Source organism: Haliotis rubra, unplaced genomic scaffold, assembly GCF_003918875.1.
Source record: "Haliotis rubra isolate DU_JTF1 unplaced genomic scaffold, ASM391887v1 Scf476, whole genome shotgun sequence".
In the NCBI taxonomy this organism is placed as follows: domain Eukaryota; kingdom Metazoa; phylum Mollusca; class Gastropoda; order Lepetellida; family Haliotidae; genus Haliotis; species Haliotis rubra.
Genome location: NW_025767164.1, coordinates 633,123 through 777,301, shown reverse-complemented (window position 1 = coordinate 777,301; position 144,179 = coordinate 633,123). Strand labels below are relative to the sequence as shown.

Here is a 144,179-nt window from a genome sequence, read left to right as displayed (position 1 = left end):
AAAAGTTTGGCTGTCTTGCAATGATAACGTATGTGCTTTCCCTTATGAAATTATCTTGCAAGATTGAAGAGATTAGTAAGAAAACCATAATTAGGGCTCCTTGCCTCTAGGCAGGAGACCTATTGTAATCGTTCGGATTATTATGTTTTACAGATTAAAGATAGCATGCAGCAGAGAGAGTCCGGGTGATCCTGGCACAGTCAGGCTGGTAAAGCTCATCATCAGCTCAGGGCCCTCACCCCCTCTACACGCAGCCCTGACAGCGAATGGGGCTTCTCCCAGGAAACGCTGCCTAGTCGAACCAATCAAGAACTTTCCGGAGAATATGAAGGCTCCCCAACACTGCAGCCTTCTGCATTACCCAGAGTGTCAGAAGGGCTGTACTCCCGATGGAGAACCCGGGCACTCGCCTGATCTGCGCCAAGAGATCAGGAGGTACCAAACCAAGGGCACCGAGAATAATGGGGGGGAGCCAGGCGACAGTGTACCTGGGATGCAAGCGAGACATTTCAAAGGCGAGGTCCGCATATTTATCATGCTTTTCCTGAATCTTGCCGATCACATTGGTGTCAAAAGGGACAGAAAATTCAATGATATAAATAAATTCATTGGCTTTATCAAAGCTTTATGCTGTCTGTGCCAAGGAAGGGCATCCACTGACAAGGTGTTGGACAGTCTCTGTGAATTCATTGCAAAGTCGATATTATTTTTATTATTATTATCATTATTATTATTTATTATTCCGCCGATTTTTGTACCAAACATAGCTCCTAAACCAATGCTCCGAATCGCTTACAAAACTCACACAGATGCGCACCGAGGTGTAGATATTCTCCATAAAAATCTCTAGGCACTAGTCCCAATAGCAAAGGGGAGATAATTCAAAATTAATTCCAAGATTTCAAAGTTTGACAGCAAATATATCAAGAACTAATTGTTCCAACACTGCCAAATCTCTTGTACAGCTGCACAATCGAATTCCCAACAATTTTGCCTGGACGGGTACCATTTGGCAGTTATTTTGTTTTAAGTTTTTGGCCATGTTTTTCAGCAGTTTTCTGAGTAGTTTGCAACCAAAATGTGCTGAGCTCCAACCATCAGCTCTAGACATTCCAAACTTTCCATAACTGATGTCCAGTCACCATTGTGCAAATTCTGCTAGTATGGTAGATGAAGTCTTGGTGATTCCAGAACACTAATTGTTTTGACCGTAGACCCAAGAATAACTGAGATGCAGCCTTTTAAAGAGGGAACTATTTCTTCTCCAGAACTTCTTAAAAAGGTACATGACCCCCACGACCCCGGCTGTATTTGGAAGATCCGCTCGCCTGTCAAAAACGTTTTCTGGCTCCGTTTTGGGCGATGATTTCTTGCCCTCAAATACAATAGATAGAACTAAAACCAAGGAACCCTCATCGTTGCTTGCAACTATATTTTGTCTGGCGACAGATAATTCGACGCCTTTCAGAAGGATTGCATCAAGTTAACTCAACTGCGTTTTGGTGATTTCTTCAATTATCCCCTTGAATCCAAGTTATTTGGAATTTATGAAGTTTCTAAACTTTCTGAAATATATTGTTATGTGGCATTGTCTGATGTAGCTACAACAAGTCTTATGATTCCACATATGGCCAAATTTGTAGCAATTCCAATGACACAAAAGTTATTCCAGTAATACCATCTTGGCAAGTCAAATTGCCGTATATAATTCACAAATAGTTAAAGGTTTGATTTAGATTTGTTTTTGTAGAAGGAGGGTGGAAAAATGTTCCTATTTAATTGATGGTTCCTGTAGATTTGGATTTATTCCTCAACCATTAGGAAGTTTATTTACTTGAGCATTGCATTTTAATACATGAGTCATTTCAATCACTTTAAGCACCTTTACAGTTGACAAAATCTAATACCACAAAAAGGACTTTTTTGTTGGCCGAGTAACTTTGCTGGCTATTCCAGATAAATGTTTGTTGTCGCCATATTCACCGACGAAAGTGAAGTACAAGTCATTCCCATGAAATGGATGGTCGGGAAGACTCACTGTTGTGGCCCCCGTCAAGGCCAGCCAAATCCGACAGGCCGTAAGGTGTTGTAAAGACTCGGACCACACATTCAATAATGCCGAGTCCCGTATCAGTGTGGTGAGTTACACACTTTCATGATAGAATAACCAATTTGCAAATATATTTGTACCTGAATTAAATGCAAATTAACAATATAAATGCAGTTTCAAAATATGCAAAGCATTATATCCATATCATTTCTTCTCCGCACAAAAAATAACTTTGTTCCTATCGTTTAGTTGTTAATTTGGATATACACGTTCATTAACCAATAACAATACATTGTAGTTTCTGGTCACAATCCAGTAAAAATACAGATTAAATGTTGGCTTCTCTCAACATATCATCTAAGACTGACTGACTGAGTTTGGTTTTACGCCGCTTTTAGCAATATTCCAGCAACATCACGGCGGGGGACACCAGAAATGGGCAACATATGTTGGAATTCATCTTCGGCGTGACGAGAACGCTTTAACCATTAGGCTACCCACCGCCCTTATCATCTTAGCAAATGTCCCAGTACTTCTGTTGATCATGCACATGAGGCCCATTAGAAATACCATGATATATCATGTATTATAAAACTGCATCTTTTTTAGTTAGATACTTATGAAAAAAGCGGTGAAGAAATGCAAGATTGCAGAGACTACATCAGACCTGCAAACAGATGCGGAAAAAAGCCATGGAAAACGCAAAAGAAGGTGAGTTTAGATATAGTCAAATTTATCAAAGTTTCAAATTTCAAACAATTGTGTTTAGTTATATTGGGAAAGCATATAGTTACTCGGCCTTTAAAGATATAACAGGTTAAAGTAGATGTGCAAGTTTAATTCACATTGTGCAATAGACTGGAGTGCTTATGAAGTCACAATGTTAGCACTGCTATCAAAATGGTCTGTGACTTTGTTATGACGTTGTGACAGCGATATTGTTACATATGTCGGCGAGTAATGAACAGAATTTTTTTTTTTTTCCAATGTATAAAGCTAGTTAGTATCCTCTATGAATCAGTTAAAAAGAAATAACATCAAATTTTCAGACCTACGTTTCGCTACCTGGTGTCGGCTACTGACAGTGATAGCACTCCATCTAAAACGCCGTAGAGATTCAATCATTCCCAAGCCACCACCAGCCCCTGTGCCACCAGCCCCACTTTGCCACCACCACCACTTTGCCACCACCAACCCTTTGCCACCACTCAGCCCCTTTGCCACCACCAGCCCCTTTGCCACCACCAACCCCTTTGCCACCACCAGCCCCTTTGCCACCACCAGCCCTTTGCCACCACCAACCCCTTTGCCACCACCAACCCCTTTGCCACCACCAACCCTTTGCCACCACCAACCCTTTGCCACCACCAGTCACCACCAACCTTTGCCACCACCTCAACCCCACTCTATCCCCAGATTCCCCTAGAACTTTCCGTACTCTCCAGACGTTTCCAACACCACACTCAAGGAGAGATAAATAGTAACATTTTTATATCATTCTTAGTAACATTCTTATATCATTCTTTACCACCACCAACCCTTTGCCACCACCAGCCCCTTTGCACCACCAGCCCCCTTTGCCACCACCAACCCTTTGCCACCACCAAACCCCACTGCCACGAAGGATCTATTCCCAGATTCCTCTAGAACTTTCCGTACTCTCAGACGTTTCCAACACCACACTCAAGGAGAGATAAATAGTAACATTTTTATATCATTCTTAGTAAATTAATTCATGTTGAAAAATTGACCTATATCTGAAATATACTGGGGATGCAGCAAAGTGGTAGATCATCAAGGGGTTAGAATCCTGGCCGTGCCATACCAAAAGACATTAAGGATTGAAGATCATTGTTGCTTTCTCGCTTGGTTCTTGATTTATGGGGGTCAAATAACAAAAATACGGAGCTGCTTGTGGTGACCAGTACACCCTGATGTACAAGACAAATTTTTAGTTCGATTAACTATTAAAAAATGTCATTATCATCATCATTATTTTAAAAGCCTACAAACATTTTGATTCAAAAGAGAAACGTTCCTATATACACAAGCTTTTACATTGAAACAAAGATTTAAAATTTGGCTGGATGTTTGTCCATTATTTCATGCATGAATATCAAATTTACTTATTGTGATGAGATTCATTTTTAATAATCTGGATGCAAAAGTTCTTACTTCTATCTCAAATGTTTCAATAATTTAATTGTCTTATTTGAGTGTTTTGATAATTTTGTGTTTTGACTATTTTTTTGCTACTCTGCAGTAGATGAGAAGATGCTCCCCCCAACTCCTGGAGGAGATCCGGGATGAGAACAAGACCAGCCAGAGACTGCTGACTCTCATTCTGAGGAAGCTCTCCTCAAGTCCTAGTGAGAACAACGATATGCTCCCAGATGGGATCAAGTTTTTCCTGGAGACTCCCCAGGAACTGGCAGCCCTGGAGGAGAAACTGGGAGACCAAGCAGTAAAGGGAAAGTGGTAAGTTTTATTCAGCATTAAATGAACTAGCACTTCATCTCTTTGTCCTGTTTGCAACTTGGGATGGGGTAGCGCAGTGTGTTCAACTGTGGATCATGAGGTCTGAGGTTCGAATTCCTCCAGAGGCTTGGCTATTTTGTCAGCTGTAGAGAACGTTTCTACATGGAGTAAGGTTTAGATGCAGTACTGCATTGATATTCAGTGCAGTAACACTATTTCGCACACTGGAGTATCTTTATTAATATGCACCCGCCTACAGTAAACAGGATGTAAAGCAACAATTTAAATAAGCACAGGTTCTCTAATAAGCACCTTTTGTGACACATACTTTAAATTGGTACTTTTAAACAAAATATCAGTAAATTGTTTTCATTTATTTGAGTTGAAGCTTTAAAGCGCCATACCTAAAAATAGGGGCTGAATCTGGAGGTCTGTTGAATAATAAGCACCCTGGCCCTAGTTAGAGGAAATATGATATTGGGGCATTTGGTTCGGATATCAAAACTATTTAAAGAAGCTTAAAACAAATACATTAGTATAAAGTGTTCCAGTTTTGTTTTGTTTTGCAAACTACACAGCCAGGCAGTCTTTATTTAGCAGGTGCCTTACATATAAATCTTGGCAGTTACCAGCATGAAACAATGTAGCACAATCATATTAGCCTTAGCACTTCATGGGTGTTATTTTTGGTCACCAATTCATGGGTACGTACATTATTTTTGTCATGGCGATGAGCTGTTGTATGTTTCAAATTTGTCCCCGTCCTTTGGTGACCTTGAACGGTCACCACGAACGGGGACTATGCATTCAGCCTACGTTGGTCACAGTCCGGTGACCTCCGCACGTACGTATGCCCGTCCGTACGTCCCGATTATTGTTAACGCGATATCTCGTGAACTGTTGTACCCAATGTCTTCAAATTTGGTGACAGCCTACGTTGGGAAATTATGCAGGCAACAGTCGATTTCTGGTGACCTTTGACTTTATCTTTCAAAGGTCACCATGACACCTTATCTTCAAGGTCAACACTTTTCAAACTCTTCAAACTCTTGTTAGCGCGACATCTCATGGGACTGTTGTACCCAATGTCTTCAAATTTGGGGACAGCCTACATTGGGGAGATTACGCAGACACCAGTTTATTTTGGGTGACCTTGACCTTATCTTCAAGGTCACCATGACACTTTGAACACTTTTCAAACTCTTGTTAAAGTGATATCTCATGCACTGTTGTATCCAATGTCTTCAAATTTGGGGACAGCCTACATTGGGGGATTACGCAGACACTAGTTGATTTGGGTGACCTTGACCTTATCTTGAAGGTCACCACGACACTTTGACAGCTTTTCAAACGTATTTAAACGCGATATCTCATAAAACATTGCACCCAATGTTTTCAATTATGTTGACAGCATATATTGGGTGATTATGCAGACACCAGTCATTTCAGGCATCTTGTATGTGACAAAAAATAAAAAGTAGTAAATATAGATATTCCATTCTTTAGCGGCTGGGGAAATTGCCATATCAGTGGCAAACACTTGTTATGTTTGGAAGCTCCAGCTGAATCCAACACATGATGTTTCTGACCCTAAATTATACATGAAAACTGTTTTATATATAAAATTTTGTTGTTTTATTATTTCAGGAGCAGTTTGGTCAACGGCTACAGTGTGTGTGCATTCACATTGTAAGCATGCTCCTCCACAATAATCGACACTTGCCACTTCGATATTATATTACATTAGTCATATATTGTAACACGTTTAATCCAGCATTTACCGGAAAAAACTGTATTGTATATGGAGACGACGTGAACTTTTAGTAATTGTGCACTTATAATGAGAATGAGTGTGTTACGCCAACTAGGTTTGGTATCTTATAGAATATATCTTATTGTGAAACATGACCGTACCCGTCGGTCTCAAAAGGTTGTAACCGCCTTAATTGTAACCGTAAATCTTTACTTGCCACCCTAAAACTGATACACCGGGATATAACTGGAACGTGTCCGTGAAGATCCGGGTTAGAATTGATCTTCAAAAACCCATGCTTGTCGTAAGAGACGACTAACGGGATCGGGTGGTCAGGCTCGCTGACTTGGTTAACATATGTCATACCAATTGCGTAGATCGAACTTCATGCTGTTGATCACTGGGTTGTCTGGTCTGGCACGATTACATACTGACCGAAGCCATATAGCTGGAGTGCGGCGTAAAACGACAAACAATCAACTATATCTGAAATACGGCGTAAAACGACAAACAATCAACTATATCTGAAATACTGGTCAAACCAATGCCTCTATCGATTTTAGGAATATTCCAGCAATGTCTCGGCGGGGGACATCAGAAATGGGTTTCACACATTGTGCCCATGTGGGGAATCGAACCCGGGTCTTCGACGCGACGAGCGAATGCTTTAACCACTAGGCTACCCCACCACCCCTCTAAAAAATATCACTATGATGTCATGCCCTGTAACGGGAACCGGTGAGGTATTAACAAACGATGCGACGGTCCCAACGAACGAACGAACACACAAACAGCAAGCGAATGAACGTCAGATGGGGCAGACGAATGTTTAGAGGAACGGAGGGACTATGGCACAGTGAGTTAGTGAGTATTGTTTTAGCAACATTCCAGCAATATCACGGCGGGGGACACCAGAAATGGGCTTCACACATTGTACCCATGCGGTTAATCGAAGTTACCTCATCGCCCGACAATCGGACAGACGAACGGGCGGACAATCGGACAGGCGGGTGGACAGACGACGGACGAACGAAGGAACAAACGAACGAACGGACGGATGAATGGATAGACGAACGGATAGGTGGACGATGGATATTGTAGCATACTGATCCAATGATGAACGCTGCCAACGAACTGATGACAGGACAGACGGACTGACGAACGAACGAGCGAACGGACGTGCGAATAAACGAACGAACGGACAGGCGGACGATGGATGTTGCGACATACTAATCTATTAATGAACATGTTTCTTCAGATGCCTGTGTATCCAACTGTGCGGGGCTATCTGGAAGACACCACTCTTGCCAAGGCTGTCATAAGTATGCCGTATCCTTTCTCGCCCGGCTGTCCCTTTCTCTGCACTCCTCCCTCGTAACAAATAGTGAACTGTGTCAATATTTTAATGATAGTTTGTTAAACAATTTTTTTCATTTTAGGACCTAAATTCTGCAAACAAATCACAGAGTTGGTCTGATATTTTGATTATGATCAGCGTTTCATTGAGTATTATATGTTTATTAGTTTTTGAGTTAGATTGCAATTCATCAGTCCGCTTTTGAGCCAAACGCACTATAGGTGTTTGCACGTATTCATGTGGCCACCATCTGGTCATATACAACAAGTACTACATAGTACAGTAATGCAAACACATATCGACTATATCAGCTCATTACAACCTATAACACCACAAAATGAGTAATGTGATGAATATTTGATTAAATGTGCATTGTTAGTGCCCAAAACTATCTTGAAGGCATTAAGGCTATAATATTTCCAGAAACATTCCGGCTGACACAATATTTTTCTAAGATCATCACATTCACAAGTAATAGAAAATAAAATTCGTCCTCTGTACTGTAATTTAAACCTGGACCTAATCTTCATGATCTATTGTGGGGCAGCCTGGTGGTTAAAGCGTCCGCTCGTCACGCCGAAGACACGAGTTCGAATCCCCACATGGGTACAATGTGTGAAGCCCATTTCTGGTGTCCCCCGCCGTGATATCGATGGAATATTACGAAAAGCGGTGTAAAGCCATACTCACTAACTCATCTGTCAGTAGTCACACTTTTCTTTTCATTGTTTTCCAACATTAATGAAGATCCACTCTCAATCTTAAAATAATATTTCTAAAATAGCTGTCAGATAAGACTAAGGGATATTTCTCTGGCCGTAACAGACTCTTAAATTCTTATTTCAGGATAACATGAATAAAGGAGAGTCAGATCAAAGAGACTAACTATTTTACTACATATTACATTACTGCATTCTTGTATACGTAGGGTGGAAAAGTTGATTAGAAATAGGGCTCTAACGATGCATCGAACAATTGGATTGCAATTGTTGAGTCTCAGAAAGCAATCAATCGATGGTAGAAACGAAAAACTATCGATGCATCGATAGTATGTGTGACTATCGACAGTTTAGTAATTGAATAAACTCACTCACTCACTCACTCACTCAAATAATATGCCAGTTTATTACCTTTCTTAGGCCACGCTCAGAAAGTGTAAGCTATGGACACACCTGTGACCTCGTTAAACCGCTTGCCACGAGTTATAGTCAAAATGGTTTACTTGATACTGTTACCGGAAAGAAATTAATTTGTTCATGTCAGTGATTAACGACGACGATGGTGATGATGATGATGATGATGATGATGATGATGATGATGATGACCACGTAATTTCATTACCATTGACAATTATGTTTGCATTTCCAGATTTGTAAACGGCGACTAACAGGATCAGGTGGTCAAGCTCGCTGACTTGGTTGACACATGTCATCGTATCGCAATTGCGTATATCGATCCTCAAGCTGTTGATCACTGGATTGTCTGGTCTAAACTCGATTGTTTACAGACCGCCGCCATATGGCTGGAATATTGCTGAGTGCGGCGTTATGCAACAAAATATTCATGTGTTTATTTCCAAATGTGGAAGTACATTTAGGAATCCCCCAATGTACACACGTGTCCAATTGGTGGAGTCATATTCCTGTGTCGAAATAAAATCAATACCATGTGTAGATATGTGTCATGTTAATATGACATATGTATCATCTTAACTCAAATAAATGGAAATTCAGGATACATGACAACAAAGAAGCAGCTTATGTTTTGTCCCATTTCGGTTGAACTGAGATACTGTAAATATAACGTGGCTATATGTTGTCCCCCAGTTAAACAACAATGACATCCCTCTTCTTGTGTGCTTTGGCGCTGGTGCTCGGGTAAGTGAGTGTGTGATTGAGGTTTGGCATCCATTTTACATTGCTGTATGACATCATGCATAAGCACTGACAGTTGAGGCTTGAAACATTATAACCTTTGCTACATCAACTGTATGCGACGTAATGAAAACATTTATAACTGAGGTTTGCCATCCATATCACGCTGACTGTATGACGTAATGAAAACATTTACAACTGAGGTTTGCTATCCATTTCATCACGCTGACTGTATCACGCGTAATGAAAACATTTATAACTGAGGTTTGCTATCCATTTCACGCTGACTGTATGACGTAATGAAAAACATTTACAACTGAGGTTTGCTATCCATTTCACGCTGACTGCATGACGTAATGAAAACATTTACAACTGAGGTTTGCTATCCATTTCACGCTGACTGTATGACGTAATGAAAACATTTACAACTGTACACATAAATTTGCGAAGCTAATGCCTCTCTGTCCGCTGGCATATCAACAAAATGCATAAACATTTAGTGACGAATAATCCCTTTGCGAGTGCATTGAGGTTGTGGAGAATTTGGTGGAGGAAGGAAACCAATAGATATAAGGACGAACCTTGTCTATTACAGCGTGGGGGCGATGTTTCTTGTGTAGGTTCTAACGCCGATATCGAAGCAAATGATGAACAGATATATAGCTGCCTATCAACTCTTATTCTGTTCTTGTGCTTGATACTTACACTGAAACGTTGCTCCCGCTTCGTGATAAAACGTATTATTCGTCCATTTATTGCTATCCTTCCATCCAGCCGAACCCGTAAAGATCTGTGAGCCAGGAATTAATCTTCAGCGACCTATGCTTGTCGTAACGGGCGACCAATCGGGATCTGTGGTCAGGCTCATCGGAATTGGTAGACACATGTCACCGCATTCCCGAACCGCGTAAATCTGGCGTCGTTGATCTCCGGACCGGCTCTCATCCAGACTCCATTGATTTCTCTAACCGCCGCCATATAGCTGGCATATTGTTTATGGCGTGGCAAACTAAACTCACTCATTACCATATCCAGTGCGGCGGCTGTTACCCCTGCTAGTTAGCCACCAGCCCATTGCTTCTGCAGTGTTGCTCTCCAAATAAAGTAAACCTGCCATTGCTAAAGGCGCATTCCGGATCTTCCTTCGACGCCACCAAAGACGGCATTAATTGGTACTGGTAGAACTGGAAGTCTACTTTAACACTGGTGATGTTGACGGTAGGAACATTTATATGAATTGTTTCACAGAATAGTTCACGTATTTGCTGAAATGATGATGATGATGATGACGTAATTTCACAACCATTGACAATTATGTTTGCATTTCAAGCCTTGTCTAGAACTGGTCTTCAGCAACCCATGCACGTCGTAAACGGCGACTAACGGGATCAGATGGTCAGGCTCGCAGACCTGGTTGACACATGTCATCGTATCGCAATTGCGTATATCGATGCTCAAGCTGTTGATCACTGGATTGTCTGGTTTAAACTCGATTGCTTACAGACCGCCGCCATATGGCTGGAATATTGCTGAGTGCGGCGTTATGCAACAAAATATTCATTTGTTTATTTCCAAATGTGGAAGTACATTTAGGAATCCCCCAATGTACACACGTGTCCTATTGGTGGAGTCATATTCCTGTGTCGAAATAAAATCAATATCATGTGTAGATATATGTCATGTTAATATGACATATGTGTCATCTTTACTAAAATAAATGGGTATTCAGGATACATGACAACAAAGAGGGGGCTTATGTTTTGTCCCATTTCGGTTGAACTGAGATACTGTAAATATAACGTGGGTATATGTTTTCCCCCAGTTAAACAACAATGACATCCCTCTTCTTGTGTGCTTTGGCGCTGGTGCTCGGGTAAGTGAGTGTGTGTGTGATTGAGGTTTGCATCCATTTTACATTGCTGTATGACGTCATGCATAAGCATTGACAGTTGAGGCTTGTTACCCCTTTTACATCAACTGTATGACGTAATGAAAACATTTACAACTGAGGTTTGCTATCCATTTCACGCTGACTGTATGACGTAATGAAAACATTTACAACTGAGGTTTGCTATCCATTTCACGCTGCCTGTATGACGTAATGAAAACATTTACAACTGAGGTTTGCTATCCATTTCACGCTGACTGTATGACGTAATGAAAACATTTACAACTGAGGTTTGCTATCCATTTCACGCTGCCTGTATGACGTAATGAAAACATTTACAACTGAGGTTTGCTATCCATTTCACGCTGCCTGTATGACGTAATGAAAACATTTACAACTGAGGTTTGCTTTCCATTTCACGCTGCCTGTATGACGTAATGAAAACATTTACAACTGAGGTTTGCTATCCATTTCACGCTGACTGTATGACGTAATGAAAACATTTACAACTGAGGTTTGCTATCCATTTCACGCTGACTGTATGACGTAATGAAAACATTTACAACTGAGGTTTGCTATCCATTTCACGCTGACTGTATGACGTAATGAAAACATTTATAACTGAGGTTTGCTATCCATTTCACGCTGACTGTATGACGTAATGAAAACATTTATAACTGAGGCTTCGCTATCCATTTCACGCTGACTGTATGACGTAATGAAAACATTTATAACTGAGGTTTGCTATCCATTTCACGCTGACTGTATGGCGAATGAAAACATTTACAACTGAGGTTTGCGATCAATTTCACGCTGACTGTATGGCGTAATGAAAACATTTACAACTGAGGTTTGCGATCAATTTCCGCGCTGACTGTATGGACGTAATGAAAACATTTACAACTGAGGTTTCGATCAATTTCACGCTGACTGTATGGCGTAATGAAAACATTTACAACAGAGGTTTGCGATCAATTTCACGCTGACTGTATGACGTAATGAAAACATTTACAACAGAGGTTTGCGATCAATATCACGCTGACTGTATGACGTAATGAAAACATTTACAACTGAGGTTTTCGCGATCAATTTCACGCTGACTGTATGACGTAATGAAAACATTTACAACTGAGGTTTGCGATCAATTTCACGCTGACTGTATGGCGTAATGAAAACATTTACAACTGAGGTTTGCGATCAATTTCACGCTGACTGTATGGCGTAATGAAAACATTTACAACTGAGGTTTCGCGATCAATATTTCACGCTGACTGTATGACGTAATGAAAACATTTACAACTGAGGTTTCATGCGATCAATTTCACGCTGACTGTATGGCGTAATGAAAACATTTACAACTGAGGTTTCATGCGATCAATTTCACGCTGACTGTATGGCGTAATGAAAACATTTACAACTGAGGTTTGCGATCAATATCACGCTGACTGTATGACGTAATGAAAACATTTACAACTGAGGTTTGCTATCCATTTCACGCTGCCTGTATGACGTAATGAAAACATTTACAACTGAGGTTTGCTATCCATTTCACGCTGCCTGTATGACGTAATGAAAACATTTACAACTGAGGTATGCGATCAATTTCATGCTGACTGTATGACGTAATGAAAACATTTACAACTGAGGTTTGCTTTCCATTTCACGCTGACTGTATGACGTAATGAAAACATTTACAACTGAGGTTTGCTATCCATTTCACGCTGACTGTATGACGTAATGAAAACATTTACAACTGAGGTTTGCTATCCATTTCACGCTGACTGTATGACGTAATGAAAACATTTATAACTGAGGTTTGCTATCCATTTCATTGACTGTATGACGTAATGAAAACATTTATAACTGAGGTTTGCTATCCATTTCACGCTGACTGTATGGCGTAATGAAAACATTTATAACTGAGGTTTTTCGCTGATCAATTTCCAACAGAGGTTTGCGATCAATTTCCACGCTGACTGTATGGCGTAATGAAAACATTTACAACTGAGGTTTCGCGATCAATTTCACGCTGACTGTATGACGTAATGAAAACATTTACAACTGAGGTTTCATTTACAACTGATCAATATCACGCTGACTGTATGATGTAATGAAAACATTTACAACTGAGGTTTCGCGATCAATTTCACGCTGACTGTATGGCGTAATGAAAACATTTATAACTGATCAGGTTTATGCGATCAATATCACGCTGACTGTATGACGTAATGAAAACATTTACAACTGAGGTTTGCGATCAATATCACGCTGACTGTATGACGTAATGAAAACATTTACAACTGAGGTTTGCGATCAATTTCACGCTGCCTGCATGACGTCATGCATAAACATTCACAACTGTACACATAAAATTTACAGTTGACGTTTCTCATCCATGGCAAATAGTAATGCATAAACATTTAGTGTGGAATAATCTCTTTGCGAGGCATTTAGAAGTTGGAGCCTCGAGGAAGGGTAAGAATAGATATGGACAACTTGTCTATAAACAAGTTGTTCATCCATATATTGTTATCCTTCCATTCAGTTTAACCCGTGAAGATCAGAGCTAGAATTGATCTTCAGTGACCCATGCTTGTCGTAAGGGGCGACTAACGGGATCGGGTGGTCAGGGTCGCTGACTTGGTTGACACATGTCATCGTATCCCGAATCGCGTAGATCATGCTGTTGATCTCTGGATTGTCTGGTCCAGACTCGATTATTTACAGACCGCCGCCATATAGCTGGCATATTGCTGAGTGCGGCGTAATACTAAACTCACTCATTACATTCAGTGTGGAGGCTGTTACCCATAGTTAGCCATCAGTCTACGTTTCTTGCAGTGTTGCCTCCAGCCAAAGTGTAGCTGCCATTGCTAAAGGCGCCTTCGATTCTCTTGACGCTAACAAAGACGGCACACTGGTACTGGCAGAACTGAAAGTCTACTTTAACACTGGTGATGTTGACGGTAGGAACATTTAAATGAATTGTTTCACATAATACTTCACGTATTTGCTGAAACATAGGGAGGAGTGAGTGAGTTTAGTTTCACGCCGCTTTTAGCAATATTCCATCAATATCACGGCGAGGGACACCAGAATGGGCTTCACACATTGTACCCATATGGGGAATCGAACCCGGGTCTTCGGCGTGACTAGCGAACGCTGTAAACACTAGGCTACCCAACCGCATCGTGTCGAAAATTGAAGGCAGCTAAGTAAATACTTCGAGTTATCCGAGGCGAGAAATAATGGATAGAATTTATAGCAGGTATATTATATATATTATTAAGTAGGGAAGGGAAAATATAGACAAAGGAGAAAGGCGCATGTGTATTGAGCGCCATAGAGGTCAAGGGAGACAGGGATATATAAACAGATAACGAGACAGTGAAAACATAAATAAATATAAAACTGACGGGGAGAAAGTAAGATTGAAACGAATAGAGTGTTGAATTCTGAGATGAGGCCAGGATGTTGATACAGAAATGCGAAATGGATTGTACATTATTCCGTGTGATGTCTATCAACTACGATCTAACACAACCTTCAACTAGATGGCTTTGTTGTCTATCGACTGCGACATAACACAATCTTCAACCAAATGGCTTTGTTTCTATCAAATGCGGCCTAACACAACCTGCAACAAACTGGCTTTGTTGTCTATCAACGGCAATCGAACACAACTTTCAACTAAATTGCCTTGCTGTCTATCGACTACGATCTCACACAACTTTCAACAAAATGGCTTTGTTGTCTATCAACTACGATCTGATACAACTTGCAACTAAATGGCGTCCTTGTCTCAACTGCGACCTAACATGCACAACCTACAACTACATGGCTTTGTTGTCTATCAAATTGCTTTGCATAATGTGTGTACGTTTTGATCCTTGGTTGAAATTCCATTTCCTGTTCCAAGAGAAACAGATGCCTTGAGGCTACTTTGGTGAAATACTTCTACAGTTATATACCCTTGTCTCGAAGTTGAAGGGACCGACGCAAATACTTCGAGTTATCCGTTGTGTCTAAACAAAACCGTAGCCTGATGACAATGAAATAAGGGCAATGCGGGCGGTGGGGTAGCCTAGTGGTACAAGCGTTCGCTTGCCACGCAGAAGACCCGTGTTCGATTCCCCACATGGGTACACTGTGTAAAACCCATTTCTGGCGTCCCTCGCCGTGATATTGCTGGAATATTGCCAAAAGCGACGCAAAGTCATAGCCACTCACTCACTCAGTAAGGGAAATGCTTTTACAAGTGTAATTCCGACACATCAAAGTTTGTGTTTACAACTTGAGAATTATCATAATGATTCACTTTTAAGGTGATGGCAAAATCCCAAAGAGCGATTTCCTGGCACTTCTCCCAGGAAACAAAGGACAGGCAGAGAGTGAGTTCGCCAAATACGATGCCAACAAAGATGGCGTTCTAACCCTAGATGATGTGAAGCTGATTTTCAACGAGTTCGACACTAATGGTGAGTATTCCAATTATTCCATAAAAGAATTCTATGGATGCTCGTTATGTCAGTCACGAATTGCCCGAACCGGTCAGTTTCATTTAGCCTGGATATTTCTGAGTCCGGCATGCATTAAACAAATACATTTACTGTAAAACTTATGGAATCCGAGAAGGGACATTGTCGCGTTGTCGCATTGTCGCCCTCTCAAAAAAAAAAAAGTGTAAATGAGGCAAAATAAACCAAAACGCGACAACGCGACATTTCTCCCATTTGTCGCATGTCGCGTTTTGGTTAATTTTGCCTCATTTTCCAGGATTCCATAAAAACTGGTATACACACATCATACAAGTGAAGTAAACATACATGTCACTGGAACCAAACTTCAAAGACTAAAGTGCATGATATTCGTATGAATACGGATAAATTGTCAGTAGGTATAATGATATAATAATAAAAATAATAATGTATTGCGTTATATTGCGTTAACATCATAAGCCATGGCCCCGTTTCACAAAGCGATCGTAGGGCTAAGGTGATCGTAACTCCCATACCTTAACATAGACTAACAACTGGCCGCCGGGCCCTGGATCAGTGTGCGCTACAACCCAAGATGCCTGTGAGGTTCTAGAATATTAACAGTCACGTGACCATCTCATTCCACCGTGGGGGCGGTGGGGTAGCCTAATGGTTAAAGCGTTCGCTCGTCACGCCGAAGACCCGGGTTCGATTCCCCACATGGGTACAATGCGTGATGCCCATTTCTGGTGTCCCCCGCCGTGGGGAATTCCTGGAATACTGCTTAAAGCGGCGTAAAACTAATACACAGGTCTCCTGACGAATACACACACAACCTGGGTGTATTTCTTCTTGCAGGGAGCGGTGGGGAAGCCTAGTGGTTCAAGCGTTCAATCGTCACGCCGAAGACCCAGGTTCGATTCCCCATATGGGCACAATGTGTGAAGCCCATTTCTGGTGTCCCCCGCCGTGATATTGATGGAATATTGCTAAAAGCGGCGTAAAACCATACTCACTCACTCATCCCAACTTGAGTGAGTGTGTGTGAGTGAGTGTGAAGGAAGAGTTTCAGTAGGTGCGAGTGTGAATTAGTTCAATTGTGCGAATAAGTTCAATTGAGCTCGAGTGAGTGAGTGAGTGAGTGAGTGATATTTATGTAGGGGTACAACCCACGATTGTATTGTAAGAAATTCTTGTTATTATCAAAATGTCTTCAGATGACAATAAGCCCAACACACAGATTAAACCCTAACAACGTACTGTGAATATATTCCAGGCGATGGCAAAGTATCACTAACGGACTTCCAGTCTAAGTATGCCAAGGTAAGGTCAATTACCTTTATTAAGAGTTACTCACATTGATGTGCTACATTGGTCGCCTCACTCCGTTAATGTACAAAATGTATATTTGAAAAACATCTCTACGATGTCGCAAAGTTATGGAAAATCAATTGATGTATTTGAAAAATTGACTGCAAATTTTTGCGAAATTCAAAAAGTACAAAAACATTCTATTGGAAGAAATAAATAAAGGGTGCACAATTCAACTCATACATTTACCTGTAAGTTTGCATGAAGTGTAACCTTAAAATTAAATTTAGCAAAACTGAACTTCACATTTAAAAAACTTTCGACATTTCCAAATTCGTACTTAAGTAGTCTTATCATAATTTATTTGACGATTTGTGATGACAGTATTCCTGACCGTTTTACCATTTTCAAGAATTGATTTTTGGAAGGACGATCAACACTGTATCCAGCCTTGACTGGTGGTTAATACACTTGTATCTGCCCAGGTTCTGATGGTACCACCCAGCATCCCTATTGGAGTTGGAAAATAGGCGAACCCTACTGAATTGTCTCCGGAATAAAACACTTACAAAGAATGTGCGTCTTTACAGTATGATGTTTAATGATAATTCAATGACTACATGTTTATACATACGCATGTATACTCAAATACGAAAGTTACTGTAATCTTGTCTTTATGCTTGTGGCACGGACGACCCAGTTGACTACGGCGCCGCAATTGCGGAGTTGCGTCCCTTGGGTATGCCAGAAACCTATGATCGTAGGGTCAAATTCCTGTTCTCGGAGGCTGGCGTTACTTCTGCCTTTCTCCCACATTACAAACCTCAGTATAGTGGTTCGAAGTGAGTGATAGAGTGAGTGAGTGAGTTGGGTCAGCCAACTATTAATAGTAGTTCACCACACAAGGGGGCGGTGCGGTAGCCTAGTGGTTAAAGCGTTCACTCTTCATGCCGAAGACCCGGGTTCGAGTCCTCGCATGGGAACAATGTGTGAAGCCCATTTCTGGTGTTTCGGGCCGTGATATTGCTGGAATATTGCTAAAAGCGGCGTAAAACTAAACTCACGCACTCACTATACCACACCGTGTCATGTCAACGTGGGAGGGAAGTCCAAGTAATGGAGACCAAGATTAAAAACCAGGACAAATCTGGGATTCGAACCCACGACCGATCACAGGGCGAACCTTTGTGCTGAAGGAAAGAAAGGACGCAGCTTGTAGACATTTATTACTTTATCATGATTGTTGTGCGAGTATGGGGATGACAGACCACAAATATCAATGAGCAAAATCTGAGATTCGAACCCACAGAAACTAGAATAAGGATAGAGTGGTTTCAAAATCTGCTGAGGCCCGGATTTGATTCCCAACATGGGTACAACGTGTGAAGCCCATTTGTGGTGTCCCCCGCCGCGATATTGCTTGAAAATTGCTAAAAGTTGCGTAAAACCACACTCACTCACTCCACTTCGACCGTTGGCGTTGTATAAGAGTGCCAACCTATGTTGTTTAACCCCCATGACTCACTACTAAACGTATTTGTCACCAGAGAAGTACGTCTATAGTCCATTTGGCTCAAAAGCGGACCGATGAATTGCAATCAAACTCGAAAACTAATAAACATAAAATACTCAATGAAACGCTGATCATAATCAAAACATCATACCCACTCTGTGAGGTTTTTGCAGAATTTTTTGCCCTAAAAATAAATAAGTTGTTTCATTTAAATATTGACACAGTTCACTATTTGTTACTAGGGAGGAGTGCAGAGAAAGGGACAGCCAGGTGTTCGAGAACGGATGGAGACGGGACAGCACAGGTTAATGAATAAATAACTTTGTCTGTGAACGTGCTGCTCGAACACCTGGCTGTCCCTTTCTCTGCACTCCTCCCTCGTAACAAACAGTGAACTGTGTCAATATTTTAATGATAGTTTGTTAAACAACTTTATTATTTTTAGGACATAAATTCTGCAAAAAACCTCACAGAGTGGGTATGATGTTTTGATTATGATCAGCGTTTCATTGAGTATGTTATGTTTATCAGTTTTCGAGCTAGATTGCAATTCATCGGTCCGCTTTTGAGTCAAACGGACTGTAAGTGTAGACGAAAGTATTTCGGGTCATCGGGTGCGGTGGTTTACTATCTGTCACCGTCCACTGCTTCGATCCCCCACATTGGTACAATGTTTAAAGCCCATTTCTGGTGACCCCGCCGTGATATTGCTAAAAGCGGCGTAAAACTCACTCACTCACTCCGTATTTGTGAGTGCAGACTGACGGCATAGAAAACACGCTGTCCTAGATTATGATAATGAGTTAGGACCAGTTGACCCTTTGGTATCTAACAGCTGCAGGGTATGGCCTTTCAGATAGCTTGCAGACAGAACTTTATCGTCTTTCAAAGCACCAAGTTTACTGTCTTAGTATAGCAACAAGCTGATTGATCATGACATTGTACATTTATAGTGGAGACTGCGACTAAGACACACCAAAATTTGTAGGGGCGGTGGGGGAGCCTTGTGGTAAAAACGTTCCCTCGTCAATTGACGACCAGGATTCGATTTACCACATGGGTACAATGTGTGAAGCTCATTTCTGGTATCAACCGCCGTGATATTGCTGGAATATTGCTGAAAGCGGCGTACACCTAGACTCACCCACTAAAACTTGCATGGTCATTGCGATATAGTAACAAGCCTCAAATACAGATACCGTCTAGAAGGTTCTGACCTATATTATGTCGCCTTGGGCACTGAAAAACGATGACATGCACATTGTGCCTTTCTATTTAAGTATATGCCATCTCTTCACGATCCCCCAACCAATACCTGTCCAACCTATGATGAAGAAGCGAAAATAAATAAACTGGTTGCATAGTCTGGTTGCATAGCGTCATAGGCAGCTTCGAACGGAGGTCAAGGTCACCGTCTGAAAAAAAGGAAAGACAACCGTGGTTTACACACCTCAGCTTTTTTCGCAAGACGGGAATACGGACTGTTCACAGTTTTGATGCTTTATGCCAAAAAACACCTTAAAGGTCCCATGCAACCAAAAAATCAAACATAATTAAAACACAATTATCACTTCTTCATGACATATAATATGCATTGCTGATTATGAAAAAACAAATAAACAAAATTATAAGCGTATAATCGCAAATCAAAAGTGCAATATTTTGTACTTGGGTTTACCTTCCTCGAAACGAAGCAGCCGGGATACCGAACCCAGTCAGAGCGTGTGGGTGTGCACTCAAGTGTAACGGCTGGTTCATTTGCAGATGCCGCCTTCACGGCTCATTGTGTGTGTATATATAGAGATGTTGGGTTTTGTAAATACATGCTCATTTTTTGTGTATAACATTTTGCAATCAACAGACATCATAACATGTCATGTGTTCAAGTATCACACCTGCCTGTCTGTGTAATTACGTAATGTGACAGAGACCGAACTCGGGCCATAAATCAATGCGTTTTGTTTATGGTGTATAGCCTGATTGGTGTTAAGTTCAAATTGCATGTGGTCAGTGATCGCAGTTGTGTATTGAATATTGTCATTAGCAGACAGGCAGGCAGACACACAGGTGTCAATAAAACAAGACATCTGTCTGTGACAACAACATATCTATATCACAGTTAGAAATTGTGTCAACGCTCAATAATGACATTGCTTTTAAGTACCGAACTGAGAAAGTGACTCGGTAAGAAGAACGTGTGGTGAAATAGAGAAATGAAATTATATGAACAGTTTATTTACTGTCATAACGTATAAAAAAGCTCGCGCCTGTGAGATATCAACAAAACATTATGAAAATAGCTCACACCAAAGCCTTCACCGAGTATTCACCAGGCAGCCCGCTTCCAAGTTGCGCGAACCCATTTCACTGCGCACATGCTATGAGCGCAGCCCAGCTGTTGAAACCCGTTTTCCCCCGAAATTTCCGGGGGGAAATTAGTGAATCGTTTGAACTCCGATTTCGCGCGGTTTTTTTCATCGCGTTATTTTTCAACTTTATAACTTGAATATGCATTTTTGACGATTTGTTTCGGTACGTCCATACCGAAAGGTATCAGAATCTGCAAAGTTGTGTTTTACGTTGCATGTGACCTTTTTAAGTTAAATCAAGTGAAGAATTGGTCTTCAGCAAGGGTTGTAATGTGGGAGAAAAGGCAGAAGTAACGCCAGCCTCCGAAAACAGGAATTTGAACCTACGGTCAAAGGTTTCTGGCATACCCAAGGGACGCAACTCCGCACTTTGCGACATCGTAGAGATGTTTTTTCAAATATACATTTTGTACATTAACGGAGTGAGGCGATCAAGGTAGCACATCAATGTGAGTAACTCTTAATAAAGGTAATTAACCTTACCTTGGCATACTTAGACTGGAAGTCCGTTAGTGATACATTGCTAGTACGTTGTTAGGGTTTAATCTGTGTGTTGAGCTTATTGTCATCTGAAGCCATTTTGATAATAACAAGAATTTCTTACAATGCAATCGTGGGATGTACGCCTACATAAATATCACTCACTCACTCACTCGAGCTCAGTTGAACTCATTTGCACAATTGAACTAATTCACACTCGCACCTACTGAAACTCTACCTTCACCTTCGTGGTGGGGTGAGTGAGTGAGTGAGTATGGTTTTACGCCGCTTTTAGCAATATTCCAGAAATATCACGCCAGGGTACACCAGAAATGGGCTTCACAAATTGTACCTATGTGGGGAATGGAATCCGGGTCTTCGGCGTGACGAGCGAACGCTTTAACCATTAGGCTACCCCACCGCCCCTACGGTGGAATGAGATGGTCACGTGACTGTTAACATTCTAGAACCTCACAGGCATCTTGGGTTGTAGCGCACACTGATCCAGGGCCCGGGGGTCAGTCGTAAGTCTATGTTAAGGTATGGGAGTTACGATAACCTTAGCCCTACTATCGCTTTGTGAAACGGGGCCCTGGCTTATGGTCTTAACGCAGTATAAGCATATACATTATTATTTGTTATTATTATATCATTATACCTACTGACAATTTATCCGTATTCATAGGAATATCATGCACCTTAGTCTTTGAAGTTTGGTTCCAGTGACATGTATGCTTACTTCACGTGTATATCAGTTTTACAGTAAATGTATTTGTTTAATGCATGCCGGACTCAGAAAAAGTCCTTTGTTTCCTTGGAGAAGTGCCAGGAAATCGCTCTTTGGGATTTTGCCATCACCTAAAAAGTGAATCATTATGATAATTCTCAAGTTGTAAACGCACAAACTTTGATGTGTCGGAATTACACTTGTAAAAGCATTTCCCTTACTGAGTGAGTGAGTGGCTATGGCTTTGCGCCGATCTTGGCAATATTCCAGCAATGTTACGGCGGGGACACCAGAAATGGGTTTTACACTGTGTACCCATGTGGGGAATCGAACACGGGTCTTCTGCGTGGCAAGCGAACGCTTGTACCACTAGGCTACCCCACCGCCCCGCATTGCCCTTATTCCATTGTCATCAGGCTACGGTTGTGTTTAGACACAACGGATAACTCGAAGTATTTGCGTCGGTCCCTTCAACTTCGAGACAAGGGTATATAACTGTAGAAATATTTCACCAAAGTAGCCTCAAGGCATCTGTTTCTCTTGGAACAGGAAATGGAATTTTTAACCAAGGATCAAAACGTACACACATTATGCAAAGGAATTTGATAGACAACAAAGCCATGTAGTTGAAGGTTGTGTGAGATCGTAGTCGATAGACAGCAAGGCAATTTAGTTGAAAGCTGTGTTCGATTGCCGTTGATAGACACCAAAGCCATTTGGTTGAAGGTTGTGTTATGTCGCAGTCGATAGACAACAAAGCCACTTAGTTGAAGGTTGTGTTAGATCGTAGTTGATAGACATCACACAGAATAATGTACAATCCATTTCGCATTTCTGTATCAACATCCTGGCCTCTTCTCAGAATTCAACACTCTATTCCTTTCAATCTTACTTTCTCCCCGTCAGTTTTATATTTATTTATGTTTTCACTGTCTCGTTATCTGTTTATATATCCCTGTCTCCCTTGACCTCTATGGCGCTCAATACACATGCGCCTTTCTCCTTTATCTGTATTTTCTCTTCCCTACTTATATAATATACCTGCTATAAATTCTATCCATTATTTCTCGCCTCGGATAACTCGAAGTATTTACTTAGCTGCCTTCAATGTTCGACACGATGCGGTTGGGTAGCCTAGTGGTTACAGCGTTCGCTCGTCACGCCGAAGACCCGGGTTCGATTCCCCATATGGGTACAATGTGTGAAGCCCATTCTGGTGTCCCTCGCCGTGATGTTGATGGAATATTGCTAAAAGCGGCGTGAAACTAAACTCACTCACTCCTCCCTATGTTTCAGCAAATACGTGAAGTATTATGTGAAACAATTCATATAAATGTTCCTACCGTCAACATCACCAGTGTTAAAGTAGACTTTCAGTTCTGCCAGTACCAGTGCGCCGTCTTTATTAGCGTCAAGAGAATCGAAAGCGCCTTTAGCAATGGCAGCTAAACTTTGGCTGGAGGCAACACTGCAAGAAACGCAGACTGATGGCTAACTATGGGTAACAGCCTCCACACTGAATGTAATGAGTGTGTTTAGTTTTACTCCGCACTCAGCAATATGCCAGCTATATGGCGGCGGTCTGTAAATAATCGAGTCTGGACCAGACAATCCAGAGATCAACAGCATGATCTACGCGATTCGGGATACGATGACATGTGTCAACCAAGTCAGCGACCCTGACCACCCGATCCCGTTAGTCGCCCCTTACGACAAGCATGGGTCACTGAAGATCAATTCTAGCTCTGATCTTCACGGGTTAAACTGAATGGAAGGATAACAATATATGGATGAACAACTTGTTTATAGACAAGTTGTCCATATCTATTCTTATCCTTCCTCGAGGCTCCAACTTCTAAATGCCTTGCAAAGAGATTATTCCACACTAAATGTTTATGCATTACGATATGCCATGGATGAGAAACGTCAACTGTAAATTTTATGTGTACAGTTGTGAATGTTTATGCATTACGTCATACAGTCAGCGTGATATTGATCGCAAACCTCAGTTGTAAATGTTTTCATTACGTCATACAGTCAGCGTGAAATTGATCGCAAACCTCAGTTGTAAATGTTTTCATTACGTCATACAGTCAGCGTGAAATTGATCGCAAACCTCAGTTGTAAATGTTTTCATTACGTCATACAGTCAGCGTGAAATTGATCGCAAACCTCAGTTGTAAATGTTTTCATTACGTCATACAGTCAGCGTGATATTGATCGCAAACCTCAGTTGTAAATGTTTTCATTACGTCATACAGTCAGCGTGAAATTGATCGCAAACCTCAGTTGTAAATGTTTTCATTACGTCATACAGTCAGCGTGAAATTGATCGCAAACCTCAGTTGTAAATGTTTTCATTACGTCATACAGTCAGCGTGAAATTGATCGCAAACCTCAGTTGTAAATGTTTTCATTACGTCATACAGTCAGCGTGATATTGATCGCAAACCTCAGTTGTAAATGTTTTCATTACGTTATACAGTCAGCGTGAAATTGATCGCAAACCTCAGTTGTAAATGTTTTCATTACGTCATACAATCAGCGTGAAATTGATCGCAAACCTCAGTTGTAAATGTTTTCATTACGTCATACAGTTGATGTTAAAGGGATAACAATCCTCAACTGTCAATGCTTATGCATGACGTCATACAGCAATGTAAAATGGATACCAAACCTCAATCACACACTCACTTACCCGAGCAGCAGCGCCAAAGCACACAAGAAGAGGGATGTCATTGTTGTTTAACTGGGGAAAAACATATCCCCACGTTATATTTACAGTATCTCAGTTCAACCGAAATTCGACCAAACATAAGCTCCTTCTTTGTTGTCATGTATCCTGAATTCCCATTTATTTTAGTTAAGATGATACATATGTCATATTAACATGACATATATCTACACATGATAATGATTTTATTTCGACACAGGAATATGACTCCACCAATTGGAGACGTGTGTACATTGGGGGATTTCTAAATGTACTTCTACATTTGGAAATAAACACATGAATATTTTGTTGCATAACGCCGCACTCAGCAATATTCCAGCCATATGGCGGCGGTCTGTAAACAATCGAGTTTAGACCATACAATCCAGTGATCAACAGCTTGAGCATCGATATACGCAATTGCGATACGATGACATGTGTCAACCACGTCAGCGAGCTTGACCACCCGATCCCGTTAGTCGCCGTTTACAAGTCTGGAAATGCAACCATAATTGTCAATGGTAGTGAAATTACGTCATCACCATCATCATCATCATCATCATCATCATCATCACCATCGTCGTCGTTAATCACTGACATGAACAAATTAATTTCTTTCCGGTAACAGTATCAAGTAAACCATTTTGACTAAAACTCGTGGCAAGCGGTTTAACGAGGTCACAGGTGTGTCCATAGCTTACATTTTCTGAGCGTGGCCTAAGAAAGGTAATTAACTGGCATATTAGTTGAGTGAGTGAGTGAGTGAGTGAGTGAGTGAGTGAGTGAGTGAGTGAGAGTTTATTCAATTACTAAACTGTCGATAGTCACACATACTGTCGATGCATCGATAGTTTTTCGTATCTACCATCGATTGATTGCTTTCTGAGACTCAACAATTGCAATCCAGTTGTTCGATGCATCGTTAGAGCCCTAATTCTAATCAACTTTCCACCCTACACGTATACAAGAGTACATGTGTAATATGTTGTAAAATAGTTAGTCTCCTGCTGATCTGACTCTCCTTCATTCATGTTGACCTGAAATAAGAATTTAAGAGTCTGTTACGGCCAGAGAAATATCCCTTTAGTCTTATCTGACAGCTATTTTAGAAATATTATTTTAAGATTGAGAGTGGATCTTCATTAAAGTTGGAAAACAATGAAAAGAAAAGTGTGACTACTGACAGATGAGTTAGTGAGTATGGCTTTACACCGCTCTTAGTAATATTCCATCGATATCACGGCGGGGGACACCAGAAATGGGCTTCACACATTGTACCCATGTGGGGATTCGAACTCGTGTCTTCGGTGTGACGAGCGGACGCTTTAACCACCAGGCTACCCCACCGCCCCAATAGATCAGGAAGATTAGGTCCAGGTTTAAATTACAGTACAGAGGACAAATTTTATTTTCTATTACTTGTGAATGTGATGATCTTAGAAAAAATATTGTGTCAGCCTGAATGTTTCTGGAAATAGTATAGCCTTAATGCCTTCAAGATAGTTTTGGGCACTAACAATGCACATTTAATCAAATATTCATCACATTACTCATTTTGTGGTGCTATAGGTTGTAATGAGCTGATATAGTTGATATGTGTTTGCTTTACTGTGCTATGTAGTACTTGTTGTACATGACCAGATGGTGGCCACATGAATACGTGCAAACACCTATAGTGCGTTTGGCTCAAAAGCGGACTGATGAATTGCAATCTAACTCAAAAACTGATAAACATATAATACTCAATGAAACGCTGATCATAATCAAAATATCAGACCAACTCTGTGATTTGTTTGCAGAATTTATGTCCTAAAATGAAAAAAGTTGTTTAACAAACTATCATTAAAATATTGACACAGTTCACTATTTGTTACGAGGGAGGAGTGCAGAGAAAGGGACAGCCGGGCGAGAAAGGATACGGCATACTTATGACAGCCTTGGCAAGAGTGGTGGCTTCCAGATAGCCCCGCACAGTTGGATACACAGGCATCTGAAGAAACATGTTCATTAATAGATTAGTATGTCGCAACATCCATCGTCCGCCTGTCCGTTCGTTCGTTTATTCGAGCGTCCGTTCGCTCGTTCGTTCGTCAGTCCGTCTGTCCTGTCATCCGTTCGTTGGCAGCGTTCATCATTGGATCAGTATGCTACAATATCCATCGTCCACCTATCCGTACGTCTATCCATTCATCCGTCCGTTCGTTCGTTTGTTCCTTCGTTCGTCCATCGTCTGTCCACCCGTCTGTCCGATTGTCCGCCCGTTCGTCTGTCCGATTGTCGGGCGATGTGGTAACTTCGATTCCCCACATGGGTACAATGTGTGAAGCCCATTTCTGGTGTCCCTCGCCGTGATGTTGATGGAATATTGCTAAAAGCGGCGTGAAACTAAACTCACTCACTCCTCCCTATGTTTCAGCAAATACGTGAAGTATTATGTGAAACAATTCATATAAATGTTCCTACCGTCAACATCACCAGTGTTAAAGTAGACTTTCAGTTCTGCCAGTACCAGTGCGCCGTCTTTATTAGCGTCAAGAGAATCGAAAGCGCCTTTAGCAATGGCAGCTAAACTTTGGCTGGAGGCAACACTGCAAGAAACGCAGACTGATGGCTAACTATGGGTAACAGCCTCCACACTGAATGTAATGAGTGTGTTTAGTTTTACTCCGCACTCAGCAATATGCCAGCTATATGGCGGCGGTCTGTAAATAATCGAGTCTGGACCAGACAATCCAGAGATCAACAGCATGATCTACGCGATTCGGGATACGATGACATGTGTCAACCAAGTCAGCGACCCTGACCACCCGATCCCGTTAGTCGCCCCTTACGACAAGCATGGGTCACTGAAGATCAATTCTAGCTCTGATCTTCACGGGTTAAACTGAATGGAAGGATAACAATATATGGATGAACAACTTGTTTATAGACAAGTTGTCCATATCTATTCTTATCCTTCCTCGAGGCTCCAACTTCTAAATGCCTTGCAAAGAGATTATTCCACACTAAATGTTTATGCATTACGATATGCCATGGATGAGAAACGTCAACTGTAAATTTTATGTGTACAGTTGTGAATGTTTATGCATTACGCCATACAGTCAGCGTGATATTGATCGCAAACCTCAGTTGTAAATGTTTTCATTACGTCATACAGTCAGCGTGAAATTGATCGCAAAACCTCAGTTGTAAATGTTTTCATTACGTCCATACAGTCAGCGTGAAATTGATCGCAAAACCTCAGTTGTAAATGTTTTCATTACGTCCATACAGTCAGCGTGAAATTGATCGCAAAACCTCAGTTGTAAATGTTTTCATTACGTCATACAGTCAGCGTGATATTGATCGCGAAACCTCAGTTGTAAATGTTTTCATTACGCCATACAGTCAGCGTGAAATTGATCGCAAACCTCAGTTGTAAATGTTTTCATTACGTCATACAGTCAGCGTGAAATTGATCGCAAACCTCAGTTGTAAATGTTTTCATTACGTCATACAGTCAGCGTGAAATTGATCGCAAACCTCAGTTGTAAATGTTTTCATTACGCCATACAGTCAGCGCGTGATATTGATCGCAAACCTCAGTTGTAAATGTTTTCATTACGTTATACAGTCAGCGTGAAATTGATCGCAAAACCTCAGTTGTAAATGTTTTCATTACGTCATACAATCAGCGTGAAATTGATCGCAAACCTCAGTTGTAAATGTTTTCATTACGTCATACAGTTGATGTTAAAGGGATAACAATCCTCAACTGTCAATGCTTATGCATGACGTCATACAGCAATGTAAAATGGATACCAAACCTCAATCACACACTCACTTACCCGAGCAGCAGCGCCAAAGCACACAAGAAGAGGGATGTCATTGTTGTTTAACTGGGGAAAAACATATCCCCACGTTATATTTACAGTATCTCAGTTCAACCGAAATTCGACCAAACATAAGCTCCTTCTTTGTTGTCATGTATCCTGAATTCCCATTTATTTTAGTTAAGATGATACATATGTCATATTAACATGACATATATCTACACATGATAATGATTTTATTTCGACACAGGAATATGACTCCACCAATTGGAGACGTGTGTACATTGGGGGATTTCTAAATGTACTTCTACATTTGGAAATAAACACATGAATATTTTGTTGCATAACGCCGCACTCAGCAATATTCCAGCCATATGGCGGCGCTCTGTAAACAATCGAGTTTAGACCATACAATCCAGTGATCAACAGCTTGAGCATCGATATACGCAATTGCGATACGATGACATGTGTCAACCACGTCAGCGAGCTTGACCACCCGATCCCGTTAGTCGCCGTTTACAAGTCTGGAAATGCAACCATAATTGTCAATGGTAGTGAAATTACGTCATCACCATCATCATCATCATCATCATCATCATCATCACCATCGTCGTCGTTAATCACTGACATGAACAAATTAATTTCTTTCCGGTAACAGTATCAAGTAAACCATTTTGACTAAAACTCGTGGCAAGCGGTTTAACGAGGTCACAGGTGTGTCCATAGCTTACATTTTCTGAGCGTGGCCTAAGAAAGGTAATTAACTGGCATATTAGTTGAGTGAGTGAGTGAGTGAGTGAGTGAGTGAGTGAGTGAGTGAGTTTATTCAATTACTAAACTGTCGATAGTCACACATACTGTCGATGCATCGATAGTTTTTCGTATCTACCATCGATTGATTGCTTTCTGAGACTCAACAATTGCAATCCAGTTGTTCGATGCATCGTTAGAGCCCTAATTCTAATCAACTTTCCACCCTACACGTATACAAGAGTACATGTGTAATATGTTGTAAAATAGTTAGTCTCCTGCTGATCTGACTCTCCTTCATTCATGTTGACCTGAAATAAGAATTTAAGAGTCTGTTACGGCCAGAGAAATATCCCTTAGTCTTATCTGACAGCTATTTTAGAAATATTATTTTAAGATTGAGAGTGGATCTTCATTAAAGTTGGAAAACAATGAAAAGAAAAGTGTGACTACTGACAGATGAGTTAGTGAGTATGGCTTTACACCGCTCTTAGTAATATTCCATCGATATCACGGCGGGGGACACCAGAAATGGGCTTCACACATTGTACCCATGTGGGGATTCGAACTCGTGTCTTCGGTGTGACGAGCGGACGCTTTAACCACCAGGCTACCCCACCGCCCCAATAGATCAGGAAGATTAGGTCCAGGTTTAAATTACAGTACAGAGGACAAATTTTATTTTCTATTACTTGTGAATGTGATGATCTTAGAAAAAATATTGTGTCAGCCTGAATGTTTCTGGAAATAGTATAGCCTTAATGCCTTCAAGATAGTTTTGGGCACTAACAATGCACATTTAATCAAATATTCATCACATTACTCATTTTGTGGTGCTATAGGTTGTAATGAGCTGATATAGTTGATATGTGTTTGCTTTACTGTGCTATGTAGTACTTGTTGTACATGACCAGATGGTGGCCACATGAATACGTGCAAACACCTATAGTGCGTTTGGCTCAAAAGCGGACTGATGAATTGCAATCTAACTCAAAAACTGATAAACATATAATACTCAATGAAACGCTGATCATAATCAAAATATCAGACCAACTCTGTGATTTGTTTGCAGAATTTATGTCCTAAAATGAAAAAAGTTGTTTAACAAACTATCATTAAAATATTGACACAGTTCACTATTTGTTACGAGGGAGGAGTGCAGAGAAAGGGACAGCCGGGCGAGAAAGGATACGGCATACTTATGACAGCCTTGGCAAGAGTGGTGGCTTCCAGATAGCCCCGCACAGTTGGATACACAGGCATCTGAAGAAACATGTTCATTAATAGATTAGTATGTCGCAACATCCATCGTCCGCCTGTCCGTTCGTTCGTTTATTCGAGCGTCCGTTCGCTCGTTCGTTCGTCAGTCCGTCTGTCCTGTCATCCGTTCGTTGGCAGCGTTCATCATTGGATCAGTATGCTACAATATCCATCGTCCACCTATCCGTACGTCTATCCATTCATCCGTCCGTTCGTTCGTTTGTTCCTTCGTTCGTCCATCGTCTGTCCACCCGTCTGTCCGATTGTCCGCCCGTTCGTCTGTCCGATTGTCGGGCGATGTGGTAACTTCGATTCCCCACATGGGTACAATGTGTGAAGCCCATTTCTGGTGTCCCCCGCCGTGATATTGCTGGAATATTGCTAAAACAATACTTACTAACTCACTGTCTGATTGTCCCTCCGTTCCTCTAAACATTCGTCTGCTCCGTCTGACGTTCATTCGCTTGCTGTTTGTGTGTTCGTTCGTTCGTTGGGACCGTCCCATCGTTTGTTAATACCTCACCGGTTCCATTTTACAGGGCATGACATCATTGTGACATTTTCTCGAGGGGTGGTGGGGTAGCTTAGAGGTTAAAGCATTCGCTCGTCACGTCGAAGACCCGGGTTCGATTCCCCACATGGGCACAATGTGTGAAACCCATTTCTGATGTCCCCCGCCGAGATATTGCTGGAATATTGCTAAAAGCGGCGTAAAACTAAACTCATTCAATCGATAGAGGCATTGGTTTGACCAGTATTTCAGATATAGTTGATTGTTTGTCGTTTTACGCCGCACTCAGCAATATTCCAGCTGTATGGCTTCGGTCAGTATGTAATCGAGCCAGACCATACAACCCAGTGATCAACAGCATGAAGTTCGATCTACGCAATTGGTATGACATATGTTAACCAAGTCAGCGAGCCTGACCTCCCGATCCCGTTAGTCGTCTCTTACGACAAGCATGGGTTTTTGAAGATCAATTCTAACCCGGATCTTCACGGACACGTTCCAGTTATACCCCGGTGTATCAATTTTAGGGTGGCAAGTAAAGATTTACGGTTACAATTAAGGCGGTTACAACCATATTGAGACCGACGGGTACGGTCATGTTTCACAATACGATATATTCTATAAGATACCAAACCTAGTTGGCGTAACACACTCATTCTCATTATAAGTGCACAATTACTAAAAGTTCACGTCGTCTCCATATACAATACATTTTCCGGTAAATGCTGGATTAAAACGTTACATTATATGACTAATGTAATATAATATCGAAGTGGCAAGTGTCGATTATTGTGGAGGAGCATGTACAATGTGAATGCACACACACACACACAAACTGCTCCTGAAATAATAAAACAACAAAATTTTATATATAAAACAGTTTTCATGTATAATTTAGGGTCTGAAACATCATGTGTTGGATTCAGCTGGAGCTTCCAAACATAACAAGTGTTTGCCACTGATATGGCAATTTCCCCAGCCGCTAAAGAATGGAATATCTATATTTACTACTTTTTATTTTTTGTCACATACAAGATGCCTGAAATGACTGGTGTCTGCATAATCACCCAATATATGCTGTCAACATAATTGAAAACATTGGGTGCAATGTTTTATGAGATATCGCGTTTAAATAAGTTTGAAAAGCTGTCAAAGTGTCGTGGTGACCTTCAAGATAAGGTCAAGGTCACCCAAATCAACTAGTGTCTGCGTAATCCCCCAATGTAGGCTGTCCCCAAATTTGAAGACATTGGATACAACAGTGCATTAGATATCACTTTAACAAGAGTTTGAAAAGTGTTCAAAGTGTCTTGATGCCCTTGAAGATAAGGTCAAGGTCACCCAAATAAACTGGTGTCTGCGTAATCTCCCAATGTAGGCTGTCCCCAAATTTGAAGACATTGGGTACAACAGTCCATGAGATGTCGCGCTAACAAGAGTTTGAAAAGTGTTCAAGGTGTCATGGTGACCTTAAAGATAAAGTCAAGGTCACCGAAATCGACTGTTGCCTGCATAATTTCCCAACGTAGGCTGTCACCAAATTTGAAGACATTGGGTACAACAGTTCACGAGATATCGCGTTAACAATAATCGGGACGTACGGACGGGCATACGTACGTGCGGACGGACGCCGCTGAATGCATAGTCCCCCGTTCCGCGTTGCGGCGGGGGACAAAAATTACACCCATGACAAAAATAACACCCATGAATTGGTCAGTGCTAAGGCTAATATGATTGTGCTACATTGTTTCATGCTGGTAACTGCCAAGATTTATATGTAAGGCACCTGCTAAATAAAGACTGCCTGGCTGTGTAGTTTGCAAAACAAAACAAAACTGGAACACTTTATACTAATGTATTTGTTTTTAAGCTTCTTTAAATAGTTTTTGATATCCGAACCAAATGCCCCAATATCATATTTCCTCTAACTAGGGCCAGGGTGCTTATTATTCAACAGACCTCCAGATCCTGCCCCTATTTTTAGGTATGGCGCTTTAAAGCTTCAACTCAAATAAATGAAAACAATTTACTGATATTTTGTTTAAAAGTACCAATTTAAAGTATGTGCCACAAAAGGTGCTTATTAGAGAACCTGTGCTTATTTAAATTGTTGCTTTACATCCTGTTTACTGTAGGCGGGTGCATATTAATAAAGATACTCCAGTGTGCGAAATAGTGTTACTGCACTGAATACCAATGCAGTACTGCATCTAAACCTTACTGCATGTAGAAACGTTCTCTACAGCTGACAAAATAGCCAAGCCTCTGGAGGAATTCGAACCTCAGACCTCATGATCCACAGTTGAACACACTGCGCTACCCCATCCCAAGTTGCAAACATGACAAAGAGATGAAGTGCTAGTTCATTTAATGCTGAATATAACTTACCACTTTCCCCTTTACTGCTTGGTCTCCCAGTTCCCCCTCCAGGGCTGCCAGTTCCTGGGGAGTCTCCAGGAAAAACTTGATCCCATCTGGGAGCACATCGTTGTTCTCACTAGGACTTGAGGAGAGCTTCCTCAGAATGAGAGTCAGCAGTCTCTGGCTGGTCTTGTTCTCATCCCGGATCTCCTCCAGGAGTTGGAGGGAGCATCTTCTCATCTACTGCAGAGTAGCAAAATAGTTAAAACACAAAATTATCAAAACGCTCAAATAAGACAATTGAATTATTGAAACATCTGAGATAGAAGTAAGAACTTTTTGCATCCAGATTATTAAAAAATGAATGTCATCACAATAAGTAAATTTGATATTCATGCAGGAAATAATAGACAAACATCCAGCCAAATTTTAAATCTTTGTTTCAATGTAAAAGCTTGTGTATATAGGAACGTTTCTCTTTTGAATCAAAATGTTTGTAGGCTTTTAAAATAATGATGATGATAATGACATTTTTTAATAGTTAATCGAACTAAAAATTTGTCTTGTACATCAGGGTGTACTGGTCACCACAAGCAGCTCCGTATTTTGTTATTTGACCCCCATAAATCAAGAACCAAGCAAGAAAGCAACAATTATCTTCAATCCTTAATGTCTTTTGGTATGGAACGGCCAGGATTCTAACCCCGTGGGCGATCTACCACTTTGATGCATCCCCAGTATATTTCAGATATAGGTCCATTTTTCAACATGAATTAATTTACTAAGAATGATATAAAAATGTTACTATTTATCTCTCCTTGAGTGTGGTGTTGGAAACGTCTGGAGAGTACGGAAAGTTCTAGGGGAATCTGGGAATAGATCCTTCGTGGCAGTGGGGTTGGTGGTGGCAGTGGGGTTGGTGGTGGCAAAGGGGCTGGTGGTGGCAAAGGGGCTGGTGGTGGCGAAGGGGTTGGTGGTGGTAAAGAATGATATAAGAATGTTACTAAGAATGATATAAAAATGTTACTATTTATCTCTCCTTGAGTGTGGTGTTGGAAACGTCTGGAGAGTACGGAAAGTTCTAGGGGAATCTGGGGATAGAGTGGGGTTGGTGGTGGCAAAGGGGTTGGTGGTGGCAAAGGGGCTGGTGGTGGCAAAGGGGCTGGTGGTGGCAAAGGGGCTGGTGGTGGCAAAGGGGTTGGTGGTGGCAAAGGGGCTGGCGGTGGCAAAGGGTTGGTGGTGGCAAAGGGGTTGGTGGTGGCAAAGGGGCTGGCGGTGGCAAAGGGGCTGGTGGTGGCAAAGGGGTTGGTGGTGGCAAAGGGGCTGGTGGCACAGGGGCTGGTGATGGCTTGGGAATGATTGAATCTCTACGGCGTTTAGATGGAGTGCTATCACTGTCAGTAGCCGACACCAGGTAGCGAAACGTAGGTCTGAATATTTGATGTCATTTCTTGATAACTGATTCATAGAGGATACTAACTAGCTTTATACATTGGAAAAAAAAAATTCTGTTCATTACTCGCCGACATATGTAACAATATCGCTGTCACAACGTCATAACAAAGTCACAGACCATTTTGATAGCAGTGCTAACATTGTGACTTCATAAGCACTCCAGTCTATTGCACAATGTGAATTAAACTTGCACATCTATTTTAACCTGTTATATCTTTAATGGCCGAGTAACTATATGCTTTCCCAATATAACTAAACACAATTGTTTGAAATTTGAAACTTTGATAAATTTGACTATATCTAAACTCACCTTCTTTTGCGTTTTCCATGCCTTTTTTCCGCATCTGTTTGCAGGTCTGATGTAGTCTCTGCAATCTTGCATTTCTTCACCGCTTTTTCATAAGTATCTAACTAAAATGATGCAGTTTTATAATACATGATATATGATGGTATTTCTAATGGGCCTCATGTGCATGATCAACACCAGCACTGTGACATTTGCTTAGATGGTAGGGACGGTGGGGTAGCCTAATGGTTAAAGCGTTGGCTCGTCACGCCGAAGACCCGGGTTCGAATCCCCACATGGGTACAATGTGTGAAGCCCATTTCTGGTGTCCCCCGCCGTGATGTTGCTCGAATACTGCTAAAAGCGGCGTAAAACCAAACTCGGTCAGTCAGTCTTAGATGATATGTTGAGAGAAGCAAACATTTAATCTGGATTTTTACTGGATTGTGATAATAAACTACAATGTATTGTTATTAGTTAATGAACGTGTATATCCAAATTAACAAATAAACGATAGGAACAAAGTTATTTTTTGTGCGGAGAAGAAATGATATGGATATAATGCTTTGTATTTTTTGAAACTGCATCTTTATTGTTAATTTGCATTTAATTCAGATACAAATATATTTGCAAATTGGTTATTCTATCATGAAAGTGTGTAACTCACCACACTGATACGGGACTCGGCATTATTGAATGTGTGGTCCGGGTCTTTACAACACCTTACGGCCTGACGGATTTGGCTGGCATTGTACGGGGGCCACAACAGCGAGTCTTCCCGACCATCCACTTCATCGGAATGACTTCTACTTCACTTTCGTCGGTGAATATGGCGACAACAAACATTTTTCTGGAATAGCCAACAAAGTTACTCGGCCAACAAAAATGTACTTTTTGTGGTATTAGATTTTGTCAACTGTAAAGGTTTTTAAAGTGATTGAAATGACTCATGTATTAAAATGCAATGCTCAAGTAAATAAACCTCCTAATGGTTGAGGAATAAATCCAAATCTACAGGAACCATCAATAAAATAGGAACATTCTTCCACCCTCCTTCTACAAAAACAAATCTAAATCAAACCTTTAACTATTTGTGAATTATATACGGCAATTTGACTTGCCAAGATGGTATTATTGGAATAACCTTTGTGTCATTGGAATTGCTACAAATTTGGCCATATGTGGAATCATAACACATTTTTTAACTACATCAGACAATGCCACAAACAATATATTGCAGAAAGTTTAGAAACTTCATAAATTCCAAATAACTTGGATTCAAGGGGATAATTGAAGAAATCACCAAAACGCAGGAATTTCCTACATATGAAGATAATATCAGAACCAAATATTTTCAACAATGAAAATGTCATGTGGGTTTTGATGCATCGGACTTGCATTTCTGTAGAAAGGAAAAATGATTCCATTTGAATTTGTCTGTATTGAAGACAAGGTCGAAACTGACAATGGAAGCGGAACATAATATTAATCTGTTCACCCTATGTTGCGTTAAATTGATGCAATCCTTCTGAAAGGCGTCGAATTATCTATTGCAAGACAAAATATAGTTTCAAGCAACGATGTGGGTTCCTTGGTTTTAGTTCTATCTATTGTATTTGAGGGCAAGAAATCATCGTCCAAAACGGAGCCAGAACACGTTTTAGACAGGCGAGCGGATCTTCCAAATACAGCCGGGGTCGCGGGGGTCATGTACCTTTTTAAGAAGTTCTGGAGAAGAAATAGTTCCCTCTTTAAAAGCTGTATCTCAGTTATTCTTGGGTCTACGGTAAAAACAATTAATGTTCTGGAATCATCAAGACTTCATCTACCATACTAGCAGAATTTGCACAATGGTGACTGGACATCAGTTATGGAAAGTTTGGAATGTCTAGAGCTGATGGTTGGAGCTCAGCACATTTTGGTCGCAAACTACTCAGAAAACTGCTGAAAAACATGGCCAAACACTGAAAACAAAAATTACTGCCAAACGGTACCCGTCCAAGCAAAATTGTTGGGAATTCGATTGTGCAGCTGTACAAGAGATTTGGAAGTGTTGGAACAATTAGTTCTTGATATATTTCCTGTCAAACTTTGAAATCTTGGAATTAATTTTGAATTATCTCCCCCTTTGCTATTGGGACTAGTGCCTAGAGCTTTTTAAGGGCAATATCTACACCTCGGTGCGCATCTGTGTGATTGTTTTAAGCGATTCGGAGCATTGGTTTAGGAGTTATGTTTGGTACAAAAATCGGCGGAATAATAAATAATGATGATAATAATAATAATAATAATAACCCCCCGAAGCTGGTTTTTCACTGGGTTACTAACAGCCAAGAAGAGTATAGTCTTTCACTTCCGCAGCCCAGTCAGCCTTCCTCCGGTAGTCAAACCAACCTTACTGGAGATGGGACTTGCCCCAGGGGAAGGCACAGAACCCGACCAAGAATATCTTGTTTAAACCATCTAAAATCCACACTACTAGAGTGTGCGAAAGCGACAGGATGGCCTGATAATCCACGAATAAATGGCAAGTCGCTTAAGCTGCATTGGGACAATGCCATGCCCATGTATGCTTACCTGACGGAGCAAAATCTTCGAGATCAATTCCGGCGGCTGAAAAATCTCTTGCCCCGTGAGCCAGTTCAACCCACAACTGGTGCCCGTCAGGAACCTTTGCATGAACAGAATGCTCAAGTGGCAGCAGACCCGAAACTTCTAATGGACGTCCGTGTCAACCTCTTTCCTCTTGCTGATGGAAACTTTTCCGACAAAGAGCTAATTGGCCCCGAAATTTCAGACCCTCACTCTTCCTCTTCCTCAGTTGCAGATCTTTCCGAAAACCCTGTGTATATTTTGTTTCATTCTATTTATGATGAAATATATGGCATACCTTTAGAAAATCGGAGGCCAATTAAACAAACAAATGAATCTTTTCCCAAAAATGAAATTTAATTTATTAAATGATATTATTTCTATGAAACTTTCATCGGACTGTTCATTACATGAAGTTAATTGTTGTGTCTATGCTGCCGCCTCGAACCCTTTGGAGGAAATTCACACAGTTTCCAAAGAAAAACATCTAACACTAAGAACAAAACATCAAAGAAAAACCGGTTTCAAGTAAAACTAACGGAAACTAGAAAATACATTTCCTGGATAGAACTGTGCCTGAAGTTAAGATCATCAGGGAGTCCAATGTCAAAACGGCAAAAGTCAATTTGGAGAAAATTACAATTACAATACAAGACAACAAAAGAAAAGGTACTTCTCCAAATTGTCGATTCCCTTAAGGCCAAAATAAAGGTTTGGACTGAAAGAAAGAAAAAATGGGAAAAGAAAAATAAATTCATTAAACAAAATAAACTTTTAGAACCAATGAAAACACTTCTACAGGCAACTGAAAACAAAAAGGTGATGGTGAACATGACAAACGGCCTCCCATGGATGCCAATGAAAGGTTCTGGAAACAGTTGTGGTCTGTACCCGGCAACTGTAACCTTTGAGGCACAGTGGGTCCGTGGATTATGACCATGCAATGCATGAGAAGGTAACTAGGTCGTTTGTCTGTTACATCTCACCAGATTGCCTGAAAAGTGTTATAAAAAAGTCCAATCTAATACAGCTCAGGGCCTGATGGCATTCGAAACCGGTATTGGAAACTGTTCCCCTGTGTCCAAACACCGTTACTCCACTGTTTCAATACTCTCGTGGACACAGGTGATGTTCCTACATGGTTCTGCAAAGGTCGCACAATACTTCTCCCCAAGAAAGGAGACTTGACTGATCCCAAAAACTTCCGCCCTATCACATGTTTGAATACACAATACAAAATATTCACAGGGTGTTTGACAAACCTCGTGTCATCTTACTGCTCTTCCAATGATATCATTTACAGAGAGCAGAAGGGAGCAAGAAAGGGATGTTGGGGTGCAAGGATCAACTTCTTGTACAGAGAAAATGATTTTGGAAGAGGCTAAAACTTATCACCGCAACCTCTCCATGTGCTGGATTGACTACAAAAAAGCATATGACTCTGTCCCTCACAAATGGATTCTGAAGTCTCTTCATTGTATTGACCTCCCTGAGCGACTACTTGATTTACTCAAGTCTTTAATGAGTTGCTGGTCGACTCAACTTGAGATGTACTCACAAGGGCAGGTGCAGACTTCGGAATCTATTCCAATCAGAAGGGAATATTTCAGGGGGATTCCTTTAGTCCTTTGCTTTTTTGTCTGTCTTTAAATCCTTTGAGCTTTCTGCTCAATAAAGAGGAGGGTTACCATCCCGGACCTCCTCAGCACAGATCCCCAACACCTCTTACTCATCTCCTTTACATGGATGACATCGAACTCCTTGCCAAAGGAGATTCCAATTTGACAACAGGTTCTCCTTTGTCGAGTCCTTTTCTAATGATATTGGCATGACATTTGGACTCGACAAATGTAATACTCTTCATTTGAAACGTGGCAAGGTAACTAATGATGGATCGGTCAAGTTACAAGGGGGAGGAGTTATTGAGCATCTTGTGGAAGATCAGGCCTACTCCTATCTTGGAATGCAAGTTCGAGACAAGCTCCAGAATGCCCAGATTCAAGAAAAACTTCGGGCCGAGTATAAATCTCGTTTAAAGAAAATCTGGAGTTCAGAGCTAAATGCTCGAAACAAGGTCAAAGCCACGAATACTTTTGCTGTGCCAGTCCTTTCCTATTCCTTTGGAGTAGTTGATTGGACAAAACAAGACATCCAGAGTCTTGACCGTCTGACCAGAAGGATCATGTCTGATGATAACAGAGCCCACCACCCTCGTTCCTCTTAACCGTTTATATATGCCAATCAATTCTGGAGGTCGGGGTTTGATTGTGGGAGGCTCTTCATGATAGAATTGTATTGTGTACTTTTTGCACATATTTATTTATCGGATGATCCTCTGGTGATGCATGTGAAGACTCATGATGAAAGCAAGGAATTCCACAGCTATTTTAAGCGTGCCAAGGTTGTTGGACAGAATCTGAAATTTGAGGTTGACTTTGCTGATGGCGATGTACTGCTGGATGGTACAGCGATGGGAGTAAACCAGGTGAAGTCCTTCACCAAGTCTGCCCAGAGTCGGTCTTTTGTGGAGAAGCTTGAGAAGCCATTGCATCGTGTGTACATGCAGTGTGTGGAACAGAATAGCAATCCCTCCGACTCCTTCGCCTGGATGAAGTCGGCTGGTCTTAAATGTGAAACTGAGGGCTTCCTTTTTGCTGCTCAGGACCAGTCACTTCCCACTCGTGATCGCTTAAATGTGATTCTTAAAGAGAATATTAACATGAAATGTCGACTTTGCAATGAATTCACAGAGACTGTCCAACACCTTGTCAGTGGATGCCCTTCCTTGGCACAAACAGCATATCTTAAACGACATGATGGCATGGCTCGCTGCTTTTACTACCGTCTCCGACATGCCTGTGGCTTTGACTCCGAGGTCCATCCATGGTACGACCCTGAACATGTCCAGGGCGTCATGGAAAATGATGCTTTCAAACTTCTGTGGAATAGGCCCATATACAGCCTCAGAAGAATTCCTGCCAACAAACCTGATCTTGTCCTTTTTGATAAAGCCAATGAATTTATATATATCATTGAATTTTCTGTCCCTTTTGACAGGAATGTGATTGACAAGATCAAGGAAAAGCATGATAAATATGCGGACCTCGCCTTTGAAATGTCTCGCTTGCATCCCAAGTACACTGTCGTCAGGGCTCCCATTGTTCTCGGTGCCCTTGGTTTGGTACCTCCTGATCTTTTGGCACAGATCAGGAGAGTGCCCGGGTTCTCCACCGGGAGTACAGCTCTTCTGACACTCTGGGTAATGCAGAAGGCTGCAGTGTTGGGGAGCCTTCATATTCTCCGGAAAGTTCTTGGTGGGTTCGACTAGGCAGCGTTTCCTGGGAGAAGTCCCATTCGCTGTCTGGGCTGCGTGTAGAGGGGGCAAGGGCCCTGAGCTGATGATGAGCCTTACCAGCCTGACTGTGCCAGGATCACCCGAACCCTCTCTGCTGCATATTATCTTTAATCTGTAAAACATAATAATAATAATAATCAGGCTTGCATCCCAAGTACACTGTCGTCAGGCTCCCCATTGTTCTCGGTGCCCTTGGTTTGGTACCTCCTGATCTCTTGGCGCAGATCAGGAGAGTGCCCGGGTTCTCCACCGGGAGCACAGCCCTTCTGACACTCTGGGTAATGCAGAAGGCTGCAGTGTTGGGGAGCCTTCATATTCTCCGGAAGGTTCTTGGTGGGTTCGACTAGGCAGCGTTTCCTGGGAGAAGTCCCATTCGCTGTCTGGGCTGCGTGTAGAGGGGGCAAGGGCCCTGAGCTGATGATGAGCCTTACCAGCCTGACTGTGCCAGGATCACCCGAACCCTCTCTGCTGCATACAATCTTTAATCTGTAAAACATAATAATCAGGCTCCCCATTGTTCTCGGTGCCTTGGTTTGGTACCTCCTGATCTCTCAGCACAGCCCTTCTGACACTCAGGGTAATGCAGAAGGCTGCAGTGTAGGGGAGCCTTCATATTCTCCGGAAAGTTCTTGGTTGGTTCGACTAGGCAGCGTTTCCTGGGAGAAGTCCCATTCGCTGTCTGGGCTGTGTGTAGAGGGGGCGAGGGCCCTGAGCTGATGATGAGCCTTACCAACCTGACTGTGCCAGGATCACCCGAACCCTCTCTGCTGCATACTATCTTTACTCTGTAAAACATAATAATCCGAACGATTACAATAGGTCTCCTGCCTAGAGGCAAGGAGCCCTAAATATGGTTTTCTTACTAATCTCTTCAATCTTGCAAGATAATTTTCAGCCAAACTTTCGCACTTCTTCAGCAAGATGAACTACTGAATGCATGTTGTAAACTAGCATGTCCTTGCCATAGACACTTCCAACAATGTGTTACAAAGAAAGAAAGAAGGCTTTCAGCATAATCACAATGTGTTCTGCAAAGAGATGGGGTGAGAAGTATGTGCATACCAGCAAGCAATAAAATAAAGTTTTGATAGAGCACTGTTGGTATTATCCCTGCTAAAAACCACCGGAACTGTATATAAAAGAAATTGACGAAACTCAGAAGCCTTCCACCTTTCAATCTCTTTTAATATTCTGGGTTTCCTAGCAAATTCTCTGGGAATCCATCCTTTTAAAGCTGTGAGTCCATCAGATATGCTATTGATGATTCTGAACCTTTATCCAAATCAACAGCAACCGTTTAACAACCCCTAGACAAATCAAATGCATATAGTCTAGAGGACTGACACCAAGCCTTTGTAATGGTGTTGGCCCTATATGATGATCCTCATCATGCATTTCATCAAATGAAACATCTGATCTTAGGACAGAATCTGTCATCCTGTGGTTTAGATATAGCCCTGTCTGGATGCACTTGTCAGAGTAACCAGAACGGGATTTCATATTCTTAACGAATGAACGTGCTAGTGAATCACAAATGAATGAATGAATTTCTACACCAAAATGCATATATCCGCTCGTGAAACCTCTGTTTTTCAGATCAACTGCTTCGGTCACGAAATCATGTACAAATTCCAAATTTGAGGGCTTAGAATTTCCATAGTAAAGGCCAATTATGAAGGGATCAGAGGGTTTGGTGTGAACAATGGTTCCTAATATTGGCCAAAACTGATCAGAAGTGCTTTTAAATAGGAGCAAACCATCAGTGTTTACTTGTAAGTGTATTAGATTGTCTTCAAAGCTATCCTGTCTCAAACGTAACTGCTCTTCAATTCCAAAATGGTAATAGCTGCCACCTGAAGCTAGATCTTAGATATTGAAACAAGTTTTTGTTTTCAGTAAAGTCCTTGGATCTGTGGGCAACTAGGAGAAAAGAGGTTTAAGAATTGATAACAAAGCAGCAATTGCACAGAGTGGAATTTGAAAATTGTTTATCCAATCTTTTAACTGAGACATAATGTCTTCTTTATCTGTATCTGAGTTTTCAGTGTCTGAAGATACACATTGGTATTGATAGTCAACAAAATCCTCAATAAACTCTTGTGTTTCAGCATCAATGTTCTTCAATGTCATGATTAACATGCATATAAAAATCAGTAAGATTATAATCAGGCACTGGGGCACTGTTTCCCACCCCCCTATATCTTGTAAGTGCTCACTGACTCTCTCTTGAATTTGCCTTCTACAAGTCCAGTAAGACTTGGACATAAATGCCGTTATATTCTGTACCTTTAAAATCTAAAATGGACCAATGTCGTGCCAAGGTAGGGCTAATGTTGAGCCAATGTTGAGCAAATGCAGTCCCTTTTTCACAATTGCTTGCCATACACTTTGGTAAATAATGTAACAAAACCTCACCAGGTCATAATGTTAATAAAGTAAACCCAGTAAATTCAAATAATTTAAAATGAAATGATAAGATTTATCAATGTAGTTAAACCAGGCTACCTACAAAAAGTCAATTAATTTGTTTATCTACTCAATAAATTGCCTTTCAATACAGTATGAGTCATAACTTACATTATGACGGAAACAAATTTTTTCACAATATATTCAGAAATTAGTATCACAGAAGTAACAATGCATATTTACCAACTGAAGGCCTCCAGAATGTAGTGTCGTCTGCTCTTCGCATATCAGGTGAAGTTATCAGTGATGACACGTTTGGTATTCAATTTCGAGAAAAAACGCCATAAAATTCGCGGTATCATAGTTGAAATACAGGAAAATTGATTATTTTATTTTTTCTGTGCATTTTGTTCAACTTTCATGGAAATCTTAATACGAAAACCTGGCTAAAATGGTCATGTGCTCATTGACAATAGGGGAGATAACTCTTTTATTTACAACGTTGGGCGAACGTTGAGCCAACTTTGTGAAATAGATATAAGATCAGAGGGAAAACAGGCAGAGTTCTTCCAATGTTGGCCCACTGTTGTACCAACGTATCCAAAGCCACCGATACGTTTAAGTCATTAAGATAACGTTGGGCCAATGTTGTCAAACCGGTGGCCAACCAACCAACCATATACCAACATTGGCCCAACAAACCTTTGCTATCTGGGGTGAAGCCCATTTCTGGTGTCCCCTGCCTTGATATTGTTGGAATATTGCTCAAAGCGGCGTAATACCAAACTCGCTGACTCCACTTCGAATGTTGGCGTTGCATAAGAGTCTGTAAATAATCGAGTCTGGGCCAGATAATCCAGTGACTAACAGTATAAGCACCGATCCACGCAAATGGGACACGATGACATGTGTCAACCAAGTCAGCGAGCCTAAATAAAACCGCTCCCGTTAGTCAGGTCTTACGATAAACACGGGCGGCTGAATATCAATTCAAACCCGGATCTTCACGGGTACTGATTTAATGTCATTGCCTCCCGACGGCATACATCCTGACTTATTCAGCCTTGTCTAGACTTTATAACATATCGGTCTCTTTGGTACAGCCGGAATGTGGCTTACAATGGCGTTAAACAAATTGAAACAAACACGATACTATGGAATCCGAGAAGGGACATTGTCGCGTTGTCGCATTGTCGCCCTTTGGAGGAAAAGAAAAATATTATTCAAAACGCGACATGCGACGTCGCGACAATGCGACAAATGGCCGAAATGTCGCGTTGTTGCATTGTCGCGCTTTGGTTAATTTTGTATTTGAGAGGACGAGAACGCGACAATGCGACAACGCGATAATGTCCCTTCCAGGATTCCATACGATACCTACCATGAACATTTCATATATCTACAATAGACTACATCTTCGATAATCTCCAGGGTATACGTTACCATCACTCTCCACTATACCCTGGCTGCATCCACGGTTTGGCCCGATGATTTTATTATCTCCCTTTGCTGGCTCCGCATTCTCACAATCAGCTAAGCCGCCGTTACATCCGAGCTTGCCAGTGTCAACAAAGATAGCGGTCGCAGTCGCGAAGGTTTGTTCGCAGTGCCACTCAGATTTGTGAGGAAAGAATACAAATTGACAGATCTGAACTTTTCAAAAAATATATAAAAGAACTCCTTCTACCTCTGCATCAATTGTGTTGCCAAGTTTAAACGGTTAGATAATTTAAGAAGCGAAATTGAGTTGTGATTGGTTCGCTCAACTTCCCAGCGTAGACACCTGATTGGATAAAAAGCCAGCAAAGGGAGGTAATGAAATCATCGGGCCAAGCCGTGGATGCATCCGAGGGTATGGTGGAGATTGATCGTAACGTATACCCTGGAGATTATCGAGGATGAATAGACTAGTACTGTATGTTTCTCATCTAACACCCCGGTCGCGCCGGGCTGTCAAAAACATTCGCAAAAGTTGTGCGACCGAAGACAGTCGCAAGAGGTCTCAAATGTGGTCGCAATGAGATCGCATAGGTCGCAATGCACTCTCAATTCGCTCGCATTGATCGTAACAGACTCCCCATTCGGTTGCATCAATGATCACAAGCACATTCACAGCGATCGCCGATGATCATAACGATCGCCACAGGACTCTTACAACACTCTCAAGGTGGTCGGAAGTTGCGGGGTCGCAACTGGGTCGTAGCACACTCGCATATGAACTCGTAAACTAGAAGTGACATAATTGAGACCCGGTTGAGATCTATGAGACCAATGAGAGCGGTCTCATAATCAGGTCGCAATAAAACTGTGGAATTTTCTGTTATCAGTCGCAATTCAGTCGAAAATGATTTTGGAGTAACCGCAAGTGGCGATCAAAGGAACGACTCACCGCGACCCTCTGCATGTTCACGATCGTAACACGATCGTAGCGTGATCGCAGTTCGGTGTAACACTACCCTAAGCGGAGTACAAGCTTTGAATTATTGCTCTTGTACAGTTATTACACTTGTACGTACAGAACAAACAACAACGTACTACACCAGCCTTTGGGGTCTGTCAAATTAAAAAAATTGGAACAACTAAACTCGCTCACTATAACGTTCAGAATTCTTTATTAACGTTATCAAAAGTTCTTTTGAGGGTTAGACTTTGTTCTTTCAACACTTCCATGCTGTGGACTGATGACAATCTAAATATATCGATGAGTTTACACGGTGCCCAACACTCCATATTTCGGAAGAGATTTTCTGATATTTTAATATTTGAACAGGGGAATTATGTGACGAAAGAGGCTTTAGCAAGGAGGCGTGTGCAAATAAGAACATTATGCGGAAAATTTGTATGTTATTAGGTTTTCCCTTGAAGTAATAATAATAATAATGTGTCCATTTATATAGCGCCAAACTCCACACAAGGTATGCTCATAGCTCTAACAATCAAGACACAGCACATTATTACCCCGGATAACCCAAGCTGCCTGTTAGGCGCTAGAAGGTTATAGTCATATGACTTTTTCCACCGGGTACCCATTTTCCTGCTGGGTGAACAGCGACAATTTTGAACAAACTCACTTGCCTAAGGTGAGACCACTTGTGTCACATGTGCTTCGTTGTGGGGCAGGACTCAAGTCATAGAAACTCTCAGGAGTCAAGCTGCCAAACACGGTCACCCATCCAAGGGGTTAACTTCACCGATTTGTGACCTGAGCTTTGAGCACAGGCCCACGTGCCACCACCACGTGCAACATAGACCTTCTACAATCATATTGGAGAATCCTCTGTGCTTATGTCGCAAGACCAAGCGGTCTACATGTACAAGAAACAGTACAGTCACTCTCTTAACATTCGTATAGAACTTTGAGTGAGTGAGTGAATGAGTTTAGTTTTACGCCGCAATATTCCAGCTATATGGTAGCGTATAGTACTTTGAGTGAGTGAGTTTAGTTTTACGCCGCAATATTCCAGCTATATGGCAGCGTATTGTACTTTGAGTGAGTGAGTGAGTGAGTGAGTGAGTGAGTGAGTTTAGTTTTACGCCGCAATATTCCAGCTACATGGCAGCGTATAATACTTTGAAATGTGATAATTTCAGAAGACGCAAAAGATACCTTAGCTGTGACGTATTTCCTATTGTGGAAGGGTAATACATAGATAATGATGGAAACGTATAAGGGAACACATCAAAGAACAAATGCTCTATTTATTTCCAGACTTTCATCCATATCCGTGAAGATCCGGGTTGGAATTGATGGTCAGTAATCCATGCTTGTCGTAAGAGGCGACTAATGGGATCGGTTGGTCAGGCTCGCTGACTTGGTTGACACATGTCATTGTATTCCAGTTGCGCAGATCGAGGCTCGTGCTGTTGATCACTGGATTGTCTAGTCCAGACTCGAGTGTTTACAGACCTCCGCCATATAGCTGAGTGCGGCGTTAAACAAAACCCCAACCAACCCAATCCACATACAAGATATCTCCTGAAGAAATCAGTGCAGGTCATCAAGCCGCGCAGAATGATCTCAACAGTAATGTCACGTGATGATACATAGTGTGCTATTGTGTTAATTTATCACATCTCTTTGCTAAAAAATACTTTCACTTTTGTTATGAGTCATATATCTATACATAAATCTGTATACATATTTATAAATCTGAAGTCATTCTAAAATATATTTATATTCCCTAAAATACCTGTTCACCTTAACTGAGAAGCTATGCTTACCAGTGACCACTCTCCATTGTCTATAAGTAAGCTGGGGTAATGAAACAACGATGTTATATAATTGTAGCTTGGGCTTTTGACTTGTTCAAGCAAGGTAACACACTAAGTGATCAGTGCCCAGGTCGGGAGTGAACTGAACGGATTGGCCATGTCGGCAAGTTTAAACTGTCTATTTGAATATACCATGTCGGCATAGAGTGATTTCATGTGAAGGATTCTATGTGTTATTATTCTGAGGAATGAGATGGAGAAGGAACAATTGTATATCCATGTGATAACCAAAGTAAGACTTTTAACATATACCATGATATTTGTTTTGAACAGTTGTATATATGTATAGACTGCCAGTATTAAAACTATTTTAAATTGTTGTGTGATCTCTCCACTCGTAACACTTTGTTCTCATGGAACTACTCTCAAAGCATACATATACCTGTAAATATCTATAGCAAGTAATATTAGTGCAGTATCTATACTTGGGCTGGTTATCCCTACAGATCATAGAGATCATAACAGTTGACTAAATATAGACCGATTATCGACAAATATCAGAAACCTTGAGCAAAATGAGTATATTTCACATCACTGGTGAGTTGTGACATGTTTATGCAAGGAGTATTAACAAAATAGTGTCCTGAACATAATTTAGAAGCAAACTATGAATACCGTCCTAAATTTGTATATTATGTGAGAAAATTGCAACTTTATTCTATCACAAAGGTTAATGTACGATGTTATCGATTACACAATTTTCATATTGATAATCAATACTTTTTCTATCGAAGATATCTCTGATTATCGATTATTTTAGCCAGCCCTAAATTATTCTCTACACTCACATGCAAGTACGTCTATATGACGCATGTACTCCATAAGTATATTCACTCATGTTTGCATAGTCTGAATGTAAATGTAAGGGGGCGGTTGGGTAGTCTAGTGGTTAAAGCGTTCGCTCGTCACACCGAAGAGTCCGGTTCGATTCTCCACAAGGGTACAATGTCTGAAGTCCATTTCTGGTGTCCCTTGCTGTGATATTGCTGGAATATTGCTAAAAGCGGCGTAACACAATACTCACTCACTAATGTAAATGTAAGTGTTTCTTATGTAAGTTGACCCGTGAAGGTCCGGGCTAGAATAGTGATCTTCGATAACCCATGCTTGTCGTAAGAGGCGACTAACGGGATTGGGTGGTCAGGCTCGCTGACTTGGTTGACACATGTCATCGTATCCCAATTGCGCACATCGATGCTCATGCTGCTGATCAGTGTTTTGTCTGGTCCAGACTCGATTATTTACAGACCGCCGCCATATAGCTGGAATATTGCTCTGTGTGCTGCGTAAAACTCAACTCACTCACTCACTCTTATGTAAGTTATTTCATCCTTGTGTTTAGCCGGTTCACATCTGGATATACACAGAGGGACAAAAAGGACAATTTATCTTATATATCTATATTTATTTCCATCACATCGACATTATTTTCCATTGTTCGTCTACTTGCCAACAGGGGCGCCGCCTGTACCAACCAGGAGCTGCAATAAGAAAACATATGTGTGATGTACACATTATATGCATATCATTCTTTCATGTTTAGCTACCCGTGAGGATCCGGGTTGGAACCGATCTTCACTAACCCATGCTTGTGGTAAGAGGCGACTAACGGGATCGGGTGGTCAGACTCGCTGACTTGCTTGACACATGACATCGTATCCCAATTCCGTAGATCTATGCTCATGATGTTTAACCCGGATCTTCATGAGGGGAGACAACCATGGGGTACTGAAGACCAATTTGAACCCGCATCTTCATGAGGGGAGACAACCATGGGGTACTGAAGACCAATTTGAACCCGCATCTTCATGAGGGGAGACAACCATGGGGTACTGAAGACCAATTTGAACCCGCATCTTCATGAGGGGAGACAACCATGGGGTACTGAAGACCAATTTGAACCCGGATCTTCATGAGGGAGACAACCATAGGGGTACTGAAGACCAATTTGAACCCGCATCTTCATGAGGGGAGACAACCATGGGGTACTGAAGACCAATTTGAACCCGCATCTTCATGAGGGGAGACAACCATGGGGTACTGAAGACCAATTTGAACCCGCATCTTCATGAGGGGAGACAACCATGGGGTACTGAAGACCAATTTGAACCCGGATCTTCATGAGGGGAGACAACCATGGGGTACTGAAGACCAATTTGAACCCGCATCTTCATGAGGGGAGACAACCATGGGGTACTGAAGACCAATTTGAACCCGCATCTTCATGAGGGGAGACAACCATGGGGTACTGAAGACCAATTTGAACCCGGATCTTCATGAGGGGAGACAACCATGGGGTACTGAAGACCAATTTGAACCCGCATCTTCATGAGGGGAGACAACCATGGGGTACTGAAGACCAATTTGAACCCGGATCTTCATGAGGGGAGACAACCATGGGGTACTGAAGACCAATTTGAACCCGGATCTTCATGAGGGGAGACAACCATGGGGTACTGAAGACCGATTTGAACCCGCATCTTCATGAGGGGAGACAACCATGGGGTACTGAAGACCAATTTGAACCCGGATCTTCACGGGTCTCAAGTGACAGGGTTCAGTCAGCTCAGTGTTCTTACCTTGGCGTAGTTCGCTTTGAATTCGGCCAGTGTTATTTTACCATCACCTGAAATTGAAATCCAAACACATTGTAATCTAACTTCCTAGATTGTCAAGGGCATTATATATCCATCCATTTACGAGCATCCTGGATCCATTCGCTACCAAAAACATCGCAACTGCATTAATTTGCATATCCCATGCAATATGCAAACTCGTGTTCGGGACTGAGAGATCTCGAGACGCAAAACATTTATATAAATAAATAACTAACAACTAGAGAAATAGGACCAAATTTTATTTAAATCACTAGTGACAACAATCGCAACGTTAATCTCGGCTTGTGGTTACCGTGTATCAAGCCTTCATGACGAGTTCATGACGACAAAAAGAAACAGCGATTCAGTTTAACGTGGGAGGAAATCTGTCTATCTATCTATCTATCTATCTATCTATCTATCTATCCATTAAATAGCACGGCTTCTGTGTCAGTCTATCTATCTTTGTATCTATCTATCTATCTATCTATCTATCTATCTATCTGTATATCCATTAAATAGCACGGCTTTACTCACTGTCTCTGTCAGTCTATCTATCTATGTATGTATCTATCTATCTATCTATTTATTAAATAACATGGCTTCTAGTATACTCACCATCTGTGTCAAACTTGCCCACAATTATTTTGACATCCTTCAAGGTGAGTGCCCCGTCTTTATCAACATCATACAGAGCAAACTGCTTATCAGCGTGGGCGTGGTTGGTGTCTAGTTTATAGTAGTCCTGCTTGGTGATTGAACCATCGCCTTCAACACGAATAGGTGAGTGAGGATATTGTTTTAGCAGAATTTGATGAATTAACGCAAGAGTCACGAAGACAACACGTTATGTACATGAACGATTGGGGTTTTATCTTGGTTTCAGTTATTCTTGTTCCCTGGTTAATGCTCCCAGCAATATTCCATCTCAGTGGCGGAGTTCTTGAGCAGACAATCCAGTGATTGATATTATGAACAAGGATCCACGTCTAGGATGCTTGGGAGAAACAAGGGGGACCCTTTAATGGTAGGACGTGCGTACTTGTTTCCTTTGACCCGTGAAGATCCGGGTTTGGATTGGCCTTCAGTAACCCATGCTTTTCGGAAGAGGCGACTAACGGGATCGGGTGGTCAGGCTCGCTGACTTGGTTGACACATGTCATCGTATCTCAATTGCGTAGAACGATGCTCATGCTGTTGATCATTGTATTGTCTGGTCCAGATTCGATTATTTACAGACCGCTGTCATATAGCTGGAATATTGCTGAGTGCGGCAATAACAACAACCAATCCAAACTTGTATCTTTGTTTAAGCTGTCAGCAATATCTTAGCTATATACGGCAAGGACAGATGAAATTTGGACAGAAAGACACATGCACACCTATACACACAGACACGCGACCACTTTCACACAGACACACGGACACAGACACACAGACAGACGCATACCTAGAAGCACAGACACAGGTACACCTGGACACACGCACACCCGATCACACATACACACGCACACCTTGACATACATACACATGCACACCTAAGCACACAGACGCACGCACACCCAGACATACGCACACCCAAACACACAGACACACGCACACCTTCACACATACACTTGCACACCCAAACACAGACACACGCACACCTTCACACATACACTTGCACACCCAAACAGACATGCACACGCACACCTTCACACACAGACACACGCAAACACAAACACACAGACACACGCACACCTTCACACACATACACTTGCACACCCAAACGCACAGACACACGCACACCTTCACACACAGACACACGCAAACGTGAACACACAGACACACGCACACCCGACACACCAAGACAGACTGTTTGAACAACGTATTACACATGTGTGACTATCACAGTTAGATGTTGTGAATGTGTGTGTACCCACCATCAAGGTCGAACTGATTGTAGTAAGCATTAAAGTTGGCCAGTGTCAAAAAGTTATTTTTGCCAGCATCGAGTTGGTGAAAGACGGTTGTAGCAATGTCGGTCTGGGAGAAGGCAACGCTGCAAGAGAATGAGTGAGTGAGTGAGTGAGTGAGCGAGTTTACTTTTACGCCCCACTCAGCTATATGGCGGCAGTCTGTAAATAATCGAGTCTGGACCAGATCATCCAGTGATCAACAGCATGAGCATCGATATACGCAATTGGGATACGATGACATGTGTCAACCAAGTCAGCGAGCCTGACCACCCGATCCCGTTAGTCGCCTTTTACGACAAGCATGGGTTATTGAAGACCAGTTCTAGCAAGATAAGGAGATATTTCAGATGATTCCAGTTAACTCGGAATCCTGATTAATATAAATCGGAATGGTACTGATGTGAAAGTTTGGCAAAATGTCAAAAGCAATGCTTATTAGTAAGAAATATCTTATACAATATCTGTGCTGGAATATTGCTACAGCGGTGAACATTGCATGACAAATAGATAAATCAATCAACAACGAATCCGTCATTAACAGGCATAGTGTAACAACGAAGAGAAACACTTTTTAGGGATAGACAACTTCTTTATCGCAGTGGAGCGACGTTTCGGTGTAGATCCTAACACCGATATCAAGCAAATGACGCACAACATTATGCACAGGGAGAAATATATACATGACGTCTATTTGACTTTATACAATTGAAGAGGTTGATGTACATTGTGCTTACAAACGAGGCTTGCTGTGATAAGAAATGATTGAAGTAAGTGTCACGCATCGAACTTCGAGCCAAGTGCGTTACTTCATGTTTTTTATGGTTACTTTTCAAACTTTTCAAATAACTTTATTTTATGCATTTTTTATGCACAGTTACTTTTTTTCGTTAGTATATTTCATTTCTGTACAAACTACATTTCTTTATTCGTATTAACTTGAGCATTCTAGTTATCATACATAACAAAACCCAGAACGTTTAAAGGGCACCGATAAATGTTCTGAAAAAAACCACGAAAACATTTAAACAATAGTTGAATATACGCACTTTGCAAATTATGTATATTCTAATGTAAACTTACAAGCATAGTGGTAATTATTACTAAGTTGAGAACTGAACTTTGCCATACCCCAACATAACAGCAACTGCACAGAACGACAGCGGACCCATTGTTGATTATCTGCAATTCAGAACCAATATATACATAAACATATGGTGAGACCTCGTGAATCCAGACGGTACTGGAAGTGGAATTGTCCGGATTAACAAAGGTGCTGATTAACCCATCCTTAGTACTGTGCTATTTATCTATGTGTTCATCAGCGTTTATACTAGTAATCGCTCGGAAACGTGAGTGAGTGAGTGTGTATGGTTTTCAGCCGCTTTTAGCAATAGTCCAGCAATATCACGGCGGGGACACTATACACACATTGTACCCATGTGGGGAATCGAACCCGGACCTTCGGCGTGACGAGCAAACGCTTTAACCACTAGGCTACCCCATCGCCCCCGCCCGGAAAAGAGGGTTTACAATTAGACGGAGTCTGGACTAGACGGGTTTTCTGTATTTGTTGCGCACAATCGACATGAACGAATTTCTCTCAATAAAAAGCTCTGTCCCTTCTGGAAGTTCATATTCCAGCAACTCCCTCTAACCTATGAAAATAAGAAATGTGATGAGTGAATATTGTTGAACGACGCATCAGCAATTTTGCAGCTTTTCGCTGCTATTATGAAAACACAAACATTTGTCGTTTTGGTTATTTTAACAAACGCCTTAACCCCCAGTCCGTGTAGTATTTAAATAAATACGAGTCAGTTTGATTTGGTTGGTTGGTCTGTTGCTTAAAGTCGTCCTCAGCAATATTCCAGCTACCTGGCGGCGCTCTGTAAATAATCGAGTCTTGACCAGACAATCCAGTGATCAACAGCATGTGCATCGATCTATGCAATTGGGATACGATGACATGTGTCAACCAAGACAGCGAGACTGATCACCCGATCCCGTTCGTCGCCTTTTCCGAGAAGCGTGGGTTACTGAAGATCAATTCTAACCCGGATCTTTACGAGAAGAAACAATTTGAATTGGGCATACGAGGACAATTGTCATAGACGCAATTATTATGCGAATATAATATACCTTGTGAGAGGACAGATACTCCTGCAATGCATCCACATGAAGATATCAATAAGTCAGTTTACTTGCTGTGCAAATAGTCACATAAATAAGGCGAATGTTTGTCAACGTGAGCAAACAGATGTCGTTTTGAGTCTGAAATCATTTCGCAGGGAAGACATTCGAACATTATGAAAACATTCCATTTAAAAACAAAACAAAAACAGTCTCGATATCCTAATGAGATCTCTTATATGTAAATGACATATTCCATCCCATTGGAAATAAGGTATCATATATATATATTCGTTTAAGGAATTTTTTTTATCCATGACGAGACGAGCGGGCGCTCTAACCACAAGGATACCCCATCGCCCCTTTAATACTCGAGGTAATATGAACATGCATGATAAGACATACTAATAATAAAAGACGATCTTTCCCCATGTGTGTATAAGATGCATAGTCCATATGGATCCCACATACCACGTGGCTCCCTGCAATACCATGGAGACTTACCTGTTTCCCGAGCCAGATTAAATAGGACGATAACATAGTCTCATTGTCTTTTATACAGGATTACCAGGGTAGATAAGATAAAAAGACAGACCATGGTTTGATTTAATCTGCGGTTCTTTACAAAACCGTAAGCATTCGAATAAGGCGGTGGTCTGTAAATAATTGTGCCTGGTCTAGATAATCCAGTGATTGACATCATGAGCATCGATCTACGCAATGGACATATGAGGACAATTGTCAATCAAGTCAGCGAGTCTGACCACCCGATCCCGTTAGTGAGTGAGTGAGTATGGTTAGTCCAGCAATATTCCAGCAATATCACGGCGGGAGACATCAGAAATGGTCTTCACACATTGTACCAAGCGCATACAAAGTGGGTACCCAGTTCATCCAGACGAAATGTTACTGTTCAAATCGTTCGGACCGAAAAAATCTTTCGCATTAGAAATTTTCCCATTTTGCTTGTATGAAAATAGTACGTACGTGTAACAACATGAGATTTAATTTCGGACAAAGAATGGGTGTTTTTATTCTCATAGTAGAACTGTGCGAGGTAGGACAAACATTTTATACAGCGTCCGATAGAGACTACCAGAGTAAGGCGGCAAGGTCTGGCTGATGCTTTGGCAGCAGATGGCTGGACTAGCGGGTCCTTGTTCGTTCCTCTTTGTCCTTGGCTTGCCTTCTGCCGGTCTGACCGCGCTCTTCCCGCTGTCTGTCGGCTCACCCTTTGCTTGCCTATCCTTTCTGCTTTTTCTAAATGCTGATGGACGACTAACAGCCTGCATAGGTCTCATTGATATAATCTTCTTAGCTGGTTACAGTCTGACATATATCTTACAAGTGTACAGGATAAATAATGTTTCACAAAGGTAATGCCCAAGATAAAGGATCCAGGGCCTAGATTTTCGAAACGTTCGCAGCAGAAGTTCTTAAGCCCATTCTTAAAACATTGGCTATGATCAAAGTTAAGAATTCTTAGGGCTACGAACGTTTCGAGAATTTAGACCCACGTTAACAAGGTTCCGCGCCATCTTGATGCAGAATCCAGGTACGTCTTGAATGTATTGAGAAAGATTTCCCCCTAATTTGGATGAATTGTGCTTCAGTAAAAAAGTAATTTCCGCGTGTTAGGATAACATTTCAGCTAAGGGACCGTTCATAATTTATGGCTAGGGGGGTCATGATGATTTTAATGGAAAAGCATTTACAATGCGAATGAACCCCCCTAAATTTATGTACAAAATAAGTGACCCCACCCGCAATTCCCATAATTATAAGCAATTTTTATGTACAAAAATGATGACACACACCCCTATAGTTTGGCATGAAATGCATGTGGACAAGGTTTTTTGTAAATATCTCTTCATCCAATGACCCAATCGATCTCAAACTGTGCAAGTGGATGTTTTGTCAGACAACCTAATCAAATTGTAAATCACCGATTTTATGCATTTGTATCAAAGAATCTGTCTATGTAACTGTCAACAAAATAAACAGCAGAACGCAGAAGGCTTGCAGAGGGAGGGGGCCAATGACCTGTAACAGCGGCAGTGTTGGGTCATAAAGGTCAACGTTCGTCAATGTAGGTCAGCTTTGCTGATGACCCTGATGTCAAAAGTATCTAACTTTGGATGCCTACCTTTTTGTACAAGGTTTTGTTTCTTGGTTGTTGGTTTATTTTTCACAATTGTTAGCACGATGTTCTTTTTCATGCCAAGAGCAAAAGTTGTACGTTTCATGTAATCCGACACCTTATAAATCGGTTTGCTACGTTTGCTCTCTTTTAAAAAAAAATTAAACACATTGCCAATTAAACGTTTAGCATCATCTCAATAAGCTTTCATGATGACAGCTAGAAGTAGTCAATGTGAATGATCCAAACGGTCTATCACTGAGCAGTGCACAGGTAACTATCATGAACTGCAAGTGCATTTACCTTTATGACCCAACACTACCGCTGTTATATTATATATATATTAGATGCAGTAATTTAATACGGCTGTTGAATGTGGCATGTATAATGGAATTGAATATAACGAAGGGTTATGTCCTTTTTGTAAAACCAGAGGTCAGCAATATATAGAAAATGGATATCATGTACTATATATTTGTAATACCTATGATATACTTAGAAAGAAATATATAACTAAGTTCACTAAAGAACCACTTACTCATTACTCTGTCGTAAATCTTTTGCAAAGCAAAAGTGATGCTGTCATATACAGTTTTGGCCTATACTTATACCATGTACATAAAACTGAACTGCAGGACATAGAGCTGCAAAGTTGTATTGCGCACCCACTAAACACAATGTCAGTCTGACTGTATTATGGGCGAGGGCCTCTTTCCTGAATATATACTGTCTGTCTGTCTGTATTACAGATAAGATTATGTTGTGGTAACAAAGTTACATTCAAATTGTTACATTGTCAAAAGATGTCATTATTGATTCTGTTGAATAAATGTTACTGTTACAAAAGTTTTATGACAGATGCTCAAAACAAACTTGTTAATATAAATTAATAAATGTGATTACAGCTAAATCTGTAATATTTCATCAACTGTATATTTTTTTAATACACAGATCTTTTACAATTTTATAGATATCAATGTTTTGAAATATACACAGGTAGTAAAAATGCTCAGAATTATGATATGCTGAAATTGTGAGTATTTCCCTTTAAACAATGCCAGAATTTCTAACAAGCAGTGAACTAGATCAATATTGCATGGTTTTGTTTCTAAATGATTAATAACAATACACAAAGTGTTATGAACAGAGAACATATTTGATGTATATATGAAATATATACCTCACATTATATGTTTATCAATTAAACAATGAAAGAAGTTGATCTTGTTGTATTTTTCTGAATGCATTAAACTTGATATGATTTCATCTAGCTTGATGTTAAGAATAATGCTGATTTTTTTGGTAATTTAAATAATCAGAGAAATGACTTCTAACATAGTAGTACAGAAACTATGAAAGAAGGTAATCAAAGAAGAATTTATCTGCCTTGTCTTTCACCCTTTGCCAGCTCTCAGGACAAAAAGTCAATTCTCTCGAGATGGTGTTGCCTTTCAGACCAGACAAAGAAATCACACCATTTCAAACCAGTCATTGCCAGTTGCATCTGGATCTGATGATAGTAGTTACATGTTGCCTTAAGAGCAAGCTGGCCATTGTCCTTCAGGCTGAGGTACTGCAGATCACAGAGGTCCTTATTCCGCAGGTCTGGACACTTCACCTCCAGTAGACCAAATGGAGGGTTGGAGCTGGGGTCTAGCACCTTCCGGTCTGGAGAAGCAGCCATCCATGCTGCTCTGGGACTTATTACAATCCCACAGGGATATATATTCACATTGCCCTCCTTTAGCTGAAATATCAACATACAATTTTAAATATAGGCACATGTGTACACTTCTTTATACTTATTATGTATGTTGAGATTACTCTCCTTAATCCAAAATATTAACGTTCAATTTTAATTACATATACACATGTACATTTATTCAGTTGATCCATTTACACATATGACTTCATCAACCTGAAATGTTTACCTTCCCATATGCCTCTACTGCAAAAGGCTCATTGGCAATGCCCTCTCTCATTGCCTCTGTGAGGACGGTCCTAGAAGAAGATTTAAGTCTTTCTGCAAACTTCTCTGGTTCTGAAATTGTATTATTATTTTTTTTTAATGTAATGGATTTGGGTGCAACATTTTCTTTTAATGAAATTAATGACATAAAACTTAATGTTAATAAGGTTTATTTTCTGTTTACCTTTTTTACGCTTTGAAATTTCTCCAATTTTGGAAGCTGTGACCCTGTGGCGTCTCAGACGAACCCACTTCTTGTCCTGCGCCTGGAGTCTGGTAGCCTTCTCTATCTCCACAGCCTCATCCTGGCTGACACTGAGTGAGTCTAGCAGAGTTGTCTGACTCTCTGTCAGCACCCTGCTGTAGTTGTTCTCTCCTGTCTGCTCAGCACTAATGGGTAAATCAGGATAAAATCCATCTACAATGTTTATCAGATAATTTCCAGATAATTTCTGTTGATGGCTGATGGTACTACCCTTAGGAAACAATCCAAAATTAGTTCTTACAAAAGGAGGTGCTGGCTCATCAGTCTGTGGAACTGTTGTTAATAGTGATAGATCAGGATGATTTAACTTCAGAGATGAAAAAATGGTTCCAATGGTGCAAGGGTAGACCTAATGGGGTTGTAAAGGGTTGATTTCACTGGCCTGTCCTCTCCATCACTCTTGTATCCAGAAACCTTTATCTCTGGTACTGACACCGGATATTTTGTCCTGGATAGGGATGTGCCATGTCTGTAGCAGTATCCTGTGGGGTGGACTTCATTCCTCTCTGTTTACAGTGGGCCACCAGATATAAAACACCTGTGTAAGAAAAACATATTTTCAGGAACAACGGAATCAGATACTCAGTTTAATATATACAGACATTACCTATTATTCATTGAAATAGGCTAATGACATACCTGTCACATGACCACAACACTGGCTCTGACCTATGGCACATCTGCAGCTGGCGCTGACCACTTTAACCACTGGACTGCTCTCTAAGGTGACCTGCATTTCATAGTACATGTACTTGAGTGGAATGAATGTACTAGGCTATCACAATTTAACATAAATGAGATATTTTACAAAATATGTGTTCCTATATTATATATACATACATAATATATATATATATATATATATATATATATATATATATATATATAATCTATATATATTCTGATATCAGACTGATAATATTTTTTCTTGACAATACTATGAACCCAACTTACAGTTATATTATGTGGCGAGTCATTTTTCTTCATGGAACGGTAACAACGAGCTGTTATTACGCAAGATGTGTCATCGCATGATGCTGCCAAAAAACCCGATTACAGGTGAAAAAATATACAAGACAAGGGAATAATATTACACGAAATAACATCATTTGAATTTTACATAGATCTAATAACTATCTGACGGTTACGGCCTGGGTTATTCACATGATGGAACTTAGGTTAAAGTAGTTCAAAAACAGCTTTTCAGTTGCACTTCATAATAATTAACGTATTTCCCTTAATTTTCAGCGTGAAGTCAATATGATAACATGTCAAGGGGAAAATAAGCCTACTTCAATCATAAATCAGCAATGACATAATGACATTGACAGCCAGTAAGATCGTTACTGTACCATTTACAACATTGGAAATTGATGAATGAAACTTACTTCGCAAATTAAAAATGAACCCTTCACTATAATATTTGAAGCCTTTGTTCCGTTGGGAAGTCCTGGCACTTCTGCTATTCATCTGTATATAAGTCTCCACGAAGGAAAATGTGAGAGACGGGAACGCCGTCAGATCGCTTCCGGATTTCGTCGCCATCACGATTCGCTGATTACGCGGGTATGACCTCGTTTTGATATTGGTCAAAGGTCACATGCATAAATATTAAGAGTGGCCTATACAACCCTTTTCCAGAATGCTGTATCCAACACTGTCCGTTCAATTTGTTTGCGCTGTTTCGTTTGCCCCCAAAAGCCTGGCGTTTTGGGTTGTTTTACCTCTTGTCTTGATCTACGCAATTTGGATACGATGACATTGGTCAATTCAGTCCAGCGAACCTGACCACTCGATCCCGTTAGTCGCCTGAAGTAAGAGTGGTCAGGTTCGCTGACTTATGGGCTTAAGAACTTCTGCTGCGAACGTTTCGAAAATCTAGGCCCTGGATCCTTTTTTCTTGGGCATTACCTTTGTGAAACATTATTTATCCTGTACACTTGTAAGATATATGTCAGATTGTAACCAGCTAAGAAGATTATATCAATGAGATCTAAGCAGGCTGTTAGTCGTCCATCAGCATTTAGAAAAAGCAGAAAAAGATAGGCAAGCAAAGGGTGAGCCGACAGACAGCGGGAAGAGCGCAGTTCTACTATGAGAATAAAAACACCCATTTTTTGTCCGATATTAAATCTCATGTTGTTACACGTACGTACTATTTTCATACAAGCAAAATGGGAAAAATCTCTAATTCGAAAGATTTTTCGTTCCGAACTATTTGAACAGTAACATATCGTCTGGATGAACTGGGTACCCACTTTGTATGCGCTTGGTACAATGTGTGAAGACCATTTCTGATGTCTCCCGCCGTGATATTGCTGGAATATTGCTGGACTAACCATACTCACTCACTCACTAACGGGATCGGGTGGTCAGACTCGCTGACTTGATTGACAATTGTCCTCATATGTCCATTGCGTAGATCGATGCTCATGATGTCAATCACTGGATTATCTAGACCAGGCACAATTATTTACAGACCGCCGCCTTATTCGAATGCTTACCGTTTTGTAAAGAACCGCAGATTTAATTAAACCATGTTCTGTTTTTTTGCTTATCTACTCTGGTAAACCAGTATAAAAGACAATGAGACTAGGTTATCGTCGTATTTAATCTGACTTGGGAAACAGGTAGGTCTCCATGGTATTGCAGGGAGCCACGTGGTATGTGGGATCCATATGGACTATGCATCTTATACACACATGGGGAAAGATCGTCTTTTATTATTATTATTATGTCTTATCATGCATGTTCATATTACCTCGAGTATTAATGGGGCCATGGGGTAGCCTTGTGGTCATAATATTCGTATGTCTTCCCTGCGAAATGATTTCAGACTCAAAACGACATCTTTTTGCTCACGTTGACAAACATTCGCCTTATTTATGTGACTATTTGCACAGCAAGTAAACTGACTTATTGATATCTTCATGTGAATGTATTGCTGGCGTATCTGTCCTCTCACTAGGTATATTATATTCGCATAATAGTTGCGTCTATGACAATTGTCCTCGTATGCCCAATTCAAATTGACTCTTCCCGTGAAGATCCGGGTTAGAATTGATCTTCAGTAACCCATGCTTCTCGGAAAAGGCGACGAACGGGATCGGGTGATCAGTCTCGCTGACTTGGTTGACACGTGTCATCGTATCCCAATTGCATAGATCGATGCACATGCTGTTGATCACTGGATTGTCTGGTCAAGACTCGATTATTTACAGAGCGCCGCCATGTAGCTGGAATATTGCTGAGGACGGCTTTAAGCAACAGACCAACCAACCAAATCAAATTGACTCGTATTTACTTAAATACTACACGGACTGGGGGTTAAGGCGTTTGTTAAAATAACCAAAACGACAAATGTTTGTGTTTTCATAATAGCAGCGAAAAGCTGCAAAATTGCTGATGCGTCGTTAAACAATATTCACTCATCACATTTCTTATTTTCATAGGTTAGAGGGAGTTGCTGGAATATGAACTTCCAGAAGGGACAGAGCTTTTTATCGAGAGAAATTCGTTCATGTCGATTGTGCGCAACAAATACAGAAAACCCTTCTAGTCCAGACTCCGTCAAATTGTAAACCCTCTTTTCCGGGCGGGGGCGATGGGGTAGCCTAGTGGTTAAAGCGTTTGCTCGTCACACCGAAGGTCCGGGTTCGATTCACCACATGGGTACAGTGTGTGTATGGTGTCCCCGCCGTGATATTGCTGGACTATTGCTAAAAGCGGCTTAAAACCATACTCACTCACCCACGTTTCCGAGCGATTACTAGTAAAAACGCTGATGAACAAACAGATAAATAGCACAGTACTAAGGACTGACTGACTGACTGACTGAGTTTTGGTTTTACGCCGCTTTTAGCAATATTCCAGCAACATCACGGCAGGAGACACCAGAAATGGGCTTCACACATTGTGCCCATGTGGGGATTCGAACCCGGGTCTTCGGCGTGACGAGCCAACGCTTTAACCATTAGGCTACCCCACCGCCCCCAGTACTAAGGATGGGTTAATCAGCACCTTTGTTAATCCGGACAATTCCACTTCCAGTACCGTCTGGATTGACGAGGTCTCACCATATGTTTATGCATATATTGGTTCTGAATTCCAGATAATCAACAATGGGTCCGCTGTCGTTCTGTGCAGTTGCTGTTATGTTGGGGTATGGCAAAGTTCAGTTCTCAACTTAGTAATAATTAGCACTATGCTTGTAATTTTACATAAGAATATACATAAATTGCAAAATGCGTATATTCAACTATTGTTTAAATGTTTTCGTGTTTGTTTTCAGAACATTTATCGGTGCCCTTTAAACGTTCTTGTTTTTGTCCTGTATGATAACCAAAATGTTCAAATTAATACGAATAAAGAAATGTAGTTTGTACAGAAATGAAATATACTAACGAAAAAAAGTAACTGTGCATAAAAAATGCATAAAATAAAGTTATTTGAAAAGTTAGAAAAGTAAGCATAAAAAACATGAAGTAACGCACTTGGCTCGAAGTTCGATGCGTGGCATTTACTTCAATCATTTCTTATCACAGCAAGCCTCATTTGCCAGCACACTGTACATCAACCGCTTCAATTGTATAAACTCAAATAGCCGTCATGTATATATTTCTCCTTGTGCAATATCCTTGTGTTAGGATCTACACCGAAACGTCGCTCCACTGAAGAAGTTGTCTATCCCTAAAAAGTGTTTCTCTTCGTTGTTATACTATGTCTGTTAATGGCGGATTCGTTGTTGATTGATTTATCTATTTGTCATGTAATGTTCATCGCTGTAGCAATATTCCAGCACAGATATTGTACAAGATATTTCTTACTAATAAGCATTGCTGTTGGCATTTTGCCAAACTTTCACATTATTACCATTCCGATTTATATTAATCAGGACTACGAAGTTAACTGGAATCATCTGAAATATCTCCTTATCTTGCTAGAACTGGTCTTCAATAACCTATGCTTGTCGTAAGAGGCAAACTAACGGGATCGGGTGGTCAGGCTCGCTGACTTGGTTGACACATGTCATCGTATCATAATTGCGTAGATCGATGCTCATGCTGTTGATGACTGGATGGTCTGGTCCAGACTCGATTATTTACAGACCGCCGCCATATAGCTGGAATATTGCTGAGTGCGGCGTAAAGGTAAACTCACTTCACTCACCCATTCCTCCTCTTGAAGCGTTGCCTTCTCCCATCTCGACATTGCTACAACCGTCTTTCACCAAATCGATGCTGGCAAAAATAACTTTTTGACACTGTCCAACTTTAATGCTTACTACAATCAGTTCGACATTGATTGTGGGTACACACACATTCACAACATCTAACTGTGATAGTCACACATGTGTGATACGTTTTTCAAACAGTCTCTCTGTCTTGGTGTGTCTGTGTGTTCGGGTGTGCGTGTGTATATGTGTCAAGGTGTGCGTGTGTCTGTGTGTTAAGGTGTGCAAGTGTATGTGTGTGAAGGTGTGCGTGTGTCTGTGTATGAAGGTGTGCATGTATCTGTGTGACGGGTGTGCGTGTATCTGTGTGTATGGGTGTGCGTGTGTATGTGTGTGAAGGTGTGCATGTGTATGTGTGTGAAGGTGTACGTGTGTGGAGGTGTGCATTTGTCTGTGTGTTTGTGTGTGCGAGTGTCTGTGTGTGAGTGTCTGTGTTTGGGTGTGCATGTGCCTGTGTGTCAAGGTGTGGGTGTGTCAGTGCCTTTAGGTGTGCGAGTCTCTGTGTTTAGGTGTGCGTGTGTCTGGGTGTACAAGTCACTGTGTGTGAAGGTGTGCGAGTGTCTGTGTGTGCGTGTGTCTGTGTGCTTGGCTGTGCGAGTGTCTGTGTGAATGTGTGTGTGTGTGTGTTTAGGTGTGCGTGTGTATGTGTTTGAAGAATTGCGAGTGTCTGTGTATTTGGGTGTGGGAGTGTTTGTGTGTCAAGGTGTGCATGTGTCCAGGTGTACCTGTGTCTGTGTGTCCAGGTATGCATGTGTCTGTGTGATAGTGGTGGCGTGTCTGTGTGTCAAGGTCTGCGTGGATTTGGGTTTGCGTGTGCATGTGTGTCAAGGTGTGCGTGTGTCTGTGTGTCAAGGTGTGCGTGTGTCTATGTGTCAAGGTGTGCGTGTGTCTGTGTGTTTAGGTGTGCGTGTGTCTGTGTGTTTATGTGTGTTCGGGTGTGCGTGTGTCCAGGTGTACCTGTGTCTGTGTGTCCAGGTATGCGTGTCTCTGTCTGTAGATGTCCGTGTGTCTGTGTGAAAGTGGTCGCGTGTCTGTGTGTCTAGGTGTGCATGTGTCTTTCTGTCCCAATTTCATCTGTCATTGCCGTATATAGCTAAGATATTGCTGAGAGATTAAACAAAGATACAAGTTTGGTTTGGTTGTTGTTTAAAGCCGCACTCAGCAATATTCTAGGTATATGACAGCGGTCTGTAAATAGTCGAATCTGGACCAGACAATACAGTGATCAACAGCAATCGCATCGTTCTACGCAATTGGGACACAATGACATGTGTCAACCAAGTCAGCGAGGCTGACCGCCCGATCCCGTTAGTCGCCTCTTCCGAAAAGCATGGGTTACTGGATGCCAATCCAAACCCGGATCTTCACGGGTCAAAGAAACAAACAAGTAAGCACGTCCTACCATTAAAGGGTCCCCCTTCTTTGTCCCAAGCATCCTAGACTTGGATTCTTGTTCATAATATCAATCACTGGATTGTCTGCTCATGAACTCCGCCACTGAGATGGAATATTACTGGGAATATTAACCAGGGAACAATAATACCTGAAACCAAGATAAAACCCCAATCGTTCATGTACATAGCGTGTTGTCTTCGTGACTCTTGCGTTAATGCATCAAATTCTGCTAAAACAATATTCTCACTCACCTATTCCTGTTGAAGGCGATGGGTCAATCACCAAGCAGGACTACTATAAACTAGACACCAACCACGCCCACGCTGATAAGCAGTTTGCTCTGTATGATGTTGATAAAGACGGGGCACTCACCTTGAAGGATGTCAAAATAATTGTGGGCAAGTTTGACACAGATGGTGAGTATACTAGAAGCCATGTTATTTAATAGATAGATAGATAGATAGATAGATAGATAGATAGATAGATAGATAGATAGATAGATAGATAGATAGATAGACTGACACAGACTGAGTAAAAAGCCGTGTTATTTAATGGATAGATAGACTGACACAGACAGTGAGTAAAGCCGTGCTATTTAATGGATAGACAGATAGATAGATAGATAGATAGATAGATATATTTCTCCCACGTTAAACTGACTCGCTGTTTCTTTTTGTCGTCATGAACTCGTCATGAAGGCTTGATACACGGTAACCACAAGGCGAGATTAACGTTACGATTCTTGTCACTAGTGCCTATTTCACTAGTAGTTAGTTATTTATTATATAAAGGTTTTGTGTCTCGAGATCTCTCAGTCCCGAACACGAGTTTGCATATTTGATGGGATATGCAAATTAACGCAGTTGCGATGTTTTTGGTAGCGAATGGATCCAGGATGCTCGTAATTGGATGGATATATAATGCCCTTGACAATCTAGGATGTTGGATTACAATGTGTTTGGATTCAATTTCAGGTGATGGTAAAGTAACACTGTCCGAATTCGCAGCGAAGTACTCCAGGGTAAGAACGCTGAGCTGACTTGTACCCCTGTCACTTGAGACCCCTGAAGATCCGGGTTCAAATTGGTCTTCAGTACCCCATGGTTGTCTCTCCTCATGAAGATCCAGGTTCAAATTGGTCTTCAGTACCCCATGGTTGTCTCCCCTCATGAAGATCCGGGTTCAAATTGGTCTTCAGTACCCCATGGTTGTCTCCCCTCATGAAGATCCGGGTTCAAATTGGTCTTCAGTACCCCATGGTTGTCTCCCCTCATGAAGATCCAGGTTCAAATTGGTCTTCAGTACCCCATGGTTGTCTCCCTCAAGAAGATCCAGGTTCAAATTGGTCTTCAGTACCCCATGGTTGTCTCCCTCAAGAAGATCCGAGTTGGGTTCAAATTGGTCTTCAGTACCCCATGGTTGTCTCCCTCATGAAGATCCAGGTTCAAATTGGTCTTCAGTACCCCATGGTTGTCTCCCTCATGAAGATCCGGGTTCAAATTGGTCTTCAGTACCCCATGGTTGTCTCCCCCTCATGAAGATCCGGGTTCAAATTGGTCTTCAGTACCCCCATGGTTGTCTCCCTCATGAAGATCCGGGTTCAAATTGGTCTTCAGTACCCCATGGTTGTCTCCCCTCATGAAGATCCGGGTTCAAATTGGTCTTCAGTACCCCATGGTTGTCTCCCCCCTCATGAAGATCCGGGTTCAAATTGGTCTTCAGTACCCTGTGGTTGTCTCCCTCAAGAAGATCCGGGTTCAAATTGGTCTTCAGTACCCCATGGTTGTCTCCCCTCATGAAGATCCGGGTTCAAATTGGTCTTCAGTACCCCATGATTGTCTCCCCTCATGAAGATCCGGGTTCAAATTGGTCTTCAGTACCCCATGGTTGTCTCCCCTCATGAAGATCCGGGTTCAAATTGGTCTTCAGTACCCCATGGTTGTCTCCCCTCATGAAGATCCGGGTTCAAATTGGTCTTCAGTACCCCATGGTTGTCTCCCTCATGAACATCCGGGTTCAAATTGGTCTTCAGTACCCCATGGTTGTCTCCCTCATGAAGATCCGGGTTCAAATTGGTCTTCAGTACCCCATGGTTGTCTCCCCTCAAGAAGATCCGGGTTCAAATTGGTCTTCAGTACCCCATGGTTGTCTCCCCTCATGAAGATCCAGGTTCAAATTGGTCTTCAGTACCCCATGGTTGTCTCCCCTCATGAAGATCCGGGTTCAAATTGGTCTTCAGTACCCCATGGTTGTCTCCCCTCATGAAGATCCGGGTTCAAATTGGTCTTCAGTACCCCATGGTTGTCTCCCCTCATGAAGATCCGGGTTCAAATTGGTCTTCAGTACCCCATGGTTGTCTCCCTCATGAAGATCCGGGTTCAAATTGGTCTTCAGTACCCCATGGTTGTCTCCCCTCATGAAGATCCGGGTTCAAATTGGTCTTCAGTACCCCATGGTTGTCTCCCCTCATGAAGATCCAGGTTCAAATTGGTCTTCAGTACCCCATGATTGTCTCCCCTCATGAAGATCCGGGTTCAAATTGGTCTTCAGTACCCCATGGTTGTCTCCCCTCAAGAAGATCCGGGTTCAGAATTGGTCTTCGGTACCCATGGTTGTCTCCCCTCATGAAGATCCAGGTTCAAATTGGTCTTCAGTACCCAATGGTTGTCTCCCTCATGAAGATCCGGGTTCAAATTGGTCTTCAGTACCCCATTGTTGTCTCCCTCAAGAGATCCGGGTTCAAATTGGTCTTCAGTACCCCATGGTTGTCTCCCCTCATGAAGATCCAGGTTCAAATTGGTCTTCAGTACCCATGGTTGTCTCCCCTCATGAAGATCCGGGTTCAAATTGGTCTTCAGTACCCCATGGTTGTCTCCCCTCATGAAGATCCGGGTTCAAATTGGTCTTCAGTACCCCATGGTTGTCTCCCCTCAAGAAGATCCGGGTTCAAATTGGTCTTCAGTACCCCATGGTTGTCTCCCTCAAGAAGATCCGGGTTCAAATTGGTCTTCAGTACCCATGGTTGTCTCCCCTCATGAAGATCCGGTTCAAATTGGTCTTCAGTACCCATGGTTGTCTCTCCTCATGAAGATCCAGGTTCAAATTGGTCTTCAGTACCCCATGGTTGTCTACCCTCATGAAGATCCGGGTTCAAATTGGTCTTCAGTACCCCATGGTTGTCTCCCCTCATGAAGATCCGGGTTCAAATTGGTCTTCAGTACCCCATTGTTGTCTCCCCTCAAGAAGATCCGGGTTCAAATTGGTCTTCAGTACCCCATGGTTGTCTCCCCTCATGAAGATCCAGGTTCAAATTGGTCTTCAGTACCCCATGGTTGTCTCCCCTCATGAAGATCCAGGTTCAAATTGGTCTTCAGTACCCCATGGTTGTCTCCCCTCATGAAGATCCGGGTTCAAATTGGTCTTCAGTACCCCATGGTTGTCTCCCCTCAAGAAGATCCGGGTTCAAATTGGTCTTCAGTACCCCATGGTTGTCTCCCCTCATGAAGATCCAGGTTCAAATTGGTCTTCAGTACCCAATGGTTTGTCTCCCTCATGAAGATCCGGGTTCAAATTGGTCTTCAGTACCCTTTTATTGTTGTCTCCCCTCAAGAAGATCCGGAGTTCAAATTGGTCTTCAGTACCCATGGTTGTCTCCCTCATGAAGATCCAGGTTCAAATTGGTCTTCAGTACCCCATGGTTGTCTCCCCTCATGAAGATCCGGGTTCAAATTGGTCTTCAGTACCCCATGGTTGTCTCCCCTCATGAAGATCCGGGTTCAAATTGGTCTTCAGTACCCCATGGTTGTCTCCCCTCAAGAAGATCCGGGTTCAAATTGGTCTTCAGTACCCCATGGTTGTCTCCCCTCAAGAAGATCCGGGTTCAAATTGGTCTTCAGTACCCCATGGTTGTCTCCCCTCATGAAGATCCGGGTTCAAATTGGTCTTCAGTACCCCATGGTTGTCTCTCCTCATGAAGATCCAGGTTCAAATTGGTCTTCAGTACCCCATGGTTGTCTACCCTCATGAAGATCCGGGTTCAAATTGGTCTTCAGTACCCCATGGTTGTCTCCCTCATGAAGATCCGGGTTCAAATTGGTCTTCAGTACCCCATTGTTGTCTCCCCAAGAAGATCCGGGTTCAAATTGGTCTTCAGTACCCCATGGTTGTCTCCCCTCATGAAGATCCAGGTTCAAATTGGTCTTCAGTACCCCATGGTTGTCTCCCCTCATGAAGATCCGGGTTCAAATTGGTCTTCAGTACCCAATGGTTGTCTCCCCTCATGAAGATCCGGGTTCAAATTGGTCTTCAGTACCCCATGGTTGTCTCCCCTCATGAAGATCCAGGTTCAAATTGGTCTTCAGTACCCCATGGTTGTCTCCCCTCATGAAGATCCGGGTTCAAATTGGTCTTCAGTACCCTATGGTTGTCTACCGTCAGGAAGATCCGGGTTCAAATTGGTCTTCAGTACCCCATGGTTGTCTCCCCTCATGAAGATCCGGGTTCAAATTGGTCTTCAGTACCCCATGGTTGTCTACCCTCATGAAGATCCAGGTTCAAATTGGTCTTCAGTACCCCATGGTTGTCTCCCCTCGTGGAGATCCGGGTTAAACATCATGAGCATCGATCTACGCAATTGGGATACGATGTCATGTGTCAAGCAAGTCAGCGAGTCTGACCACCCGATCCCGTTAGTCGCCTCTTACCACAAGCATGGGTTACTGAAGATCGGTTCTAACCCGGATCCTCACAGGTAACTAAGCATGAAAGAATGATATGCATATAATGTTTACATCACACATATGTTTTCTTATTGCAGCTCCTGGTTGGTACAGGCGGCATCCCTATTGGCCAGTAGACGAACAATGGAGAATAATGTCGATGTGATGGAAATAAATATAGATATATAAGATAAACTGTCCTTTTTGTCCCTCTGCGTATATCCAGAAGTGAACCGGCTAAACACAAGGATGAAATAGCTTACATAAGAGTGAGTGAGTGAGTGAGTGAGTGAACACAAAGATGAAATAACTTACATAAGAGTGAGTGAGTGAATGAGTGAGTGAGTGAGTTTAAGGCAGCACACAGAGCAATATTCCAGCTATATGGCGGCGGTCTGTAAATAATCGAGTCTGGACCAGACAATACAGTGATCAACAGCATGAGCATCGATCTGCGCAATTGGGAACCGATGACATGTGTCACCCAAGTCAGCGAGCCTGACCACCCAATCCCGTTAGTCGCCTCTTACTACAAGCTTGGGTTACTGAAGGCCAATATTCTAACCCGGACCTTCATGGGTCAACTTACATACGAAACACTTACATTTACATTAGTGAGTGAGTATGGTGTTACGCCGCTTTTAGCAATATTCCAGCAATATCACAGCAAGGGACACCAGAAATGGACTTCACACATTGTACCCTTGTGGAGAATCGAACCGGAATCTTCGGTGTGACGAGCGAACGCTTTAACCACTAGACTACCCAACCGCCCCCTTACATTTACATGCAGACTATGCAAATATGAGTGAATATACTTACGGAGTACATGCGTCATATAGACGTACTTGCATGTGTGTGTATAGAATAATTTAGGGCTGGCTAAAATAATCGATAATCAGAGATATCAAAAAAATATTGATTATCAATATGAAAATTGTGTAATCGATAACATCGTACATTATCTTTTGTGACAGAAAAAAACTTGCAATTTTCTCACATAATATACAAATTTAGGACGGTATTCATAGTTTGCTTCTAAATTATGTTCAGGACACTATTTTGTTAATAATCCTTGCATAAACATGTCACAACTCACCAGTGATGTGAAATATACTCATTTCCTTCAGACAGTTTTGCTCAAAGTTTCTGATATTTGTCGATAATCGGTCTATATTTAGTCAACTGTTATGATCTCTATGATCTGTAGCGATAACCAGCCAAAGTATAGATTCTGCACTAATATTACTTGCTATAGATATTTACAGGTATATGTATGCTTTGAGAGTAGTTCCATGAGAACAAAGTGAAAGTATTTTTTAGCAAAGAGATGTGATAAATTAACACATTTTACCATGGCTACGTGAAATGTTCGAATTTGATTGGTCAATCCATAAAATCAGACGGTATCAATTTGGATTGAAAATGCGTCTGATTTCACGGCGCTTCACTGCGCACGTATACAACACTGCCGCACTACTTCAGCTTGGCCACCAAACATGACTAATATCAACACAACAGACGTGATGGAAATGCAGATGAAACATTTATTAAAACTCGAAAAATACAATTATACGATGTCTCCTCCACAATTATTAGGGAATCTCACTATCATAATTATTACCGTCTATTATAAAAATATTCAAACTCAATTACAATACACAGCCCAAAACATAAACAAACAATATCTAACATATAAATCAGAAAACCTTGTGAAAATACATCCCTATCTATCCCTATTTGTGCCGCAAAACGTTCGTAAACATTTACCTACCTGGTAAATGGTATATTTGTTTCCGTATAGAATGGTAAATTCGCAAGATAACGGTCAGGTGAAACACAAAATTTGCCACTCATACTCCATCTTGTCCCGTTGCATCGTTCAAAATGTCAAAAATTGAACCATGAGAATTCAGTGCTCTGCCACCTTCCCCGCAAGGCTGTCACTGCTATGTTCGTACACTTTGAAAAGCTTGGCCCCAATCCAGTCCCAAATGAGAACAATGTTCCAAGGAATCCCAAGTTAGTCGCATGTACACAAAGCAGACTGTCACTCTTTCGTCGCATGCCGGGGTGGAGGCACGTACGTGAAATCATGATCGACACTCGCCGGTCATAAAAATCAACAGTCATTGATGAGTTACAGGTCATAGGTCGATCAGAAAAGGATCTATTCTTCGATTCTGCAGGGTTCAGGTTCGACAGTCAGTCAAGTATTTTCCACTGTCACTTCGAATTTCAACCTTTCGCAAAATGTAAACACTGGCTCGTCTGCCATTTCAAATTGTTGCGTAACTGTCTACTTCTAAGAAAATAAGTAGGTCAGACGATTCCATTATAGTGTGGCCAGGGGGTACAGTAACACGGCACACAAAACAATAGGCGCGTTTCGGTCGTGTGGAGTTATGATTATAAAAACCAAGCTCTTAGGTGTTACTTTATTGCATTGAATAAACAGTAGTTTGTTTTCTTTGGACAGAATATTTTGTATGTGCAATGTTAAAAAATACGAACGGAACCTACCACTCCCTTCACAGACGAGTTCAATTCGCCTCTCGTCCCATGTCGGATTACGCAGTGTCTTCCGCAGGACGAGGAAGTTCGATAATAAATCGGTTATGGTAGAATGGCGATAAACATACTGTGTTTGGAAATAAGATGAATGTAGCATTCATCTAATTTCCAAACACAGTACGTATATCTCCTAAATAGCACACTATGTATCATCACGTGACATTACTGTTGAGATCATTCTGCGGGGGCCTGATGACCTGCACTGATTTCAGGAAGCCGAGCATCCGATATATCTGCGATCTCGTTAGAGATGAATTACAGCCACAATCTGCAAGATCTCACGCACTGAGTGTTGAACTACAGGTGAATGTTTCATAATTATTACATCGTTATTAATATCTCAGAAACGTTTATCTGGTTCAAAAACATCATACTGTTCATAGCGTCATATCCCAGCCTCCATGGACAACCCAGTTTTGCGTATAATTGCACACTACCATGCGTGCTGGTACAGACACATCTGTTAACATATTACCCAGTATATAATAAAACTAACCTTGTGAATATAATTCACGACTGGAACTCTTGTAAACGCATGGACCAGTTTCACTTCATACCAGAAAGGATATGCTTTCAGTCAGCCACGATGAATGTCATAAAGGGGAGTCACTCTAAAGACCCCAACCTTGAGACGTTGTTATTATTATTGAATCATACACGTAGCCATAATTACCACTTTACGTACTGAAACGCAGCGAAATAGATAATAACGTTGGTATCAGTTTTCTAGAAATATCTAATTTTTGGTGAAGCGTGTCATAAGCCTCTGTTTAACCATTTTATCAGGTTCTGGTGACCCTACGCTTCTTTGCAAGTGGAAGTTTCCCTCAAATCACTGGCGACACAATAGGGATAGACAAATCAACAGCTTCACGAGTTGTTAGGAAGGTTTCACTTGCCATGGCGTCTCTCATGCCAAGATTTGTTACCTGGCCGTCCGAGAGTGCTTCGGGAGACATAAGAAAGAAATTCTACAGTCTATCTAGATTTCCTGGAGTCATTGGATGCATCGACGGGACACATGTTCGGATACAGGCACCATCAGACAACGAACCTGCCTATGTCAATTCTATCAATGTTCAAACGGTGTGTGACAGCCAAGATGCGTTAGTGAGACCATCGTAAGACCAGCGCATTTCATATAAATGTACATGTCTTTCCGGCATTATAATAAAGAAAATGCGTTTCGAACATGACACCATTTACAATGTTGATCGAAGTAAGTGTCTTAAAACAACATTATGATGATAAGCTCTCTGCATTTGCTTTTTAAGGCCGAGCTCAGCAATTTTCTAGCTATTTCGCAGTGGTTGCTATATGCACTTGGTGCAGTGATTCCACATAGTTATACTAAAATTGATCGTTTTGTGTATTTGTATCGGTAAATTTACTAACGTAGTGGCGAGATGGCCAGGCAGCACGCATGACAGCCACGTGTTCAAGATGAGCAATGTGCGGCAACACCTTGAAACTCATCATACCACTCTACAGGATGGTGTTATTCTCGGTGACAGTGGATACGCATGTCGTCCGCATTTGATGACGCCGTATCTAAAGCCATCTACGCCCGAGCAAGAGCGCTTCAACTCTTCACATAAACGAACACGGTCAACTATAGAACGGGCATTTGGGTGGCTCAAGAGGCGTTTCCATGTTCTCCACGGAGAAATCAGGATGTGCCCAGAGAGAGTTTGCACCGTAAAATAAAGTGAATTAAGAAATTAAATACTGATAAAATATTTGGTTTTAAAGCCTATTAACAGGCCTATAGACAGCTAAAACAGTGCAGCTTTAAGAAGAATCTCATTATATTTGACAGGTGCTTGTGTCGTGTTGCACAATCTTGCGATAATTCTTCGTGAACCCATGCTGGATGTTGATGCAGAGGACGACAGTACCATCGAAGGGCAATACACAGGTCCTGAAGATGGTCGAAGCATCCGCGATTACATCACAAGACACTATTTCACTCACTGAAATGTTCAATCTGCCAAAACTGTAATATTACACTGGAGAATGTAGCGTGACTTTATGTTCTATCTGAATAGTATATTCAACTGTGATGGTGATAACATATTTCGCAAGTGCCCACAAACTTACAATTAGAGAAAATGTTTGGACAAAATCTATTGTCTTCAAAGGAGTATCGTACTCCGAGCTTTGTTTACCCTTGTGTTATAATACAGTATAAATATATTTTCCTGTGTGTAGTGCCATTTTCACCTCAGCGGTGTCAACTCATGCTTTTACGAGGCTTTTAGCAATATTCAAGCAATATCACAGCAGGTACTCCGGAAATGGACTTCACACATTGTACCCATGTGGGGAATCAAACCCGGATCTTCGGCGTGACAAGAGGACAATTTAACCATTAAGCTATCCCACCATCCCTTCATCCTTTAAGAACATCCGACAATCTATATCATTAAAGTTCAACTGACAAGATATGATGTAGTTTTTTTACTGCAAAATAGAGAACACAGTGTAGCAAACTATGGAAATAACTGTTGAAGGAACTGTTTTAATATTTCAAAAATGAACTTGTCTTTTTCAGTTATCGCTCATCATGTTATCAGCTCCAGTCTGAGCTTCTTGTTCATGAGTTCATAGTAGGTTGTCTGCTGCATAATTTTCTTTTTCTGCTCAACCAAGACCTCATACTGAAGTTGGGTGAGGTCATCCGCTCTGATCTTCCTTTTGGTGGGGACATGCCTGGAAGTATCCGCAGTCGGGATCATAGGCCTGAAGTCAAAGAATATTGTTTTGCATTATCGAATATAAGGAACATACAAGTCCCCGACATACGAGTCTCTCCGCTGTATATTGGTACTTTAAATGCCCCTGTTAACAATGTAAATGGAGAAAACTGCTGTAATTAATAAAATTTCCAATTACGACATACTCTTCCATGTTTTTCTTTCGTCAGGTGTAGGTGTTTCCCTTAGCTGTGAGCTGGAACAACTTGGCACAGCGGCTTCCTGACTAGGGACATCTTCAATAGCATGTGCCAGCAGATTTAGGGTTTAAGGGGAGCCGATTATTTCTGCGACCGCAGTATCTGTATATAAAGAAAGCTAATTGCTCACTTGACTACAGTACTTCCTATTGTCACGATAAATGGTACATACAATATGAAACTAGGCGAGAGGTATACACCAACCAACAGTGAAGGGACACAACTCTGTTGTGCTAAACTTACGGCATTTGTCATTCGGATTTTGTCCTTGCGAAAATTATCTATAAACTAAGGTAACAAATTTCATTGTGTTCGGAGTAACATAACATAACTATTTTCAAAGATATAGTTATCCCAAATCATGACAAGTGATGAAATCTTGTACGAAAAAAAACCCACCGAATCTTCCGTCCCAACAGGCCAAATATTTATGATTGTGCAAATGTGTTATGTTCTTTTGAGTTTGGTACCGGAGTTATTATAACTGGCCTCATAACAAAATGAAATTATTTAATCTATAAACTAATTGTGATAAAGTTGATGGCATGATATTTTTAATCTTAAACCATCAAGGTAAACAACAACACCATTGCTGTTGTGATACATTGTTTCGGGTTATTTTCGCTGTCTTCTTGAGGAACTCTCAAACAGATATGAAAGTGTTACAGAAAACTTTTAATTGAAGATGAAGAATGTTAATGATCTAAGGGAGATTTGAACTTAGCGTAGATAGACACAACATGAACTGTATATTATGGTTTGGAATAGGGTTATGAGAGTTACCCCCCTTTTCGTTTCACAATGGCTGCCGTTCGGAGAATGAATGAGTGATGACTTAAATTGTAACGGTGCAGTTTTATCACAAGAGGCATTTTTACTGAATGAGGAGTAACAGAAGGTCGGTTGGTGTTTGTTGTTTGTTTTTTAACTTATCTTGATAAATGATCAACAAATACTTGCAGTATCCCATTGCCGATCGCCATGCTCAATTACAATTACGAGATCATTATTTGCTGTATGATGAAAGGTAGTGTTAACACTTACAATATATAATGATACTTTATGGAATTCATGCGACATACCCATTGGCGTCACTAAATCATCTGATTCGATCCCCGTGAGTCCAGTGAAACTGGGACAATCTTTATAAATATCCACTATCTTCTCACTCGTCGTTGATAGTGGGGCAATACAGGGTCCTCCCCCGGTCTTCCTCTTGTCCAGCCGTCTGGTGCATATTTGTCCATTTTGTTTTGATTTCCTTTGTTATTCTCTGGCAGACTCCGAGGGCGTTAATTTTTGCTGTGATGTCTGCCCAGATTGCTTTTTTTCCTTTCGTGGGTAACTGTGCTGCATAGCTTGCTGTTTAATATTGAGATATGTTTCTCAACAAGCTCCGCCAGCAACTGAACTTCAGAGCTGTCGAAATTATTGTTTCTGTTACGAAATTTAGTCGGTAAAGATGCCATTTTGACAGACGACAGGAAGTAACGCGTACTTGTTTACGTTTAGGGAATTGTGGGAAATATTTAGGGGACTCCCCGAAAGTAATGACAACATTAACATTAGAACGTCATTAGATAATGATACGCTAATAAGTGTTTGATACAACCGTTTTTAATGTTGCCATTAACTAATGATACATTAAGGATTTAATGGAAAATAAATAGAGCATTTGTTCTTTGATGTGTTCCCTTATCCGTTTCCATCAATATGCAGGTATTACCCTTCCACAATAGGGAGACGTCACAGCTAAGGTCTCTTTTTGTGTCTTCTGAAATTATTACATTTCAAAGTTCTATACGCTGCCATATAGCTTGAATATTACGGCGTAAAACTAAACTCACTCACTCACTCACTCAAAGTACTATACGCTGCCATATAGCTGGAATATTGCGGCATAAAACTAAACTCACTCACTCACTCACTAAAAGTTCTATACGCTGCCATATAGCTGGAGTATTGCGGCGTAAAACTAAACTCACTCACTCACTCACTCAAAGTACTATACGAATGTTAAGAGAGTGACTGTACTGTTTCTTTTACATGTAGACCGCTTGGTCTTGCGACATAAGCACAGAGGATTCTCCAATATGAATGAAGAAGGTCTATGTTGCACGTGGTGGTGGCGCGTGGTCCTGTGCTCAAAGCTCATTCACAAATCGGCGAAGTTAAGCAGCGTCGAGCTCGGAGAGAGTCCTTGATGGGTGACCGTGTTTGGCAGCTTGACTCCTGAGAGTTTCTAGGACTTGAGTCCTGCCCCACAACGAAGCACATGTGACACATGTGGTCTCACCTTAGGCAAGTGAGTTTGTTCAAAATTGTCTCTGTTCACCCAGCAGGAAAATGGGTACCCGGTGGAAAAAGTCATATGACTATAACCTTCTAGCGCCTAACAGGCAGCTTGGGTTATCCGGGGTAATAATGTGCTGTGCCTTGATTGTTAGAGCTATGAGCATACCTAGTGTGGAGTTTGGCGCTATATAAATGGACACATTATTATTATTATTACTTCAAGGGAAAACCTAATCACAAAAATACATTTTTCCGCATAATGTTCTTATTTGCACACGCCTCCTTGCTAAAGCCTTTTTCGTCACATAATTCCCCTGTTCAAATATTAAAATATCAGAAAATCTCTTCCGAAATATGGAGTGTTGGGCATCGTGAAAACTCATCGATATACTTAGATTGTCATCAGTCCTATACAACATGGAAGAGTTGAAAGAACAAAGTCTAATCCTCAAAAGAACTTTTGATAACGTTAATAAAGAATTCTGAACGTTATTGTGAGCGAGTTTAGTTGTTCCAATTTTTTAAATTTGACAGACCCCAAAGGCTGGTGTAGTACGTTGTTGTTTGTTCTGTACGTACAGGTGTAATAACTGTACAAGAGCAATAATTCAAAGCATGTACTCAACTTAGGGTAGTGTTACACCGAACCGCGACCCCGCTACGATCGTGTTACGACCATCGCGATCGTGAACTGGCAGAGGGTCGCGGTGAGTCGTTCCTTTGATCGCCACTTGCGGTTACACAAAAAATCATTTGCGACTGAATTGCGACTGAATTGCGACTGATAACAGAAAAATTCCCCTGTTTTATTGCGACCTGATAATGAGACCGCTCTCATTGGTCTCAGAGATCTCAATCGGGTCTTAATAGAGTCGCTTCTAGTTTACGAGTTCGACGAGTGCGACGACTTTGCAACCTGTAACGAACAACGAGCCCTGTGGCGATCGTTGTGATCATCCGCGATCACTGCGAGTGTTTGTGATCTTTTATGCAACCGAATTGTGAGTCTGTTACGATCAATGAGACCTAATTGAGAGTGCATTGAGACTTGTGCTATCTTATTGCGACCACTTTTGAGACCTCTTGCGACTGTTTTCTGTCGCACAACCTTTTTTTTATAGTCAAAAACACTCGCAAACCCCTTAGAGACCGATGGAGAGAAACTGCGACCAAAGAGATCATGTTTGAGACCATGGAGACCGCGTTGAGACTAATTTACAACCGTACTGCGAGTCTTAGCGAGTGATGGCGAGCAGAGGCCAATTTTCGGTCGTAAGCCAGGGAGGCAATGGCATAGAATCAGTACCCGGATGATCCGGTTTAGAATTGATCTTCAGCAACCCATGCTTGTTGTAAGAGGCGACTAACGGGATCGGGTGGTCAGGCTCGCTGACTTGGTTGACACATGTCATTGTATCCCAATGCTCATGCTACTGATCACTGGATTGTCTGGTCCAGACTCGATTATTTACAGACCGCCGCCATATAGCTGGAATATAGCTGAGTGCAGCGTTAAACAACAAACAAACGGCATCGGCAATGTCATTCACTGTAACCATCCAATCCACATTTGTCACACATTGGAAGACATTGATAACGGTCTATGATAAAGGATCATACACAATCAGCACAGTGAAAAGGGATAGAGCAACAGTGGACGGTGACAGACAGTAAACCACCGTACCCGATGACTCGAAATACTTTCGTCTACTCTTAGACGTACTGCTCTGGTGAAAATACATTTTACCTCCTGAATGTCGAAGTTTAGTAGTGAACCATGGGGTTAAACAACATCTGGTAGTCGGGATTGTGGGGTTGTGGGTTGGAGTGGCGCAAGAGGTTGGCACTCTTATACAACGCCAACATTCGAAGTGGAGTGAGTGAGATTGGTTTTACGCCACTTTTAGCAATATTCCTGCAATATCGCAGAAGTGGACACCAGGGTTTCACACATTGTGCCCATGTGAGGAATCAAACCGGAGTCTTCGGCGTTACGAGCGAACACTTTGCCCACTAGGCTACCCCACCGCCCCTTCGAAGTGGAGCGAAAAAGAAGTTAATTGCTGAGATATAACATGGTTGTATGATATTTCAGAATATATTTCTTGAGTTTAAAAACCCAGTGCGGTCAATCAGGTGCCCTTCACGTCGAATCATGAGGGGTGCGGCAGGTTGTAAGCAGCTCTAGAACATTTCTATTTCAAGGAGTTGCAACATATCTACGGCTAAGTAGCCATCTGTGTTTTCCAAATCCCGTTATCATAAACAAGTTTAATCTGTAATCTACGTGTGCACCAATCCACCTGGTACCAAGGACCAGCGCTGATAAACGCTGCCCAGTTTGCGATCTACGTTTTCTGACAATCCCACATGAATGAGTCAACCCAACCCAGTTTGTAAACTCTTTACGCAGATGAGTAATTGGCTTGCTTAACGTTTTTCCAAATAGCTATTTTTGTATAATTTACTCCAAGGAAACCGTCCATCATATATGGCTGGTGTGTGTGAAGGAGAGAACTACATGAATCTAAATCCAACTGATCGATCCAAGAGAAGAACAGGTATAATGGGCAGAGAGAGAGAGAGAGAGAGAGAGAGAGAGAGAGAGAGAGAGAGAGAGAGAGAGAGAGAGAGAGAGAGAGAGAGAGAGAGAGAGAGAGAGAGAGAGAGAGAGAGAGAGAGAGAGAGAGAGAGAGAGAGAGAGAGGAGGGAGGGAGGGAGGGAGGGAGGAGGGAGGAGGAGGGAGGGAGGAAGAATCCAGTCATCAACCATCAACAGCAAGACCACCCGATCCCGTTAGTCACCTCTTACGAGTATGGGTTGCTGAAGATCAATTCTAACCCGGATCTTCACGGGTCGTGTCGTGTCGTGACGAACATATGGAAGGAATAGGGTTTTAGCAATATTCCAGCAATATTACCACAGGGACATCAGAAATGGGTTTCACAGACTGTACCCATATGGGGGTCTTTCGCGTTTTAGCGAACTCTTCAAAAAAAAGCTGGAATAATGCTGAGTGCTGCGTAAAACTAAACTCACTCACTCACTCTTCACGACACGTGGTTATGACGTAGAAATACTGTAAAGGAGCGTCAAACCTGACTCACATTCGAAACATGATCATCATAATCTGGCACAACTAAGGCCCGCTACTCTTGTGGGGGATCCTTACGAAGGGTAACAACTAAACGAAATTCAAACGATGAAAGTCTTATTTAACGGCAAATCTTCTCTACCTAAAGTGAACATGTTTGTGTAATTAGAGTTAGTTGTATGATGTGGAGTTAGCCGTAATGTAGTAATGTAGATATGTTGGTGCCATTAGAGTAAAGCTTATGAGGTAGAGCTACGTCCCTTAGCAGCGCAAAGATCCCCTGGTCTTGTCAATGAAATAATCTCTCGGCTATGGAACCATCGTTTTGAGAAGCGGAAATTCTCAAATCAGGTAAGAGGGGCGGTGGGGTAGCCTAGTGGTTAAAGCGTTGGCTCGTCACGCCGACGACCCGGGTTCGATTCCCCACATGGGCACAATGTGTTAAGTCCATTTCTGGTGTCCCCCGCCGTGATATTGCTGGAATATTGCTAAAAGCGGCGTAAAAACTAAACTCAGTCAGTCAGTCAGTTGCTGTTTGTTGGGGCGGTGGGGGTAGCCTGAGTGGTTAAAGCGTTGGCTCGTCAGGCCGAAGACCCGGGTTCGTTTCCCCACATGGGTACAATGTGTTTAGCCCCTTTCTGGTGTCCCCCGCCGTGATATTGCTGGAATATTGCTAAAAGCGGCGTTAAACTAAACTCAGTCAGTCAGTCAGTCATATCAGGTAAGGAAATAACACTATAACAGAACATATATAGGTTGTTGAAGCAGCTTTATTCATGAAAGTGACATCTATTTACCAACGGAAACCGGAAGACCGAAGGCCTTATAGTAAAGCTGAAATAATAAGGATTTGTTTCGTTTAGAATTGACGTGTAAAACATACAAATTGTTGCACCTAATGTCGGTAAAACCTAGTGCCATAAATGATAAAAGATATGAACTGAGATACCAATAGGGTGAGTGAGTTTAGATTTACGCCGCACTCAGACATATTCCAGCAATATGGCGGCAGTTTGTAAATAATCGAGTCTGGACCAGACAATCCAGTGATCAACAGCATGAGCATCGATCTGCGCAATTGGGAACCGATGACATGTGGCAACCAAGTCATCGAGCCTGACCACCCGATCCCGTTAGTCCCCTCTTACGACAAGCTTTGGTTACTGAAGGCCAATTCTAACCCGGACCTTCACGAGTCAGATACCAATAGGAGCAATCCTTATAACGTAGTGAAGTGAAGCAGTAGTTTTATGCAGCCTTCTACACTATGTCTTCAATGTTGGAGACTTCTCGTGTCCTCTGTCGTGATATAGCTGGAATATTACTGGAAATTGCGCAAAACCTCACTCACTCACAGGGGTAACATCTGTATCCATATATAATGTATGTATACTACCCATCAAAGGTTTAGACTCACGTTAAGCACTCATTATATGTTATGTATATATGCGGTTACATCAAAGAGGGGTGGTGGGGTAGCCTAGTGGTTAAAGCGTTGGCTCGTCACGCCGGATACCCGGGTTCGAATCTCCACATGGGTACAATTTGCAAAAGCCATTTCTCGTGTCCCCGTCGTGATGTTTATCGAATATTGCTTAAAAGCGGCGTCAAACCAGTCAGAACATCAAATATGAATTTCTCAACTAACTTAGGGGAACCATCTACAAACCTCATGCAGATGAACTGCACGAGGATCATGCATCGATTTTCTGAAAAGCATGTGCAAATATCGTGCATGTGAACAGCTGCGTTTTGGTGTTAAGAACGAAGAAGTTTTGTTAAGAATTTGCCAATTTTCACTTAGTTTCATGATTTATTAAACTCGTTTTGGTGTTAAGAACGAAGAAGTTTTGTTAAGAATTCGCCAATTTTCACTACGTTTCATGATTTATTAAACTCATGAAAATAATGTTTGCAACGTTACGAATTTATTTTACAATACATCAGTTCACGTGTAAACAGTACCTTTAACATTATGGAATATTTTGCAAAATCTAGTTTAGAACAGTTGCCTGAGGTAAGTGGCTATATTTACACTAGTGAGTCTAAACTTGTGATGGGTTGTATATGTTCAACATGTTCTGCTACAACAGCTTTCAAGAGAGACAAGAAATATAATAATAATAATCATATAAACATGCATACATACTTCGCTATATTTCTTGATAAATTCTCCCTCCGTGACCTTGCCATCGCCTGCAACAAGAATGTCAAGAATGTCAAGAAGAATGTGCACAGGAGTGGCTTGGCTGTCTTATCTGCACATTGTATTGTATTTGCCAGATAGAGATGTGTCGAAGCAAATCTGTATAATAATTGTTAATGTGAAATATCTGCAGAGCAAATGTGCTAGTGACTATACGCTGATGAAATCTGTGATCATCCGTTTTATTTAGTACAAGATATTGTATACATGCCAAAGAAAATAAAAGTACTTCTGAATGATGCATACATACTATAAGCTATATTATGTTATACTATGATCGTTCAGGAATGGGGCATTAGGGGTAGCCTAGTGGTTAAGGAGTTCGCTCTTAACGCTTGAAGACCCGGGTTCGATTCCCCACATGGGTACAATGTGTGAAGCCCATTTCTGGTGTCCCCGCCGTGATATTACTGGAATATTGCTAAAAGCGGAATAAAACAAAACTCACTCACTCGTTCAGAACAAAGCCGACATAACCCGGTACATAGGAAATGTTGTCTGACGACATGCCACATGCTGTTTCAAGACATACCGTCGGCGTCAGAAGCTGCTAAGGATGACAGGCAATTCTGAAACGTCAACAAAGCCGTCACTGTTGGGGTCGACGAGGGGCGAAGAGGGCAGCTGGTCCTTTCCCCGTGCCTCCAATTCCCTTCTGGTATTCAGGCAAAGGACACCTTGCCGTCCTCTGGAATGTCAGATTGTAATGTCGTAATCTCGATAACGGACCTACCTTTAGATAGACCTATGTGCAGTCAACCCGATTAGAAACTGTGACCGCCCGAACTTCTCTGGGCTCATGACTAACTTAACGAGTAACAGCGCCACAAAACAAAAAGAAAACCAAGAAAAAAATAGAGTTACACCTTCATTCAACGAGTTGGCTCACGAATGATTTGAATAAAGGGGGGTAACTCTCAAGCATTCTTGTTGTGGCACACCGCCCATACACAGTCTTTGAAAGAAATGCACTGGTTCTCTTCTAAGAGCTTCAACCTGTGAACAGTCATCGGAAATGTCTACGTTTACTTCCCTGTTGGTTTCTACGTACTGTTCAGATCGTCTTGGAGGACGACGGCCTTGAATTCGGGGAGGTCGAGAATCTTGTTCTTGTTAGTGTCGATAATTTGCTCGAAGATATTGGTAAAGTTTCTGCAAATGATAGAACCTTCTATATTGTCAACCTCAAACAATAAATTCTTTAATATGAGGGCACCACAGGTTACCTAGTCGTCTAAGGACAGAGAGAGTTATGCCCAGTAGGCGGTCAAAGAATCCGAAGACGTGGGTTTATATCCCAGATTATTTCTGATGCTACCTGGTTCGTCACCTCCAGATCCATTCTCGTAAGTTACAGCAACTTGTTCACTGCCGCACACTTTTATCACTCTATATAACTGATAAAACGGGTACTATAATACATATATCAATTACCAAAAAATACCTACAATTGAACTGATGTAACTGATGCTAATAATACTCACATCTATTATCAGGAAATGATACCAACAAACTGCACAGCGGCATATATCAAACTGTTGTTATTTTCAGTAATATATTGCAAAAATTTAACTGACGTCATGTTTAAGAGATTTTACGTTTGATTTAACCCTTGTCCAGCACACAGACCGACGAACGCCAAGCAGATGAGAAGAAGCATGGTTGTTTCTGTGAAAAAACTAACATTGAAATATAAAAGCTACACAACATGTTAATAAAAACTACAAAACGTACAGATAAAAACTACAAAACATGTACAAAATATAAGCTACAAAATACTTTCCATAATGACACATTGTATGTATCAGATTACCTTTTTAAAATGATGCAAGTGCAAAATTTTAACCCGTTTTAAAATGATGCAAGTGCAAAATTTGAATTTACCCCCAAATTGAAAAGGTGAAATCAAGCATTATAGCCAAACATATTGCCAATTTCAATACAACCTTCCTTATACGCGAGCCGCCTCCGTGGTGTAGTGGTTTAAGCGTCCGCCTTGAGAGCGGTATGTCGCGGGTTCGATCACCGACCGTGTCATACCAAAAGACGTTAAAATATGGTACTTGTTGGTCCCTGCCTTGCGCTCGGCATTAATGGGTACAACAAGGACTGGTCGACTCGGAGTCAGTATAGTGTGTCTGAGTGGGGTATTCATGCTTCACTGCGGCATGGTATCTCAGTGGGCTAGCACTATAAAACCATCTTCAGTCTGGGTTAGTACAAGCAGCCGCACATACACATACACACGCATGCACGTCATATGAGCGAAATATTCTCAAGTACGACGTTAAACCCAATTTCACCTCACCTCACCTCGCAGATAATGAAATAGCATAAGAACCATTTTGGGATCCCAGGGAATATGAAATGATAATAAACATTACTGACCATGTTCTCCCGGCATACCACTAAATTAATAAAAAGGCACGACAGCAAGGGAATAAATACAAGTTGATGATTTTACACATGCACCATATTTTTAAATCCATTTGTCCGATCGTCCTGAGCAAACCAACGTGAGTCGGAGAATTCTTACTGTTCAAATATCACAATGTCACGAAGAGATCTTTTCAAAAACCCAGTAGCTGAAATGGACTTCGTGCAATTCTTAGCTTAGCTTTTAAATATGTTGTGGTTTCACGTTCAGAATGCTCACGTGTTGAAAGAACAAACACTGATCCTAATTCACGTAAAAACGTGTTCTGATAACGTTCGTGAAGATTTTAAACAATTCTTAAATTTGCATTCTTCTGGGTCTGATAATGTCTATCACACCTTGTTCCTTGATGGGGCGGTGGGGTAGCCTAATGGTTAAAGCGTTGGCTCGTCACGCCGAAGACCCGGGTTCGAATCCCCACATGGGCACAATGTGTGAAGCCCATTTCTGATGTCCCCCGCCGTGATGTTGCTGGAATATTGCTAAAAGCGGCGTAAAACCAAACTCAGTCAGTCCCTGTTCCTTGGTGTACAAGCGCAGGTGTGATTTCTGATCGAGTGAATAACGTAATCCGTCTGTCGGGTCTGACGATTATTTAAAAACAGCCGCAATATATCCAAGATATTTTTATGGATTAGACTTCTTCTTTTTAAATTTCTCTCACGATGTTTCATGTAGGGCTGGGACGGGTAGGAAATAATGGAATCGAGTACCCGCATGTACTTACCCGAATCGGAATCGAGTACCCGGAAATGTAGGGAATACAGCGCTTCTGTCAACTGTCTGAATATTCAATCACGAGTTGACAGAGATTATTATAGAAAACTCGAAAAGATGGCAATTAGACATCTGCTTAACCAATATAGAGAGTAACACCATTACTTACATTCATCGTTAAAACACAGAACTTTCCGTTCCCGCTGTTACTCATGCGCAGATATATTACAGTCGTTAATAATAACCTTCATTAATCGGACAATACCAATGATGTAAATGAGTGTTGCGTCAATTATGAAAAAGACAAGTTATTATCTGCCCTTGTCATTACAGAGTTCTCTCCCTTTCCGGGTACTCGATTCCAATAAATAGGACTCGATTCGATCTGTACCCGACCCGGATTCGAGTACCCGAGTACCCGTCCCAGCCCTAGTTTCATGACCATTCCAGGTCGCTTCATCAGGTGAACTGGCAGTTATTTAGTCCTAACTGCCAGTTCACCTGATGAAGGGACCTGGAATGGTCTCGAAACGTCGTGAGAGAAATTAAAAAAGAAGAAGTCTAATCCATAAAAATATCTTGGATATCAATGTACAACTTCTAAATGCCACTGAAAGACAGCCGTCATATAGCTGGTATATTCCTGAGTGAGGCGTTAAACAGCAAACAAAACAATTCGTGGACCAGAATTTAATACGTGCAATTGTATGTCACATAAAATCTGGCACACACGTCGCACGCTGAGACCCAAACATAACACAGTACAGAATATTATAGTACTTGACATTCTGCAGGTTAGGAGTTGGTGAAAGATAACTGTTCCCGAAAATGCTTGAAAACAATTTGTTCCCAGGTGAATAAGATAAAATAACATACGAATTACGTGTAGTTCATTCATGCAGGCCAGATATATACCACAATAACAGAGGGTTGAAGCTATTTCTTACCTTTTGAATAACGATTTCACAAATGAAACTAGGCACAATGACTCAGACCTTTTAAACATGTATCTGGTCACGAGACAGTCATTATCAGATTGCAAGTTGTCCCTTCCCAAAGATGACGTCCACGTGACCACATGGTGCAAAAGTTGGTGAACCATGTGCAAAATTTTTCCATATTTCGTATCATATTCAAATTTCTATCACCACACGAAGGAACAGTATTTCCCAAATGTATTTGCGCTGGGGAAAGAGCGTTTAATAACAATAATACGAAATGTTGGGGTACAAGGATCAACTTCTTGTGCAAAAAATGGTCTTAGAAGAGGCTAAAACATATCACCGCAACCTCTCCATGTGCTGGATTGACTCAAAAAGGCGTACGACTCTGTCCCTCATGAATGGATTTTGAAGTCTCTTCATTGTATTGACCTACCTGAGCGACTACTTGATTTACTCAAGTCTTTAATGAGTTGCTGGTCGACTCAACTTGAGATGTACTTTTAAGGGCAGGTGCACACTTCAGAATCTATTCCAATCAGAACGGATATATTCCAGGGGCACTCCTTCAGTCCTTTGCTCAATGAAGAGTTGGGTTACCATCCCGTACCCCCTCAGCACAGATCCCAAACCCCGCTTACTCATCTTCTTAACATGGATGACATCAAGCTCCTTGCCAAAGGAGATACCAATTTGAATGCGCAGGTTCTCATGTCGAGTCCTTTTCTAATGACATTGGCAGGGCATTTGGACTCGACAAATGTAATACTCTTCATTTAAAACGTGGCTAGGTAATTAATGATGGATCGGTCAAGTTACAAGTGGGAGGTGTTATTGAGCATTCTGTGGAAGACCAAGCCGACACCTATCTTAGGATGCAAGTTCGAGACAAGCTCCAGAATGCCCAGATTCAAGACAAACTTCGGGCCGAATATAACTCGCTTTAAAAAATCTGGAGCTCAGAGCTAAATGCTTGAAATAAGGTCAAAGCCACCAATACTTTTGCTGTGTCAGTCCTTTCCTATTCCTTTGGAGTAGTTGATTGGACAAAACAATCAATTCCAGAGGATGGGATTTGGTTAAAGTTGAGGCTGTTCATGGTAGAATTTTAATGTGTACTTTTGCACGCACGCACGCACGCACGCACGCACACACACACACACACACACACACATATTTATTGGATGATCCTCTGGTGATGCATGTCAAGACTCATTATGAAAGCAGGGAATTCCAAAGATGTTTTAAGCGTGCCAAGGTCGTTGGACAAAATCTGAAATTTGAGGTTGAGTTTGTTAATGGCAATGTACTGCTGGACGGTACAGCGATGGGAGTAAACCAGGTAAAGTCCCTTCACCAAGTCTGCCCAGAGTCGGTCACTTGTGGAGAAACATTCTGAGAAACCATTGCATCGTATGTACATGCAGTGTGTGGAAAAGAACACCAATCCAACCGACTCCTTCGCCTGGATGAAGTCGGCTCGTCTTAAATTTGAAACAGAGGGCTTTCTTTTTGTTCTCGGTGCCCTTGGTTTGGTACCTCCTGATCTCTTGGTGCAGATCAGGAGAGCGACCAGGTTCTCCAAAGGGAGCACAGCCCTTCTGACACTCTGGGTACTGCAAAAGGCTGCAGTGTTGGAGAGCCTTCGTATTGTCCGAAAAGTTCTTGGTGGGTTCGACTAGGAAGCTTTTCCTGGATGAAGTCCCATTCGCTGTCTGGGCTGCGTGTGGAGGGTGCAAGGGCCCTAAGCTGATGATGAGCCTTACCAGCCTGACTGTGCCAGGATCCGCAGGACTCTCTGCTGCATATATATTTTAATCTGTAAAACATAATAATAATAAGTGGATTTTATGTTTTACAGATTGAGATGAAAATTGCAACAGAGAGGTTTCGGGTGATCCTGGTCCAGTCCCACCTAAGAACTTTCCGGAGAATATGTAGACTCACCAACACTGCAGCCTTCTGAACTATCCTGAGTTCTCGGTTGAGAAAGTGGTGTGTTTTAAGATGGTTTTACGGCCAAGATATTATTGGTCCTGATCTGGGCCTTCCCCTGGGGTAGATCCCAGTATGATTGGTTTCATTATCAGAAGAAGGCTCCTCGTGGTTGGTGCTGGACCCTTGTGTACCCGGGGGTATATTTTGTCCACCAACCCGTTTGCTGTGGGTTGCGCCCCTGTGTCGGTGGAGGACGGGAGTCTGGTGGTTGAGGGCACTGGGAGCCTGGAACCGTATTCCTTTTGCCCAACACACTACTTCGCCCCTTACTTCACCTAGACGGGTGGTAGAACTGGCCCGGTTCTATCAATCGGCTGGTCACGTCGTGCCCTGTGCATGGAAACATTCCAATTTATATCAATGTACATTTATATAATGTTGATATTGAATGTTGTATTTCACAATTGAAATTATTTTATCTATTTGCCTAGAGTCCTGTGCCAGAAGGCGGAGGCTCATGGGCCAATCTGGTGATAATGACCTCCAAATGATGTATGTCTCCAACTTCTTGTCACGGGCCGAACCAGTCTGACATTGGATTGGTAGATAAATGCAGCCATTTGTGTTGTTTTCTCTGGAGTATATCACCCCTGTATCCCTGGTGTCAGCATCTTGGATATCCGGTGCATATTGACACTGTCCTTGTTGACACTCCATGGTGGGTGGGGAGCAGGGGTGCTGAAGCATATTCTTTCCATTATGACCACACAACTGAAAAAAGAGACGAATCGACAATGTTGATGAATCGTTGAGAACTGTTCCCTCAAATGCTGATTCCTGGGCTCGTTTCCTGGTGATAGAGGCTACTGATTTCCTTCCGATCAAACTAAATCCTTTCGCTATTTCCAAGGCTGTTTCTGGAATTTGTGGGGACGTTAAAAACGTCACCCGTCTCCGTAGTGGTTCACTTTTGGTGGAATGTGCACGGAGACAGCAATCTCTCAATCTTTTATCGATTAACATATTCGCTAATGTTGAGGTTGCTGTGTCTGTGCACAGAACTTTAAATTCCTGTCGTGGAATCATTCGCGACAGAGCTCGTTGTTCTGTCTGACATGTCCCAGAAGAAACATTGCTGCAGAACTACATGATCAGGGTGTGACAGCAGTCAAACGTTCCACGTTCAAAAAGAAGGTAACATTATTGCAAACAAATACTTATCTCTTAACGTTTGCGCGTGCCTCATTGCCGCAGTCTATAAAAGCAGGGTATTTTAATATCGGAGTGGGCGTGTATGTCCCAAGTCCACTCGGTGTTATAAAATGCCAAAAAATTCGGTCATGGGTCAAAGTCTTGTCGTGGCTCTGTGATTTGTTATCGCTGTGGCGAGAGCCACGACAGCACAGAGTGTGACAAGATTTTTAAATGCGCTAACTGCCATGGCCCACATGGTGCCTCATCAAAATCATGCCCTGTGTGGCAAAAGGAGTAAACAATCATGAGATTAAAATGTGAGAAAAACATCTCTTACCTTGAGGCCAAGAAAATGAGGTTTGTACTCCAGTGACATACTCTGCTGCAGTCACTCGTTCTGTAGCAACGTCCTCTATTGCTTGTCAAACTGACTTGACTTGGGTCAGGTCAGTAAAACCTGTTTCTGCCGCTCCACAAAAGCCCCCAGCTACTGAACCTGTGTCCCCAGTCACACAGTCTACTTCTGCTTCGCAGACTGCGAGTCAGCCTGAGATACAGTCCAAAACAGTTAACAAACAGCCAGCCTCAGCCAGTTCTTCAAAACCAGAAAAGAGACACATTCCGTCCCTTTACCTCTCGACATGGAGGTCACACTGTCCTCACAGGACAAGCGGAGGAATAGCCCATCTTCCCATTCACGAGTGAGATCTCCAATTGAGCCACCATCAATTGTCTAATATAATTCAGTGGAATTGCAGAGGACTGAAGAATAACTTCAATGAAATACAATTACTCAGTCAAGATCTTCAACCGTCAGCATTATGTCTTCAAGAGACATACCTTAAAAATACTGATACCTTTAATTTAAGACGGTTTTAGTGATTATCATTCCTTCTCCCCACCAGGCGATAAAGCTACTGGAGGCGCTTCTATTTTGGTACACCAGAGTATCATTCACAGTCCTGTCACTTTAAATACGGATATTCAAACTGTTGCTGTTCGTCTGACTCTGCATTGCTCTGACATTGTGCAGCTTGTATATACCTCCCTCTTCAATTATTCAACAGATCTTCAAATCTGTATGATCAACTTCCGAAGCCATGTCTCATCATGGGCGATTTTAACGGACACAACCCGCTTTGGGGAAGTGACCATACTAATAACAAACGTCAAATCCTTGAGGAATTCATTTCTGATAATAATTTATGTATTTTAAAGACGATTCAGCCACCTATTTACATCAATTACGGGAACATATTCTTCCCTGGATCTGTCACTTGCCGATTCCAAATTATATAATGAATTTGAATGGATGGTTCATGATAACCTATGTGGGAGTGATCACTTCCTCACCATTCTCAAAACAATTAGCCCTGGTGATGATCCACCTTCATCAAGAAGGAACATCGCCAGGGCTGATTGGTTATATGAGGCTTTGTGTATGTTGAACACTTAAACCATGACGGATTTGCGAACAGCGAAGATCCTATACAATTGTTTTCTGATATTCTCAATGACATTGCTGATCAAACTATACCCAAGTCCTCTGCAATTCCACATATTCGTAAACCATGGTTTACAAATGACTTTAAACAGGCCAGAAAGAGTAGGAAGAAAGCTGAAAAGTATTTTCGCCGACATCCTACAGTCCACAATTTACATAAAGTTAAAATTTTAAATGCCAAGGCTCGACGCACTTTTAAACAGACTAAGCATCAGTCTTGGAGGAAGTATGTTTCCAAAATTAATTCCCCTACACCTATGTCAAAGGTGTGGAATATGATACAAAGAATTAAGGGCAAAGGTTCCAAATCTGCTGTTCACCATCTGAAGGATGGTGATAATTTATTAACTGATAAGTCTGGTATTACCAATAAGATGGTGAAACTCTCGCCAAACATTCTTCTTCGTCAAATTACGTCCCAGAATTTCAACAATACCAGAAACAACAGGAGAAGAAGAGAATAAATTTTAACTCAGACAATGGCGAAGACTATAATGAATTATTTTCATTACATGAGCTACACACTGCACTTGAGCAAGCTCATAATACAGCAACAGGAGCTGATAACATACACTATCAGCTCTTGAAGCATTTACCGGAATCATGTTTGGAAACACTTCTAAATATTTCTGATTCAATATGGACTTCAGGGAATTTCCCAACTTCCTGGCGTAATGCCATTGTAGTCCCTATTCCAAAACCTGGACTGGATCATACTGATCCGTCTAATTATAGACCAATCTCTTTGACGAGTTGTGTCTGTAAAACCATGGAAAGAATGGTGAATAATAGATTAACTTGGTATCTTGAAATCAATAACCTGATATCAAATATCCAATGTGGTTTCAGGAAAAATCGCAGTACCATTGATCATTTGGTACGTTTAGAATCCTTTGTTAAAAATGCAATAGTAACTAAACAACATGCAGTATCAATTTTCTTTGATCTTGAGAAAGCTTTTGATACGACCTGGAAGCATGGCATTTTGAAGGATTTACATGACTTTGGTTTGAGGGGTCGTTTACCTCTATTTATATCACAGTTTTTAACAAACAGGCAATTTCAAGTCCGAGTGGCTTCAACCCTGTCTAACCATTATAATCAGGATCAGGGTCTCCCACAAGGCAGTATTATGTCTGTCACTTTATTTAGTATCAAGATCAACAGTTTATCCAAGGTTTTAGACGATTCAATTGATTGATCACTTTTTGTGGATGATTTTAATATTTCTTGTCGTGGTAAACATGTGCATACTATTCAGGCATTTGCAGTTGTGTTTAAATAAAATAAATAAATGGTGTCTTGAAAACGGCTTTAAATTTTCCAAGTCCAAAACTAATTGTCTACACTTTTGTAGAAAATATAAGCCGCATAAAGGCCCTGAACTATCTTTAAATGGCACTCCCATCAAAGTTGTAAAGGAGGCAAAGTTCTTGGGTCTAATTTTCTAGACTCCCATTTAACTTTTGCCCGATATTAAATCCCCTTAAAGCCAAATGCCTGAAGGCCCTTGATTTGTTGAAAGTTGTTTCCAACTCAAAGTGGGGAGGGATCAAGCTACCCTCCTCCAAATATATCGATCATTGGTCCGTTGAAAAATCTTGATTATGGCTCCATCGTATATGGTGGAGCCTGCAAAAGCAACCTAAAACTACTTGATTTTGTCCATCACCAAGGCCTAAGACTTTGTCTTGGGTCCTTTAGAACCTCTCCTGTTGACAGTCTCTACGTCGAGGCTGATGAGCCATCTCTTACACAACGCCGTATAAAATTGTCCTTGCAGTATATAACAAAACTATATTCTAACGAGTCTAACCCTGCATTTAACTGTGTCTTTACTCCCTTTTATGAGGATTTGTACAACAAAAAGCCTTCTCTTGTTCAGCCTCTTGGTTTAAGAATTAAACCATTCATTTCTACTGCCGGCATTGAGCTAGACAATATATCTCCTTCCCGTCTTCTTTCTTCTCCTTCTTGGCAACTGGTGAAGCCTGAAGTTGACCTAACTCTGACAAAGTTTAAGAAATCTGAAACTAATGAATTACAATATAAACAAGAATATAATCAATTAAAAATAAATATAATACATACAAATCCTTATTTACAGATGGGTCCAAGGATGGTGGCGCGTTGGCATGTGCCACTGTCATTGGATCTAGAACAATATCTTCTCGACTACCAAATAACAGCTCTATTTTCACAGCAGAAGCTAACGCCATATTAATAGCTCTTAAATATATTCATGCTTGACTGTGTATAATATTCCATCACAAGGGATATCTATCTCAAATCACGAACCATGAAGGATCTTTTTTAATAATGTCAGTTCTCATTTAATTATTGCATTTTTAAAAGAATTAGATTTGTTAAATGATTTGTAAATAGATAAATGGTATTTTAAACATGGTAGTATACATTTGCAACTGCGATTGTTAGTGGCTGTATCCTCGAAGGGGGTTAAATCATCGTAAAATTATTGTCCTCCTGAGAGGGTACGTAAGTCCGAAAAACTTTCAAAGTTAAATTTTTGCTTACCCGATTTTTAAACGTAGTATATTTGTTGCTTTAAATTTCGGCTAAACTTGTCCTACAATCGCCAGCGGCTGAAGGGATGGTATAAATCCAACTAGGGTCCATGCAGGTAGCAAAGGCACTGTAAGTCTCCATGGTCCCTAGTATGGTAATTTACCTTCAGTTGTTGGCGATCTATAGCCCAATTTTACATTGTATTGTCCAGAAATAATGTTCTACTTTTAAAGATATATGCTAGCTAGTTTTAACTCAATCTGTGATAATCTAGTGGTTTTACTGTCCGTCGTTGACAGGGTTTTATATATTATATGTATGTATTATGCATTTAGAAGTAGTTTTAGTCACGATATGGCTGGAATATTGCCGATGTGACTTTAAATCTTAACTCACTCACTCACTGCTGGGTACTTTTCCACAGATATTGTCCTGTGTTGTCTGAATATTTGTCAGCCCAGACTCTATAGGATTGAACTGCATTGAATTGATATCTGTTATTACTAAACAAAGGCCTACAGAGGGTACAGTGATAACCGTATTTGAAACAAGGATATATCATTTCACGTACTGATGAATTTCAATCGAAACAAAAAAGTAAATCGATTAAAGCGAAATTAAGATTGCGAATCCTCATAATTTTACCTTGCCAAATGAACATTCAAATCTCAGAATTTTATTCAACTTAGGATAAAAGTTGTTTAACAAACGATCATAGTTTCAAGTCGCTATTATTGGTTTGTATTACAAGGGTGTATCCACATTAAATGAAACACCGAGAACAAGTATGGATGGTCTAAGTTAACGCTCATCACGTACAGCACGTGCATTTGTTTCTCTGTTCCATCTACTGCGCTTACCCCCTTGTAATACAAACCAATACTAGCGATTTGAATCTATGATTGTTTGTTAAACAACTTTATCCTAAGTTGAATAAAATTCTGAGATTTAAATGTTCATTTGGCAAGGTAAAATTATGAGGATTCGCAATCTTAATTTCACTTAATTTGATTTACTTTTTGTTTAAAGTGAAATTCATCGGTACGTTTTCACTCCAAACAGACTATAAACAGTACCAAATGTGTGGGGTACATTCCCAACATATTTATGTCCATGCCGGTTATAATGGGAACCATTACTGAAATAATCTAGTGACTGTACAGTTGCACTGGTGTCCTCCCATTACACAGACAGGCAGTTCGCAGACGCCTTAAAACAGCAACATTTACGGTTCAATGAACAGATTAGCTACTACCCGTTACATACACATTATATTGGAATAGTCCAAATAAAAACGCAAGAAGAAAACTGAAGCTATACTATTCACTTCGAAAGATGGCCGAAAAGACATTAATTTGAATTTTGAATGCTGCCAAAAAAGTTGATTTTCATAAACATTTTGGGTTTAACCTTCTCGTCTAACAGGAGTTGGCTTTATCATATTGAAAACATTGTCAAAATGACATCTAAAATGATTGGAGCATTTCTAGAAATTAAAGTTCCTACTAAACAGAACAACACCAGTTTTTCTTCAGGATTCTCTCCCACCTGTAGTAGGCAGCCGGACAAGCTAGGAGTTAAGAAACTCCAATAATTTTAGCATGTACAAGACTGAGATACTCAAAATCATCTTTTTTCCATCAACAGTTAAAATATGGAATAATACTCCCTTAGCTATTACAGATTGCGACATTTTAAATCTTATATCCACGTGAAAGAAGAGTGTGCACCTAAATATTATTCATATGGAATAAGGAAGTTAAATGTTTTGCACACAAGATTAAGATGCACTTAATTATGATTGATTTAGATTAAATATAAAAAATGACGCATCATGTCATCGTGGCCATGGATATGAGAATGTTTTTCATTATTTCCTTGAATGTCCATTGTATACTAATCAAAGTAAACTGTTACAATCTTTACAAAGTATTGTTAAATTAGAACATTGACTGGTATTAATCTTATCTTACATGGCAATGCAGGTCTCTCATCAATCTATGATTACACAATGCCATTTATCTATGTCTCTCCAGCCAAACGTTTTCTCAGTTAACTTCAGTTGTACATATCCTATTATTGGGAGAGGGCTTTTCTAAGTTGGATAAGTTGTGCCCAATCCTTTTCTTGAATGCATAAAATGTTTCAATCAATAAACTCAATCACACCTCTCAGTGACAAACCTGTCTTTATATTCGATAATAATTGATAGCAAAAATAATTTTGAGAAGAGAAGACAGAGTATCATTTAATTACAACAAAGTTCTATTTACACACAATCAAACTCAGTAACGAACCTGTTTCAGGCTCACCCTACTCTACTCAATGGACAGTGGACTGTTCCATTATACCTGTAGGTGTCACCCTAATTAACCTTCTAGTTCAGTGTCTGTCAATTAACTGTCTGTCAAATGGGTGTCTGTCAATTGGCAAATATGATTGTTTCTTCTGTAAATGATCCTTAATCAACACTTCAATAATCCAAACCCCAACATCCGAGTTCCACAGATTATCATAGTCAATTACAAATTAAATTCAAGGGTTTAATTTATACGTATGGTGGACGAATAGTTTTTAGTGCTACTTTATGTTTACATTGGAAAGACATGGTCATTCACAATATGCTGGGGCGGTGGGGTAGCCTAGTTGTATAAGCGTTCGCTCGTCACGCCGAAGACCCGGGTTCGATTCCCCACATGGGTACAATGTATGAAGCCCATTACTGGTGTCCCCCGCCGTGATATTGCTGGAATATTGCTAAAAGCGGCGTAAAACCCGACTCACTCACTTACTCACAATATGCTAGACTTGGATCTAAAATTCGCCAAGAAGCACACATTAAGATGCAAGGTTTCTCTCTGCTTGGGTCATGTTATATAAATAAATGTGTAAACGTCAGTCTTTATATTCAGTTGAATGTTTTACTATACCTATAATATTGATTCTATGAGTTTTCTCAAGTTTCTGTAGAACAACTAACTGAGATTAAGAGACTTGAAACCCACAAAGTGTGGTGATACCCGAGGAAACTGACAGTTTTCCCAAATCTTCCTTTTGAGTAGACCCGTGAACATCCAGGTTAGAACTGTTTCCAGCAGTGTTCCAGGTATATGGCGGCTGTCTGTAAAAAATCGGGTCTGGACCAGACAATCCAGTGATCAACAGCATGAGCATCGATCTACGCAACTGGGATACGATGACATGTGTCAACAAAGAGCCTGACCACCCGATCCCGTTAGTCGCCTCTTACGACAAGCAAAGTCGCCTTTTATGGCAAGCATGGGTTGCTAAGCCCTCAAATTTAGAATTTGTACATAAATTTCGTGACCGAAGCAGTTGATCTCAAAAACAGGTTTCACGAGCGGATATATGCATTTTGGTGTAGAAATTCATTCATTCATTTGTGATTCACCAGCACGTTCATTCGTCTTATATCAGATGTTTCATTTAATGAAATGCATGATGAGGACCATCATAAAGGGCCAGCACCATTACAAAGGCTTGGTGTTGGGATGGTCAGTCCTCTAGACTATATGCATTTGATTTGTCTAGGGGTTGTGAGACGGTTGCTGTTGATTTGGATAAAGGTTCAGAATCATCAATAGCATATCTGATGGACTCACAGCTTTAAAAGGATGGATTCTCAGAGAATTTGCTAGGAAACCCAGAACATTAAAAGAGATTGAAAGGTGGAAGGCTTCTGAGTTTCGTCAATTTCTTTTATATACAGTTCCGGTGGTTTTAGCAGGGAGAATACCAACAGTGCTCTATCAACACTTCATGTTATTGCTTGCTGGTATGCCCATTCTTCTCACCCCATCTCTTTGCAGAACACATTGTGATTATGCTGAAAGCCTTCTTTCTTTATTTGTAATACATTGTTGGAAGTGTCTATGGCAAGGACATGCTAGTTTACAACATGCATTCAGTAGTTCATCTTGCTGAAGAAGTGCGAAAGTTTGGCTGTCTTGATAACGTATGTGCTTTCCCTTATGAAAATTATCTTGCAAGATTGAAGAGATTAGTAAGAAAACCATAATTAGGGCTCCTTGCCTCTAGGCTAGAGACCTATTGTAATCGTTCGGATTATTATATTTTACAGATTAAAATATATTATGCAGCAGAGAGCGTCCGGGTGATCTTGGCACAGTCAGGCTGGTAAGGCTCATCATCAGCTTAGGGCCCTTGCACCCTCCACACGCAGCCCAGACAGCGAATGGGACTTCTCCCAGGAAATGCTTCCTAGTCGAACCCACCAAGAACTTTCCGGAGAATATGAAGGCTCCCCAACACTGCAGCCTTCTGCATTACCCAGAGTGTCAGACGGGCTGTGCTCCCGATGGAGAACCCGGGCACTCTCCTGATCTTGGCTATTTTGTCAGCTGTAGAGAACGTTTCTACATGCAGTAAGGTTTGGATGCAGTACTGCATGATATTCAGTGCAGTAACACTATTTCGCACACTGGAGTATCTTTATTAATATGCACCCGCCTACAGTAAACAGGATGTAAAGCAACAATTTAAATAAGCACAGGTTCTCTAATAAGCACCTTTTGTGACACATACTTGAAATTGGTACTTTTAAACAAAATTTCAGTAATTTTTTTTCATTTATTTGAGTTGAAGCTTTAAAGCGCCAGACCTAAAAATAGGGGCTGAATCTGGAGGTCTGTTGAATAATAAGCACCCCGGCCCTAGTTACAGGAAATATGATTTTGGTGCATTTGGTTCGGATATCAAAAAGTATTAAAGAAGCTTAAAAACAAATACATTAGTATAAAGTGTTCCAGTTTTGTTTCGTTTTGCAAACTATACAGCCAGGCAGTCTTTATTTAGCAGGTGCCTTACATATAAATCTTGGCAGTTACCAGCATGAAACAATGTAGCACAATCATATTAGCCTTAGCACTGAACAATTCATGGGTGTTATTTTTGTCATGGGTGTAATTTTTGTCCCCCGCCGCAACGCGGAACGGGGGACTATGCATTCAGCGGCGTCCGTTCGCACGTACGTCCCGATTCTTGTTAACGCGATATCTCATGAACTGTTGTACCCAATGTCTTCAAATTTGGTGACAGCCTACATTGGGAGATTACGCAGACACCAGTTTATTTGGGTGACCTTGACCTTATCTTCAAGGTCACCATGACACTTTGAACACTTTTCAAACTCTTGTTAACGCGACATCTCATGGACTGTTGTATCCAATGTCTTCAAATTTGGTGACAGTCTACATTGGAGAACTACCCAGACAACAGTCGACTTTGGTGACCTTGACCTTATCTTCAAGGTCACCATGACACTTTGAACACTTTTCAAACTCTTGTTAATGTGATGTCGCTTGCACTGTTGTATCCAATGTCTTCAAATTTGGGGGCAGCCTACATTGGGGGATTACACAGACACCAGTCGATTGGGGTGACCTTGACCATATTTTTAAAGTCACCACGACACTTTGACAACTTTCAAACTCTTGTTAGCGCAACATCTCATGGACTGTTGTACCCAATGTCTTCAAATTTGGTGACAGCCTACATTGGGGGATTACGCAGACACCAGTTGATTTGGGAGACCTTGACCTTATCTTCAAGGTCACCACGACACTTTGACAGCTTTTCAAACTTATTTAAACGCGATATCTCATAAAACATTGCACCCGATGTTTTTGATTATGTTGTCAGCATACATTGGGTGATTATGCAGACACCCGTCATTTCAGGCATCTGGTATGTGACCAAAAAATAAAAAGTAGTAAATATAGATATTCCATTCTTTAGCGGCGGGGGACATAGCCATATCAATGGCAAACACTTGATATGTTTGGAAGCTCCAGCTGAATCCAACACATGATGTTTCAGACCCTAAATCATACATGAAAACAGTTTTAAATATAACATTTTGTTGTTTTATTATTTCAGGAGCAGTTTGGAAAAACATGCCAACGGCTACAAATGCTGAACTAGAGCAAGTCATGAAGGACTAGCTCCGAAATGCCAAAGATCGGCAAGGGGGGCGGAATGAAAAAGAATTAAATAGTACACTTGATTAACTTGATTTGTTGTTTATATATGTTTCTGATTGCAGAGGTCAGGAAAGAGTTAAATGTTAAAATACGGTTGTGCCAACATAAGGCCAACTAAATCACTACGTTGGGCCAAGTATGGGCCATGGTTTTAGTACAAAGGTCAAGAAAGTGCTAAATGTTGAAACACGGTGGTGCCAACATAAGGCCAACTAAATCACTACGTTGGGCCAAGTAGGGGCCATGGTTTTAGTACAAAGGTCAAGAAAGAGTGTGACTTTCCATTCACTGGCCCAACAATGAGCCAACATGATGGGCCAACGTGGACCCGATGAGCATATCCAAGTGGGCCCAAAGTCAGTTTAACAACCATGGGCCAACGAAACCGGTGATTATGGGCCAACTAGTATGGACCAACATATCAATGAGGAATCGAACCCGGTTTTCGGCGTGGTGAGCAAATGCTTTAGCCACTAGGCTACCCCACCGCCCCTTCGAAGTGGAGCGAAAAAGCTATTAATTGCTGAGATATAACATGGTTATAAAGATATTTCAGAATATATTTCTTGAGGATAGAAAAAGCCAATGTGGTCAATCAGGCGTCCTTATCAAGGTCATGTGAACTAACGAGGGGTGCGGCAGAACACTACTATTTCAAAGAGTTGCGCACTATATTTACCGTTAACTTACCATCTGTGTTTTCCAAATCCCGTTATCATAAACAAGTTTAATCTGTAACCTACGTGTGCACCAATCCAGCTGGTTCCAGAGATAGACGCTGCCCAGTTTGTGACCTACGTTTTCTGACAATCCCACCTGAATGAATCAACTCAACCTAGTTTGTAAACTCTTTACGCAGATGAGTAATTGGTTTACTAAACGTTTTTTCCACATAGCTTCTTTTGTATGTTTTAACAACATAATTTACTCTAAGGCACCTTTCATCATCCATTGCTGGTGTGTGTGTGTGTGCGTACGTAAGTGCTGGCGTGTGTGTGTATGTGTATAGTGATTTTACGGTGGGTGCCACCATTTTGTTCTGGGGAGGTTTGGGGGTTATCAACTTTGTACACATAAACCTGGGGAGGGGGTTCCTGATTTTGTACATGATAAGCAAGGGGGTCACTTACTTGGGTGTGTGTGCATTCACATTGTACATGCTCCTCCACAATAATCAACCACCCCACCCCCACCCGCCCTTCCCCTCAGTTGATATAGTCACGATATGGCTGAAATACTGCCGATGTGACTTAAGATCTTAACTCACTCACAGCTTGGGTCGTACACTCCCACAAGGACTGACAATTGGCGGCGTAACTTTATTTTTATTTATTTAGGCTTTTGATATTCTGCGTTGAAAAATGTTATCATTATGATATACCAAACAATGAATTCGGTTGAAAATGTGGTGTACCCGCGAATTGCCAGAAACCAGTATTTTCTTTTCAAACGATAACACATGTTTGGCTGGGTGGTTGGAAAAAAAAAAAATTCGTCTCTTTCCTTCATAAAAGAATGTTCCAAGAGCAGTAAAGAATATCACTGACCACAAATCCTAGTCCCCCGCCTTCCTTCAACGGGAACATTATGTTTACTGTCCTCAGAACAGTACTCACCGGTTACTCCAATATTCTAGGGGGTGGTGGGTTAGCCTAGTGAGTGAGTCTAGTTTTACGCAGCACTCCTGTTATATGGCGGCGGTCTGTACAGACAATCCAGTGATCAACAGCATGAGTATCGATCTACGCGGTGACCACCCGATCACGTTAGTCTAACATGGATCTTCACGGATCGTGTCATGGCGAACAGATGGAAGGAGTGAGTATAGTTTTACGCCGTTTTTAGCAATTTTCGAACAATATCACGACAGGGACACCAGAAATGGGCTTCACACATTGTACCCGTCTGGGGAATCGAACCTGGGTCTTCGGCTTGACGAGCGAAATCTTTTAAAGCTGGAGTATTGCTGAGAGCTGAGTAAAACTAAACTCACTCACTCACTCTTCACGACACGTTGGTATGTCGTAGAAATACTGTTAAGGGGCGTAGAAATACTGTTAGTTGAGTTGAGTTGAGTTTTACGCCGCACTCAGCAATATTCCAGCTGTATGACGGAGAAATACTGTTAAGGAAATAATGCTATAACAGAAAATATATAGGTTGTTGAAGTATCTTTATTCATAAAACTGACATCTATTTACCAATGGAAACCTGCATACCGTGGGCCGTTTTGTAAAACTGAAATAATAAGGATGATATTCGTTTAGAATTGACGTGTACAACATACAAATTGATGCACCTAATGTCGTTAAAACCTAGTGCCACAAATGATAGATATTAGGGGTGGGTATTGCAGAGAATTTTCATATTGCAATATATTGCGATGCGAAAGCATGTATTGCGATATGTATTGCAATATATTGCGTGAAGTATTTTTACACACAAAACTACTTATAATCGAGATAATGCTTGATTTATAGAGCAAATACACAGCAAAACCACTATGCTTGATTAAGCTTTAATAACAACTTTTATTCATGATTATAAATAAAAATGTGAATAATATTTGCCACAAATGAGAAAAGAAAATATCCGAAGATTTCCGAGTGTTAAGAAGTTTTCCGAATGCAAGTCAAAATACCGGTTTTCGATCAGCCTATCGCAATAGGTATCGTTTTTATGTCTGATTATTGCGCAGCCCTAATATATATGAACTGGGATACCCATGTGAGCAGTCCGGATAATGTAGAAGGAACCAATACAGTTTTACTCGGACTTCTGCATTATATCATCAATGTCACTGCGTTGGAAACGTCATGGAATCCGGGCTCACTTGCACAAAGGGATGTTAGTGCTACAATGATTGTAACTCCCATTCTCCAGCATAGGCTTAAGATAATCGTTGCGCTAAGATCGCTTTGGGCAAGTGGGCCCAGGGCGGTAGGGTTAAAGCGTTCGCTCGTCCTTCGAAGACCCGGGTTCGATTCCCCACATGGATACAATGTGTGAAGCCAATATCAGGTGTCCCCCGTCGTGACATTGCTGGAATATTGCTAAAGGCGGCGTAAAGCACTGCTCCCTCCCTCCCTACCTCACTCACTCACAGGGGTAACCCTTGTACGAAAATGTACCAACATAAAATGTATGTAATTTTAACATGTTGTGCTACAACAGCTTTCGAATAAGACAATAATAATAATAATAATCATCTAAACATGAATACATACTTCTCCATAGCGCGTGTTAAACTCTCCCTCCGATATCTTGCCATCGCCTGCAACAATAATGTTAAGAGGTGAAATTGGGTTTAACGTCGTGCTTGAGAATATTTCGCGCATATGACGACGTGCATGCGTGTGTATGGGTATGTGCGGCTGCTTGTACTAGCCCAGACTGAAGCTGGTTTTATAATGCTAGCCCACTGAGATACCATGCCGCAGTGAAGCATGAATACCCCACTCAGACACAGTATACTGACTCCGAGCCGTCCAGTCCTTGTTGTACCCATTAATGCCGAGCGCCAGGCAGGGACCAACAAGTACCATATTTTAACGTCTTTTGGTATGATCCAACCCACGACCTTCCGCTCTCCGGGCGGACGCTCTAACCACTACACCACGGAGGCGGTCAATAATGTTAAGAAGAATGTGGACACAAGTGGGTGGCTTTCCTATCTACATAATGTACAGTATTTGCCAGATACCAGTAGAGATGTATCAAAGCAAATCTTTTTTTTTCTTGGAAGGTATAATAGGTCATTTTTTTTGATGTGTTTTACGTTGCCACCAAATTCTGAACATTTGTAGGTCGGTCGGGGGAAAAAATTAATAAAGACAAAATTATCTGAGTTATGTTCTTGATTCTCATTTATTTTAATTCTTATAACAATTTCTGAGGCGGTGGGGTAGCCTAGTGGTTAAAGCGTTGGCTCGTCACGCCGAAGACCCGGGTTCGAATCCCCACATGGGTACAATGTGTGAAGCCCATTTCTGGTGTTCCCCCGCCGTGATGTTGCTGGAATATTGCTCAAAGCGGCGTAAAACCAAACTCATTCAGTCAGTTTAACAATTTCGCGCGTTCTTTGGACTTATGGCAGCAACTCATTAAACAGATAAAAATGCTGCAAAATGCCCATAATAGCTAATTTGAAATATCTGCTTGTGAATATTCTCTAATGTAATTTGTGATAACCAGTTTTATTTGCGTCCACTTTGTGCGGGAGCCCACGGTTACCACTTGAACATTATTTCATATTGAAGATCTCTTCAAATTGAATTTTCCGAATTGACGCACCTTTTAATAAAAATCACCTCTACAACATGGACACACGACTTTTTCATCACTGACTTGGGTGCATGAAGTTTCATTAAACAAAATAAATTGTCCCAGAAAATGTATAAAACAGATTGTTGAAAAAACATACTGCTACAAAATTCATGGCTGCAAGATGTTTTCTATTTAGGCTCGTAGATGATGATGGGAGAGGCTCGTCAGCTGAGGACCCGGGTTCGATTCCTTACATGGGTACAATGTGTGAAGTCCATTTCTGGTGTCCCCCGCTGTGATATTGCTGGAATATTGCTAAAAGGGGCGTAAACCAAACTCACTCACGCTGAAGACCCAGGTTTGATTCCCCACATGGGTACATTCCTGGTGTCCCCGACCCTGATATTTCTGGAATATTGCTAATATCATTCGCTCACTCGTTCAGGGCAAAGCCCACATGACCCGGTACATAGGAAATTATGTCTGACGACATGCCATATGCTGTTTTAAGATATACCATTCAAGTCGAAGTCGTAAAGGATAGCAGGCAATTCTGATCTGTGAATAACGCCGTCTTCGTTGGGGTCGACGAGGACGAAGCAGGTAGCTGCTCCTTTGCCCGAGAGTCCAGTTGCTTGCAGGTACTCAGCCAAGGTCACCTGGCCGTCCTCTGGAATGTCAGAGTGTACACTCATTCTCAATAACGGGGTGCAAATGCTGTCGCCGCCATGCCAACTTAATTAGCAAATGTTATTATCAGTATGGTTGGATAATGCTACCAACCTGCCCAACATACATCTTGCATAAACGGTAACCCCAAATAATAACCCCCAAAGATTATTTGTTACAGCTAAGGTAATAGGTCAATTTGAAATGTTCGCTACAGTAGCAAAACCTTACTTTGCAGTTTAGCTTAACGCAGTTTGGTATGCAAATACCTGGATATATATCACCCAAATTACTTTCCATGTACCACTTGCTTGACAACAACATTAGATTCTATGTCGAAACGTCGCCTATATAGAATAAAGAAGTTGTATATCCATAAAAATAGTCCTCATTCTGGATATTAGTTCATTAGGACATTGATATTGGTCAAAAGTTTTATTTTCTGCAAATTGTTAAATCCAATCCATTCTTTCTGGATAAATGAAGTTGGTCTAATGCCATGTCGCCAGTTTTGAGGAATTTTCAACTTGACATGTACATGTGTGTAGAACAAAACATAATCTGACCCATTCACTTTGAATGAATTCAATTAATTTTTACATTAATGGTACTTGTCATTATTTGGGGCTTAGAATTTCCCTCTGCGTAACATATCTCAATACAAAGAAAATATTTCATGCGTAGAAATAAGAGTGAAATGTCCGCTACTACCACCAAATTAGGGAATTGTGCTCTTTTTTCACATAGTTAAAGTTACATTTAGAACACGAAGTATGCCAGATGGGAAAGGAAAAATATATTAAAAGCTTGTGTGTTGTTAAAGGTAACTTACTGCTTGATTTGCCAGAGTATATAATATATTACAGAAGTGTTCGTTACCAGGGTATTCGACACTCCATAGCTTTTGAAGTGCTGATACTATTTTTGTTAAATATCACGTGACTCCTATCCCATCTGGGAAGTCAAAGAGGATGTATACAATCACCAAAGACTTACAATTGAGAGTCATCAGAAATAGGAAGGAACGATGTAACGAACATTTCATTTCTAAATAAAAAATTGATACCATCACTTACTGTTTAGTTATTAATCACATTTTTGATAAGGCAGACTAAAGTTAAGAACGTTAAGATTTATGAAGATAATGTCGATTTTTAGTTTGCAAAATACGTAAATAGCTCCCAAACATGCCTATTAAATCTTTACAAAATTGTTTTCAGTTTTCAACATCTTGATATCTGCCCAGTTTAAGTCTATCTGAGGACAAAACAGTGTTTCTGAAGACATGGCCTTGCCTGAAATGTTCGTTACTTACATAGTGTAATATTTGTATCATGTGGTTGGAAAACTATTAATGCATGTTTCCTCCAAATGACGACACATATGGTTTATGATTGAACTTTCACAAGATTTCAAAGTATTTGTCACTTAATGGCGTTTTGTTTCATGTGTATCCTGCGTTCCTAACGTTTGCTTTCACACAGTTTGGTCAATGTTTGCAAGTTCAGTATGTTTTATCCTGCAATGTACTTGCTGGGGATTAGTTAGTCTGCCAAGCAGGAACATAGTTACAATGTTAAGAAAACATGTACTCCCAGGCTTGGTAATAAGGGCCATGACTGCTTTCTAAGTGCGTGTTTTTATCGGCTTAGGTGGTTATCCTTTGTTATAACGAACATTTCAGTGTTGTGATTCTCTAAGAGTGTACCTATCTTGTTAGCTTGTTATATTTTCAAAAGCTTTCAAGTCTTGTTGAATTCCCGTTGGTTTAAAGCAGCCCAGTATGTTACCATAGCAAAATAAATGATCTCACTTAAATATAACTTGAATAATCTTTCAATGTTTTTGAGAGAGGGAGAGAGAGAGAGAGAGAGGGAGAGGGAGAGGGAGAGAGAGAGATAGACCTAGAGTAGAGAGAGAGAGAGAGATAGACACAGTCAACAGTTTAGAAACTGTGACCGCCTGAACTTCTCTGGGCTCATGTCTAAGTCAACGAGTAACAGCGCCATAATAAAAATACCCCCAAAACTATTGAGTGTTAGCCCCCTTTTATTCAACGAGTGGGTCACGAGTGATTTGAATAAAGGGGGGTAACTCTCAAGTACTCTTGCTTGGGTGTACCGCCTATACAAAATCTATGATAAAAAGGCACCGGTTCTTTTCCAAGAGCTCCAACCTGCGGCTTTGGACAATCATCGGAAATAACTACGTTTACTTTCCCATTTGTTTCTACGTACTGTTCAGATCGTTCTGGTCGAAGAGGGCCTGTAGTTCGCGGAGGTCGAGAATCTTGTTCTTGTTAGTGTCTATAGTCTTCTCGAAGATATCGGTAAAGTTTCTGCAAATGATGAAAATCTTCTGTTGCGAACCTCAAACAATAAATTCCTTGATATGAGGGCACCGCAGGTTACCTAGTCGTCTAAGGTCAGAGAGAGTTATCTAGCTGTTTTGTAAACTCCATACCCATGGTCGTACGTTACAGCAACTTGCTCACTGCCTCACACTTTTATATATAACTGATAAGACGGATACCTATAATACACATATCAATTACCCCAGGATACATACAAGCAATGCACCTACAATTGAACTGATCTAACTGATACTAATAATACACACATCTATCATCAGGAAATGATACCTACAAACAATGCACAGCGACATATATTTCCTGTTATTCTAGCAATTTATTTCGAAAATAGAAATTCACGTCACGTGTAAGAGATTTTACGTTCGCTTTAATCTATACATACCCTTGTCCAGCACACAGACCGACGAACGCCAAGCAGATGAGAAGAAACATTGTTGTTCCTGTGAAAAAAACAAGGAGATTACCGATCCAAAGTATATCAACCTTGTCAGTTGTATATACTCACTATGCAGCTATGTATATATTCTCCTTGTTTCATCTCTTTGTATCACATGCTTGATAACAGTGTTAGGACATACACCGAAACGCCGCACTCATTGCAGTAAAGAACTTGGTTTTGCTTGGAGAGCGCCCGGGTTCTCCAACGGGAGCACAGACCGTCTGACACTCTGGGTAATGCAGAAGGCTGCAGTGTTGGGGAGCCTTCGTATTCTCCGAAAAGTTCTTGGTAGGTTCCACTAGGAAGCATTTCCTGGGAGAAGTCCCATTCGCTGTCGGGGCTGCGTGTGGAGGGTGCAAGGGCCCTAAGCTGATGATGAGCCTTACCAGCCTGACTGTGCCAGGATCACCCGAACCCTCTCTGCTGCATAATATATTTTAATCTGTAAAACATAATAATAAGTGGATTTATGTTTACAGATTAAGATGAAAAATTCAACAGAGAGGTTTAGGGTGATTCTGGCACAGTCCCATCAAGAACTTTCCGGAGAATATGTAGACTCACCAACACTGCAGCCTTATTAACTATCCATACTATCCAGACTATCCAGAGTATCAGAAGGGCTGTGTTTTTAAGATGGAGAAAGTGGTGTGTTTTTAAGATTGTTTGGCCAAGAAATTATTTGTCCGGATCTGGGCCTTCCCCTGGAGCAAATCCCAGTACGATTGGTTTCATTATCGGAGGAAGGCTGACTGGGCTGCGGAGTTGAAAGATGATTTGCCCCTTGTCTGTCGGTTACCAAGTAGTTACCCAGCTTCTTTAAAAATGTACGCATTTATGACAGCAACATAATTCAATTGTTTAAAAAGGATTCGCATCAATTGGATTAAGGTTATGGGTTTAAGAGATCTTACCTGTCTCAACTTCCCCAATCAACTTTAAGGTTATCCCTAAATGTTTGATTTTATTGATCTTAACTTTGCTGAATAAGAAATTAGGGTACGACACGTGATCATATGAAAATGACAAATCATTGCCCGCTGTTCATGCAGTGTTGTGTTTTGGTGATGTTTGGGTTTGTTGTTTGTTTATTTCGGAGGAGTGAGTGAGTCAGTTTAGTTTTACGCCGCACTCAGCAATATTCCAGCTATATGGCGGCGGTCTGTAAATAATCAAGTCTGAACCGGACAATCCAGCCATCAACAGCATGATCATCGATCTGCGCAATTGGGATACGATGACATGTGTCAACCAATTCAGCGAGCCTGACCACCCGATCCCATTAGTCGCCTCTTACAAGAAGCTTTGGTTACTGAAGGCCAATTCTAACCAGGACCTTCACGAGTCAGATACCAATAGGAGCAATCAATTCGGAGGAGAGTTTGTTTGTTTCTTCATTTCGGAGGAGACTTTTGTGATTATTTTATGAATTTTTGGTTTAGGAGTGATTTGTTTGACGATTCCCTTCTTCTTCTTTTTCTTCCTCAGTTAGGTGTTTACGAAGGTCGCCTTCGCTGGTTGACATGTCGACCGACGTATCCCGTCTTGGGATGCATGGTGTGGGGCCGTGGGAAGGCGGTGTCCCTCCTTGGGACGCTTGTTGGGCCTGTCCCTCCTTGGGACTCATGATGGGAGGTGTCCCTCCTTGGGACGTTTCTTCTTGTTTTTTTATGAAGGTCGCCTTGGACCTAACCCACCTGAGGATGCATCGGGTGTCCCTCTTTGGGACGCATGGGTTTGTCCCCCTTTTGGACGCGTGTGAGATGACCAGGCAATTTCTAATAGTCAGTATACTCAGTGTGTTGGAATGAGTGTTTGTGGGTTTGCGGGGATTTATCTCCTCGTGACCGACTGGTTGGTTTTGGCCAGTAAAAAGTCTTGTCAATTTGTTCCCTACTCAGCACACGGAGCATGTGACTGGGAAAACGCACACAGCCAAGTGTGGCGTCGTCACATCTTCCCAGCCATTATGCCCGCATACGCCCCCACAATATAAGACTACAAAGGTACGTACTGAGGGATTAAAAGTATTGTAACTTATTGTCTTCCTGAGAGGGTACGTAAGTCCCAAAACATTCAAAGTAAATTTAAACTAACCACTGTTTCAATCGTATCCTTTTATGGAAGGCTAGATTTGTCTAAATTGTTAACACCTGAAGGGATGGTAAACCAAGCTGGGTTCCATGAATGTAGCAAAGGTACTGTAAGTCCCTATGGTCCCTAGTATGGTGATATACCTTCACTTGTTGGCAATCTATAGCCTGTTTTTTTATATTGTCTTGTCATCTATACAGTTAGAGTTTCTTTAAGTGAGGTGAGGTGAAATTGGGATTAACGTCGTGCTTGAAAATATTTCGCTCATATGACGATGTGCATGCGTGTGTATGTGTATGTGCGGCTGCTTGTACTAGCCCAGACTGAAGCTGGTTTTATAGTGCTAGGCCACTGAGATACCATGCCGCAGTGAAGCATGAATACCCCACTCAGACACAGTATACTGACTCCGAGCCGACCAGTCCTTGTTGCACCTATTAATGCCGAGCGCCAGGCAGGGACCAACAAGTACCATATTTAAACGTCTTTTGTTATGACGCGGCCGGGGATCGAACCCCCGACGTTCCGCTCTCCGAGCGGACGCTCTAACCACTACACCACGGAGGCGGTCTGAGTTTTTTAAGACTGTTTTACTAGTTTTAAATATATATCTATGATAAACTATTTTTGGGGTTTTTTTTACTGTCCTTCGTTGACAGCTCTTATAACTTTAATTATTATGAATCTATAAGTTGATATAGCCACGACATGGCTGAAATACTGCCGATGTGACTTAAGATCTTAACTCACTCACAACTCGGGCCGTATACTCCCATAGGGACTGACAATTGCCGGCGTAATAAAGGGTTTTGAACGTGATATTTTGCGTTGAAAAATGTTATCATTATGATATACCAGATGATGAATTCGATTGGCAATGAGGAGTACCCGCCAGAAACCAGTATTTTCTATTTAAACTATAACACATGTTTGGCTGGGTGGTCGGAAAACAATCGTTCGGCTTTTCCTTCCATGAAAAGATGTGCCAAGAGCAGTAAAGATTTTCATTGAACATAAATCCTAGTCCCCTTCAACGGGAATACTATATTTACTGTCCTCAATACAGTACTCGCCTGAGCAGTTCCTCCAATATGCTGGGGTGGTGGGTTAGCCTTCTGTGAGTGAGTTCAGTTGTACGCCACACTCAGCAATATTCCAGCTATATGGCGGCGGTCTGTAAATAATCAAGTCTGGACCAGACAATCCAGTCATCAACAGCAAGACCACCCGAGTCCCGTTAGTCGCCTCTTACGACAAGTATGGGTTGCTGAAGATCAATTCGAACCCGGATCTTCACGGGTCGTGACTTGTCGTGTCGTGTCGTGACGAACATATGGAAGGAGTAGGGTTTTAGCAATATTCCAGCAATATCACGACGGGGACACCAGAAATGGGTTTCACAGATTGTACCCATGTGGGGGTCTTTTGCGTGATGAGCGAACTCTTCAAAAGCTGGAATAATGCTGAGTGCTGCGTAAAACTAAACTCACTCACTCTTCACGACACGTCGTTATGACGTAGAAATACTGTTAAGGAGCGTCAAACCTGATCATCATAATCTGGCACAACTAAGGCCCGCTACTCTTGTGGGGGATCCTTACGAACGGTAACAACTAAACGAAATTCACACGATGAAAGTCTTATTTAGAGGCAAATCTTCTCTACCTAATGTGAACATGTTTGTGTAATTAGAGTTAGGTGTATGACGTGGAGTTAGCCGTAATGTAGATATGTTGGTGCCATTAGAGTTAAGCTTATGGGGTAGAGTTACGTCCCTTAGCAGTGCAAGAATCCCCTGTTCTTGTCACTGAAATAATCACTCGGCTATGGAACCATCGTTTTGAGAAGCGGAAATTCTCATGTCAGGTAAGGAAATAACGTTATAACAGAACATATATAGGTTGTTGAAGCATCTTTATTCATGAAAGTGACATCTATTTACCAATGGAAACCGGAATACCGAAGGCCTTATAGTAAAGCTGAAATAATAAGGATTTGTTTCTTTTAGAATTGACGTGTAAAACATACAAATTGTTGCACCTAATGTCGGTAAAACCTAGTGCCATAAATGATAAAAGATATAAACTGAGATACCAATAGGGTGAGTGAGTTTAGATTTACGCCGCACCCAGCCATATTCCAGCTATATGGCGGCAGTTTGTAAATTATCGAGTCTGGACCAGACAATCCAGTGATCAACAGCATGAGCATCGATCTGCGCAATTGGGAACCAAGTCATCGAGCCTGACCACCCGATCCCGTTAGTCGCCTTTTACGACAAGCTTTGGTTACTGAAGACCAATTCTAACCCGGACCTTCACGAGTCAGATACCAATAGGAGCAATCCTTATAACGCAGTGAAGTGAAGCAGTAGTTTTATGCAGCCATCTACACTATGTCTTCAATGTTGGAGGCTTCTGGTGTCCTCTGTCGTGATATAGCTGGAATATTACTGGAAATTGCGCAAAACCTCACTCACTCACAGGGGTAACATCTGTATCCATATATAATGTATGTATACTACCCATCAAAAGTTTAGACTCACTTAAAGCACTCATTATATGTTATGTATATATGCGGTTACATCAAAGAGGGGTAGTGGGGTAGCCTAGTGGTTAAAGCGTTGGCTCGTCACGCCGGATACCCAGGTTCGAATCTCCACATGGGTACAATTTGTGAAGCCCATTTCTCGTGTCCCCCGCCGTGATGTTGCTCGAATATTGCTTAAAGCGGCGTCAAACCAGTCAGTACATCAAAGATGAATTTCTCAACTAACTTAGGGGAACCATCTACAAACCTCATGCAGATGAACTGCACGAGGATCATGCATCGATTTTCTGAAAAGCATGTGCAAATATCGTGCATGTGAACAGTTGCGTTTTGGTGTTAAGAAGGGAGAAGTTTTGTTAAGAATTCGCCAATTTTCACTAAGTTTCATGATTTATTAAACTCGTTTTGGTGTTAAGAACGAAGAAGTTTTGTTAAGAATTCGCCAATTTTCACTACGTTTCATGATTTATTAAACTCATGAAAATAATTTTTGCAACGTTACGAATTTATTTTACAATACATCAGTTCACGTGTAAACAGTACCTTTAACATTATGGAATATTTTGCAAAATCTAGTTTAGAACAGTTGCCTGAGTTAAGTGGCTATATTTACACTAGTGAGTCTAAACTTGTGATCGGTTGTATATGTTCAACATGTTCTGCTACAACAGCTTTCAAGAGAGACAAGAAATATAATAATAATAATCATATAAACATGCATACATACTTCGCTATATTTCTTGATAAATTCTAACGCCGTGACCTTGCCATCGCCTGCAACAAGAATGTCAAGATTGTCAAGAAGAATGTGCACAGGAGTGGCTTGGTTGTCTTATCTGCACATTGCATTGCATTTGCCAGATAGAGATGTGTCGAAGCAAATCTGTATAATAATTGTTAATGTGAAATATCTGCAGAGCAAATGTGCTAGTGACCATACTCTGATGAAATCTGTGATCATCCGTTTTATTTACTTCCACTTTGCACGGAAGCCCACTGGTATTGCTTGAATACTTTTTCATATTGAAGGCGAGGACTTTTTCCAACTGAATGTTCCGAATTGACGCGTCTTTTGAAAAATATCCACTTTTCAACATGGACACGCGACTTTTCTACATTGACAGATGACTTATTAAACAAAATGAATTGTCTCAGAAAAAGCATGAAACAGGCGCAACTGATTGTTGAAAGAAAACTGCTACAAAATTCATGGCTGCAAGATGTTTTCTATTGAGGCTCGTAGTTTTAAATAATAATATCCTTTTTTGTGATTTAGTTGAAATTGTGTCTTGTCAAGCTTTGGTACAGGTTTACACGATGCAATATATTCTCGTACAAGATATTGTATACATGCCAAAGAAAATAAAAATTACTTCTGAATGATGCATACATACTATAAGCTATATTATGTTATAATATGATTGTTCAGGAATGGGGCATTGGGGTAGCCTAGTGGTTAAGGAGTTCGCTCGTAACGCTGAGGACCCGGGTTCGATTCCCCACATGGGTACAATGTGTGAAGCCCATTTCTGGTGTCCCCCGCCGTGATATTACTGGAATATTGCTAAAAGCGGAATAAAACAAAACTCACTCACTCGTTCAGAACAAAGCCGACATAACCCGGTACATAGGAAATGTTGTCTGACGACATGCCACATGCTGTTTCAAGACATACCATTGAGGTCGAAGCTGCTAAGGATGACCGGCAATTCTGAATCGTCAACAACGCCGTCACTGTTGGGGTCGACGAGGGCGAAGAAGGCAGCTGGTCCTTTCCCCATGCCTCCAAGTCTCTGGTATTCAGCCAAGGACACCTCGCCGTCCTCTGGAATGTCAGATTGTAATGTCGAAATCTCGATAACGGACCTACCTTTAGATAGACCTATGTGCAGTCAACCGATTAGAAACTGTGACCGCCCGAACTTCTCTGGGCTCATGACTAACTTAACGAGTAACAGCGCCACAAAACAAAAGAAAACCAAGAAAGAAAAAATAGAGAGTTACACCCCTTCATTCAACGAGTTGGCTCACGAATGATTTGAATAAAGGGGGCTAACTCTCGTGCATTCTTGTTGTGGCACACTGCCCATACACGGTCTTTGAAAGAAATGCACTGGTTCTCTTCTAAGAGCTTCAACCCGTGAACAGTCATCGGGAATGTCTACGTTTACTTCCCTATTGGTTTCTACGTACTGTTCAGATCGTCCTGGAGGACGATGGCCTTGAATTCCGGGAGGTCGAGAATCGTGTTATTGTTAGTGTCGATAGTTTGCTCGAAGATATCGGTTAAGTTTCTGCAAATGATAAAACCTTCTATATTGTCAACTTCAAACAATAAATTCTTTAATATGAGGGCACCACAGGTTACCTAGTCGTCTAAGGACAGAGAGAGTTATGCCCAGTAGGCAGTCAAAGAATCCGAAGACGTGGGTTTAAATCCCAGATTATTTCTGATGCTACCTGGTTCGTCTCCTCCAGATCCATTCTCGTAAGTTACAGCAACTTGTTCACTGCCGCACACTTTTATCACTTTATATAACTGATAAAACGGGTACTATAATACATATATCAATTACCAAAAAATACCTACAATTGAACTGATCTAACTGATGCTTATAATACTCACATCTATTATCAGGAGATGATACCAACAAACAGTGCACAGCGGCATATATCAAACTGTTGTTATTCTCAGTAATATATTGCGAAAATTTAATTGATGTCATATTTAAGAGATTTTACGTTTGATTTAACCCTTGTCCAGCACACAGACCGACGAACGCCAAGCAGATGAGAAGAAGCATTGTTGTTTCTGTGAAAAAATTACCATTGAAATATAAAAGCTACACAACATGTTAATAAATACTACAAAACATGCAGATAAAAACGACTAAACATGTACAAAATATAAGCTACAAAATGCTTTCCATAATGACACATTGTATGTATCAGATTACCTTTTTAAAATGATGCAAGTGCAAAATTTTAACCCCTTTTAAAATGATGCAAGTGAAAAATTTAAATTTACCACAAAATGAAAAGGTGAAATCAAGCATTATAGCCAAACATATTGCCAATTTCAATACAACCTTCCTTATACGTGAGCCGCCTCAGTGGTGTAGTGGTTAGAGCGTCCGCCTTGAGAGCGGAAGGTCGCGGGTTCGATACCCGACCGCGTCATACCAAAAGACGTTTAAATATGGTACTTGTTGGTCCCTGCCTGGGGCTCGGCATTAATTGGTACAACAAGGACTGGTCGGCTCGGAGTCAGTATAATGTGTCTGAGTGGGGTATTCATGCTTCACTGCGGCATGGTATCTCAGTGGGCTAGCACAATAAAAACAGCTTCAGTCTGGGCTAGTACAAGCAGCCGCACATACACATACACACGCATGCACATCGTCATATGAGCGAAATATTCTCAAGCACGACATTAAACCCAATTTCACCTCACCTCACCTCGCAGATAATGAAATAGCAAAAGAACCATTTTGGGATCCCAGGGAATATGAAATGATAATAAATATTACTGACCATGTTCTCCCGGCATACCATTAAATTAATAAAAAGGCACGACGGCAAGGGAATAAATACAAGTTGATGATTTTACACATGCACCATATTTTTAAATCCATTTGTCCGCTCGTCCTGAGCAAACCAACGTGAGTCGGAGAATTCTTACTGTTCAAATATCACAATGTCACGAAGAGATCTTCTCAAAAACCCAGTAGCTGAAATGGACTTCGTGCAATTCTTAGCTTAGCTTTTAAATATGTTGTGGTTTCACGTTCAGAATGTTCACGTGTTGAAAGAACAAACACTGATCCTAATTTTACGTAAAAACTTGTTCTGATAACCTTCATGAAGATTTTAAACAATTCTTAAATTTGCATTCTTGTGGGTCTGATAATGTCTATCACCCCTTGTTCCTTGGTGGGGCGGTGGGGTAGCCTAATGGTTAAAGCGTTGGCTCGTCACGCCGAAGACCCGGGTTCGAATCCCCACATGGGCACAATGTGTGAAGCCCATTTCTGGTGTCCCCCCGCCGTGATGTTGTTGGAATATTGCTAAAAGCGGCGTAAAACTAAACTCAGTCAGTCCCTGTTCCTTGGTGTACAAGCGAAGGTGTGATTTCTGATCGTGGTAAAAACGTAATCCGTCTGTCGGCTCTGACGATTATTTAAAAACAGCCGCAATATAGCTGGTATATTCCTGAGTGAGGCGTTAAACAGCAAACAAAACAATTCGTGGACCAGAATTTAATACGTGCAATTGTATGTCACATAAAATCTGGCACACACGTCGCACGCTGAGACCCAAACATTATACAGTACCGAATATTATAGTACTTGACATTCTGCAGGTTAGGAGTTGGTGAAAGATAACTGTTCCCGAAAATGCTTGAAAACAATTTGTTCCCAGGTGAATTCATGCATGCCAGATATATACCACAATAATAGAGGGTTGAAGCAATGTCTTACCTTTTGAATAACGATTTCACAAATGAAACAAGGCACAATGACTCAGAGCTTTTAAACATGTATCTGGTATCGAGATTTCGACATTACAATCTGACATTCCAGAGGACGGCGAGGTGTCCTTGGCTGAATACCTGCAGGGAATTGGAGGCATGGGGAAAGGACCAGCTGCCTTCTTCGCCCTCTGGTCATTATCAGATTGCAAGTTGTTCCTTCCCAAAGATGACGGCCACGTGACGACATGGTGCAAAAGTTGGTGCACCATGTGCAAAATTTTTCCATATTTCGTATCATATTCAAATTTCTATCACCACACGAACGAACAGTATTTCCCAAATGTATTAACGCTGGGAAAGAACGTTTAATAACAATAATAAGAAATGTTGGGGGTACAAGGATCAACTTCTTGTACAAAAAATGGTTTTGGAAGACGCTAAAACATATCACCGCAACCTCTCCTTGTGCTGGATTGACTACAAAAAGGCATACGACATTTTGAAGTCTCTTCGTGGTATTGACCTACCTGAGTGACTATTTGATTTACTCAAGTCTTTAATGAGTTGCTGGTCGACTCAACTTGAGATGTTCTTTAAAGGGCAGGTGCATACTTTGGGATCTATTCCAATCAGAACGGATATATTCCAGGGGCACTCCTTCAGTCCTTTGCTCAATAAAGAGGAGGGTTACCATCCCGTACCTCCTCAGCACAGATCCTAAACCCCGCTTACTCATCTCCTGTACATGGATGACATCAAGCTCCTTGCCAAAGGAGATACCAATTTGAATGCGCAGGTTCTCCTTGTCGAGTCCTTTTCTAATGATATTGGCAGGGCATTTGGACTCGACAAATGTAATACTCTTCATTTAAAACGTGGCTAGGTAATTAATGATGGATCGGTCAAGTTACAAGGGGGAGGTGTTATTGAGCATCCTGTGGAAGACCAAGCCTACACCTAGCTTAGGATGCAAGTTCGAGACAAGCTCCAGAATGCCCAGATTCAAGACAAACTTCGGGCCAAGTATAAAACTCGCTTTAAAAAATCTGGAGCTCAGAGCCAAATGCTTGAAACAAGGTCAAAGCCACCAATACTTTTGCTGTGTCAGTCCTTTCCTATTCCTTTGGAGTAGTTGATTGGACAAAACAAGATATCCAGAGTCTTGACCGCCTGACCAGAAGGATAATGTCTGACAACAGAGCCCAGCACCCACGTTCCTCGCTTAGTTGTTTATATATGCCAATCAATTCCAGAGGATGGGGTTTGGTTAAAGTGGAGGCTCTTCATGGTAGAATTTTATTGTGTTCTTTTGCACATATATATATATATATATATATATATATTGGATGATCCTCTGGTGATGCATGTTAAGACTCATTATGAAAACAAGGAATTCCATAGATGTTTTAAGCGTGCCAGGGTCATTGGACAAAATCTGAAATTTGAGGTTGAGTTTGTTGATGGCAATGTACTGCTGGACGGTACAGCAATGGGAGTAAACCAGGTGAAATCCTTCACCAAGTCTGCCCAGAGTCGGTCACTTGTGAAGAAACATTCTGAGAAACCATTGCATCATATGTACATGCAGTGTGTGGAAAAGAACACCAATCCAACCGACTCCTTCGCCTGGATGAAGTCTGCTGGTCTTAAATTTGAAACAGAGGGCTTTCTTTTTGTTCTCGGTGCCCTTGGTTTGGTACCTCCTGATCTCTTGGTGCAGATCAGGAGAGCGCCCGGGTTTGGTCAAGATATTATTTGTCCGGATCTGGGCCTTCCCCTGGGGCAAATCCCAGTACGATTGGTTTCAGTATCAGAGGAAGGCTGACTGGGCTGCGGAGTTGAAAGATGATTTGCCCCTTGTCTGTCGGTTACCAAGAAGTTACCCAGCTTCGGGGCCCAGTCCCAACTGGGTAATGTACGTTTAGTTCAGGGAATACAATTCACATACATTTATAATGCGCTGAACTCCACTCACTAGTTAAATGCTCATGGCTCTGTGATTTGTCATCGCTGTGGCGAGAGCCACGACAGCACAGAGCGTGACAAGATTTTTAAATGTGCTAACTGCCATGACCCACATGGTGCCTCATCAAAATCATGCCCTGTGTGGCAAAAGGAGTAAAAACTCATGAGATTAAAATGTGAGAAAAACATCTCTTACCTTGAGGCCAAGAAACTTTTTGTAAATGAGGTTTGTACTCCAGTGACATACTCTGCTGCAATCACTCGTTCTGTAGCAACGTCCTCTATTGCTTGTCAAACTGACTTGACTTGGGTCAGGTCAGTAAAACCTGTTTCTGCCGCTCTACAAAAGCCCCCAGCTACTGAACCTGTGTCCCCAATCACACAGTCTACTTCTGCTCCGCAGACTGCGAGTCAGCCTGAGATACAGTCCAAAACAGTTAACAAACAGCCAGCCTCAGCCAGTTCTTCAAAACCAAAAGGTAAAAAAATTAAACAGAAAAGAGACACATTCCGTCCCTTTACCTCTCGACATGGAGGTCACACTGTCCTCACAGGACAAGCGGAGGAATAGCCCATCTTCACATTCACGAGTGAGATCTCCAATGGAGCCACCATCAAGTGTCTAATATAATTCAGTGGAATTGCAGAGGACTGAAGAATAACTTCAATGAAATACAATTACTCATTCAAGATCTTCAACCGTCAGCATTATGTCTTCAAGAGACATACCTTAAAAATACTGATACCTTTAATTTAAGACGGTTTAGTGATTATCATTCCTTCTCCCCTCCGGGCGATAAAGCTACTGGAGGCGCCTCTATTTTGGTACACCAGAGTATCATTCACAGTCCTGTCACTTTAAATACGGACCTTCAAACTGTTGCTGTGCGTCTGACTCTGCACATTGCTCTGACATTGTGCAGCTTGTATATACCTCTTCAATTATTCAACAGTCAGATCTTCAAAATCTGTATGATCAACTTCCAAAGCCATGTCTCATCATGGGCGATTTTAACAGACACAACCCGCTTTGGGGAAGTGCCCATACTAATAACAAAGGTAAAATCCTTGAGGAATTCATTTCTGATAATAGGTTATGTATTTTAAATGACGATTCACCCACCTATTTACATCCAGCTACGGAACATATTCTTCCCTGGATCTATCACTTGCCGATTCCAACTTATATAATGAATTTGTATGGATGGTTCATGATAACCTATGTGGGAGTGATCACTTGCCCACCATTCTCAAAACAATTAGCCCTGGTGATAATCCACCTTCATCAAGAAGGAACATCGCCAGGGCTGACTGGTTATATGAGGCTTTGTGTGTTGAACACTGACGTATTTGCGAACAGCGAAGATCCTATACAATTGTTTTCTGATATTCTCAATGACATTGCTGATCAAACTATGCCCAAGTCCTCTGCAATTCCACATATTCGTAAACCATGGTTTACTAATGACTTTAAACAGGCCAGAAAAAGTAGGAAGGAAGCTGAAAAGTATTTCGCCGACATCCTACAGTCCACAATTTAGATAAAGTTCAAAATTTAAATGCGAAGGCTCGACGCACTTTTAAACAGACTAAGCGTCAGTCTTGGAGGAAATATGTTTCCAAAATTAATTCCCGTACACCTATGTCACAGGTGTGAAATATGATACAAAGAATTAAGGGCAAAGGTTCCAAATCTGCTGTTCACCATCTGAAGGATGGTGATAATGTATTAACTGATAAGTCTGATATTGCAAATAAGATCGTCAATTTACGTCCCAGAATTTCAACAATACCAGAAATGACAGGAGAAGAAGAGAATAAATTTTAACTCAGACAATGGCGAAGACTATAATGAATTATTTTCATTACATAAGCTACACACTGCACTTGAGCAAGATCATGATAAAGCAACAGGAGCTGATAACATACAATATCAGCTCTTGAAGCATTTACCGGAATCATGTTTGGATAACTTCTAAATATTTTGATTCAATATGGACTTCAGGAATTTCCCAACTTCCCATGAATGCCATTGTAGTCCCTATTCCAAAACCTGGACGGGATCATACTGATCCGTCTAATTACAGACCAATCTCTCGAGTTGTTTCTGTAAAACCATGGAAAGAATGGTGAATAATAGATTAACTTGGTATCTTGAAACCAATAACCTGATATCAAATATCCAATGTGGTTTCAGGAAGAATCGTAGTACCATTGATCATTTGGTACGATTAGAATCCTTTGTTAAAAATGCAATAGTAACTAAACAACATGCTGTATAAATTTTCTTTGATCTTGAGAAAGCTCTCATACGACCTGGAAGCTAGCATTTTGAAGGATTTACATGACTTTGGTTTGAGGGGGCTTTTACCTCTATTTATATCACAATTTTCAACAAATAGGCAATTTCAAGTCCGAGTGGGTTCAACCCTGTCTGACCATTATAATCAGGATCAGGGTGTCCCACAAGGCAGTATTTTGTCTGTCACTTTATTTACTATCAAGATCAACAGTTTATCCAAGATTGTAAACGATTCAATTGATGGATCACTTTTTGTGGATGATTTGAATATTTCTTGTCGTGGTAAAAATATGCATACTATTGCACGGCATTTGCAGTTGTGTTTAAATAAAAAAAAAGGTGCCTTGAAAGCTAATTGTCTACACTTTTGTAGAACATATAAGCCGCATAAAGACCCTGAACTATCTTTAAATGGCACTCCCATCAAAGTTGTAAAGGAGGCCAAGTTCTTGGGTCTAATTTTCGACTCCCATTTAACTTTTTTGCCGCATATTAAATCCCTTAAAGCCAAATGCCTGAAGGCCCTTGATTTGTTGAAAGTTGTTTCCAACTCAAAGAGGGAAGGGGATCAAGCTACCCTCCACCAATTATATCGATCATTGGTCCGCTCGATACTTGATTATGGCTCCATAGTATGTGGAGCCTGCAAAAGCAACCTAAAACTACTTGATTCTGTCCATCACCAAGGCCCAAGACTTTGTTTTGGGTCCTTTAGAACCTCTCCTGTTGACAGTCTCTACGTCGAGGCTGATGAGCCATCTCTTACCCAACGCCGTAGAAAATTGTCCTTGGAGTATATAACAAAACTTTATCCTAACGAGTCTAACCCTGCATTTAACTGTGTCTTTACTCCCTTTTATGAGGATTTGTACAACAAAAAGCCTTCTCTTGTTCAGCCTCTTGGTTTAAGAATTAAACCATTCATTTCTGCTGCCGGCATTGAGCTGGAAAATATATCTCCTTCCCGTCTTCTTTCTTCTCCTCCTTGGCAACTGGTGAAGCCTGAAGTTGACCTAACTCTGACAAAGTTTAAGAAAATCTGAAACTAATGAATTACAATATAAACAAGAATATAATCAATTAAAAAATAAAAATAATACATTCATATCCTTATTTACAGATGGATCCAAGGATGGTGGCGCGGTGGCATGTGCCACTGTCATTGGATCTAGAACAATATCTTCTCGACGACCAAAAAACAGCTCTATTTTCACAGCAGAAGCTGACGCCATATTAACAGCGCTTCAATATATTAATAAACACCGTAAATAAAAACAATACATCATCTTTTCAGATTCTCTCTCGTGTCTTCAGGCTATTAAAAATCTTTCTTGTAAACATCCACTTTTATTAGAAATTATTGAATTATATAATGAGCTTGCTACTGGCCATTGCGACATCGCCTTTTGTTGGTTACCCAGCCACGTTGGCATTTCTGGGAACACAATGGCCGATCTTGCAGCCAAGGCAGCACTCAACAAATTTGTGACACCGCTTCTTATTCCATACTCTGATTATAAAGCTGGCATTACAACTTACATCCGTGATCTGATGCAAAAGAAGTGGGACACCCAAGTAGGCATTAATAAATTACATGAAATAAAACCCTATATTGTTTACACCTACTTGGGTTGTCAGTCCAGATTGAAGAGGTCATCATGCGACGATGTCGTATTGGCCACACAAGATATACTCATGATACCTATTGAAAGGTGAGGATCCTCCTCTTTGTATCCCTTGTGATGAAGGAATCACGGTCAAGCATGTCCTGCTTGACTGTGTTGAATATTCCATCACAAAGGGATATCTATTTCAAATCACGAACTATGAAGGATCTTTTAATAATGTCAGTTCTCATTTAATTATTGCATTTTGAAATGAATTAGATTTGTTAAATGATTTGTAAATAGATAAATGGTGTTTTAAACATAGTAGTATAAAATTGCAACTGTGATTGTTAGTGGCTGTATCCTCGAAGGGGGTTAAAGTATCGTAAAATTATTGTCCTCCTGAGAGGGCGTAAGTCCCAAAACTTTCAAAGTTAAATTTTTGCTTTCCCGATTTTTAAACGTAGTATATTTGTTCCTTTAAATTTCGGCTAAATCGCCAGCGGCTGAAGGGATGGTATAAATCCAACTAGGGTCCATGCAGGTAGCAAATGTACTGTAAGTCCCCATGGTCCCTAGTATGGTGATCTACACCTTCAGTTGTTGGCGATCTATAGCCCATTTTTACATTGTATTATCCAGGAATAATGTTCTAATAATGATATATGCTAGCTAGTTTTAACTCAATCTAGTGGTTTTACCGTCCTTCGTTGATATTTTATATATTATATGTATGTATTGTGCATTTAGAAGTAGTTTTAGTCACGATATGGCTGAAATATTGCCGATGTGACTTTAAATCTTAACTCACTCACTCACTGCTGGGTACGTTTCCACAGATATTTTCCTGTGTTGTCTGAATATTTAGGCTATAGGCTCGAACTGCATTGAATTGATATCTGGTATTACTAAACAAAGGCCTACAGAGGGTACAGTGATATACGTATTTGAAACAAGGATATTATCATTTCACATGACTTAACAGTACCAAATGTGTGGGTACATTCCCCAACATAATTATGTCCATGCCGGTTATAATGGTAACCATTTCTGAAATAATCTAGTGACTCTACAGTTGCATTGCTGTCCTCCCATTACGCAGACAGGCAGTTAGCAGACGCCTTAAAACTGCAGCATTTACGGTTCAATGACCAGATTAGCTACTATCCGTTACATACACATTATAATGGAATAGTCCAAATAAAAACGCAAAAAGAAAACTGAAGCTATACTATTCACTTTGAAAGATGGCCGAAAAGACATTTATTTTAATTTTGAATGCTGCCAAAAAAGTTGATTTTCATAAACATTTGGGTTTAACCTTCTCGTCTAGCGGTAATTGGCATTATCATATTGAAAACATTGTCAAGATGACATCTAAAATGATTGGAGCATTTCAGAAATTAAAGTTCCTACTAAACAGAACAACACCAGTTTTTTTTCAGGATTTTCTCCCACCTGTAGTAGGCAACCGGACAAGCTAGGAGTTAAGAAACTCCAATAATTTTAGCATGTACAAGACTGAGATACTCAACATCATCTTTTTTCCATCAACAGTTAAAATATGGAATAATATTCCCTTAGCTGTTACAGATTGCGACATTTTAAATCTTATATCCACGTGAAAGGAAAGTGTGCACCTAAATATTATTCATATAGAATAAGTAAGCTAAATGTTTTGCACACAAGATTAAGATGCACTTAATTATGATTTATTTAGAATAAATATAAAAAAATGACGCATCATGTCATCGTGGCCATGGATGTGAGAATGTTTTTCATTATTTCCATTATTTACAAAGTATTGTTATAATTAGAACATTGATTGGTATTAATCTTACATGGCAATGCAGGTCTCTCATTAATCTATGATTACACAATGCCATTTATCTATCTATATCTCTCAAACAAAACGTTTTCTCAGTTAACTTCAGTTGTACACATCCTATTATTGGGAGAGGGTTTTTCTAAGTTGGATAGCTTGTGCCCAATCCTTTTCTTGAATGCATAAAATGTTTCAATCAATAAACTCAATCAGACCTCTCAGTGACAAACCTGTTTTTATATTCGATAATAATCAATAGCAAAAATAATTTTGAGAAGAGAAGACAGATTATCATTTTATTACAGCAAAGTTCTATTTACACACAATCAAACTTCTCAGTAACGAACCTGTTTCAGGCTCACCCTACTCTACTCAATGGACAGTGGACTGTTCCATTATACCTGTAGGTGTCACCTTAATTAACCTTCTAGTTCAGTGTCTGTCAATTGACTGTGTCAAATGGGTGTCTGTCAATTGGCAAATATGATTGTTTCTTCTGTAAATGATCCTTAGTCAACACTTCAATAATCCAAACCCCGACATCCGAGTTCCCCAGAATATCATAGTCAATTAGAAATTAAATTCAAGGGTTTAATTTATACGTATGGTGGACGAATAGTTTTAAGTGCCACTTTGTGTTTACATTGGAAAGTCATGGTCATTCACAATATGCTGGGGCGGTGGGGTAGCCTAGTTGTATAAGCGTTCGCTCGTCACGCCGAAGACCCGGGTTCGATTCCCCACATGGGTACAATGTATGAAGCCCATTACTGGTGTCCCCCGCCGTGATATTGCTGGAATATTGCTAAAAGCGGCGTAAAACCCAACTCACTCACTCACTTACTCACTTACAATATGCTAGACTTGGATCTAAAATTCGCCACGAAGCACACATTAAGATGCAAGTTTCTCTCTGCTTGGGTCATGTTATATAAATAAATGTGTAAACGTCAGTCTTTACATTCAGTTGAATGTTTTACTATACCTATAATATTGATTCTATGAGTTTTCTCAATTTTCTGTAGAACGACTAGCTGAGATTAAGAGACTTGAAACCCACAAAGCGTGGTGATACCCGAGGAAACGGAAAGTTTTCCACAATTCTTCCTTTTGAGCAGACCCGTGAAGATCCAGGTTAGAATTTGTCTCCAGCAGTGTTCCAGGTATATGGCGGCTGTCTGTAAATAATCGGGTCTGGACCAGACAATCCAGTGATCAACAGCATGAGCATCGATCTACGCAACTGGGATACGATGACATGTGTCAACAAAGAGCCTGACCACCCGATCCCGTAAGTCGCCTCATACGACAAGCATGGGTTACTGATGCCAGGCAAGGCAATAGTAACAGAAAACGTACATGTTGTTGAAATATCTTTATTCATAAAACCGGCATCTATTTACCAATGGAAATCTGCATGGCGAGGACTTTATTGTAAAGCTGAAATAAAAGGTATATTCGTTAAGAATTGACATGTAAAACATACAAATTGTTACACTTATCGTCAGTTAAATCCGGTGACACAAATGGTAAATATGAACTGGAATACCAGTGGGAGCACTCCTGATAACGATGAAGTGAGCCAGTACAGTTTTACTCGGCTTTGCAACACTTCTGGTGTCCTCTGTTGTGATATATCTGGCACATTACTGGAAATAGCGTAAAACGTCACTCACTCACTCACTCACTCACTCACTCACTCACTCACGGAAATGAACATAAATACATACATCACCATAATGCTTGATAAACTCTTCCTCCGAGACCTTGCCATTGCCTGCAAGAAGAATGTCAAGAAGAATCTGGACAGGAGTGGCTTGGCTTTCTTATCTATATATTGTTTTGCATTTGCCAGCTAGTGATGTGTCGAAGCATAGTGATGTGTTGGAAGGCATAATACTTGCTAATGTCAGATATCTGCGCAGAAAATGTGCTTGTGACTATTCTCTGGTGAAATATGTGTCATCAGTTTTATTTACGTCCACTTTGCTCGGGAGCCCACGGGTATCACTGAACATTTTTTCATATTGAAGGCGAGGACCTTTTCAAACTGAATTTTTCGAATTGACGCGCCCTTTAACAAAATCCACCACATCAACATGGGCGCACAACAACGTTTCCACATTGACACGACGTTTTCTTCAGTGACCCGAGTGCCGTGGTTTTATTTAACAAAATAGACTGTACCAGAAAATGCATGAACAAAAATGTCACTGATTGTTGAAAAAGCAAACTCCGCTACAAAACCTGGTTGCAAGTTTTCTTTTTAGGCTCGTAGTTTTAAATTAAAAAATATATTTTTGATGATGTAAGTGAAATTGTATCTAGTACATTTGGGGTACATGAAAAGGTTTACATGATGCAATATATCCTCACACAGCATATGGTATACACTCTAAAGAAATTCAAATTTATTTCTAAGTAATACACGTATACGATATACTATATTACGTTAAACCACAGTCGTACAGGGCAGGGACGGTGGGGTAGCCCAGTGGTTTAAGCGTGCGCTCGTCACGCTGAAGACCCAGGTTTGATTCCCCACATGGGTACAATCTGTGAAGCGCATTCCTGGTGTCCCCGACCGTGATATTGCTGGAATATTGCTAATATCACTCACTCGTTCAGCGCAAAGCCGAGATGACCCGGTATATACGTCATTTTGTCTGACGACATGCCACGTGTGGTTTAAGACATACCATTGACGTCGAATTTGCTAAGAACGGCAGGCAATTCTGATTTGTGAATAACGCCGTCGTTGTTGGGGTCGAGGAGGGCGAAGAACGCAGCTGGTCCTTTCCCCACGCCTCCAGTTGCCTGCAAGTACTCCGCCACGGGCACCTGGCCGTCCTCTGGAAAGTTTGAGTGTAATGTCGAGAGTAATGAAGATTCAATTACAGACCTGCCTTAAGATAGACCTATGTACAGTCAACCGTTTAGAAATGGTTACCTCCCGAACCCCTCTGAGGTCATGTCTATCTCATCGAGTAACCGCGCCACAAAAAAGTACTAGAGAGTTACCCCACATTATTCAACGAGAAGGCTCACGGCATTCGTAACCACTCGTTGCCATTCCGTACCCTGAAAGTAGACTCGTAACCTCTCGTAGCCATTTTATCGAACGTGGCTCTATCTGAGCGCAAAAGCGCAGAGAGAAAGAAATAGTGTAGTCGCCGAACTATTTTCAAGGGCATGTAACTCTAGTTTACTTGGAAAACAAACATCGCAACCACGCCAAGGAAATTACCTCAAAGGGTATGTTCAACATGCTTAAATACTTTCCTACTCCATAATGTTAATGTATCCTGGTTATATAAAATCAGGAAACCCAGGAGGTCTATGCAATAATTAGAATATACTTGAAGTGTCTGAGAAAAAAATATGCAAGCCGAAATGAAAAAATATTTCAAAGACCTATTTTAACCCGATTTCGTCTTTACATACGCGCATTCTGATTGGCTGAGGGAATATTTCTCCCGAAATATGGCTACGAGAGGGGTACGAGTCTACTTTCAGGTTACGGAAAGGGACGAGTAGTTATGAATGGGTTCACGAATGATTGGAATAAAGGGGGGGGTAACTCTCAAGTATTCTTGTTGTGGCATACCGCCCATTCAAAATCTAAAAAAAAAGCACCATTTCTTTTACAAGAGCTTCAATCTACGGCAGTGGACATTCATCAGCAATAACTGACTACGTTTACTTCCCTATTTGTTACCCGTGAAGATCCGGGGTAGAATAGGTCTTCAGCAACCCATGCTTGCCATAAAAGGCGACTTTGCTTGTCGTAAGAGGCGACTAACGGGATCGGGTGGTCAGGCTCGCTGACTTGGTTGACACATGTCATCGGTTCCCAATTGCGCAGATCGATGCTCATGCTGTTGATCACTGGATTGTCTGGTCCAGACTCGATTATTTACAGACCGCCGCCATATAGCTGGAATATTGCTGAGTGCGGCGTAAAACTAAATTCACTCACTCACTCACCCTATTTGTTTCTACGTACTGTTCAGATCGTACTGGTCGAAGAGGGCTTGGAATTCGGAGAGGTCGGCAACCTTATTCTTGTTAGTGTCGACAGCTTGCTCGAAGGTTTTGGCGTATTGGTCGTGAAAGTTTCTGCAAATGATGAAAATCTCCTATTGTCAACCTCAAACAATGAATTCTTTGATATGAGGGCACCACAGGTGACCTAGTCGTCTACGACCAGAGAGAGTTATGCCCCGTAGGTTGTCAAGATTCCGATGATGTGGGTTTGAATCCCATATTACACCTGATAATACCTGGTTCGTCACCTCCATGCCCATGCGGCAAACTGGGTCAGACTTTTATCACTCTATATAACTGATAAAACGGATACCTATATTACACATTATATCAATTACTCAAAACACCTACAAACAATGCACCGTTACGATTATATGAAACTACAATGTATCTCGAAAATTGAAATCGTTGAAATTGACGTCACGTTTAAAAGATTTTACTTTCACTTTTATCTATAAATACCCTTGTCCAGCACACAGACCGACGAACGCCAAGGAGATGAGAAGAAGCATGTCTGTTTCTGTGAAAAATTAACATTGAAATATAAAAGCTACAAAACATATTTATAAAAACTACAAAACGTGTAAATATCAGCTACAAAACATGTAAATAGAAACTGCAAAACATGTAAAAATAAGCAACAAAACATGTAAAAATAAGCAACAAAACATGTAAATAAAAACTACAAAACATGTAAATAAAGCTACAAAATGTGTAAATAAAAGCTACAAACATGTAAATATAAGCAACAAACATGTAAATAATAACTACAAAATATGTAAATAAAGCTACAAAACGTGTAACTTAAAGCTACAAACATGTATATAAAAGCTACAAAACAGGTAAATAAAACTACAAAACGTGTAAATAAAAGCTACAAAACATTGTCCAGAAAAAATACAAAACATCTTAATATACGATCCAAAATGACCTAATATATGTATCAGATTACTGTTTTAAAATGATGCAAGTGCAAAATTTTGATTTACCCTTAAAAAGAAAAGGTGAAATCAAGTATTGCAGCCAAACATGTTGCCAATTTTAATAAAACTTTCCTAATAGACGATCAGGGTAATGAAATGTCATAAGTATCATTTTAGGATCCCATGGAATATGAAATGTTAATACAGATTACTGACCATGTTCTCCAGACATACCACTAAATTAATGAACAGGCACGACAACAAGAGAAAAAAACATACAAGATGATATTAATTTTCACACATTCACCAAAATTTAAAAGTCATTTGCCCACTTCTGCTGACAAACCAATTCTTACTATTCAAATATCCCACTATCATGAAGTTTAAACGTTCAGAACGCTCACGTTATACAAGAGTGATTGAGTTTTACGTTGCTTTAGCAATATTCCAGCAATATCACGACGGGGGACATAGAAATGGGCTTCACACATTGTACCCATGTGGGGAATCGAACCCAGGTCTTCGGCGTGACGAGCGAACGCTTTAACCACCTGATTACCCCACGCAGAAGCTATAACAGAACAAACACTGATCCTACTTCACGTGAAAACGTTCTGATAACCTTCGTGAAGATTTTAAACAATTCTTAAATTTACATTCTTGTGGGCGTAATAATGTCTACCACACCTTGTCCTTCGGTCTACAACAAGGTGTGGTCTCTGTTCGTGAGAAACACGTTATCTGGAAGCACCTGCTCCGCGATCACGAGGAACATGTTTATGAACATGGATTATGTGTGGCGAGACCGGAGGTGGTGTGGTAAAATGTACTTCAAGGTCAGTTGATTGGTTGCACTCAGCAGTATTCCAGCTAATGGCGCCGATCTGGAAATAATCAAGTCTGGACCAGACAATCAACAATATGATCATCGATCTATGCAATTGGGATACGATGGCATGGTCAACGAGTCTGACCACCCGATCCCGTTAGTGAGTTTACAGCGTTGACCTGCACATACGTGTGTTGCAATTGTGTGCGGGTGTCGACCGATCTATCCACCACCCCATGTAGATGTTAAGGGTAATGTACGGGTCGGGTATTCCCAAGTTAAGAGACCGCCTCCGTGGTGTAGTGGTTAGAGCGTCCGCCCGAAGAGCGGAAGGTCGCGGGTTCGATCCCCGACCGCGTCATACCAAAAGACGTTAAAATATGGTATTTGTTGGTCCCTGCTTGGTGCTCGGCATTAATGGGTACAACAAGGACTGGTCGGCTCGGAGTCAGTATAATGTGTCTGAGTGGGGTATTCATGCTTCACTGCGGCATGGTATCTCAGTGGGCTAGCACTATAAAACCAGCTTAAGTCTGGGCTAGTACAAGCAGCCACACATACACATACACACGCATGCACGTCGTCATATGAGCGAAATATTCTCAAGCACGACGTTAAACCCAATTTCACCTCACCTCACCTCACCCAAGTTAAGACACAGTAAATTCGCATTTGTAAAAACCTAATCCTAATTATTTGGCTATGACGTAACCATGGTATGTCTGGGACAAATTCCTGAATCCGTGAAGATCCGGATTAAAACTGGACTTCGGCGATTAACGGGATCGTGTGATGAGGTTCGAGGCTTGGTTGACACATGTCATTGTATCCCATTTGCGTAGGTCTGTGTTCATGCTGTTGCAGAATTTTTTGTCCTAAAAGTAATAAAGATGTTTACCAAACTATCATTAAAATATTGACACAGTTCACTATTTGTTACGAGGGAGGAGTGCAGAGAAAGGGAAAGCCAGGTGTTCGAGAAGCAAGTTCACAGACAAAGTTGGCTGTCCCTTTCTCTGCACTCCTCCCTCGTAACAAATAGTGAACTGGTCAATATTTTAATGATAGTTTGTTAAACAACTTTTTTATATTTAGGACAAATATTCTGCAAAATTCTCGCAGAGTGGGTATAATGTTTTGATTATGATCAGCGTTTCATTGAGTATTTTATGTTTATTAGTGTTCGTGTTAGATTGCAATTCATCGATCCTCTTTTGAGCCAAACGGACTATAGTTAAAATATAAAATCTAGTACTTGACATTCTGGAGGCCTGGGAGTTTGCAAAAAGATAACTGTTCCCGGAAATGCTTGAAAACAATTTGTTCCCAGGTGAATATGATAAAATACAATAATATAAAAATCGTTCATTCAGTGGCGAACATGCATGCCAGTTATATACCACAATAATAGAGGGTTCAAGTAATTTCTTACCTTTTGAATAACGGTCTCACAAATGAAGTTAGGCACAGTCACTCAGATTTTTAAACCAGATGTCTGATCACGAGACTGTCCTTATCAGATTACAAGAGGTCCCTTCCCAAAGGTAACGGCCACGTATGTACTACCCGTACCCCAATATGTAAAATCAAGACAATATGTAAACAAATAACGCAATGTGTAAAAACGTAACGCTAAACGTAAAAAGTAACGCAATATGTAAAAAATTTCTTTAACGCAATACGTTAACACCTAACGCAAAATGTAAAAACAATTTTTCACGCAATTTGTAAAAGATTGACGGAATATGTAAAATCCAGCTTTTCTTGTTGTTTATAAATCTTGGCGACTGAAATTCATTTTTTTAGAAACTTTACTTTATTGTTTTTCAAAATAACTAAGGAATTAACCTCGTTTCTAACTTAATTGAAAACTGGTCAACAGGGTCATAAAACATCAAAGTAAAGCCTAAAATTGTATAATAATATTATTATTATTATTATTATAGTATATTTATATAGCGCACATATCCACGCAACTGGTGCATGCACAAGGCGCTGGTATTTTTCCTCGATCATTGGATGTCAATCTCAACGGCACATCGTATTATCAATCTCAACTCCCTGGGGAGTATACAGATTACATATACATGTATAGAGATACTTGATATCATAATCTATGTTAGACAGTATCCAAGGAAATCATTTTATTCTTCATAGTATTTTTACATAAATGGTCCTATGGGTTGTATTCATTATGTCCTATTCAAGAAGGTTTTACTTTGTAGCCTTTTTTATCCCATAACGCGCATGTAGCGATAAGTTTGGGAATATAACATTACTCTCCATCCGTCAGTCTGTCCGTCCAAACACCTGGTTTGCGCTATATCTCAAGAAGTGGTTTATCAATTATTAATGATATTTGGTACGGTAACCAAGCTTCAACTTGAAGTTATGCAGATATCAGTTTTTAGTCTTTTTTTCTTCTTTTCATTGTTTTTGTTGAGAGACCAGTTTTTTCAGAGTTTTCCTATTTAGTGGTGAATTAATAGCAAAATATTTTCCTTTATGGAATTAATGCATTTGTTACTTTTCCTGGAAGACAGATAAATAGTGTTGTTTTTTTACAATCGCACCTCAAAATACACAAATGAAATGCAACAAATCCTGATAAAAAGTCTTCGCATAGGAATAACGAGAGACTTTAAAAGTTGTTTCAGAAACACTTTAAATGAATTTTTGAGAACATATCATATTTATCATTATGTATTTTCATATACTATATTACTCCAAAATGTGAAAATTACTGCATATGTATAAATGTGTCGCTGAACACAAATATCGTTGATTTAGAAGTGGTAAATCCATCGCAGTTTTAGGTATAATGGACATGTAAGATGCACCAGGGGGATTCGGGTATTTCCATTCCAATCATATCTGATTTCCTTCAATCAATTCACAGCTAATATTGCTGCAAATGAAATCGATTAAGAACAGAGACATTTGGAATTGGTTCCCGATGTTGATCGCTCAAATTGAATGGAATAGTTATTGTATTTGATGCAATTTAAGCAATATGGAATATTGATGTAAATGGGTAAGAGGACTCACTGTTCACGGTTTTAGAAAACTAGATCCATTAAAAATGCCAATGCCAAGATCAATGATACCTGCATATAATTGGAAAATCACAAACCACGCCTAAGAAATTATAATCGTAATTCACCATTTATTCACATATATTGCCATTCTCTGTGTATTCTGTGACATTCATGTGATGAAAAGACGTAGTATCAAACATTGTTACAAATGGAAGCAGTTATTCTACTGTATATCTAAATGGAGACGTCTCACTGTAATTAACGTCTTGAATACCTGAAAGTGTGCTTAACCTCACTCACTCACGGGACATACGGTGATCACCTGATTCTCACGGTTGTATCGAGAATCCTTGGTCAAAATCTTTGATGTAAACGGAACAGTCACAAGAGATTCTACAAGAGAGAGAGAGGGAGACAGAGAGAGAGAGAGAGAGAGAGAGAGAGAGAGAGAGAGAGAGAGAGAGAGAGAGAGAGAGAGAGAGAGAGAGAGAGAGAGAGAGAGAGAGAGAGAGATTATTTTATTAGTTCATTTTACTTTTATAATATTTTTAAACAGAGAGAGAGAGAAGAGAGAATATCTTCTTTTATCAGCAGCGGAATGGACAGTTTCACCCATCGTTGTCCATACCCAAAATATCTATTGGTACAAACCTTCTTGAATTAAGACATGATAAATCGGATAACCCATAATGCCATTTATGTAATCAGAGTTTGAAGAATACAATTATTCTTTAATACTTTCGAAAATAGACTATAAGATCGATTCAAATATCTCTTTATACAAGTAAATTATATGTTTATCGATTATAGTTTCATGTATACTGAACAAGGAGATAAAATGTTGTAAAAAAAGTAATATGAAATTCATTTTGTCAGAAACATTGCCATATCTTAGTTTTTGAAAATAAAGTCATTTTTTGCCAAGTTTGTGAAAACTAATGGATTTCGATTGCCACCCCTAATATTCAAACCTAAAACTGGATTTTACATGTTGCGTTAATTTTTTACATATTAAGTTAAAATTGTTTTTACATTTTGCGTTAGGTGTTGTACATTTTGTGTTAAGACATTTTTTACGCATTGCGTTAATTTTTTACATATTGCGTCATTTTTTACGCTTTGCGTTAGTTTTTACCTATTGTCTTTATTTTACACATTGGGGTTGTACACCGTAACCACTTGGTGCAAAAGTTGAAAATAATTCGTATTATATCTAAATTTCTATCACAACGCGAAGAAACGATATTTCCCAAATACTTACGCTGGGAAATGAACTCTTCATCCAGTAGCCATGTGACCACTTTTTGAAATATACGTATCATTTGGCAACACGTTTACAGAGATGTGGAGATGACCACTCAACATGGTGTGTAAATATGGTCATTGTTTTCTTGTTTTTCTGGCATGCGTAATGATATAAGTGAGTGAGTGAGTTTAGTTTTACGCCAATCTCAGCAATATTCCAGCTGTATGCCGGCGGTCTGTAAATAATCGAGTCTGGACCAGACAATCCAGTAATCAACAGCATGAACATTGATCTACGCAATTGGGATACGATGACATGTGTCAACCAAGTCAGCGAGCCTGACCACCTGATCCCGTTAGTCGGCTCTTACTACAAGCATGGATTACTGAAGATCAAATCTAACCCGGACCTTCATGGGTCACTGATCGAAATGCAACCTATTCAGTGACACCATTATGCATATTTAAGGCCGACGCATTTCTGTTTAATCTGGTAAAGCATACTGGGAAAACAGCTACGAGAGATGTATATACATTTGATATATATCTGCCAAGAAAGGAATAAGACCTTATCGCCATATGTGTGTTTCCCAAGTCCCGTAAGCATGAACCGGACAAATCTGGACTGGTTCAGTCGGTGCTTCACAACAACACGGTCGCAGTCAGTGCAAAACTAGCAGCCAGGTTCAAGGAGAACGACTTGGAGATAACTATGACCTGTTTACTGTCAACCCAATGGTCAGAACAGATACCGAACACTTGATAATCATAATAATAAGAAGAAGAATATATATAACGTGCCTTTCCAGGCTTCATATCCTGCTCAAAGCGCACAAGTTATAAGGATGTTCAAAGCGCACAATCTTATTATCATTATTATTATTACCCAGGATAACACAAGCTGCCTGTGAGGCGCTTGAAGCTTAAGGTTAACAGTCGCATGTCTCATCCCACCGGGTACCCATTTTCTGCTGGGTCAACAGGTATCCTGATATCCTGGTAGGAACATCAACCTCCACAACCTATGTTTCTCGTTAGAGACGATGAGGTATAGTCTGTTTGCAGAGAAAGCGTACCGATGAATGTCGCTTTAAACATAAATGTAAATCAAATAAAGTGAAATTAAGATTGCGAATCCTCATAATTTGACCTTGTCAATTGAACATTTAATTCTGAGAATTTTATTCAACTTAGGATAAAAGTTGTTTAACAAACGATCATATACTGAGTCAAAAAAGAAACTTCACAAAATGTAATTTGAAATATAATGAATAATTTTTCTCTGATGATACATCAATCTAAACGAAATGGGATCCCTATCTTTCGCCTCTAGAAAAACGTTAGCAAAACCCACTCAAACCCATCCATTCGTCGTGCAAATGACGTTAGTGCCAAATCAGGTTTTGCACGTGATCTTCGCATCGAAGTTTTCTTCATATGCACGTGTTTGCATTGGCCTCAAGAATTGAAAACCCACTTTTAAACCACAGTTCTAACGGTACTTGAAATGCCACGATTGTCAAATGTGCAACGTGAACGTGCCGTTGGCATGTTGCAAGCGGGAAGATCAGTTATTGACGTCGCAAGAGCAATGGGATGCAGCCGTCGTACTGTGTATGACTTGCGAGGTCGTCCACAACAAACTGGCACCACTTCTGATCGACCAAGGTCGGGTCGTCCACGTGTGACGTCACGAGCAGAAGACCGTCAAATCGTCCTACGTCACCTACGTGACAGATTTCTGCCGGCTACACGAACCAGGGCTGAGATGTTTAGAGGTCGACTGTCCTCACAGACCATTCGCAATCGGTTGCGGGCTGGCAATCTCTATTCTCGACGTCCATATCGTGGGCCAATATTGACGCCGTTTCATCAACGTCAACGTCTGCTGTGGGCCCAACGTCACCTCCGATGGACCCAGAGAGACTGGAATCGAGTCGTCTTTAGCGATGAATCCAGCTTTACCCTCAGATTCACGGATGGCAGGCATAGAGTCTGGAGACGACGTCGTGAACGGTATGCCCAATGTTGTGTACAGGAAGTCGACAGATTCAGGGGCGGAAGGTGCATGGTGTGGGGTGCTTTCTGTGGGAACAACCGTTCCGGACTTCTGGTCATCCGTGGAAACCTCACAGCTGCTGCTTACCGCGACCAGGTGATCACCCCTGAACTCGTTCCTTTCATGGCGGCTCATGGCCCAGGTCTACAGTTCCAGCATCATAATGCTCGGCCGCATACCGCGATGTTGACACGAAATTTCCTTCAAAACGCTGGAATCAACGTCATGGACTGGCCATCGAGGTCCCCTGACCTTAATCCAATAGAGCACGTTTGGGATGCACTTGGGAGAAGGCTTCGTGGTCTTAGGAACCAACCTCAGAATTTGCAGGAACTTGGCGCTGCCTTGCAAGAGCAATGGCGCAGAATCCCCAACCACGTGTTCACAAGCATCAGGCAGTCGATGAGGAGACGGTGTTTGGCAGTGGTGAATGCGCGGGGCGGCCATACACGATATTGAACTGAGAAATTTCGCATGTTTCTTCTTGTAACTTGACATTCTGTATACCCATGTTTTGGAACGGCGGTGTAGCCTAATGGAACTGATTATGGCACTGTCAGTGCATCGAGTACATCACACAGATCTCAGCAATGAAATAATAACAATTTAACCATCTTACCATCTCTTGTTCTTTTATAGTGCCCTGAAGAAAGAATGTGAAGTTCTTTTTGACTCAGTATAGTTTCAAGTCGCTATTATTGTTTTGTATTACAAGACGGGTAAGCGCAGTAGTTGGAACAGTAAAACAAATGCACGTGCGGTTCGTGATGAGCGTTAACTTAGACCAACCCTACATGTTCTCGGTGTTTCATTTAATGTGCATACCCCCTTGTAATACAAACCAATAAGAGCGATTTGAAACTATGACCGTTTGATAAAAAACTTTTATTCTAAGTTGAATAAAATTCTGAGATTTAAATGTTCAATTGGTAAAGTCAGATTTTGAGGATTCGCAATCTGAATTTCACTTTATTTGATTTACATTTTTGTTTAAAGTGAAATTCATCGGTACGTTTTCACTGCAGACAGACTATAGTCAGGTTTGCTGATATTTTCTGGATGCCATCGTATCCTAGTTCCTGGAACGACTGGATTGTCTGGTCCGGACTGTCGTCATTTTGCTGGAAATTGTCTGATATCTGGAATATTGTTAAAAGCGGCGTAAAACCATGCTCACTCACTACTCTCATATGCTCTGGTCTTGATGTAGGAGGAATACTGTCAAGGGGCATTAAACCTGACTCACATTCATACCATGATCATCATGGATTGTCACGACCAGCAACTCTTGATGATTGGTTGATTGTTGTTTTACGCCGCACTCAGCACTATTCCACCTGTTTGGTGACGGTCTGTAAATAATCGAGTCTAACACCAGACAATCCAGTGATCAACAGCATGAGCATCGATCTACGCAATTGGGATACGATGACATGTGTCAACCAAGTCAGCGAGCCTGATCACCCAGTCCCGTTAGTCGCCTCTTACGACAAGCACGGGTTACTGGCAAATCTTGTGGGCGATCCTTACGAACGGTGACATTTGAACGGAAAGTCTTTAACGGCGATTCTTTTCTCCACCTAATATAGATATGTTGGTACCATAAGAGTTAAGCTTATGAGGTAGAGTTACGTCCCTTAGTAGCGCAAGGATCCCCTGGTCTTGTCACTGAAATAATCGCTCAGCTTTCAAACCATCGGTGGGAGGAGCGGGGATTCACATATCAGGTAAGACAATAATATCATAACAGAATATATATAGGTTGTTAAAGATTCTTTATTCATAACACCAACATCTATTTACCAAAGCTCTGTATGAACATAATCATCGTCTTCATCTGAAATAATAAGGATTAGATTCGTTTAGAATTGACGTATAAAGCATACAAATTATGATAACGTTGTGACTGACATGTGAAGAAGTGTCAAATGCCGTGTCATGTATTGAATATTGCATAAATATTCCATCAATGTCACGCCGCTTACAGTACAGTTTAACGTCACCTTCTGCAATATTCCATCAATGTCACGGAGACTTACAGTACAGTTTTACGTGACCTTCTGCAATATTCCATCAATGTCACGGTGACCTAGCTGCAGTACAGTTTTACGTTACCTTCTGCAATATTCCGTCAATGTCACGGTGACCTAGCTACAGTACATTCTACAGTATTCCGTCAATGTCACGGTGACCCAGCTACAGTACAGTTTTACGTTACCTTCTGCAATATTCCGTCAATGTCACGGTGACCTAGCTACAGTACATTCTACAGTATTCCGTCAATGTCACGGTGACCCAGCAATTTACAGTTTTACGTTACCTTCTGCAATATTCCGTCAATGTCACGGTGACCTAGCTACAGTACATTCTACAGTATTCCGTCAATGTCACGGTGACCCAGCTACAGTACAGTTTTACGTTACCTTCTGCAATATTCCGTCAACGTCACAGTGACCTAGTTACAGTACATTCTACAGTATTCCGTCAATGTCACGGTGACCCAGCTACAGTACAGTTTTACGTTACCTTCTGCAATATTCCGTCAATGTCACGGTGACCTAGCTACAGTACATTCTACAGTATTCCGTCAATGTCACGGTGACCCAGCTACTGTACAGTTTTACGTTACCTCCTGCAGTATTCCATCTATCTCACGGCGGCTCACAGTACAGTTTTACGTTACTTTTTGCTTTTGTCTGATACCGCTGCATTTTAGCATTAAAATTATGCATTTTAAACACATTCTGCTCCAACAGCTTTCAAGGGAGGTAAGAGATATGATTATGAATTAATCATATAAACATGGATACATACTTGACCATAGTGCTTGGTAAACTCTGCCTCTGTGACCTTGCCATCGCCTGCAACAAGAATTCAGAAACGAATGTGGAAATAGGTGGTTTTCTTATCTAGATCTTGCATTAATTTAGCCAGATAGCGATGTGTCGAAGCAAATCTGTTTAATCTGGGAAGGTGTAATAATTGTCAGACATCTGCCAGGCAAATGTGCCTGTGATTTTTCTGATGAAATAAATCTGTTATCACAAATTTGGTAGTACGGTTCGTTTATATCACAGGAATCACTTGAATGTTTTCATTTCTCGAAATAATGCAACTGACTGTTGGAGAGAAATAACAGATACTGCTAAAATATTAATTGTTGCAAGATGCGTTCTTTTTACGCTCATGGGTTTAAATTAGAAAAGATCTTGCTTTGACTATGTAACTGAAATGGTCAAGTTGTGGTACATGATTTTTGTTTTGCTTGTTGTTTTACACCGCACTCAGCAAATTACAGCAAAATGGCGGCGGTCTGTTAATAATCAACTCTGGACCAGACCATCCAGTGGTCAACAGCATGAGCGTCGATCTACGCAATTGGGATACGATGACATGTGTCAGCCAAGTCAGCGAGCCTGACCACCCGATCAATTTGTCACCTCTTACAACTGGGTTGCTGAAGGTCAATTAAAGGGATCTTCACAGGTTTGTGGTACATGAAATGCAGCAATATATTCACGTACAACATATTATATACATCCCAAAGAAAATCGGGGCGGTGGGGTAGCCTAGTGGTCAAAGCGTTCGCTCGTCACGGTGAAGGCTCGGGTTCGATTCCCCACATGGGTACAATGTGTGGAGACAATTTCTGGTGTCCCCTACCGTGATATTGCTGAAATATTGTAAAACTCACCCAAAGAAAATCAAATTTACTGAATGTTACACGTTTACGATATACAATAATTATATCATACCACTGTCGTTCAGAGGAAACCCTTGAAGATCCAGGTTAGAATTGATCTTCAGTTGATCAAGATGCCACTAACGGGATCGGATGGTAAGGCTCGCTGACTTGGTTGACACATGTCATCGTAACGCAATTGCGTATACCGATGCTCATGATGTTGATCACTGGATTGTCTGGTCCAGATTCGATATTTACAGACAGTCGACATAAAGCTGGAATATTGATGAATGCAAAAAAAAAGCTCACTCACTCACCCAACCCATCCATCCACCCACTCACTCACTCGTTCAGGGGAAAACCGAGATGAATCAGGATATGCGACATTTTGTTTGACGACATACAACATGTTTTAAGGCATACCATTGGAGTCGAAGACGTGAAGGACGGTAGGCAGTTCTGATCTGTAAATAACGCCGTCCTTGTTAGGGTCGAGGAAGTCGAAGAAAATAGATGACTCTTTTCCCGAGTCTCCAGTCGCCTGGAAATACTCCGCCTTGGTCACCTGACCGTCCTCTGGAATGAATGAGTATGTCAGTGAGTGAGTGTGGTTTTACGCAGGCAATAGTTCACTTGCTTGGCACTTGCTTGACAACGACAGTACGTTCACTTGCTTGACAACGACAGTACGTTCACTTGCTTGACAACGACAGTACGTTCACTTGCTTGACAACGACAGTACGTTCACTTGCTTGACAACGACAGTACGTTCACTTGCTTGACAACGACATTACGTTCACTTGCTTGACAATGACAATACGTTCACTTGCTTGACAACGACAGTACGTTCACTTGCTTGACAATGACAATACGTTCACTTGCTTGACAACGACAGTACGTTCACTTGCTTGACAACGACAGTACGTTCACTTGCTTGACAACGACAGTACGTTCACTTGCTTGACAACGACAATACGTTCACTTGCTTGACAACGACATTACGTTCACTTGCTTGACAACGACATTACGTTCACTTGCTTGACAACGACATTACGTTCACTTGCTTGACAACGACAATACGTTCACTTGCTTGACAACGACAATACGTTCACTTGCTTGACAACGACAATACGTTCACTTGCTTGACAATGACAATACGTTCACTTGCTCGTCATCGACATTACGTTCACTTGCTTGACAACGACAGTACGTTCACTTGCTTGACAACGACATTACGTTCACTTGCTTGACAACGACATAACGTTCACTTGCTTGACAACGACATTACGTTCACTTGCTTGACAATGACAATACGTTCACTTGCTTGACAACGACAGTACGTTCACTTGCTTGACAATGACAAAACGTTCACTTGCTTGATAACGACATTACGTTCACTTGCTTGACAATGACAATACGTTCACTTGCTTGACAACGACAGTACGTTCACTTGCTTGACAATGACAATACGTTCACTTGCTTGACAACGACAGTACGTTCACTTGCTTGACAATGACAATACGTTCACTTGCTTGACAACGACATTACGTTCACTTGCTTGACAATGACAATACGTTCACTTGCTTGTCAACGACAGTACGTTCACTTGCTTGACAACGACATTGACAACGACATTACGTTCACTTGCTTGACAATGACAATACGTTCACTTGCTTGACAACGACATTACGTTCACTTGCTTGACAATGACAATACGTTCACTTGCTTGATAACGACATTACGTTCACATGCTTGACAATGATAATACGTTCACTTGCTTGACAACGACAGTACGTTCACTTGCTTGACAATGACAATACGTTCACTTGCTTGACAGCGACAGTACGTTCACTTGCTTGACAACGACATTACGTTCACTTGCTTGACAACGACATTACGTTCACTTGCTTGACAACGACATTACGTTCACTTGCTTGACAACGACATTACGTTCACTTGCTTGACAATGACATTACGTTCACTTGCTTGACAACGACAGTACGTTCACTTGCTTGACAATGACAAAACGTTCACTTGCTTGACAACGACATTACGTTCACTTGCTTGACAGCGATATTACATTCACTTGCTTGACAACGACATTACGTTCACTTGCTTGACAATGACATTACGTTCACTTGCTTGACAATGACAATACGTTCACTTGCTTGACAACGACAGTACGTTCACTTGCTTGACAATGACAATACGTTCACTTGCTTGACAACAACAGTACGTTCACTTGCTTGACAATGACAATACGTTCACTTGCTTGACAATGACAATGCGTTCACTTGCTTGACAACGACAGTACGTTCACTTGCTTGACAATGACAATACGTTCACTTGCTTGACAACGACAATACGTTCACTTGCTTGACAATGACAATACGTTCACTTGCTTGACAACGACATTACGTTCACTTGCTTGACAATGACAATACGTTCACTTGCTTGACAACGACAGTACGTTCACTTGCTTGACAATGACAGTACGTTCACTTGCTTGAGGTGGGGTAGCCCAGTGGTTAAAGCGTTTGCTTGTCACGCCGAAGACCCGGGTTCGATTCCCCACATGGGTATGTCGAGCCCATTTCTGGTGTCCCCGCTCTGATATTACTGGAATTTTGCTAAAACGACGTAAAACCATACTCACTAACATCTGCAAGATATTATATTACTAGAAGCGGCGTAAAACTCACTCACTCGCTCACCTTTGGTAGCAATAATACAGCACAGCCAGAGAAGAAACGATCGACGGCGTGAGATAACGCAAACTCGATTACGGTCCTACCATTAGATAGACCTATGCACAGTCAGAAACTGTTGCCCCGCCAACTTCCCTGCTCTCCTGTTTACCTAAACGAGTAAAGGCTAAAAGCGCTAAGCTTGCGTCGCTTACAAACAGTTGAACCAGTTTACTCACAAAA

General features: G+C 41.0%; 4 protein-coding genes and 1 long non-coding RNA gene across 10 annotated transcripts; 3 read left to right on the top strand and 2 right to left on the bottom strand.

Moving 5' to 3' along the window:
* The first annotated feature begins 2,727 nt into the window (after positions 1-2,727).
* LOC124290835 (WAS/WASL-interacting protein family member 3-like) lies at positions 2,728-3,476 on the top strand. The gene is made up of 2 exons (XM_046727663.1): positions 2,728-2,761; positions 3,100-3,476. Exons 1-2 carry the CDS (start codon positions 2,728-2,730, stop codon positions 3,474-3,476), a joined length of 411 nt encoding a protein of 136 aa, XP_046583619.1.
* Positions 3,477-11,299: 7,823 nt separating this feature from the next.
* Positions 11,300-17,761, top strand: LOC124290849. Its single transcript, XM_046727693.1, has 5 exons — positions 11,300-11,385; positions 14,242-14,366; positions 15,726-15,878; positions 17,155-17,201; positions 17,675-17,761. The coding sequence occupies exons 1-5, from the start codon at positions 11,345-11,347 to the stop codon at positions 17,717-17,719; spliced, it is 411 nt and encodes a 136-aa protein (XP_046583649.1). The 5' UTR covers positions 11,300-11,344; the 3' UTR covers positions 17,720-17,761.
* Positions 17,762-49,435: 31,674 nt separating this feature from the next.
* Positions 49,436-55,299, bottom strand: LOC124290852. Its single transcript, XM_046727700.1, has 6 exons — positions 55,241-55,299; positions 53,735-53,785; positions 52,571-52,689; positions 51,267-51,416; positions 50,631-50,677; positions 49,436-49,532 (listed from the first exon to the last, which is right to left on the bottom strand). The coding sequence occupies exons 2-6, from the start codon at positions 53,773-53,775 to the stop codon at positions 49,494-49,496; spliced, it is 396 nt and encodes a 131-aa protein (XP_046583656.1). The 5' UTR covers positions 53,776-53,785; positions 55,241-55,299; the 3' UTR covers positions 49,436-49,493.
* A 10,704-nt stretch (positions 55,300-66,003) lies between these two features.
* On the top strand, positions 66,004-70,645 carry LOC124290855. Its single transcript, XR_006902059.1, has 3 exons — positions 66,004-66,154; positions 66,713-66,759; positions 70,555-70,645. It is a non-coding gene; the product is annotated as an uncharacterized LOC124290855 (long non-coding RNA).
* A 10,957-nt stretch (positions 70,646-81,602) lies between these two features.
* On the bottom strand, positions 81,603-132,754 carry LOC124290851 (guanylyl cyclase-activating protein 1-like). 6 transcript variants are annotated; one of them, XR_006902057.1, is made up of 6 exons: positions 117,732-117,874; positions 115,993-116,062; positions 115,444-115,544; positions 84,114-84,269; positions 83,525-83,571; positions 81,603-81,613 (listed from the first exon to the last, which is right to left on the bottom strand). XR_006902057.1 is itself a non-coding variant. In XM_046727698.1 (6 exons), exons 2-6 carry the CDS (start codon positions 116,052-116,054, stop codon positions 112,635-112,637), a joined length of 405 nt encoding a protein of 134 aa, XP_046583654.1. In that variant the 5' UTR covers positions 116,055-116,062; positions 132,655-132,724; the 3' UTR covers positions 112,600-112,634. The 6 variants fall into 6 exon arrangements, 4 of the variants coding, with proteins under 4 accessions (XP_046583654.1, XP_046583653.1, XP_046583655.1 ...); XR_006902056.1 differs by lacking the exon at positions 81,603-81,613 and adding an exon at positions 82,130-82,209; XM_046727698.1 differs by lacking the exons at positions 81,603-81,613; positions 83,525-83,571; positions 84,114-84,269; positions 117,732-117,874 and adding exons at positions 112,600-112,679; positions 113,978-114,024; positions 114,926-115,075; positions 132,655-132,724.
* Positions 132,755-144,179: the final 11,425 nt, after the last annotated feature.

Coding starts and splice junctions, on each gene's coding strand:
- LOC124290835 (XM_046727663.1), top strand. CDS start 2,728: ATGCGGAAAAAAGCCATGGAAAACGCAAAAGAAG. Junction 2,762..3,099: donor CATGGAAAACGCAAAAGAAG/GTGAGTTTAGAT, acceptor TCAAATTTTCAG/ACCTACGTTTCGCTACCTGG.
- LOC124290849 (XM_046727693.1), top strand. CDS start 11,345: ATGACATCCCTCTTCTTGTGTGCTTTGGCGCTGGTGCTCGG. Junction 15,879..17,154: donor CAACGAGTTCGACACTAATG/GTGAGTATTCCA, acceptor AATATATTCCAG/GCGATGGCAAAGTATCACTA. Junction 17,202..17,674: donor TCCAGTCTAAGTATGCCAAG/GTAAGGTCAATT, acceptor GTATCTGCCCAG/GTTCTGATGGTACCACCCAG.
- LOC124290852 (XM_046727700.1), bottom strand. CDS start 53,775: ATGGGTCCGCTGTCGTTCTGTGCAGTTGCTGTTATGTTGGG. Junction 50,678..51,266: donor GGGCAAGTTTGACACAGATG/GTGAGTATACTA, acceptor TTTCAATTTCAG/GTGATGGTAAAATAACACTG. Junction 49,533..50,630: donor TCAAAGCGAACTACGCCAAG/GTAAGAACACTG, acceptor TTCTTATTGCAG/CTCCTGGTTGGTACAGGCGG.
- LOC124290851 (XM_046727696.1), bottom strand. CDS start 129,982: ATGCTTCTTCTCATCTCCTTGGCGTTCGTCGGTCTGTGTGCTGGACAA. Junction 129,543..129,932: donor GGTCTGTGTGCTGGACAAGG/GTATTTATAGAT, acceptor CATCATTTGCAG/AAACTTTCACGACCAATACG. Junction 128,276..129,429: donor CGACCAGTACGATCTGAACA/GTACGTAGAAAC, acceptor CAAACTTTCCAG/AGGACGGCCAGGTGCCCGTG.